The sequence below is a fragment of the Rhyacophila brunnea genome, unplaced genomic scaffold (assembly GCF_057557595.1).
Source record: "Rhyacophila brunnea isolate RB1 unplaced genomic scaffold, BYU_Rbru_1.0 scaffold_21, whole genome shotgun sequence".
NCBI lineage: Eukaryota > Metazoa > Arthropoda > Insecta > Trichoptera > Rhyacophilidae > Rhyacophila > Rhyacophila brunnea.
Window position 1 is genome coordinate 10,813,839 of NW_028232871.1, and position 134,852 is coordinate 10,948,690.

Below are 134,852 nucleotides of genomic sequence, written 5' to 3' on the forward strand. Positions count from 1 at the left end.
TTGGACGATTGTCGTCAACTCCAACTTGATATAGATAATATATTAGATTGGGGCAGGCGTAACAAACTGGACTTCAATATTGATAAATGCAATGTTTTATCGTTTACTAAAGCCTCACGAGTATTGTTTTTCCAGTACTCGATGCATGGCAGAGTTCTCTCGCGAATATCATCTGTAAGAGATCTTGGAATTACGTTTGACGGTAAACGGACGTTTAGTTGTCATATAGATACCATTTGTAAAAAGGCGCTAAAGATGTTGGGCTTTGTCTTGCGTACTTCCTGGGTCTTTTCGGATGTTACGGTACTAAAAATTCTCTATAACTCCTTAGTTAGAAGAAGACTTGAGAGTGGGTCTATCGTTTGGGCCCCGCATCAGTTGAAGTAGGCCTTATGGTGGAGAGTCCAAAAGAAATTTTTAAGACTCCTTTACTTTCGGCTGTATGGATATTATCCGTGGCTCTATCCGACTGACTTTCTCTTAGGAATGCTTACATACTGTAGCTTAAAATTTAGAAGGGATCTTTATTTAGCTATATAATTTTACAGACTTATACGCGGCGTAAATGTGAACTCTGCCATTCTTGGTGGTGTTGGCTTGTGTGTCTCTGATAATTACCTTAGGAATCGAGGGCATCCGTTGTTTGTTCTCCCACGGTGCAGAACTAACCTGCCATTAGTAATGCCAATTGGGAGGGCAGTAACCATGTTTAATGAAATCGCTTCGGATATTGATATATTCGACTTACGTGAGGGTGAATTTAGGTGGACGTTGTTTTATAAGTTTTTAAGATAGGGTCTATCAAAGTTCACTCTGTGTGCTTCCCATCTACTTTTATTTTGTTACTTATTTTATTTCTTATTTTATCACTTATTCTCTGTATTTTTATTTTTAAAAATTATTAACAATTATTTTATGTCATGTCGTGAACGCTTGAATTTATAATTTGTTATGTTCATTATATTTAAAATAAATAAATTTGATTTGATTTGTGGAAATGTATTAATTTTACAATCATGTATCTATTCTCATATTCATAATATTTATTAACAAACTAGAATTAATTGAGTAAATATTGCTATTAAAATTACAGTGGATAATACAGGTATGTAGGTACAACAAATAAATGGAAACAAATATATTGTCAATCGATTTTACAAATTATGAGCATACAATGTTCATAGCTGAAGAAGAGAACATAATTACGCATTATTTCGATATAAATGAAAAAAGATACCTGACAAAAGACTGACCTCAAAAAAGAGGACTTTTCTGGGTAAATGAGGACGTCTAGGAACACTATAGGTAGGTACAGTGACAACAACGCGTAACGAATGAGATGTGCGAGACAATTAGTACGTTTACGTGTAAACAGTTATTATCGCGATAGTTTAATTTATACAGTAAAACCTAGCACGTGTACACAGGCGCTATTACTACATTAAACTGATAATGCAACAATAACCGTGAAAAAAATACATTAGATACAAATTATCACATTTCTACGAAACCTACTCTCAAACTGCGATGCTTTTAGATAGGTATGTGGGGGTCTGGGGCACTGACAAGTTTGGATGCCTCCTTGTGATTTCTTTAAATTAAGATGTCGGTACTTTGTAACCACATAACAAATAAATAGAGTTCCGATAGGCAATATTCAAGACACTACATTTTTATGCAGGGTTTTGAAAGTGTGAGCGTCCTACGAAAATGAAACACGCATTATGCACGTGCAATACACCAATATTAAATGAACGTCAATGCATAAACCGAGAGCAGTTGTCAGTATTCTTGACACGTGTTTAAGTTTATCCCGGATTATTCCTTACTCGAGATTGGTTACCTGCTACTCCTTACCCGTTAGGTATTTCAGTTCCCTGTTTGTCACGGAGCGTTCGCTTATTTGAAACCGAGCCACTGCCTTTAAAAGTTGTAATGATAGGTAGGTAGTAAGTATTCATTCCTTAATTTATCACCACTAGGCAATGCATGGCCTGTCTAGCCCCATGGTACGTCAGAGCTAAAAATGGTACCATAATCAGGGTTGGATTTATCATGGTAAAAGGGGTGCACACAAGGGGGTGTTTTCAGTTCTGACAGTAACGGAAAAATACAAATTGTTTAGGTAGGCAAATGGAATATTACCTTTTCTTAGTCTTCGTCAGGATCTTATGACTGAGGATTGTGATTTGGTTGTCGAACAGCCTTCTCAATGGGTTGACCTCATTCCTCTCGGCATTCTACAACACACAAGGCCTGTGGGCACTGGAAGGTCAGTGGCACTCATAGATATGTGCAAATATCTGGGGCATCTGTTTGCTTTGTGATGTGGCATGTCTAAAAGACAAGACAGCGCGGACGACACAAACAATCCTAATAATTGTGTCAGTTAAGCCACGCGCAATTGATAACCATTTTTGTGGTTGTGATAAGTAGCATTAATTAGTAAGTGAGCACACTTAATAATATTTGTTGGCCACATGTTTATAGCTAGACTTAAAATGCGAGTGTCTGGGTATGGGGAATGTACCTGGATAAGTGTGGTATTTCGCGGTCGAAGCTATAAGTAGTAGGCGGAGTAAATGTGGAAGTCAGTGGCACTGATTAGATTTACTTAACCCCCCCTTAAAAATCAGGTTTAGGCCAAAGTAGGATGTATTCACTCGAAAAATCAATAATAATTATGAATATTTTTTTGAAATAGACCCCCCCCCTCATACCATTTTTCTATTATTTTCCTGCGAGAAAAATATTGTAACCACGTTGCGGTAAACTCGCACGATGAGTAAAAAGTGTGCAATTTTGTTTTATTTGGTATTTAAAATGCTTCCATCTTGTAGCACATTTTGAGCCAAAAACAAATTAATAGTGTCAGTTACCAAAATCTGTCAAAATGTATTAGAATAATAAATTAGAACCACATAAATTTTATGTGGTTATAATGTCACCACCTCACGCATATCACGCATATCACACAACACCACCAACTTCATGCGTGACAGAACATTTGATGTTTGTGGTTTGGAAGGGGGCTAAAAATGATAAGTACTTTACCTAAGAATTGCCACAATGTTTTTATAAATTATCAGTTTTTATGTTCCACATTCTAATTATATTGTTATAGCATGTGTGCTTACGTGATGTGATGGGGATGTGTTATGTGGGTAATTTGACGCGCCAAGCGGCGGTATTGTTTGTGCGAACCATCCGGGCGGCGAATTATTCAACATCATTTGCCATCTCTTCAATTCTTTTCGAATCTGTGTCATTGCTCAATGGAACTGAAGAATCTCCCACTGGTTTTGTCCGATCATCTTACTTATGAATGCATGTATAACTGGTAATATTAATTTTTCCCCATATATATGTTTTTTTGACTATGTCTGATCCTAATAAGATCATATGGGCCTCCATTGAGTGGAGGTTTATATTAACAGATTTTGTTTTCAGTCAGTCACTTGTTCAACCCATTAGGTCCTTGCTCTGACTCATACACAAATTGAAAATCAAGGCGTACTTGCCAGACCCAGGATTTGAAGCTGGGACCCGCGACATTGTAGGCTGACGCTTATTCAATCATTTGTGCTATTGACAGAGATGACCGATTGCATCATCGCAATATGCAATCACCCACAGAGAGGCGTCCGATTTAACCCGTAGTCTGTAGCTTAGAACCCGTTACAAGAAGATAAAATGCATATAAATCTTTAGTAATTTATCAATTTGTTCTGTGATCTAATAGGAATAGGAAAAAATAGGAATTCTTCCAATTCGGTCAACCCTCCAGGGAACGACTCAAAATTATCTTTTCACGATCGGGGACAATCGTGACAGACGGTTGGCCTGACAATCTGCCAATGTAATTTGAGCTTGATTCAGTTTTAATGGTTTAGTTTGATTTTCTGGAACAAAGTTATAATGTAAATCACTGTGAGGGAAAAATTGGTCGGGCCTCGGGAGTCGAATAAATCCCCGATAATCTTACATGATCATACCGCAGCGGTTTCACTTGTGCAGCATTTCTTTATTTTTCAAACAGTCTATAACTACAATCTTTACAATAGTTATAATAATATTATTTATATGACATCTAAAATATCATCCAAATGTAATCCTGTACATTTAAAACAAAAAATGAAAAAAAAAACATAGGATGGAGACATTATAAGCGACAATATTACAATATATGTCCATGTGCCGTTAAAACAATGCAGACTGCATACAATAATAATTTATATAAGAACAATAGTTATAAATATATTTATAAAAGAAAATGGTAAATAGTATATTTTATTTATATAAGCACTGTTTTTTTTTTTGTATTCTAATGTTTAATTAATTTTTTTTTGATCATATTTTAACACTTAAATGATAAAAATCTACGCAAACTTTCCGGAAATAACAATATATATCAAGCTTAATCAATTTCTTCTAAATCCCAAAGGGTCACAATATTATAATTATATTATATAATTGTTATGTTAGTAGTGACAAAAAAAATCTCACGCAGCTTAGAAGAGTAAATTGGAATGCAACAGGGGGGGACATTTATTCACAATAGCTTTCACTATATTGCATTATATAGACCTACAATATTTCTTGAAATAACACATAGGTATTGTCACCTCTTCCTAATTAATACTCAAATCAATTATTTTTTACATCATATTTGTTGTACAATATTATAATATAATTTACTATCTTAAAACATTTTTAATTATGTATCGATACGGAGAGACGCAACGTCCACAAAGTTAAATAGAAGAAAAAAACAACTTAACTTGAATAAAGGAAATTATATTTACAACGTGGGCAATTAATTAGCGTACGCCGAGAATCATTCTCGGCAAACGTAACGTAGTAACTGTTATGTTCACTGCGAAATAGCTGGCAGATATATCTTTAACTCTTTTCCACATTAAACGGCTGTTAAGTACTCAGCGTATGTCGAGAAAAGTTATATAAACAAAAATAATTGGAAACTTTAAAATTATTAACAAACAGTAAAGCCGGAATATGTATTAAATATTGTCAGATTTTCACAGACAATCTGCCAGCTTGTCGAATATTTTTAAACAACGATCGAATCTATCATTACATTAATAATAATATAATACTTCAGTGTCTCAAATGTCGGTAAATACTAATATAAATATTCCATAGGATCAACAACAACAATATAATAGATAGATGAAGATTTTTTCACAATTAATGGACTTAAGTTTTAGATACCCCTGTGACAGAACATTATTTTTAACCTTTCGAATCCCGCATTCGGATAATCTCGAAAAATATAATCTATTACAAACACACCACTTTAAAAAATAAATAAAAAGAAGGCAATTCACGATATTATTATAATATTTTATTACATTCTCCATAGCATGCAAGATGACACACGAAAGAGTGACGACGTGAAACATTTAATTTAAATAATCTTTCAATAATGACATGTTTATAATATGAAACGTGTACGCTTGTGCAATTAAACATTTCTTACAATTCAACACTTAACGTTAACGAATACGCTTAAATATTAAAATCTCAATCTAAAATAGTTAATTTCGCTGTCCGTGGAAGCAAGACTATCTAAACAGAATATTATCATAGGAAAAACGTTTAAAATCCGTCGATGTTTATTATATTTTCAAGGCAGGGAATAGCAGGGGGATAATTTTAAAATTAGGCCATAAACAATTCACAGTAAAATATACAAGATAGCGGTAACACTATCAGAAACAATTGACAATTTGTTATACAATCCGAGACTTAAATAATAAAAGAACAGCACGGATTATTTATAATTAAATGGTGTTTCTAAATAGTGTCACCAAAATGATCCGTTATAAAACGTTGAATTGATATAAGCTAAACTGGGAAATATTTTTTTTTTAAATAATCACATAAATGCGGGATTCAAAACGCGAAATAAACAAAACCGACCCGGCGGTCAACGTGTGCGAGACAAGGCGGGTCGGCGCGCATTTTTTTTTAGACAGGGCAACACGATAAGATTAAAATATTTTACAACGCGATTAAATGACGACCGCCGAACAATTAATCCTCAAGATTGCGGAAGGCTTGCTGGATGTCTTCGTGGAGCTGCTCAAAGTCAGACTTGATCTTGGCTTCGCCGTCTTTAACCGGGTCCTGTAATGAATCGTAAAGAAAAAATATTAGATTTAAAAAAAATAAATTAAATTTGTAAAACTAGTAATTTCCATTTTGGTAATAAATGAGATTTATATTGAATAGGCTAAGCTTGTACAGTCCTACAAGCTTATCTGAAGAACGGTCAAAAATGGAACTACGAACGCCATATTGATAACGTCATTCGAATGTCATATTCTGTCCAGTTGCGAGTCTTGATTGGGTAGTTTTCGACTGTGGCTCCCTCATCATTTCTTCAGATATGTTTGTAGGTCTGTACTAACGAATGTCTATTTCTGTGTAAGACTTTAGTACCTATAACATAATATCCAACTATTTAAAAAATTTACGTAATTCGTGTCCATACAATAGAACAATATACCAATCTCATATCAGGAATCAACAATATTAAAAAATTAAGACAGTTTAACCGTCTCTTCAAAAAGAGTTATTTTGGATTTATGAGTCTCACAGCTTCATAAAACAATGTCCGGCTAACTCATTCACGCAAGTGGAATATAAAAAACAAATGGTAGCTGCTATCAAATCTGAAAAAATACACTACCGTAAATGAAATAGCAGAGTATAGTGTGAAATAAGTATCTTACCTTGAATTTCATCGAGCTGAGCTGGTAGAGGATGTTGCCCATGGAGTCTCGGATGATGTTCCACGTGATTTTGTTTTCTGACTGCGCGGTGGACTCGACGGCGTGGCGTGACATGTCGTAAAAGGCGATCATGTTTCGGAGCATGCCCACGGTCTTGTAGAACGGACAGAAGCGATCGTACGCGGAGTAACTGGGAAACAAATTGATACAACATTAATTATTAAATTCATCTGAATACGGCCATTTTGTTCTATTAGGTTGAAAACAAAAGAGAATCGATTTGCCGAGATATAAACAAATCCAACACGAACCTGATGTACAAGGACATTCATTGGTGCGTCAGTGAATATACTAGCAATGGCAAAAACGCACAAAACATTAACAATCCAAGTAAAATACCTCTAAAATTTCTGGTCTTCCAAAATGTGTGTATATGCGTCAATTAATGTACAAGCTATAATTATCAAGAATTTTTAGATGAATCCCAATTGTCAAAGAGGTTATAAACAACACCGCATGTTTCAATGCATCAAATTACAAAATATAAATTTTCTGTGGCTACCGATTCTACCATACCAAACACGTTCCAGAAATGCCATCAAGTTTTGTAATAGTAAAATTTCATTACGCTCCCTCTAATATTGTTTAATCAAAATAAATCATTCCTATTCATGAACCCACGATAAAAACAAAGAGGGATTGATAAACAATGGTATCAGATAATTTAAAAAAAAAACAGAAGGCTTGATGCCTAAATAACCCCCGAACGCAACCCAGGGAACTCAGAAATAATGGGAACTGAAATACATAACGGGTAAGGCGATAGCAGGTAACCGACTCTAGTAAGGAAGAATCCGGATTAAACTTACACACGTGTCAAGAGTGTAAAGAGGTATCGACTGATTGGTATGGAGCCGTTTTCAGTCGGTGAAGTTTTATATCGCCACAGTGCAGATGAGTTAAAACCGAAAGTGAAAGCCTCATTGGTCCGGATACATTCACAGTATGTAACGAGTGAAGGCAAATACATATTTAGGTTCAGTACCTGTTTTGTTGGAGGAAATCGTCCTTGAGTAATTTGGCAACTTCCAATGTGATTTTATCTGTCTCGGCAAGCGACGCTTTTCCTACTAGCTGTACAATTTCTGACAAATCTTCTTCTTCTTGAAGGATTTCCTTTACCTGTTGGAGAAATTAAAATGAGAAAATTTATCAAAGGGACAGTATAAAGTTTAATAATATGAACGGAGTTCAGGGTAAAAATATAACTACAGTAAAACCCCATTAATTCAAAATCGACGATACATACTATTATATACGTTTACAAACAATATAAATAATATACCTTGGTCCTCAATGGCACAAACTCCTGGAAGTTTTTGTCATAGAAGTCATCGAGAGCGCGCATGTATTTACTGTAATCAAAAAAAGGTCATTACGTAATGAATTATATTAGGTACCAGAGTAAGTGTTTGTTGAAATAATATAATTATTGTGAATGTCAATAATTATTCTTATAATACTACCAATAATATTCACAATATATAAAAAATTACTCTTACAGACATAAACAATAAAATTATTGTATTTACTCTATGGATACTAGAGGTACCAACTGAATAAAGTTATCTGTCATCAATGACATATGGACGAAGCATCTAGAAAATAAAATGACACTCACTTTGTGTCGGGTCTGCCGGATGGCGAAATTCATATTTTAACCTTTTTACTCCCAGCTGATTTAGCCTAGCATATCGTCGTTGAAACTAGAAAATTGTGTAACTCCAAAAACACTACTTTACAGGAGAGACAAAAAACATTATGGTTTCCTATACAAATGTATGGTTTTGGAGTGAAATCATCCATGATTTAACAATGATACAATTTTTCTGGAATTACAAAATTTGCAAGACGGATAGATATTATCAACGGCCACTAGATGGCATTCAAAGTCAATTTTCGATTAAAACGGAGTTACACAATTTTCTAGTTTCAACGACGATATGCGAAAACTCCCAAGCGTTTTTTGCCAAAAAATCGTCGATTTAGTTTTTTTTAAATAAATAATTCTACACATGTTTTAAAAATTTGAAACTTTTTTTGTGTGTTCTCAATGGTGTATAAAGCAATAATAAGTAATAATATTGATAGTTTACATCAATAAAACAAAAGAAAAAAATAATGTATCAATATTTATTTAGAAATGAACGGATAAAACTATGTTTGAACTGCAAAACAAGTGTGACAACATTTTTTTATTTAGAATTGATATATCAAATTTTATAGTATAATCTATTCTTATCTAGTAACAGAAAAAAAAATAAACTTATTATTATTTCTCTATGAAATAGAATTTTTATAAAGTAATCAAAAAAAAAATCGTATAGTGTCAAGGTATTCAAGAATATTATTCAATTCACGAAATCGCACGAGAATTCGATACAGTATCGAGGACTAACTGTTATGGGAATGAAGTAATTTCAAAAAATAAGTTTCAAAGCACTAAATCTATTATAATAATATTTATTCATGTATTTTTTCACCATCCTACCAAAAAAACAGTGGGCATTCATTGTTCGCTCCTCGGTCAGAGTTCATAAAAATTACAAAATTCATAATTATGTGATATATGAATCATAAAACAACTAAAAGAAATCTCAGAACTTAAAATGTGTCATAAAAATATTGTTTTATTATTTTTATGACCCTCTTTGGTTTCAAGTTCGACAGCAAGAGCAATTATGACTTGGTGAGTTATTAGGGTATGACATAATTATAAACAAGTGCCATACTAAAATAAATATTAGTCACACCTAACACAGACCGAATATAATGCTATGTCTACATGAGACGAAATATGACGGGAAAAAAATTGGAATAAATCGTAAATTTGGATCCAAACTTTCGGCCGATGGATCGGCCCAGATGGAGTTTTCGCATAGGTATGGTGGGCCGAAATATCGGCCGAATGGGAGTAAAAGGGTTAATATCGGTATCCTACGCTCAAATGAACATTCTGCTTGCAAGCGGTCTGGCGACACCGCTGGGTCTGCCCATACAAAATTTCTGACTGTCAGGTTTCGACTCCGCCGTTATTATTGTGTTACAAAATGCCAATGTGCCTAGTTAAAAATTGTAAAAAAATCTACTAAACACTCCAAGAAAGATGGGATATCACTTTGCATGTGTTAGTATTATTTATTATTTATAAAATGCCATTTTAAGATATTGATGAATGTTTATTCAATGCAATTGAATGACAGGAACCATTGGACAGTCAGTCGCCTGTGATTCGCTTAGCTCACTGGCGTCTAATCTCCGAGACGTCGTAAGTAACCGAGAATCTGTTTCTAACGCAATGAGTCATGACACTAATACGCCATTACAATAAAGGTTATATTACTATAAATTCTCGAAGCTTGTATCGCATAATGGAAACGGATACGTCAATGGTCACGTGACATCTACCTATACATCTGTGAATGACTTTCATGCACAATTTCTCGTGCGCGCCGGGTATGAAGTGAGTCGTCCATTTAATATGTCATTGTTTGTCATCCATACGATTCACATAGACTGACCATTACAAGCTGTTTTCACCTTTAATCTCGTCCGCATATTCCTCACAGTATTACACGAAGAAGTATACGTCATATTATATGCCTAATTATTCATCCATCTTCATTGCGACCTAACTGAAGATTGTGACTCTTGTGAAGATTTAAAAATAACACAATTTGTTTTGTTATAAAAATATTTTGTGTATCATAATCAAAATATTAATTCTTACGATGAGTGATTACAAATATCTTCCCTAAAAACCTTACAACATGCGTTTAATAATATATGTATAATTGATAAGCTGGTGCACAGACGTTGTATGTCCAGTTTGGGTTGACTTGCAAACATTTCATTATAAAATTTAACTACATATAAATCTTCTTCTTTGGCTATATCCGCCCCTTAACTGGAGCATATGGACACCACGCGGCGCCTCCAAGAATCCCTGTCGCTCGCCAGTCTTCTTGCTTCGTTCCAGGTCAAACCAGCATCCCGTAGCTCCGCCGTATACACTCTGTAGATTGTATTTAGCAGCCTTCCAGGACGCCGGAATCCGGTCGGCTTGAAGAACCGGCAAGCCAGGTTAAAGTTCTCTTCTGGCATCCGCAGCACGTGGCCGAGCCAGGTCCAACGTCGCCTATTCACTTTCAGCGTGATGAGAGGTTGCTTGGTGCGTTCTCTTATCTTCTCGTTGCTCCGAAAGTCATACCACCGCACACCCAGTATTCGTCGCAAACATCTGTTTTCGAAGCTCAGTATACGGTTGCTCTGAGCCTTCGTAAGGTACCATGATTCGCTACCGTAAAGCAGCACCGTCAGAATGCAAGCGTCGAATAGGCGGCATTTGGTTTTGAATACTCCATCGTCAATTTTATCAGCATTATAATAAAGATGAATAATCACGTAAAACGTCAAGAAATATGTGAATGTAGGTTATGAAAACAAAGCAACAGACTTCAAACCAGAACGTGAGTCGCCATTTTATTTTCGATGCTGCCAATAGAAAAAAAATAACGAACTTGTTACCAATACAATCACATGTGGAATAGTCTCGACTCCAAGAATCCAAATTCTTTGAAAATAACTGAATTTCGGTAAAAACTGTACATACAGTATCTGTGCACTAACCCATTGATATTAAGATTTATATGTGATATGATTGGCAAACCTGTATGAGATGAGCCAATTGATGGAGGGGAAATGTTTCCTCTGGGCGAGCTTCTTGTCGAGACCCCAGAACACCTGTACGATACCCAGAGTGGCGGATGTGACAGGATCGGAGAAATCACCTCCAGGAGGTGATACGGCACCGACAATCGACACGGAACCTACAAACAAATACAGTACCACAATTAATACCGTCCACTGAAGGTGCTCAGATACTATTCATCTTCATTCACGGCCAAAAATATGAAATTATTCCATGAAATCTGGTCACCAATAAAAAGATAATCCAGTTATTCTATTGCATGCAAATGTTCATTATAAAGTCAAGAGCTTTAGGATAAGGCTTTCTTTTCCACTATTAACTAGGTTCAAATTAATGGTTACCAACAATACCTATTTAAAGAAAAATATCTGCTATGACTTTTCCATATTTTGTGATCCATTCATGTCTGCAGCAAAATAGTTTATTTTATAACAGTAAAATAGCAGTATGTTGAAAACAAGAATCGTTCTCACCTTCCCTGTCGGGGTTTCCTAGACACTTGACTCTGCCGGCTCTCTCGTAGAAGGAGGCAAGTCGAGCTCCCAAGTAGGCGGGGTAACCGGAATCGGCAGGCATCTCAGCCAACCGACCGGAGATTTCTCTCAACGCCTCGGCCCAACGGGAGGTGGAATCGGCCATCATAGATACGTTGTAACCCATGTCACGGAAGTATTCAGAAAGGGTGATACCTGTAAAATGTAAATAGATTACACATGAAAGAGGTTATAATAACTAAAAGGAGTCTTATAATATACTTGTTCTATTACAGCACTATGATTAAGAATATAGTACATAATGATGCTGTTCATCCTTTGAGATCAAATAAAATTTACACCTGAAGGGATTCATTTATGAACTTTTTGTATGACAACACATGATGGATTCCACAGCATTGTTACGTTGGTGAATTGGCAGTACAGTGAATTCTTGATTTATCAGTTTTCTATCTGTCCCTTTCCCGCAGATTATTCCTGTATTTATCGTTTTCCCACACTGATCGTTGAAAATGTCGTCCAATTTTGCTGTATTTTCTGTGAGTTTTAGTGCCGATTAAATGTTTATATACTGGTATACAAAAACAATTAACGTTTTTGTTTGCTGTAAATAAACCGGTTATTCTCCTCTCTGAAAATTCGGCTGTCACTGACTCCTCACGTTGCCAACAACCATAGATGTCCATGTTGTCAACAGCACATTGATCAATATCTCGTGCTTTTGTGAAATCTGACGGCATCATTCAAAGCTTCGTTTAAAAATATATGAAATTCTATTTTGAAATTAGCAATTTTCATTTACTCCTTTATACCATATTCATTGTTTTCCGCATTTATAGTTTGGTTCATCTAGTCACTTCATGAACGACAGATCGAGTATCCACTGTATTCTTTAAATCGAGTGCAATGGAGTGGAACATGGTTTGCTTTATATACTGGCCCATTTTTTCTGAAGGAATCCCTGGAGGAAATGGACGGATAACGTCAAGAGGGACGCAGAGAGGCTGAGTGTCGGGATAAAAATTCCTGGATGATGGTGGTGCAGTCCCGGCCATGTACCTGAATGGCCTGTAGCGCCGGCTTAAGGTGACGCATCAGTGAAACGCCAAATAATGTTCAACTGTACGCGCGACGAAAATTTGTACTTGCTTCGCATTCATTGAGATAACGTGGAGTCGGACGCACGTCACTTTGCTGCGTGATGGCGACGGGCCAATTAATTCTAAAATCGTGTAAAGATGACTAAAAACTTTACCCATTTACTTTAAAAAGCAAACATGTCAATGAATATATTATTATTGATACTAATAGAATAATAAACAGAACATAAAATGGACGTATGTTGGATTTATATGAGAAATAATATTTCGTTTGACAGGCGTCATTTTCACCCGCGACCCGCAATCCGCACATCGCCTAGCAACGATCTTTTTAGACCGTGCCTCAACTAATGCATGGCCTTAACCAATGAACTAACATTGGCCCATTGAAATGACAGCCTTCTTTGACAGCCATTTCAGAAATATATACATATTATGACACATGATTTTTGTGATCTAAATAATATGGTAAATACATAATGACGTTGGTTCAATATAATTATTCGCTTGTCTATCTATATTGATATAAATCTTATCTTATCTGTTTATAGTTACTTTCTCATGGTCTGATATGTTTTGTACACTCGGCACATAAAATTTGCTATCAAAGAGCTGTTTCCAACCGAATGAGTTATTTCACGTGGTTAGAAGAGGCTTACAAGACACGATGGCAATTCAGGAACTAACCAGTGTAAATGGAGGCCTCTCGAGCAGCCACAGGCATGTTGGAAGTGTTGGCGACGAGCGCTGTTCTCTTCATGATGGACTCTGTCATGCCATCAATCTCTACCGACAACTCGGGGAAGTCACGCAATACTTCTGACATCTCGTTACCTAGAATAAAATTTACAAACCATTAATATTTTGAAAACGATCAATTCTTGTAATAACAAGCAGACGGTGACGACATCTTGAAGGAATACTTAAGGCAATAGATAACTGATAAGATTTAAGTTTATAGAACCTGAAATAGTACAGTCTCCCCCCCCTTGTGGGGGCCATGCCCTTGGCGTCAGATGTAGATGCTCTGTCAACTTTTTAACATGGACACAAGAGAGAAACCGGTGGTAAAACTACTACAGATTTTCTCGATCATTACTAGGCAGTTTACCATCTTCAGACCACTAGAACTGTCAATAAATAGGTAACTTCTAGCAGAATATTGAATATCGTTGAAATACACGATTTAAATGAAACCCCCCCATTCATTTTCTTAATAGATTTTTTTATCTATTTCATGTAATATTAGAGGGCGTACGATTTTCATCTGCATGAGTCACCATTGCCCATCGTTTCTCCATACGCCCTTTTCTCTGTGATCCCCATTCTATACAGTCCACTTGTCCCTTTCGAAACAAATGTGACCTAGTATATCTGCAGATTTAGAGGTGTTGTCTCTTCATTCATTGGCTTTGAGGAGATATAAATATACAAACCTCTCTCTCCGCAACCTACGTAGACGATGACATCGGAGTTGGAGTATTTGGAAAGAGCTTGTGAGATGACAGTTTTTCCGCAACCGAAAGCTCCGGGAATGGCTGTGGTACCTCCTTGCACACAGCTGGAAATAAAAGTAATATTTTTTTGAATAATCTCATTCAGACATGCATCACTTTTACGTGGAGAATTGGTTTTCCTATCTTATGGGTTGTTTATTACTCCTGGGAAAAGAAATAAATTTTCTTGTCCTTGTAATCGACCGATTGAATCTAAATTTGTATTCAAATGTTCAGTTACAGGTTTTACAAATTTGCGGCTAATTTAAAATATGTTAATTAAACCTATCTTTCGAAAGTTTTTTTTTGATGTTTCTGATACTACCGTGCCCATAAAGCAAGCATGTAATGAAATACTCACGGGAACAGTGAGTCGAGTACCCTCTGGCCAGTGAGCAGGGGATGGTTGGCAGGCAGTTTCTCAGTGCAGGGGCGAGGCTGACGCACAGGCCACACCTGCAACATGCTGTACTTGCTCTTCTCCCCGTCAAACTCTGTCTCCAACACTATGTCCTGCAATTGAAATTTCAATTATGAATTGATTATTTCGGGTCACTAGTTTTTACAGGCGATTTCACCATATCAATAAATCATAATTTTTAAACAATACACTGAACATTTAGAATTTGCAAAAAAAATGTCTTTATGGTCGGTCACTAGTAAACAAATAGTCAAAAATGTCCGCCTGCACATCGAGGGCAAACCATTAAAAGAGAATGGATAGACCACGTAAAATACCTCAGTGGGTCTATTCTATACTTATCGACCGCAAAAGTGATAAATATTATCAAACTTAGGGTAGGTTTGTATCAAAGTATTAGCACTTATTGTAACAATTACAATACGTTGGTTGTAATTTTTGTAATTGTTACAATAAGGGCTAATACTTTGATACAAGCCTACCCTAAGTTTGATAATATTTATCACTTTATCACTTTAGTGGTCGATAAGTATAGAATAGACCCACATGAGCCTACTACAACTCATGATCAAGGTGCACCGTTGTTCCAAGACTGCTTTCAACGATTAAAGAGCAATGCATATGAAGTAAAATCCTGTGTAAAGTGTACATACGTCGACCGTGTAGTTTCCTGGGGCAGCCATGTAAGTGATAGTTCCCTTTCCCTTGGGCGGCATGATCATCTTGTGTTTGACCAGAGTATTCTCATGGACGATACCGTACAAATCTCCCCCGGTTATGTGAGATCCAACCTGCAACCAAGAAACATTTGAAATAAGAAAATATGTAACGAAATCCAAAGACGTTGAAGAAAACCTTCTATGGAGACGGCTCGCTTCACATGACAACTCCAAGTAAGTTATGTATATCGGTAATAAAATTCAGTGATAAGACGAGACAAATAAAGTATGTATGCATGTCATACCTTTACGTTGAGAGGGTTGAATTCCCAAGCCTGTGTCTTGGACAGGGCGGGCACATTGACTCCCTTGGGAATGTAGATTGAGTTGGTGAGCTCGTTGATGTCCTTGAGGGGTCGCTGGATACCATCAAAGATGCTGCCCAGGATTCCGGGACCGAGTTCTACTGACAGAGGTTTGCCTGTACGCAGGACGGGATCTCCCACAGTTACGCCTGACGTTTCCTCGTATACCTGTAACAAGTGTTCATAATGTTATCTGTCTGTATTCATCAGCATTTCCTAATTTAGGTTATAATGATAATTTTAACGCATGTCACATGGGTATAATTTAATAGTGAGAAAAGTCACAGGAGGCTGCGTGACAAGAAGTGGAATTTGCAACGAATTTAGAACAGAACGCTGCTCAAAACACACAAAAATAAAACGTTCCCACAAGACTTAAGTTAAAATCGAAGCAATGAAATGTTTGCCTTTCGTTATCTTAAATAGTGGTTTGACATAATATTATTTTTACAATTTTATCTGGAAACAGTAAAATTCAGATCGATGACTGAAAAAATTGGCAAATTTCTTATATGGCATTGCTTTCTAATCAAATCTCTAGCGGTGTAAACTGAATGAATTGCATGCCCCGTCACCTCCTTTAAGCTCTGCAGTATTAGAACAAATTATATTGTTGTTTAGTGGTCGAATTGACAAGTACGCCATTGTTCTGCCCCTCCTATGGGGTTTGCATCATATACATAGCATTCACCACATAAAGTGCTTGTCGTTAAAATCATGGCATCAAGTGAAGCAGTGTTCCTCTACGTTGTTTGTGAAGTCACACACGATTTTAAGGGAGCATACATGAGTAATTGATTGCCACACATAACTCAATCGAATTTGTGAATTGAAGAATAAATCAGTGGATATTGTTTTTCTTTCAGTAAAAAGCCTCATTTTTTTAAATTATAAGTACATTATAAATGACTGCCTCTAGAAATTTTTCATGTATCTAGAAACAGTTGGGGCTCAATTGTCATGCAACATAAAATTGAAGGGAACTTTGATCTGAATTGATTCTTATTTAGGTTGTGTAAATAATGGTTTTGTCACCTGAATGGTAGCCATATCACCCCTCAAGTCGAATGATCTCTCCGACCAGCTCAAAGTAACCGACTCGCACCAACTCGTACATAGCGGATCCTGACATCCCTCTCGGCCGTAACGACTGAAACATAACCACAGAAATATATCAAAATATTGCCTTGGAAAGGTTTCACAACATTCAAATTATTATTTGCTGATGTCTAACAAGCCTCCAATAGAAGGTTTTCAATCGGGGCTAACTTTCTACCAGCAGTAAGTATACTCAAAAACCAAGAAATAGTGGACGAATTTGTATATCTTGGATCGACCATTAGTGGAATAGCTGGGTGTGAAGCAAATAAATAAGGCTCACACAGATTGTGAAAAATGCAATGACACGTCTTACCACTATAATTATATGGAAAGATCGGGAAATTTCAATTGAAAAGAAAATAATGCTTGTGTAGATATTGGTGTTCTCCATATTTTTGTACGGTGTCGAATTGATGCTTTCAAAATGTGATATTGGCGCCGAATGCCTTGTATTTTTTGGACAGAGCATAACCAGTCAATCACCCAGAGACTACAGATAATGGAACAGCTCTTGACAATATGTATAAGACACAGTTTTATGGACATATTGTTCGGCGCACATCGAATAACCTACAAAAACTGATGGTTTTGGGTAGCCTTCAGGGAAGGCGAAGCAGAGGATGAGCGACCAAATGAAGGAGCTTACTAGGGGCAGCCTTCACTCTGCCCTGAGGGAAGCAGAGGATCGAGAGGGGTGGAAATTTTTAGTCGCTTAGTAGATGATGGAATTTCAAGGTTGTCACGATCGTTAGTCATGACGGAACGACCAAGAAAAGAGAGAGTTGAGGTGGTATCGATTGCAAATGTCCATAAGTAATATTTCGCTGACCAGCTCCTTCAGTCATACATGTTAGATTTGATGTCTAACATGCTCTACGTAAAGTTGGCATGCAAACAGAAGTAGAATGTTACTCACCCGGACCGGATACGGCGTAGACATATCCAAATTTGGACTCCTTGTCCTCGTGGGCAATTTTCGCTAAATTACGGGACATCGTAAATGCTTAGTATCCTGAAATAAAAAGACAACCATTTTAAAAAACTGAACGATGAAACAATTTAATTATTGTAAGTAGGGTAAATTAAGTCTTTAAATACCTGAAAAATATTACGCCGGGAACACATTAGCGAGCCGTTACTGTGACCGTTGCAGATACAGTAACCAGTATGGATGCCAAATAATTAGTTCACGAGCTTAATAAATAATTATTTCGCATCCAGAGTTGGTTACGGTATCTGGAACGGTTACAGTTCGCTAATGAGTACCCGGCTTTAGGTGTGTAACCATAACTAAAATTTGTAGAAAGATGGATGAAAAGCGAAGCACTTTGGAAATAACAAAGATCAGTTTCTATATTATATTATATTCTTTTTTACACTACAACATGCTATGAAGCACAAAGACAGTTGTATAGTGAAACAGTAGTGTAATTAGTAATAGAAGTAATAAATATATTGTGACCTCACGGGGAATCGAACCCGAGGCCCCCAGATGAAAAGCCAGCACCTTACACACTGGACTATGAGAACTAACGTCGTATAGTTTTGGTAGAGACGGGACATCCATAAATGACGTATGTTTGGACCCCTCACCTTTAAAGTTCGTTACAACCCCGTCGAAGTTATATACGGAAGGATAACACAGAATACGTTTATTGGCATACATAGAAAAACCAGTACGGTTGCGGAGTTTCATAGAAAGCTTTCTGCACCGAAATTGCACACTATGCCTCTATACCACCAGCGTAATCATTACAGTAGCTCACACAGCGTACAGTTTGTATGAAAATTAGTATACTAGGGTTCCGTTTTTGCTTCACTTAGGCCCTCCTCCCACGGCGCAACTGAAATCTGGCGGAGTTTGAGGTTATGTGATTTTTATTTCAAGTGGGTTCAGTAGCGCCGTGTGCGAAGCATCACATTGGTCAGTTTATGAGTACTATCACCAACCAGTTCCGCCAGATTTCAGTTGCGCCGTGGGAGGAGGGCCTTAGGTTTAGACTACATCTCTATAGAAGAAGGGGTACAAGTCGGTTACGGGGAAGCCAGCGGCAAACACATTTTGAAAATAGCCGATGTACTGGATTATTTGTTAGGTTAGGTTAGGTTTTCATTCTTGAATTCATGAATTTTGCCAAAATCGGCTATGACAATTAGCGCGGTTCCCACCTGGCTTCCCTATAACCAACTTGTACCGAAAAAGGTTTTCTTCAGGATTCGATACAAAAATAATAATTATTTATAATTGAACGTACCTATTCAATTTAAGTATTCTGAAATTTTTGAATTAATCCGAATGTTATGCAATAGATTGCCGTGTGTTGCTTGACATTAGTTACTATATACTGCAGATATATTATAACATGTTGATTGAACTGTTTATTGTTATTCTATTCATTTGCTATAATGTAGTTTATGCTCTGGATTCATAGATTTTTTTATCGGCTTGTTTATTTGTCTTCTTGGATGGATACTTCATGTAATAATTTATAAATGGTAATCAAAGATAATTAAAAAAATGTATATAGGTACTGATGGCATAATCTTGTTTTTATACAATATTTTTTTTTACCAGTAATATCAAAATATCATAGACAAATAGCTCACACCCCATTCTTGAAATTTTGCCAAGATATTTGATTATTGATTTTCTTAGTGAATATGCAGATAATGTGGAAATAATATTATCTTATAAAATAAGTTTTTAAGTCATAGGGTCGCCCTAAAATGTCAATGTCAATTGTGCAAAATAGAAATCAGGTATGTCAAAAATGAAGTGACAAAATATTAAATTTGCATTAGGTATATGAAGAAAATGTATTTTTCAATATGACATATGTAAATTACTGTTCATATTTAATCAAATATAGTACGGTAATAGTTAATTAGGTCTATATCTATAAAATATCGATTAATAAGTCTTTTTTACATAACGAAAATCAGATTAAATAGGGAACACAATCAAGATTGAAATATTTTTTGAGGAATTCTTTAGCTGGTATTGATCCACAGATTGTTTAAACAATATTGTAAATATAACTGTTTTACCATTTAATCGCTTATTATTAATTTGAACCCTTCAACCCTCAAGTTAATTGATTATTATTAATGAATTAACCAAACAATATACAGATCACATGATTTTATGTTTGATTGAGGGATACGCCTTTATCGGTGTAATGACAAGAAATCAGGACGAAAATGATTCCAGAAGATTTATAAAAACTTTCTAATGCGTTTATTCATTTAGATTAATCGATTTATACACTAATACCGCATAGATTAACGAGAACACACAATATTGATGTTTGCGCAAATCGGGTCGTAATGGAAAAGTCACAATTGACAATGGATTATATTTTCAGAATCTAAAAGCGATAATGACTGAAAATATATCCATAAACTTACTGATAAACAGTAGAGTATTTGTAAGGGAAAATAACACAAGTAGACGGTAAAATAACTATAACTCACAGCAATCAAGAAGAGACGTATTGGGAATGGCGGCGGAACACAATCACAAGACTACTGATAGTATTGGCAGTCAGCTGACCCTGCTTAAGGATCTTAAATTAGTTACCATATCAAAAAAGGTTAAGAGAAACTTCTTAGCCAAAAGAGAATTTCTAAGAAAATGTGAAATATTTTTTATTTAAATTCATACCGTAAAATGAGGATGGATTAATCCACCAAATTATTCGGGATTTATCATTTTTTTTTTTAAATAAGTAGGTACTGGTAGGTACAGATAAAAATTGATCGTTCGATCGACGATCAGATTGTTCACATAAAATTGAATACAAAGTATTTAGAGAAATCGAGGATTATGGAATAGAAGAAGGTTTTATCACAACATTTTATATTAATGTTGAAAGCAAAAAATATGTTTTATAGACGGTCATAATTCCAAATCAAATTCTTATGTATATTTTTCTTAACTGGACCTAGGTAGGTAGGTAGGTAGGTATATTAAAATTAAGTTCATGAATGCAATCTTTTTCAAACTTGAAACAACCTCAAAAATCCCAAAAAATGGATCAATTATTAGGACTTAAAATCACACGATCGCAGTCCAAATTATGTCTATTAGATAATAAAAAAATATTTGATCAAATTATATTTTTTGTATTTTTTAATGCGAAAAGTATATTTAGCTTTGGCTTGGCAACTTTTGTACCGTAAAGTTTTGCTAAATTTTGGTTAGAAAATGACGCATGTATGACGTCTATATCTTCTCGTACAAATTACAAACAAACTTACAAACACTGAAACACAGCCTTTTATCCTTCATAATAATATTACATACGTTGTTATTTGTGAAGTATTATAGACAAAGAGGTTAATCTCACACATGACAATACGCAATAATCTTACTAGATGTGGAGTGTAGTTAAGTTTTAAAAAGTCAAAATTATTGTTTCTTTATAAGCAATTCGATTAGGTTATCCTTTCGGTTGTTGTTTTTCACACTTGTTTTGACAGCTGGATGAGTTAAATTTATTTACTTTAACAATTTATATGGTGTATAAAATTTGTTAGGGGACTGAATAGAGTCGAAATTTGTCTCTTATGATATGAAATGTAAGTATTCTGAGCTTCATTTACATTTCTTGTATTATCATCGTCGGCGTTAATTAGTTAATTTTCTTATACATACTCCGTTAAACGTGCATGGATTTATTGATGCCAGTACGTATTATTGCGAACAATAAATTAATGCACGTGTAACTCGTATTATCGTGCAAGTTGCAAGATTGCATGCATGGATCAAAAAAGTTCAGAATAGCGCCTGTACACGTGCATGGATTTATCTGCATCAATAGTGTGTATTTTAAACTATCGCGATAATAACTATTTACACGTAAAAGTGTTGATACTGTCTCTCCAATCTCATTTTTTAAGCGTAAGTGCGACGCGATGTTGTCATTGTATGGTGTTATTTTTGACGGTTCATAAATAATCGGTAAACGTCAAAATGTTCTGTGCGGTGTAGTTCGTATTTCTTCCGGCAGGTTCGCCACTATCGTTCTACTGCGCATGCGCATCCGCTATGCAAGTACCAATTATTGCGTGAAAATTCAGAAGCTTCTGAAGTTTTTTGATCCGTGCATGCAATCTTGCAACTTGGTCAATAATACGTGTTTATAGCGCCTGTACACGTACATGGATTTACTTGCACCAATAGTGTGTATTTTAAACTATCGCGATAATAACTGTTTACACGTAAAAGTGCTGACTGTCTCGCCAATCTCATTCTTCAAGCGTAAGCGAGATACGATGTTGTCATTGTATGGTACTATTTGACAGGTCGTGAAAATCGGTTAACCTCAAAATGAGTGCGCTGTGTAGTTCGTTTTTTTACTGGTAGGTTCACCACTATCGTTCTACTGTGCAGGCTTAGATATTGCACGGTTCAATTGTCGCTTGAAAACTTAGGCCGCGATAATATGTACTGTCAGCAGTAAAACCATGCACATATAAACAGGGAATTTCACATGCATTTTCTTGTTCATATTCACGCCATACACAGTTATTGTCTCATTGAAATGCTTAGTATGTATGTCCATTTTGCCTTCGATTTTCAATTGACTGGAATCTTTCAAATTTGATTTTCTCAAAAACACACAGCTGCGCGCGCATCCATTCTATACACAAGACTGATATAGGCCGCTATCGGCAGCTATCGAGGGTAGTTTTTCATTTTTTGTATCAAAGTATTAGCACTTATTGTAACAATTACAATAAGTTAGTTGTAAATGTTACAATAAATGCTGTGTTTTAACAGCACCTCTCTTGGCTGTGCTAATTTTTAGAGCGAGATAGACAGTTTTCACTATTTAGACGGCTAACTTATTGTAATTGTTACAATAAGTATTAATATTTCAATACAAAAAATGAGAAACTACCCTCGATAACTGCCGATAGCAGTCTTGTGTATAGAATAGATGCGCAGGACATGTAGTAAGTGTGCACTAACCCAGGGGTCGGCAGAAGCGGCTCTTTGCTTAGACGTTTGCAGCTCTTCAGACAAAACTCTAATTTCACCTCATCTCAAGCAGCCGTATAATGAGTTTATAAGATAGAGAAAATCGTAGAATCGGGGTTTCACTGTATGCGGCTCTCTGGTACCTTTGTTATCCTGTTTCCTTGACAATTTGGCTCTTCTCACTTGACATACTGCCGACCCCTGCACTAACCCATCGAATGTATCCAATTATTTTATGTCATTTAATTTGAGATATAAAAGTAATAATTATTTTTTGTGCTCATGTTCATTTCAGGTACCAGCATACAATGGTCTTCGCCAATACAAGAGACTGTCTTCAATATTGCAAACCATTTTGAAATATCGCATCGCCTACTATAGATGCTTATATTCCAAATGGTAATACTTGAGACTAGTATATTGAAGAATAAATAAAATGTCTATCAAACTTCAATTACAGATGAACCAAGTTGAGGAGGCGGAGAGAGAAATTCACGTCAGAGGTTACAAAAATTTTAATTAAACATTTTCTACACACTGATATATCTCTGGTACTACAGCCCCAGGTGGATTTTGACCTATTTCACACGCATTTTTGTTAGATGGCAATTCTTAGATCTATACTAGCCAAAAAACTCAACAGAGAAAAGACATTTAAAAATTTCTGTGGGCACCCAAGTTATTCTGCTGAATCAATGATACCATCACATGCCTGCAGGAAGATCTGTTCACTTCGATATAGTTGCAAAGTATCCTGCTGTAGTGTATTTGAATTTTGTTAGATAAGCAATATTTCTTGGATCTAATTAACCTTTTAGCAGCCCAGCTGATAATACTAGGTATAACTCCAGGGCCCAAGAATTAAATAATATATAAAAAAATTAATTACCAGTGGAAAATTTTATATCTAGCACTTACATATGATGAGACATCATTTGAAGTTCGTCGAAAGGGTTTTTCAATCATAATTTCATGAAAATGTCGGAAAATTTGCACCAAGGTTAGGGTTATCACAACACTGCGAATTTACAAGAAATAGTTCAAAAATATTTTTAAAAAATTCAAAAAAAAAAATTATTAAATTTATAAATTTTACAAGTACACATTTTTTTTGCAATATCGGTATTATTTTCGATATTATATTTTTGATAGACCAGTGTTCAGTAATTTTGTTGCGAGAATTACGTGACATGAGCATGCACACTCCCAAAAATGTGTATATATCATCGGTTGTGCAGTCTACCCACTCAGAACCGTGATATTTTTTGTAGCAAATTTAAATTGTTTATTTGTCTCTCCCACTATCATTTCAATAAAGGAAATGTGGATAAAACACTTGAAATAATCCATTTCAAGTGCATCCGAAGCTAAACTATCTGCTTTGCATCCCGATTCAGTATCATCGAATGAAAATGCGCGCGGGTTAAATAAATCCGATTTCCACTCAAATGTCGGCCTTTCAGTAGCTTCGGATGTAGTTGGTTCATTTTCTTCAACTTCCAAAGTATCGTCAACTTCATCAAATTCGGAATCATCACTATCGTCTTCAGATTCAATCGTTTCTAAAAGATTGTCAATTTCACTATCTTCACAATATTCATCCATTTTGAATTGGAAAAATTGGTAAACTAAACTCGTAAATATAACACTTTTGTTTGTCCAAATTGAATGCAAAGTATAAATAAAAATAGTCACAGTACTTAGTCACTCGACACAAATAAAATTTTCAATCTGAAAATATCGAAAATGTTTCAATTCAATCTAAAAGTAAACTCGTCAATATAACACTTGTATACGCAAATCATACGCAAAATAAAAATATAAATACTCACAACACTTCGTAACTCAACACAAATTAAATTTCAATAAGAAAAAATGCAAAATCTTTCAATTAGAACGCAAATCAGACTATCATCCCGATGACCAAGTATTACGCGATCGCGGGGCGAACTAATGAGTCAACAATTTCTCAGTACATGGGAAGAAATCGGTAACCCTGAATGGGCCTCTCGGGAATCCCCTTTATTCTCGCGATGTATTTGACTTTTCAAACGTTTCTGCCTGCAGAGCTTGCCCATAGATGTCAATACACGTATTAAAATTGAAAAAATAAATATATGACTCATATTAGGCGCAAAAACGGCGCGACGAGTTTCGCTCGTCACGGGCGCACGAAAGTAGATGCCCATGACGAGAACCACTCGTCAGTGGCTGTTAAAGGGTTAAGCTCGGGAAAAATCTGACCGTATATACGGTCATCTCTATAGCAATAACAAATTACGCGTTGTTCGTGGAGACAGTACTCTTCCAATTTTATTAGATTCAATACGTATTTTGGAAGTGTTTTAGGTACAAGTCAGTTTACAGCAAGCCAGGCGGGAACCGGCAAAATTCATGAATGAATGAAAATCTAACCTAACAAATAATCCAGTATATTGGTTATTTTCAAAATTTGTTTGCCGCTGGCTTTCTATAAACCGACAAGAACCGTGTTTTATTTAGACATAAATTCTCAGAACTAAACGACCGAAAGAGGTTGGACATCTTTAATATACGGCCATATATTTCCGATACAACATTTCACGGTGAAGTATGATACGGCGAACTGCATATGTACAAATTTCCGGACACGTTTAATAATAACTAATGCGATTGGAGATGGGATTTCTCTATGATGAAGCATCTAAAGAATGTTAATCAACATTGGCATATCAATGATTAAACAGACTTTCTGAATTGCTGACAATTGAAAAAGATTTACTTGAAAATGTACAGTTAACTGACATTTTGGAAAAATTCATTGCCAAGAATTATGTAACGCAAAATGCCTTTTGATTATGTACATTATTGACAGGCCTCACAGTACCTGTATCCTACAGAGTCTTAATTTCCTGGCCATATTATATGAAATAATTTATGTACAACACATGTTTTGTACACATAGTAAACTTTGTCAAGCATAGATCTTTATCGTCCATGCCGCGTATGCTTTGATTAATGAATGCCTATTGAAACACTTTGCAGGTTTTCACAAAAACACTGACGAGAAGGCGTTGACGAACTTTTTTGCAGCCGGTTTCGGCAAAGTGGAATCGGTAGACATCCTGAAAGATGTGGAAGGCCAGGCCGTCATACAGTTCCAAAAACATGAATCAGTCACCACTGCGAGTCAGTCCAGCAATAAGGTGTTTCTACACGGCAGCAAATTGACCATTACTGCTCGTAGGCCTTCACCTACCGATAAAGGTAAGCTTTAGTCAATAAATTATCATGGACCGAATAACCTGGAGAGACTGGTGGTTTTGGGTAGTCTCCAGGGAAGACAAAACACAGGAAGAGCGTCGGCTTGCTGAAGCGATCAAGTGAAGGAGTTGATTGGGGGCAACCTTCACTCTGCCCTGAGAGACACTACACCAGGGGTTCTTAACCTTTTTGCGGTAGCGGGCGCATTTGAGATTTGGGATAATAGTGGCGGGCGCACATCGGATTTCTAAAAATTTGTCAAAACATTATATTAAAATCGTTCGAATTTAAGATAATGTCATTTTGAATATCTAAAGTTTCTTCTTCAATTTTTGGTGTGTCTTCCTGAAGAATTTCCGCTATGGAATTAGCAATTTTAGTAATGTGTCTGTATTGAAAAGAAAAATGTAGCCATCGGTTCGATAATGGAAAATTGCTGGAATCATCGCTAAAAGCGTCTTAAGATGAGTAATAAATAATTTTACGTCAAAAATATTTTCACCAAACACTTTTTTCATCTTTGGAAAATGTAAGAGAATTTTTCAAAAAAATATTTACTAATCCAAAACTGTATTTTAGCTTTGAAGACATTTATAGAACTGATCATTTCTGCTATATCTTTAGTTTTTCCCTGAAGATCAAGATTTAAATTGTTTACAAATATCAGTCCTAATATAAGTCCATCAGCCAATGATGGTTATCTAATTGTTCAAATGTTTGACCTTTTAAAATGAAAATTTTTTAAATCTCAAATCTCAAAAATATGGTTATTTCGTTGCGATTTCAATAAATATTTTATTTCGTTATTTATTACTTTGTCGGGGGCGCACGAAAACGGCTCCGCGGGGGCATGTGTGCCCACGAGCACGCGGTTAAGAACCTCTGCTGTACACAATAGGTCAAATACGTTAAATAAAATCTGCAGTTTTGATTTGCAATTTTAAACGTTTCCACCAATGCTATGTGAACTATTACTATTTGTTACACAAGGAATAAATTTGTAAGAGCAAATCCAGACGTTTATGGTATGTGTGTCTTTGTATGTTTGATACATAGTAGTTATTTCAAGTTACCTATGTAAATTATACATTGCCCACTTAAGGTTTGGGGAAAATTGCATCATAACGATATAAAATCTCATTGGTTAAAAACCACTCCAAACTAATCATTCGATACCTCATTGGCTGCACACCAGTTAATACCAATACGCCGGCCAATGAATGGCCCTGAATACTTTGTACACAACAAATCTATGTGAATCTAGCTTAAAGCCTATCATTTATGGCATTTATGCATATGGTAAATCTATGGGATGGATTCAAAAGATATATTATTTTATTTTCAGCTGGTAACCGAACAAGTCCGCAAAATACTAAAAAAGCTACAGCTAGCAATGACAATAAAGGCAGTTCACCGAGTACAGCCGCGAGTGATGCAGTGGCTGGTCTGAGTCTGGTCGGAGACTTTGACAATCAATTGGGGATGCTGTGTCAGCAAGTCCTTCTCAATCAGCACGAGCACGGCAAGCTTCTCTTGGTCGGCAGGGTCCTCGAAGATGTAATTCAGGATAATTTTCCAGGTAGAGTTGAAATTTGATTTATTGGGTTAGATGGACAAACTTTATTCCTGGTTAATCCAGTTAAACTAAAGAATTATTATCAATATTCTCATATCAGTTACCCCGTTTCACTACACGTGACAATTACAGGTCAGAATCACACTATAAATATGATAATAGTGGACCACGTAGCACTTTTCAGTAGGACACACCGCTTCCTCAATGATGTACCCAAGTCCATTATTTTATATAACACAAGGACCACAAAAATAAGGGAAGAGGGTTATGTTTATTTATTTAAGGAAACAAAACACTGGACATAGCAAATGTAAATTCAAGACATTCACAACATGAAATTTACACTATAACAAATATTACCCTCACAAGAGAGAAGAAGAGAATATCACACCGTGAGTGTAAAACCAAGGCATCTGCAAAAGACATATTTTGGATATATTAGGGTTTGAAGTCTTCGTTTTGTTAGGAGAAATAGAGTTTCTAAAAAAACCATAATAATTGGTTTATACGAGGGTGGGTCAATAAGTCCTTAGAAAAGCCGACAGGTGGCGCGACTAGTACTGTAAGCGGTTTGTTTTCATGCAGCGGCACTACCGATTCAGTATGCTGCGAAGTTTCAATCAGATTGGTCGGGTTGTTGTGTGTTTCTCGTACATTTAAAAAAAAAAAATTTGCTTGTTTACAAAAATGGAGAAAATTGAGTTTAGAGCTGTTATTAAACATTTTAATATAAAAGGGTTAACAGCAAAGGAAATAAAAAATGAGTTGGATTTAGTTCACGGCACATCTGCTCCTTCACTTGCAACTATTTATAACTGGTTAAATGAATTTAAACGTGGTCGTACATCAACAAAGGATGAACCACGCTCAGGACGTCCTGTAGAGGTGACTACACCAGAAATGATCAATAAAATCCACGATATGGTGTTAAGTGACCGAAGATTAAAGTTGAGATAATTGAGGTTACAGGGATCTCAAAAGGTAGCGTCATTTCTATTTTACATGACAAATTGGGCATAAAAAAAAATTCTGCAAGATGGGTGCCGCGTTTGCTCACAGTCGACAATAAACGCAATAGGGTGGTGGCCTCTAAAGCCCTGTTGTCGCTCATGCAACGCAATCCGGATGAATTTTTTCGTCGCTTTGTGACTGTAGATGAAACATGGATACACCACTATACTCCCGAGACGAAAGAACAGTCAAAGCAGTGGATTGCGAAAGGCGAACCATGTCAAAAGAAGGCGAAAACCGTAAAATCAGCTGGTAAGGTTATGGCCACTGTATTTTGGGATGCACGTGGAATTATTTTCGTTGACTATTTGGAAAAAGGAAAAACAATAACAGGGGATTATTATGCATCTTTATTGGACCAGCTAAAAAACAAAATTGAAGAAAAACGGCCTCATTTAAACAGGAAAAAAATCCTCTTTCATCAGGACAATGCCCGTGTTCACACATGTTTACGATCAATGGCTAAAATTGAAGAATTGAAGTTCGAATTGGTCGACCACCCACCGTATTCGCCAGATTTAGCCCCCAGTGACTTTTTCCTTTTCCCAAACTTAAAAAAATGGCTAAGTGGACAACGTTTTTTTTCAAATGAAGAAGTCATCGATCGGACAAATGCTTATTTTGAGGACCTTCCGAAAACTTATTTTTCTGACGGTTTAAAAAAAATGAGAAACGTCTAACCAAGTGTATTGAGCTCCAAGGAGATTATGTTGAGAAATAAAAAAAAATACAAAAATAAAAACTGTTTTAATGCTTTTTTCTAAGGAATTATTGACCCACCCTCGTATCTACATTCTATTGCATGTTCTTTCAGTTACTTCAGTTTTACATTATCAAGTTCACGACTTTTGCAATTATTGTTTTGCATTTAATCTTGAAATTGAAAAATTTGAAGATACCTTGGTTTTACACTCACGGTGCGATATATGAGGCGTCTAATTACAAAAAGCGACAAGTCCACAATTCAATATTTTCGGGAAACAACGTTTTTATGTTTCAAGCTTAAATTATTTGTTTTAACGTGAGATTATTTTTTCCGTTGTATTCTATGTCGAAATTAGAACCAAATGGCAATTTGTTTTAGCCGATAAACTCTTAAATGTAATAAATATAGGCAAAATAAAATTGTATGTAGCGCTATTTGTAGCTAACTTTTTAATTTACTCCGCATAAGGCACATATTTCCGTGGCACTGTCATGAGTGTACCAGATGCTACAGCATGGGAGACGCCCTTTTCAATATTGAACGTTCCCTTATTGGTTGACTTAAACACGCGCGAAATCAACCAAGCTTTAAATAATATGAAACACGGACTTGGCGCTTTTTGTAATAAATCGCGACTTTCGTAGGGTTATGTCGCGTTTTGGAATTTATAGATCAATACATATTGTGTAAAATTATACAAAGAATACGTGCGTATTTTTTCTCGATTTTGACCAAATGTGGACTTATCGCTTTTTGGAATTAGACGCCTCATATATAAATAATAATATTAAAAAAAAAACATAAGTACAATTTTATACAGAAAAATAAAATTTCGAATACAAAATATTATCTTCATAGTGTGATTTTATTTCAGGTTGCCGAGTTCTTTGCTTCGGGTCTGCCGTCAGCGGGCTTGCGCTCAAGGGCAGCGACCTGGATTGCTTCGTCCAACTACCCGAAAACCTCAAAAGGCAAGTGTGCCTTGGTAGATCGTCTGAGGACGCCCAACGGTTTCTGGTCAACCGGACAAGGAAACGATTGTATTCCTTTCATCACATGTTCGGTAATATCGTCTCCATACCCAACGCCAGGATACCCATAGTCAAGTTCATTCACAAACCGTCGGGCCACAGTTGTGATGTCAGCTTTAAAAACTTATTTGGTATAAGCAATACGTTTCTGATCAAATTTTTGCTGAACACGGACCCGAGGCTTTTACCATTGTTTACGTTCATCAAATATTGGGCGAAACATCATAATATTATAGGCAATGGGAAAATGACAAGTTACTCCTTGACAATGCTGATTATTTTTTATTTGCAACAGCTGGAGAAACCGATGATTCCTCCATTGATTTTCTTACAACGCGATCGTTCATTTGATATTTACGAAGAAGGTTGGAATTGCGGTTTCGATTTGACATTTGAAACGTTTCCAAGTACGCAAAATGATTTGTCATTATCGACGTTAGTGTTAGGTTTCTTTCATTACTATTCGGAGTTCAATTTCAAAACACACGTTGTTTGCACATTGACTGGAAATAGTATTGAGAAATCTAAATTTCTCTCTAACACTTCGCAGCTACCGGATGAAATGGAAAATTACATTTACAATTTAAATAACGGATATGTTGAAAAATTTACTTCCAATAAACCAATGTGCGTGCAGGACCCGATCGTTCTGTCAACGAACACCACGCGAGGCGTCACAATACAATTGGTGAAATTGTTCCAGTCTCACTGCGATCTGGCCATCGATAATATATCAACGTCACTCGACAACAACACCGCCGGTTCGTTGATATCCACTTTACTAAACCAAAAAGCACCCGAAGAAAAGGGCCGTGTTTGCAAACAAACGTTTAATATTAAAATACCTGACACCATTCTTACGAAATTCGGCGGGAAAGTATCCGGTGCCCCCGTAGCGAATCTCATTACAAACTTGTCAAAAGTTGTTTTGGATATTTTTAAAAATATTTTGCATTGTAAGAGTCAAGGTAATGTAAATATTCCGCCTATGCCCCGCACTAATGCCTCTGTTTATATCTGTTATCAATGTGCTGTCGTCTATAATGTGTGGGATCCGAGGAAGGATATCGATGTGTCGAGTATTGAAGGAGAATCTTTTATGGATCATCAATCCTTGATATCGGCGAAGATTATCGAAGGTATAGAGAAACCGGAGGAACAAGGCGATGCACTGTTTCATTTCGGTATGAATTTGAAACTCAGTGATGCTGGAAATTCATTTGTTCTCCGCATTAAAAGTAAAACCTGTCCTGCAAGTATTTTCTCCGGATTCGTTAACTTCTTTCATGTAACATTAAAATCAGCCGTACATCATCATTTAGACCTGTCGTCTGAATGACCATTTTCTCTTTTGTAACGATCATATTAATAATATTGATTGATCAAAATCAAAGTACTGTATAAGACTAGTGAGTGACAGGCCTCTTGGAGACACCGTATGCTTACCACATGCCAGTGGCGAACGATGGAGGTAGGCTGATAAGATTCGACATAAATAGTGCACACTAAACATTGTCAGTCATACTTATTCGTTTACACTGAACTAAGAATACAATTTACAGAATTCTGTAAATGAATAAATGAATTCAGCATTTTCAGAAATTCTGATAATGCTGGTTAGTTTTTAAAATTCAATTAACCAAACCTTAATAGTTTAGGTATGCTATGGGCGATTGGACAAAAATAGTGCACACTTTTTCAGTCGTACTGTTTTTGTTTAATTAAGAATACGCCCTGCCTAAACCAAACCAAATCAATAAAAAATATTCGTATACCTATAAAATATCTAAAAAAATTATGTATGGTTTAATGGTATAATATTTTAAATATTTTATAGAGAAACGAATATTTGTTGACTACATTATTATCTACTGGCTCGGATTAAGCAGGGTTTAATTAAAAATTTAAAAGCTAACAAACACTATCTACACATTGTAGTCTTAGTTCAATGAAAACAAATACATTTGACAGACAAAGTTTAGTCTGCACTATTTATGTCGGATCTTAACAGGCTACCTCCACCCTTCGCCGCCGCCACATGCTCCATATGTGTTTAGAGAACAATCATGAAAAACTATTTTTTATAAAATGTATACAGCACTTCTTATTCGCCACATACCATAACAATTATTTTACAAGACGTGTTTCGCTTACAAGGTACTATTTAACCATGAACATGCACAGATGCAATTTCTTTTAGTGCGTCGGGCAAGACGGGCTGCTGCTCCGTGTGCAGAAATTGAGTTTAATCATACGTGCAAAAATACAAACGGACAGTTTACGTATGTCAAGAATTATTAGTGATAATTTAATTGATGAATATTATTGAGTTGTTGGTCGAAGAAGCGGTTTTTCTGAATAAATTGTTATTTGTTAACACAAAAGTGTTATTTCCATGCAATAGGTCAATGTTTTTGATATTGTTTCAACTGAAGCTGAAAGATTTCCCAGGGAGCTGCAAATTTTTTTTTTAAATAAAATTTAATTTAAGATTTATTCATTTTTAAACATCATATTATGAGATCAGCTATTATTATTTTGTGACATTATTTTTTTATCATGATTAACTTTTACTTAATAATATGCAAGTAATACTTCCATATGATTTTGATTTTTTAAAATTTAGTTTATACTAGTTCTATGTCATTATAGGTAAATCATTATACAGCAGCACCATGGGCATGGTAAAAGCACCCTGCACTTTTAGTGGTATTGTTATTGTTACCATTGAAACAGGCATTGCAGCAAACAATTCCAATACACCCACGAATCGCCTATGGTGCCAATGTATAATGATTTATCTATACCAAACGTACGGGATAATTCAGTTCCGTTGACTGGATGCGAGCACCATTTGGACAAATCGTTATTCAAATTGTAACATATGTGTATTTCTTTTGTGTTTTATCCATGTCGTGTCCAGATGTCCGTCGTCTATTGTCCCATCGTTCAGTGATAAAAATCAATCAATAATAAATATTTAATTTATTATAACTAATTCTGTACCTAGTAGGTAGGATAATAAGTTGTCTAGTAATAATATTATTGCCTATCGTTGTTTTTGGGCTCGATACCTGATAGCCATGTTTTGTCTGTTATGTAGAGAAGTAAATGCAATATTTACAAAAAGATATTAATGTACATAAATATTAGAATATTGTATGTAAATTTAAACATGTTTTTCACTTTGTTAAATAAACTTAGTTTTTTGTTATCGTAATTGCATACCAGCATCCGTTTTCGGTACTGTGGGTCCCAGGTTCGAATCCTGGGTCTGGCAAATACACGTTTATTTTTTTCAATGTGTGTTTGTAGTCAAGAGTGTAGACTTAATAAGTTGAGCAAGTTGCCAACACCCATTTATCGTAAAAACAAAAAAAAATGTTACATACCTCCACTCTGTTGAAGCCCATATGATCTTCTTATTATAGGATATGGTTAAAAAAAATTTAAAAAAACATAATAAACTTCACACCTGGTGAAGAGCGGTATGGCGTTTGGATCCCACATCCCCAACGGGTTTTGTGAGTGGCTGATAATCGTTCTTTGTATTATTGATGTAAGTATGGATATTGAGCTGAAACAGTTGTGAGGAATCGTTACGTTTGACCCCCCCCGCACGGCTGTTCACCTTTCAGCTGTAGCCGTAGGAGGCATTTATGGTTAGGTATGATATCGGTATCGATACTTTGTCAGTATCAAATCTTTTGATACCTTTTCTATAGTTGAAATATTTAAATGTTGATTGATGATTGATGATAATAATGCATTCAAATATTTTTAGTATACAGTACTCTCTCAGTAATCCGCCGCTCGTTTATCCGACAACTACTATAATTCGCCGTTATTTTTACTAGTTGAAAGCACAAAATTAAGCTTAATAATCCGACGGTATTCGTATGTCAATTCAGTAGTCCGCCACGTGCCAATATTATGAGCTGTCCGCCGTCTAGCCCAATTCCGCTGACCATTAAATTTAACCTGAGTCAATAATATTATAGTTTTCTTTCAGTTAGTCCTTTACGTATAATATCTATGGTTAGTCTGCTGTGTATTCTAGCAACTGACGCATGTGTTTCTGTTTGTTTCCTTCTGCCACGTTCTTTGTTTGAATAAGTTCGAAAGCGTAAACATGACACGTTAACTTTAAAACAAAAATTGGAAATTTTACGAAAGATAGATAGCGGTGCTTTTTTTACTGACGTTGTTAAAATATACAATATTGGTCGCTCAACTGTTAATGATATAATAAAGAACAAAAGCAAGATTGAAGATTATGTGGCCGCTTTCACTAATTCGACACTTGTCTGGTTTTTGGGGTGGTGGATTACTAACTGAGAGAGTACTGTATAGTATTTATTATTGATAATTTTCTTTTGATACAATACCTACTGCTATCAGGTATCAATAATTTTTCTTTCGACATGACGGCCCTATATATCGTCGGTGTTTTGTAAAAAGGGCGAATCAACCATTTTGGCGAAATCGAGATTTTAATGAAAACACAATATGTACCCCACTAGCTTTGTTCTGTAAAAACGGCGAATTTGTATCTCCACAGGAAAGCACTTAAAAACGATAATCGACTAAAATTAAATTAATTAAAATTACGAAATAAAAAGCAGATGTGACATATTAGGCCTTTTAAAATATTATATGATAATACCTATTATACTGACAGTATTCTTTCTAAGCTTTATTATAAACTTGTTAGATATTTATAATCGTTCACAGGTAATAAACAAATAAATGTCAAAAGTTAAAAATCCTCCTCCTGTAAAATAGCATTTTGGTTAATTCGCCCTTTTTACAAAACACCGACGATATGGGGAGTGTGTATTGTGCGGTGTAGAGAGTCAGAAAAGTTACTCCGACACGTGTTTCTGTATTTTTACACCATTTAGATTAAGTTAAACACGTCAATTTATGAATGCAGAAATACTCTGAGAAGTTGAAGATAAACTGAACTGTTAGGCCCAAGAATAAAGGAAAAAGTGACGAGCACAGCTGTTGCGTGGTGTCTTTTTTCCTCTGTTCTTAATTTCCATAGTTCTGTTTATCACTGTTCTGTTTTGTCACCATTCTGTTATAAATATGTTGTTTTTATTCATGATACCTTATGTTTGCTAAACATAATGATGAAGACAAAAAGAAGACATTTTCTTGTATAGTGAGTTCTCGAGATACGACGGGGTTCAGATCCGCCACCTGGGTCTTAAATTGAAATGGTCGTAAGTCGAATTTCAATATAACAAGCAAGTGCTTGCTGAATATGGCGGTGTATCTTTGCAGTTTCTATCGGAGTCCATATTGTCAAATTTTTGAATTGCATCATTGATTTGTCTAAAAACGGCAGCCATGCCTTCTGTCTTCAGCACAATTTTTTTGGGTTATTCAAGTTTATCTAGTTTTTTCATAGCTAAAATTTTAAATGCTATGCCTTTTTCATCACAATATTTCTTCACTTCTGGAATGAAACAGTTCTCAAACCAGTCTTGAAAGGGGCATTATGCCTTTTTATTCCAACGATAATGTAGCGGTAAAGTAGACTTATCGATTCCTTTGAAGGCTCTTGGGATTTTTAGAATGATAAATCAAAAATGGCTTCAGTTTATAACCAGTGACATTTCCACCCAGGAAACTCAGAAATAATGGGAACTGAAATATCTAACGGGTGGAGAAATAGGCAACCGATCTCGACTGTGAAAAAATATGGGAGAAACTTATACACGTTTGAAGAATACGCTTGCATTTCTTTCTGACAACACTGCTCTCGTTTTATGCATTGACGCTCACTCAATATTGGTTGCAACACTATAATGCGTGGTTCATTTTCGTAGAACATTCGCACATTCAAAACCTTGCGTTAAATTTATTATTTTTTTCTGTGTTTCCACCCAACAAAAGGGTTACACGATTTTTACACGGTTTAAAGCCGAGCATGCACGTAGGTATTATTTGAATATATCGATAGCTTTAAAAATATTTCAAACCAGCTGGAGCTTGCATTAAAATTTTGTTACAGTTGTCACTTTCCTTCTTCAAATTTTAGGGATGATTTAAGTTCCCGTAACAAGCCTGACATTGTTTTCCCGCCCTCATGATGTTTTATTATTTTTATTTTCATCCCTAAGTCCATCTTCTTATTTTTATTACTCTTATTAGCTATTTCTGAGAGTAAAAAAATCACAAATCAATTATGTAAAAACAAAGTAAATCGCAATCGATTGCATCAAATGTTCGTCGTACGTGCGAATAGTTATAAGTCAACGTGGTCGTAAATTGAGAACTCACTGTACTAGTATGTCTTATTATTTATTGGATTTTAGTTTTGCGGAAATCTAATACACTATTAAAACAAAAATTTACACATAACACACATGAAAACATTGGAAGTGCTTTTTTATTTTATGACTGACTTCATTTGTAAAGGTAATAATAAAATGTGACATAATAAAAATATGTTTTCATACTCATATGTGTTTTAATGAAAATAATCTTCTAAAGATGTCGGAATCCAATATTCACAATAATTATTAATAACTTTTAAGTATTATAATTATTTAAAAATAATGATTTTATTATTTGGTAAGTATATTCCAAGATTCAGTGGAGATAATAGTTTCTCAAAAGTTCATCCATTTGGTCCCGAGATGCCATGTCTCAGAGAATATGTTGGTAGACCTTACGACTCAACAGCAGCCTGCTATGCCTATGCGGATTTCAAGTTCTTAGACTGTCATCTTCGATATGTGTTCCGGATGCCACCAGAGAGTGCGAGACTCCACACAGCCAAGACATCTCTTTGGATTCTGTCACCATAGCTGACCCTTCCCCGCCCTCAGTGCTGAAAAACCAAAGAATTGGGTCTTATATACATTAGTTCTGTTATGAAAATTGATATTATTTTGCAACCGCATCAGGCATGGTTAAGTTGGTAAACTCCACAAATATTAAGATTGCTCACTTGCCACTCCGATTTTGCTGGTCTAGCAATGGCGATCATTTTTTATGTTTATTGTAGTTACTTACTCGAGTGCGGCTTTACACAATTTTTCAACTTAATAATGATGCTGGAGTGGCTGTTTATATTTGTGTCCGGAAATTTGTACATATGCATTTGCCACCCTTTATAATGTGACGCCCCTATGCAATGCATGTCCTGCCTACTCCCATGAGACGTCGCTGAGGACGAGACTCAGACGGGTGATAAAAATTATGCATAAATTATTAGTAATCTCGTGTCAAAACTTGAGTAAATACACTACAATACATATACATTTTATTATTTTTCATGGTTATCATCGTTGAAATTTTGGGTTCTTGTAGGCTTACATGAAGCCAGCGGCAAACAAATTTTGAAAATAGCCGATATACTGGATTATTCGTTAGATTTGGTTAGGATTTCATTCTTGAATTTTGTCAAAATCGACTATGCAAATTGGTGCGTTTCCCGCCTGGCTTTCTGTAAACTGACTTCTACCAAATTTTTATATATCAATATAATATACAGTAGGCGCTCGGTAATCCGGCACCCATATTTTTTCACTTATGCCGGATTATTGGATTTCTATAGGAAATAATTCAAGATCGAGCACCGAACTGCCGAGCGAACGGCTCTCCGCTCTGTAATCCGGCAGTTTAATGTGAAACCTGCCGGATTATAGAGCAGGAGAGCTGAGTTGCAAAGTCCCGGACTATTGGATGTGCCGGATTGGTGAACGCCGGATTACTGAGCGCCTACTGTATCTTTAAATGCATACAGTGTATTGGCGCTGCAGGCGAGAATTCTGAAATACAAGTTATATAAACTAAGTAAACTAAACTTACTATATATATGTCCAAAATTAATGGGCAGGGCAATATAACACACATGTGACAAATCAATAAATAGTGTAGAATCTATCCTGTGTCACTGTAACGTTAACGTCCAAGTTTTGAATGCTTTGATAGACATACAATGAGTATTATGTAGTAGAATAGTCGGTGACACTCATTACTGAAATCTGATTTTCTTCATTCCTTGCTGCTACCAGCTATATGTAAAAGTAAAACTTCCGCTACTGCAATAATATTTAAAACACAATATTTGACCAAGCTATACTTTCAAAATGGTACGTTGCTTAAAAATAGGTCAAGTTAAACATTTTGTTTAATTGAACTGTTTTAGAGTTTACTTTTTTTACAAGTTGTTATGAATGCTCGCAGAACCCCGGTTGGGATCAATGTGTTATACGTCTGGTTATAATATACGAGGGTGGGTCAATAAGTCCTTAGAAAAGCCGACAGGTGGCGCGACTAGTACTGTAAGCGGTTTGTTTTCATGCAGCGGCACTACCGATTCAGTATGCTGCGAAGTTTCAATCAGATTGGTCGGGTTGTTGTGTGTTTCTCGTACATTTAAAAAAAAAATTTGCTTGTGGAAAATGGAGAAAATTGAGTTTAGAGCTGTTATTAAACATTTTAATATAAAAGGGTTAACAGCAAAGGAAATAAAAAATGAGTTGGATTTAGTTCACGGCATATCTGCTCCTTCACTTGCAACTATTTATAACTGGTTAAATGAATTTAAACGTGGTCGTACATCAACAAAGGATGAACCACGCTCAGGACGTCCTGTAGAGGTGACTACACCAGAAATGATCAATAAAATCCACGATATGGTGTTAAGTGACCGAAGATTAAAGTTGAGTGAGATAATTGAGGTTACAGGGATCTCAAAAGGTAGCGTCATTTCTATTTTACATGACAAATTGGGCATGAAAAAAATTTCTGGAAGATGGCTGCCGCGTTTGCTCACAGTCGACAATAAACGCAATAGGGTGGTGGCCTCTAAAGCCTTGTTGTCGCTCATGCAACGCAATCCGGATGAATTTTTTCGTCGCTTTGTGACTGTAGATGAAACATGGATACACCACTATACTCCCGAGACGAAAGAACAGTCAAAGCAGTGGATTGCGAAAGGCGAACCATGTCCAAAGAAGGCGAAAACCGTAAAATCAGCTGGTAAGGTTATGGCTACTGTATTTTGGGATGCACGTGGAATTATTTTCGTTGACTATTTGGAAAAAGGAAAAACAATAACAGGGGATTATTATGCATCTTTATTGGACCAGCTAAAAAACAAAATTGAAGAAAAACGGCCACATTTAAACCGGAAAAAAATCCTCTTTCATCAGGACAATGCCCGTGTTCACACATGTTTACGATCAATGGCTAAAATTGAAGAATTGAAGTTCGAATTGGTCGACCACCCACCGTATTCGCCAGATTTAGCCCCCAGTGACTTTTTCCTTTTCCCAAACTTAAAAAAATGGCTAAGTGGACAACGTTTTTTTTTAAATGAAGAAGTCATCGATCGGACAAATGCTTATTTTGAGGACCTTCCGAAAACTTATTTTTCTGACGGTTTAAAAAAAATTGAGAAACGTCTAACCAAGTGTATTGAGCTCCAAGGAGATTATGTTGAGAAATAAAAAAAAAATACAAAAATAAAAACTGTTTTAATGCTTTTTTCTAAGGAATTATTGACCCACCCTCGTAGCACCTCCCTGTTCGAATGTAACACAGTGTTATAGCGGGAATTGATGGACACATTGATTTTGTTTCATAAATGACAGTCGATCGTAGTGGACTTTGAAAGAGGCGATATAATTTTCATGTAGAGATTTTAATAACGAATCGATTGATATATATTATATCTTAATTATTTCAAAAAGGTGTATTGGATCGAGCCTTCACATGACTTAATTGTTGAACAAGTCAGTAGTGTGTACTGCAATATAGTCAGACATTCACAATGTCTTTGTTTACGTGGAACATGTGTGTCATTTGAGGATCCCATCCTGACTCCATAGAGATATTATAGTATTGGATATAAAATACGATTACATTGATGACTCAAAACAGAGTGCAACTTTTGACCATTTTTTTGATAGTATCTACAACTATGAACGATCTACAACAATCTACAACGAATTAAACATTCATACTATTTCTTAGGTAGGTAGTAGGTTTGTTATATCAGCATTTATTTCTCTTAAAATCATCTCGTTTTGTCTTAAGGCTAAATGAATGTGTGCTACCAGTGGTCACGAATGCATGTCAAATATGGATCCTTAATGTCTTAATAAATGAAAGACCAAAAGAAACCAATGGAAAATGATGCACAATCAAGAAATGAAATTGCAATGAATTAGACATGTCGTTCAGCAATGTTCATACAGTGGTACTCCTTCAATAAAGGATGAACTCATAAAGTTCGGTGGATGTACGTGGCAGCGACGGCCTATTAGTTCATTATAATAATGTAAAATAAATAAATTTGATTTGAAAAGTGGGATGGGGATTAGGGGATGCCTTCATCCAGCGGTGGATCAACTGAAATCAACAATGTAGACCTCTAGGTACCTAGAGTTTTTAATCTTGTGGCGGAAAAGGAAGTGAATCCCATTGCACTGTTGTAAAGGAGAAAATGATGAGAATTTATTAAGAATTAGTTATTTCAGCTCCAATTCGAATTGTGGCAACAGTGAAAGGGAAGTGAAGACATTATGGTACCTAACAAGAATAAAAATGACTGCTGGGGGTCTCATTATCGAAGTGTAAAGTTTCGCAGCGCATATGTAGGGTAAGGTAATTTGGTGATAGTTTCTATTATTACGTGTATTCAAATAACCTGGCGTCCAAAAACTTTCAAGAATAAGTCATAGATGTATATACTATTCTTTGACTTGGAAACATTATTTTCAAAGTGTTATCAGTTATAAGTTGACGTACACGTGTTTTTATAGAACACTTTTCGGAGAATTGACACATTTTTCAAATAAAATCTTTCTTTTTCCAACATTTAAGCTATATCAAGGTAATATTTATACTATTTATGTTTTATAATGGTTTTTCATAGTGCATGGCCTATTATATTTTTCCATTAATACGGTTTTGTTATTACTTAGTGAATTTAAACTTTACAGGCTTACAAATATCATAGAAATTTTAGGAGATTTGTCATTTTTCGACAGTTCATTTTTAGGCCACTATTAGGTGTTTTTAAAAATGAATAAACCAGTGAAAAAAATTACAACAAATTATTTTATATTGTCTTACGGGTGTTTAATTATGTTTTAAAAATTAATTCCTGGTTATATAGACTATCACCAAATTACCTACCACATTTTTGTTTGCACCTAAATGAGGAAAGAGAAGTGAAGGTGACAACAAATGTTGCAGAACGTATTCATTTGTTGGTATACAAATAGCGGCAGACCTGGTAAGGGAAGACAAAAATTGACAACTTATTTCTAAGAACGAGGGAGAAGACAGAAATTCAACGAAGAATTTTTCAAAAATAGGAAGGCCTTTTCCATTGACAGTAGAAAATGAGCAAAAATTGGTCACATATATAAATAATATGCAGGTGTTGGGCTTCAGATTGACCGTTTTGGAGATAAGGGAAATGGCTCATAAAAAATCCAAGTCTGTGGGTCGCGATGCTTTGTTAAGCTCAGAAAGTGATTCAGCCAGTTAGTGGTGGTGGAGTCAATTTTAAGCTAGATATAGTTTTATCAGTGCGTGTGCCTGTGAAAAAGAAAAGATATTCTTCGGCAAAATGCCTAACTCCAGTTGGAGAGGAGCAACCAGACGTAGCTGCAGAAGAACGAGTAGTTGTGGTAAAACAACATGGATGATCTCGAGTTTCTTCACTTCCTCCGCAAGCGACTTCAAAAAACCAATCACAACAAAGTGACGACGAATGAATTTGTGGAATATCTGAGAAAACAAATTCTCATGACACTAAGAAAATGGAGCAAAATGGATTGAATGTTGTTTTTGTATGGAAAAATATCATGAAAAATGTAAAACTGGTGCCATTGACAACGTATTTATGTGCGATTTTGTGCAAATTATGATGCTGCATGATAAATAGGTAGATAGGTAGTCAAATCTTCAAAAAACTCAAAATCAGACAATATCACCAAATTAAATACCCAACATCACCAAATTACCTATGCTATCACCAAATTACTTATACTGTTCTTAACTACTTTAACTATAAAAAATCGTGTATTTCCCTGGCTTTTGTGTAATATTTATTTATTGTTAGGATATAATTATATATTTTCCTGATATTTCGACGTCTTTTATTTTTCTATACAAAAAAATAAGATTGTACTTAATTTGAGCTTTTTTAAAATTTATCACCAAATAACCTTACTTCACCCTACATTAAATCTGTTTTGTAGGTACCTACCATTAATGTGTTTCCTGCAGTGTTGCCATATTTTTTCACCAAATTATAGTACGCAGACAAAAAAAATATAAGTAATGTAGGTTGAATGACCAATAATGAACTGAAAATGAAAGTCGGGAGCTTTCTTTTTTAGCTCGTTTGACCAAAATTCTTACCGGCCAATTCAAATAATTCCAATTGGAATGAGAGTAGAGACCTCTTTTTAGGTCTTCCAGCCAAAATGTGTGACATTTAGGTAGGTACCTATGCGAATTCAAAAAATTCTGTTTGTATTGCCAAGTTTTTTTCCCCGAAATTTCTAAACCATAGTTTAGTATAAATTATTATTTAGTACCTACAACTAATCGTTTTAATTAAATAAAACATATTTATTACAAAAGCTCCACAATTAACAAAATCTGAATCTGTTAAAATTAATAATTTTTAACCAAAATTAAATGAGCGTCTGCGAAATACTGTACATAATGCTTCAAATACACTATATTATGACGATCGGTCACATATATGTCGAAAAACCCGTTTCTTATGTTGGCGTCCTGTGTCACAGAGTGTAAATACGATGTCATAGACTGTCACATATATGTCAAACGATCTATGACGGCCTTCTATGTCATAGATTTTCGGCTCAGTGTAAACACCTCGGTAATTTTGTGTGACACTAGTTCCATGTCTGTGACATCTATGCCAAACATGTTGTCATATATTATTGTTTATGTGTCATAGATCGCGCGGGAAGTGTTTTTTCTGTCTTTGATTTCAAAAATTTTCCATACAAAATCATAATCTTCAAGTCTAGTGGCTCCGTGCGTAGTAGATTTACCACCCCAAAGTCACCCCATGAGGTTAAATACCTAACTGGGACTTGTAAAAATTTCACTCGAATAATTATAAATACCTAAATGGGAATACCTCTTCAGTACTTAATCATTTGGAGACGCGAAAGTTTTAGTTTTGAACAGCGGCTCTTCAACGGAGGCCCTAAATTTTTTTATTCGAACTTTTATTTTATTGGCCATCGGTTTCCAAAGCTTCTTCGTGACGGCTCCGTGCGCTTTGTAATAATAATTGTATAATATCGGTGACAGCTTTGTTTGAATTATGTGAACTTTGATAAATTGTGAACTAAATAATAATTGATTATGTGTCAATAAACAACCCTTTGACTATAATTAAACTAAAACTTTTTAATCAATTGTGAATGTGGACAATATAAGGACTTTATTAATTTTCGACGAGTTTCATTTGAAGCCCCATCATGAATACTCAAATCCAAGAGACCACTGCCTGCTCTCCTACATCGATGAACCTCCACTCCCACCCTCAGAGCTAGCCGAGGGATTCGGAGGCACACACCCGGAATAGACGATTTTTCGCATATGGGTGTCTTTTTTTATAATCGGCTCAACCTTTAACAACAATGCATCGAAATCTTCCAGCGACAAGCATAGGTACGAAATATTGTCTACCAACAATAAATATGCCACGGTTGCCACGGCAGTAGCTCCATCCACCGGCATTATAATATGATATGGACAGGAACCAAATAGTTAAATAAATAGATAAACAAATTTAAAATCTCATTAACAAGCCAAGCCTACTGATTTATTTAATTTTATTCTATTATCTGTTTGACGTTTACGAAGGCGTACAAACCATAAAGTTTGTCAAACTTCATGTTGGTAGTATTTATCAGTGGCAAATATGTGACACAATAGATTTTACGGCATCGTGTGTAAACGGATTGGCACATACGGGTGTCATAGAATCTATGCCCACGCCTCTGTCATAGATTTTTTTGATATATATCTGCTTATGTGTAAACGGAATGGCATAGATATGATCATAGACACTAAAACGCTCTTGTCACATATGTGCCCAATCGTCACATAGTCTATTTGAACCTTAAGCTGAAAATAGACTCTATGACGATCGGGCGTATATATGTCATGAGCGTTTAAGTGTCTATGATCATACCTATGCCATTTCGTTTACACATGCGAATATATGTCAAAAAAACCTATGACAGAGGCGTGGGCATAGACTCTATGACACCCGTATATGCCAATCCGTTTACACACTATGTCGTAAAATCTATTGTGTCACATATTTGCCACTGATAAATACTATCAACATGACGCTTGACAGACATTATGGTTGGTAAGTATTTGAAAAATAAATTAGACATTTATTAGACACAGAAATAAAATTAGACATAAATTAGACACAGAAAATAAATTAAAGATACTTTGAGTATTCGTGAACGTCAATCTGTGAATGAAAATCGAAATATGATTGAAATACATCAGTTGCATATCAATTGGCATGCTAGGTTGTAGGTACTCTGTGAGATTTGAAACTACCTATACTTATTTACTATTTTGTTCTTGTCCACATCGTATTATAATGCCGGCGAATGTAGGAAACCCATGGATGCTAGGTACCATAATATAATAAGAAAACAAGAAGTTATCATGTATATAAATTTCGTACCTACGAAGATTTCGATGGATGATTATTAAAGGTTGAGCGCCTTATAAAAACCCGTATGCGAAAAATAACGGCCGGTGAGCGATTGGCAATAACATTGCGGTTCCAATCCTGAACTATTTCGACCTAGGCAGCATTTATTTTAACTCTGTTTTCGTGGTCGGATTGTGCGCAATCCCACAATAGTGGACTAGTTTCCAAGATTCTAATTAAAGTAATAACAGCGTCATCCGTCCATTCCACCACGATTTTGCGAACTCATTTATCAGTTTTATACATTTCATTACTGTTTATATAACAATTATTACCGTGTACCTGTGTCTAGTGTCAAGATGACGTGTGAAATAAAAGACAGAAAAAACACTTCCCGCGCGATCTATGGCATAAAGTCCACTAAAGCAGGCTTGCGGGGCGCTCGCGCATTTTCTATGTGAATCATCGAAAATACAACGTAATCAAATACGCCAGAGCACACTGGATTTGACGACGCATTGTGCCCGCCTGCCCCATGAGTCACCGTTGTGTGGCTTTTCAGCCGGACAAATTAACGAAAATACAACGTAGTTCATTCATTGAACACGGCGAGCAAAATCACGCTCTGGAAGCGTCGTCGATAGACGGGCGAGAAGTCATTATTTAATAACAGAGAAATCATTGTTTAGTTATTGCGTAATTACAAGCTCCGAGAAATAATATAATATTTTTATTGCTTTGTTATGAGGCACGCTGATAATAATAATTATTTTGTGCTTCTTGGGCCCCTTATTACATAGGTGAAGGGTAATGCGCGGGTGGGAGGAGGCCTACTCACTAGTGAGCGCACCGAACGCTTTTTTGGTGGGCTTTATGCCTTAGACACATAAACAATAATATATGACGTTTGGCATAGACGTCACAGAAAAGGAACGAGTGTCACACAAAATTATCGAGGTGTTCACACTGAGCCGAAAAACTGTGACATTGAAGGCTGTCATAGATCGTTTGACATATATATATATGACAGTCTATGACATCGTATTTATACACTGTGACACAGGACGGCAACATAAGAAACGGGTTTTTTGACATATTATGTAATATGACAGATCTTCATAGAGTGTATTTGACGCATAGTCTACGACCATGCCTATTGACTATGGTTGACGGACGCTAAATTCTGGCGGGAACGCTGGCAAATATTGTCTATGGCCAGGAAACAACAAGTTGAAGTTATCAAATCAAAACAAAATGCCGAAGTGATGGGACCGTCACCGTTTTATTGTGACGCGTGGCCGTTGGGCATTGTGGGGAAGAAAAAATGGATTGTTAATAAGTTGGTTTCACGAAGATAGGCAATACTGTTGTACACGATGTACATCGTGGTTATGTCTCGTCCTACCTGTTTAATCTTGATTTGAGTGCCCAGGTTTCGCGTGCATTTTTTGTCTGTTCCTCGCCTCGCCATTTTGCCGTTTATCTTTGGTATCTTTGCAATGTATCGCAAGACACCACATGAGACATCAGTGAAGTGAATGTTGAAATATACAATGATACAATTGACACAATTCCAATAGTACACAATACGGGGCGAATGGTTAAGATCGGACGAAGTATTGAGCACATGTTTTGGCAAACTGCTTGTTGGAGTATCCGACCAGGAGACATTATGCATCATAGAACTTCCAATCATTTCGGGGGTAAATATACAACATTCCTTGTTATCATAGACATGGGGACTGGAGTGCATATCTGATCTGACCTATCTTTGCCGTGCATGGTGTAAATGCGCCATAAGTTAGTAGGTAGGGAGCCGAGCAGTACCTAGGCACCTACCCTCCATATTGTTTTTGTTAACTCTAAAATACGTACCTAGGTTGTGTTTGGTTTCTTTTTCGTAGTAATACCGAAAAAAGTAATTGATTGCATAAAGCATGTGTTTTACGAGGCTATGCAAAATCGCCTGATATTTAAACACAGTTGGATAATTTTATTTATGGTCATGCTCCCTGTTGCATCTTTCTACTCTCGTACATTTGTGTTTCAGTACGTTTAGTTACAGCATGTCATATTAATGAATTCTGTGAGTTTATTCTATATACCTACAAGGCGGCTAACAACGGTAGTTTTATCATATTTATGTATTGAGGCGCTTAAATTGTTACAATAAGTTAACTGTCTATGCTGTAAAGAAAGTGCTATGTTTTAACAGCCCCTCTTGGCTGTGTTAGTGGTTCTAGTCGGTTTAAGGGAAGCCAGGGGCAAACAAATTTTGAAAATAGCTGATATACTGGATTATCTGTTGGGTTAGGTTAAGTTTTCATTCTTGAATTCATCAATTTTGCCAAAATCGGATATTGAAATTCATGGTTCCCGCCCGCCGTGTCAACTTTTAGAGCGATACAGTTTCGGCACGGACGCTGATCTGAATTGGGCCTACTGCAAAATCAAAGGATACACTCCTTGTCCTAACCGGGTCCTTCCACTTGATTTGCATATGGAGGTATGCGGTGCATCCCTGTGGCTGGAGTCTGTTAAAGTAACTTGAAATGTTGTGTTTAACTAACAAAAATGTTCGTTATTTCCAGTTAGCGACGTATGTCCGTGACCGACAGCTGTAATGTAAACTTCTGAGGCAACACGGGCGGACCTGTATAAAGTCTGCATTTCCGAGGAGCCTCGCCACTCGCTGAAGCTGAAATGTGATTGAATGTATCTCCAGACAACAAGACTTCATGTGAGTTTTTTTATTCTTTTTTTATTTTATCGTTGTAATCTATGGAAAAAATACAAGAACAAAAAATATAGCATAAGGTGACTGTTCCTAAAGTCAGCCGCCTCCAGTAGTCAGCCTTTTTAGTTTCAAATGCTTATAACAGTGGGTACATTAAAAAAAACAGTTTTGTTTAATTGTGTGCCAGTAGTCAGCCACTTGCAAGTGTAATTCTGTGCTAAACTGACCTCTGTGGTCCAATACGGAAATTAAAAAAAATCATGTTCACTTGACAAGTTTCAACCTGACTGTGATGTTGTGGAATCTCTAACAAAAAAATAGCTGCTGCCAACATTTTAAAAAGGTATGTTTGATTTACTATTCATTGAATGCTACATGTTTAGGGCTTTTTTCATACATAATATAATAGTTTTTCTATGAAAATATGGAGAAACCTCATTGTTTAATCAAATATTTGTGGGGCTGACTACCGGTTCAATGAAATTTCCAAAGTGGCCAGTACTCAGCCCGGTGGCTGAGCACTGGTGTATATAATTTTTAAGCAAATATAACATCTATGCATTCCATCTGGAAATAATGCTGTATCACAAAAATGTATTTATTTAGCGACGATATTCACACTAATCCAGTAGTCAGCCCTCATTTATGTAAGACGGCTGACTACCGGACTTCGTTAAACCAGTAGTCAGCCTTAGTGATAGAATAATTATATTGAAGTATTTACATGTTTAACCCTTTATTGTTATTCTTTTTTTGTTTCATTTTACAGAATAATAAACAACAATGTCACAAAGACCAATCCACCGGTATTCGGAAAAATCCCTAAGCGACGCTTTAACCGCTGTAAGGAATCGACAAACAACTAGAGCTGCTAGCAGAGAATTTGTAGTCCCCAGAGGCACGATTCAAGATCGAATCCATGGTCGTGTAGCAGAAAAACCTCGTAAGATGGGACCAGACTCAATTCTTAGCCAGGTCGAAGAAAAAGAAATGGTGCAGTGGATTGTAGACCTTGCTAAGTGTGGCTTTCCTCGAAAAAAATCCGACTTGATAAACACCGTGGCAGCCATCATCAAGTCAGATGGCCGTAAAACACCATTTAAAGATGGAAGACTGGGCCAAAAATGGTACATGTCGTTTTTACGCAGCCATCCTGAGCTTACGCTGCGTGTACCCGAAGGTGTAAATAAGGCAAGGGCCATTATTACGGAGGAGTACATACGACAGTGGTTTGACAATTTAAAAACATTTTTGACTGATTTTGGTGCACTGGATGTACTCGAAGATCCGGGAAGAATCTTTAACGGTGACAAGACTGGGTTTAGTATGTGTCCAAAAACGGGCAAGGTGATTGCTCCCAGGGGATGGAAGAATTTGTACGAAGTTAAACATTCTAATGAAAAAGAGGCAATCACAGTACTCCTTGTTTTTTCGGCGGGTGGCGAGACTCTGAATCCCATGGTGGTGTTCCCTTATGTAAGGCCACCTAAAGCTATCATTGATAGCATAGCATACCACCTGATTGGTTTTTGGGTAGATCAGAGTCGGGTTGGATGAAGAGTGATATATTTTATGAATATATTGCCAATGGAGTCGAACGCATGGTTGGAAACAAAAAATGTGAGAAAGCCTGTCATACTATTTATTGACGGACATCGTTCTCACATGACGATGGAAGTGAGTAAATTTTGTTTCCAAAATGGAATAATTTTATATGCTCTTCCGCCAAACACCACACACATAATGCAGCCCGCTGATGTGAGTGTATTCAAACCTCTCAAAACAGACTGGAAGAATACAGTCAAGGAATGGCAGACCAGGGGTAATAACATAAATAAGGTGTTAACGAAAACATCATTTTGCCCTTTGTTGAAAGAAGTGTTAGAAAAGGCCAATTTAACCCTTGCCATCCAGAATGGGTTTAGAAAATGCGGTCTTTTCCCAATGAATCTAGACGCTGTAGACTATACAAAGTGTATTCGAAATACAATGGAAAATTTATCACACAGGAGTGAGATTAGAAATGAGCTTACCACCATATCAGAAGAAGATAATATGACCTGCACCCAAAGAGTTATTTCAGCATACAGGAATACATTGATTGCACAAGGAGTAGATGTAGATTTCGTATTATTATCACTTAAATCTGCCCATGAATGCTCACAGAATGTATCAATAACTAATGCACCTAACAATACAACAGACACCGACACTGACTCCTTGACTCTATTAGATAAAATAGTAGAAATTCCTGATACAGATAATATCACAAACCACAACTTCGAAAGCTGGGATAATAATATTATCTCGGGAATTTATGAAATACAATCAGATGGATTGCTTATTGTAAATCCAGTGGACAATGAACCTGCTGAAAATTTGATGGATAATGTTTTACTATCTCCTTCTGTTCCCGAGAATGTGCCCCATGAACCTCTTTCGGCAATTGGGATAAACAGTGTACACAGTATTAACGAAACCACCCCTGACATAATATGACAGACGAGTGCACCAATATTCACTTCGTCCAAGAGATTGATATATAATTATACATACATAATAATCGCTGTTTTGGCGTCTGATGGAATTTTTGTTTGGGGCTCCATTTTTTTGACAGTTTTGACGTTTCGAGAGGTTACATTCGTAACTGTCGCTAGGCTCGTAATATGTGCGCGGCCGGTTATGCATACAAGGTTTGATTTATGGCTGTGTCGCAGACGAGGCGAGCTTAGATGTGCGAGCTGGCCAAGATCAGAAGTAAAAAGAAGAAAAATGGTAACTTTTTAGTAGTCATTTTAATGTTGCGATTGACATCATGTTATTTTAAACACTGGAATAATTGTAATTTTTTGGTTATGTCTATTTAAAAAAAAAAATACAGTAGAACCTTGATATAACGGACTGATGCAGGTGAGTGTTGTCCGTTATAGCTGAAAGTCCGTTTTATAAAAACACAAACAAAATCCTGTTAATTAAGTCAATTAATTCCATAAATGCAGTTTCGAGCATCTATGGAGGAGGCGTCTATGTGTTATATCGCTCTCCAAAAATCATCACTGCCATTAAAATACGCATGGTTACTGTACAGTTCAGTTTGTTCATAAAATTATGACAGGCATCTGCAGTCCTGAACGAGCATTTGAAGCGCATGAAGAGCGTTTATTAATTTTGTTATGTCAGTATCAAACGAAATGGGTGCGTTGGAACGAGTATGTGCATGGACATGTCTCTAAGTGGTGCCTGCACAGCTGTTTCAGCTCAGTGTTATTCTGACATTCAAAGTAACTGCTCGGTAAGTGGTCTGGTGTAAGCCGACTAAATATTGTTCTATTTATAATTTCTTACCAAAGTTGAGAAACTTACGGAGATTCATGAGCGGCCTAATTCGTTATGGGGAATCCACCCCTTCAAAGTATAAAGTCAATTTTTTTGTTGTGCATGCTGCTCTTTTGCGAAAAAAAGTGTAAGCTGCCATCTCAGGACGCAGGTTTCAGCTGCTGAACCACCCTCTTCATGGCTCCTTTGGAATATTTGAGTACCTTGGTATCAAAGTAGGACAAACGCCACCTCCCACTAAATTCATGTTGTAATTGATTATGGTAGTGCAAGTGATGCTCTTTTCAAAAAATTCAGCAAAAGTATCAAAAACAGTAGTTTTCATAAAGATTTTTGAGTTTAAAGTTGGTATGTTATATGAAAAACAGACACTTTTCACACATGTTTGTGAGTCTCCTGTAAAATTCTGTAAATGGCTTATGTCTCACTTTGACACCAAGGTATTCATTTCTTGTTGCTAGTTTTGAAAAAATTCTTCACGGACACCGCTGTCATTGTTATTGTTTTTTTATTTGAGACTGAATAATACGTTGGATTCAAACACATCTTTCACTTTGCAGGTGAGTGCCCTAGCCGTTTAGCTATGATTCATGTGAACTATTTTTAACCTTTTCCACTCGAATTTTTTTTTATAGGTACATACCACCCACTCGAGACTTTTTCCCGCACAAAGCATAATTTCAATATAAAACATTTAAGGGCACACATGCTTACCTAGAGTTTCTGTTTTTTCATTTAAAGTTGAACTATGACATTGAATACTAGGTATGATTTTTAAAGTGAAAGTGATATTATGTTACATCTCTTTTACGCATGCTAATATGATTAAAAAGTTATTCTTTCTCTTTCTGTCACATTCGAATTTGATTACCGAAGTTTAAACATTTACTATGCGTATTAGCTGACGTGCTTCGTCGTTTACAAATTATAACATAAATTTAAAAAATATATGTATTTATAATATTAAATATATTTTATAATGTACACAGATTTTTTTAACAACTATATTATATATACTTTTATTTATTTGTCGCATATTTAAAATGTTCTTGCTTTATTAAAATCTTTTTATTAGCCGGCCAAATAAATCCGTATTTTTGGCCATAGACTAATATAAAAATCTCTCTGCTGTCAAAAGTGTCAAATATTATGTTTACAAATTGCAAGGTACCTAAAACAATTGTGTTTTATATCAGGAATAAGAAACACTATCTGTAAGTACAATATTATGTTATTTATTACTATCGTAGTATTCTGTGTGTTTTGCATATATTATTCAAGTGTTTATTTATTGTTTTCTTAGTCTATACATGCTTTCAATGTTTCATAATTCCGACGTAATACAATCCTTTTTTTGAGGTTAGTTACATTCATTCCAGAATTATATAAAACCTGTGATTTCATATATATTTGTTTGATATAATCTAAGGCGTTCTAGTTGTTATTAAACATGTTACCTACCTGATTACTTTATTTTAGTTAATCAATCTTTTTTGATGCTTTGTATTATCACTAATCCGTTTTAATTACCACTCTTCAAACAGTCGCCAACTATAAAAGATTAAAAATCACACTATTAACTGTTCCTATGTTATGTTTTTTGCAGATGGAGAAAATGTTTACCGAGATCTTTGCTTGTCGACGGTTTCATATGAATAAGATGGAATGAAATAAATCTTTTAATTAATAATGAAATAAATCCAACTTTCGGCGTACGATTCGAACATGGCGTGATTTATGACGTCGACCATCAAGCATATACACCCATTTTATAGATTTAATAGTACAATTACACAAGGTAAATATAAAGTGACTAATGTTTAAAAAATAAAACAATTTTATAAAAACATTTTTGCACTAAATTTATTATCGATAATGATATAAAAGTTGCTATTTTGATTCGTAATATAAAATATAATATAATTGTGCATATCAGTTACTTGTATCATATTAGGTATGTCATTTGGTAGAGCTTACTCTCCAAGTCTTGTCTTTTTCAGTCTCAATATCACTTTGATATTAGAAAAATTGTCTTTCCAACACCAATGAAAGGTGCATGTATCTATACACACACATTTCAAAGGCTTTAAGTTTTCTAGATACTGTATATTACTTCTTCTCTTCGGCTATATCCGCATCTTAGTTGCAGCATATGGATACAATGCGGCGCCTCCAAGAATCTCTGTCACTCTAGTTTTTTTGCATCGTTCCAGGTCATACTAGCAGTCCGTAACTCCGCCAGATATGCTATATAGATAGTATTTAGCGGCCATCCAGGACGCCGGAATCCGGTTGGCTTGAAGAACAGGCAAACCAGATTGGGATTCTCTTCAGGCACTCGCAGCACGTGGCCGGGCCAGGTACAAAGTTGCGTATTCACTCTCAGCGTGATGGGAGGCTATTTGGTGCGTTCTTTTATCTCCCGTTACTTCTAAAATTACCGCACACCCAGTATCCGTCGTAAACATCTGTTCTCGAAGCTCAGTATACGGTTGCTCGGAGCCTTTGTAAGGTGCCATGACATAAAAACTAGTAAGATATTTAAAATAGCTGCTAGAATGAATACATTGTTGAAAGGAAATGAAAACTGAAAATATGATATATCAATTAATTTGTCCATCTGAAGTTGTAGATATCAGTTAATAATTATGTGTTATACCAGTAATTAAATGCTGACTTCAAATGAAAATTGACAATTAAATATTGAAATAATATATTACCAGTTTTGATTTTTTTAAGTACTATACTATATCCATGGTTCATATTACAATGTCATAGTAAAACTTAGAAGAATAAAATATGTCGTAAGACGAAATCAATCTTGGGGTTTTAATATAAGTTAAATAAATAGTACACAGCTAATTTGTTATTACTTTGAATACATGCCATGTCTTTACATCAATAAAAAACAGAAAAACAATTTAATAATGTATAAATATTTATATAAGACTTAACAACGGCTGACATATAGTTAGACACGATGACCTCCATTTAATTTCCTCTTATTTTAAAATTCACCAAGATATATCCTAATAAGTAGGTAAGTATATTACATTTCGTCACCGTTTTAGCAAATCCATCTATGTGCACTTTCTCAAATTGTGCAGGAGAAGGATAAAACTGAATAAAAAAATAATGTTACATTTAAACATTAAAATTATGAAGAATGCTTTATTATAATCAGAAAATGGTCTAAGATTATTATTTTGTTTACAAAAATCTTTTATTTTTAATACAAAAATAATAAAAATACAGTTTGTGATGTCACATAAGTTGTTTTGACCGTTTTGTAAATACACATAGTTTAATTTATTCATCAAAATGTGAATAATAATAAATTCATGAAAAACTGTTACATAAATAATAGTTGAAATATACATAGTGCGTTAGTGATAAATTGCAATATCATTTTATTAATTATTAATGCAATACTGAGATGATATTATATTTATAAGTTCGTTTACTTTCTATTAGCAGGTTTAAATGTTAGGTTATCGTAGAAATAGTGGTGATCTTTCTCTATTACACTTTTTAATTCCTGAAGATGTATGTATTTCGACTGCGATATTGGCAATGATTCATTATATATATTACAAAGGCAGTCAAACGGTTGCACTGATAAAGTTGAGTTTGTAAAAGATTGTTCCATCTGGTAGATACTGTAACATTTTAAAATCATATACAACAGGATCTCCGGTTCGTTTTCCTGGTCTGATTGAACTTAATCCAGATTTAATCTTATCCATAATTCTTAAAAATTAAAAATCAATGACATTAATTTTATAAGGTTGTGTTGGTCTTGCTAGCCGCATATGTGCTATATAATCAGATGGTGAATATATTGGAGGCTTAAAATACTTTTCTTAGGTGGCATGTGCACTATCGGCCTCTATCATGGTGTAGCCTTTTTCCAGAAAAAGCTGTTGAATCTCGATGTTTTTTCTCTCTAAAGATATAACTTAGAGCAGTAGCGAATAATTTATTTCGGTTTTGATATCCACACCCATCCGATATTAGAATTATTTCATTGTATTGTCCTGCTTTCGATGAGATGAGACAAATTCATTAGAAGATACATTATGAAGAATGTATATGGTGAAATTGTGTAGTTGCAGCTTTTGTTTATAATAAATTTGTGCCTGTGTTTTGGACATAGCAGCACACTTTGGAGATCCATTGTGATTACTAACCGTCCACGTTCTGGTACTCTCCTTCATTTCATTTTTGGTCTTCTAGCATCTTTTTTTTATAATAATGTGGCTATTGTATTCCATTTCTGAAACATTCTTCATTTTATAACTACAGCAGATGGCAGTGATGGCACATTGATCTTTACGTGGTTGGTGGATACTGATTTTTTGGTGGTAAATATACTGGAGTATATTCTGCTGCTTTATGACCATTTTACAGAGACCATTTTTTATATTCATCATGCTTTTGTATTTTGGATCGGAAACACGATTCCACATATACCCTGGAGGTATTTTCTCTGCAATAATGGCTGGGAACTTTGGAATTAGATCCAACCATAATGTAACATTTTTCCACAAATCTCTCCGTTTTGATTTTTGGTTGCACTACCAATTATTTATCTTCAGTCAGATTCTTATTACCTGTCATTGTTGCTTTCAATTGGCCACTGTCATCGAGACGTTTGTAGTTGTTTATCCAACTTTTAAATTAATTCTCGCCTATACCCTATTGACCATGTAGGCATCTTCCAGAAATTATTGAATATTTCCTGTCTCTCTTTTTGAGAAAGCATCTTTCAAACCGTCGTGCAAGACCATAATGCATAGCATATAACATAGAAACAAACTATGTGTAGCCAAACTGTAAAAAAACATTACACTCTCGATATCAAAATACCATCTATAATTCTATATGTTACTATAATATACACATAGTTGTTTTTGTGAACCGTGGTTTTTGAACCTTACACATAGCTGTTTTCTATTTTTTGAAATAACTTCGGAGCGAGTTTACCCAACACATAGATCATTTTACTGGCCTATAGACAAAAAAATAAGGAATGACTTGGTATTTAAAAGTCATTTTTGATAAAAGTGACACATAGATGGTTTTGCTAAAACGGTGACGATTTGTACATATAATAAGTAAATCAAGTACAAAATTAAATTACTATTGAAGCAGTATATACTATATATGGACCCCACAGAGTAATTAACAATATAATAATTTATATAATTATATCGGGTATATACTATATTGACACATTTTAATGAAGTCTATTTTTCTTGGTACCTACGTTCAATGATAAATGTTGTTTTATATTGTAACATAAACAATGGTAATATGCATTGATCTTTCTGATTTTTAAACTGTGATATCTATTTTATATATCTATTGATTTCTATGTGTATTATTGATACATTATTTATTTCAAATACAATAATTTCAAAACTAACAGTAAATAATATATAGAAAGCGTCATGTTGTTTAGTTGGAAAATCTACTAGGAAATTCCATCCAATCCAAATCCAATTTTTACCAGGTGGGTACTTGTAGGTCAGTTATTTTTGGAATAAAATGAATCCCTTAAAAAATATGAAATAAGAATAGAATGATAAATATTTGTGAAAATTTACCAAATCAACATGTTTAACGTGAATTTTTTCACACTAAAATGATAAATATTGTTAAGAAAATATACACAAACAGTTCATTCAGAAGTTATGACGTTTAAAAGATCCCGCGAGTTAACTCGTGCATGGCACTGATCAGTTATGAGGTGATATCAGTTATAATCATTTATGAGGAATGGTTATAAGCCATTGGCACAACCAATTTGGTTTTTGACCTTGAGAACAAAATGTAATTTTTACACGGGACCAAACTCCACGGCTGCAGAGACGAATGCTTATACAAAATATGGCACAGTGGAATCGCCAGCAAGATCTTTAGGTATCATTATTTAGATGTAAGTATACATATTATTTTGAATTTCATAAAATTACACTCGTTGTGGGTGTCTAGTAACAGTAAACTATATTAGTAAATTAGATATATCTTGATGAACTATAAAATAGTGATGTACTATAGACTTGTTGAAAATATATTAAGCATAATAAAATTTAAAATAAAAATTTAGAAAGTCAGCCTTTCTGGTTCTCTAATATTCATAGATCTACTGGTTCTGGGATCTACTATTTCTGGCAGTAGACAATTCATATAAAAGTGATATATCTTTTTTTCAATCTTTTCAATCCAAAATGTCTCGTCTTTTTTGATTAATTCTATTTTAACAGGAAAATTATGTCCCGTCCAAACTCCAAATAAACAGACATCTTTCTTAGTAATATGAAGCTGCCCCTGAATCTGGAAGTACCAATCGTGATTTTTATCTATTACCATATTCCTGTCTTTATCTACTTTCCAAAATTTAATTTTTTTCTGTACAATAGCTTCATCTGCACTTATTCCAGCAGCTGAGAAAGGACATTTTATTTCAATAATTGTATCATCATCGCTGATGCCATCTGGCGTTGCACCGATAAAATCATACACATCATCGATAAACAATCCACATCTCTCAATCTTAATTCGTTCTTGTACACTAAGCTGTTGTAAAGCTATTGATTCATTTTCTTTACCATATTTTACCGCTTTCACGTTGGCTAATGATTGGCTATATAATAAACGTTTTACCAAAGGCCCAAATTTTGTATTTTCTCGCCGCTTACACACCTTTCCAAAAACAGAGGCAGTAAGAAGGTTTCGTCGCCTTTCTAGCCATTCTGCACATTCAGATTGTAATACAGTGCGTCTTTCTATATCCCTCCTCTCATAGTTTGTCAGTTTGAGTTTTTTCAAAAAAGTTTCTTTTAACAATTGATATTGATTTTTGTCCATATCAGGTTTTTGGCAACTCTCTCCATAATCTGGATTAGATAAAGGAACAGAATGTATTGGTTTTCGCCAAGGTTTTCCTATTTTTTTTTTATTTTTTTTCAACCTTCTTGATTCTAAGCGATTTATGAAGGCTTTTGGGCTATTTTTATAAACTTGTTTTTGAATTGTGCAATGTAACTTATTTGTATTAAATGCGATTACCGCCGCTGCACATCGTCCCATGTACGATTGTCTTTGAGAGTAGTTAATTCTCTTGCCGCCTACAAATTTTGCAATCATGTTATTAAAAGATTCTGAAATATTAGTAGAAAAATTATAAATTAAACTTTTTGAATTTAGCACCAAACGAGAATTATATATCATTAATTGAGAAAATAGACTGCATTCTTTTAATGCTGGTACATAATTTACATCAAGCATGTCCTCTGTATTTGGTTCATTTGTACAAAAATATGGTAGACAAGAAGTATGGTCTCCAAAAACATGGTGCGGTCCATTAATTAAATCTTTTTTCAAAGCGATAACCTTTTCTTCGAAAGTACTATCTTGTAGTTTTCTATACTTGATTGCACCTATGACGGCTTTCCGCAGACGTCTTTTTCTTGACGCAATGATTTTTCTTACATTCAAGGGATATCTTGTGTCTTTGGTTAATGCCTCTATTTTGCCACAATAATTTCTAATTAAATGGTTTTTACATTCAACTTTCTCGACAGTTACATTCGGATATGGGTGACAATCAAGAATTTTTTTGTATGTGCTGGAATCTCCATCAGCAATCAATTTTGAATAAATCAATCCATGTGTATTAATAGATTCTTTAAAGCCTTCTAATATTGCTGTAGATTCCATTCCAGCTGACGGACCGGTGTAATTTAAAAAGCATTTATGTTGTTGAGCAGGGATATTTTTATTTTTAGCTTTGGCGCACAAATCGCAATATTTATTTTTCACTGACATGTACAAAATCTTTCCGGTTCTTTGACCAATGATCGTGGCAGCGCCAGATGCTGCGGAATAATTGCATCTGTATGAACGTTTCGACCAACAGCCGTCTGCAACAACTGATATCATGGGAATACCAGAAGAATCGACGTCACCATTTTCGATTGCAAGTTGTCGCTCTTCTTTCGCAGCGTTTTCCATACTCTTATTTTTGGTTTCTTCAAACCACTCGTACACCTTCTGTTGACTCTTTCTGTATGTTCTTGCTGTAATCGATGGTACGTCAATTGCTGAACACATTTCTTCCAGATTTGAAAATCCACTGCCGATACTGATTATACTGGATACAAATGCGTCACACAGATTCATTTTGTTTTTGTTCATTTCAGTGGTATATAATTTTAATTTTTTACCACAAAGTTTACATTGGATAAAAAATGTACTACTAAAGTTATCCCGATTTTCCCCAAAAATTTCTAAATGTGATAAATTACAATTAAATGGAGAATCATGGTGGCTAATTAATTGAAGTTGTTGGAAAAAATATGAAAAGTCTATAATTCTACGGCCTTCTACACGGAATTTAGGGCTTGAATCTTCAATTTCATTTTCTATAATAAATTCTTCGTGTTCGTGTTCAAATGTGGGATGAAATTCTGGTTCAGGTAGTATGCTTTGAGGATTTCCATGCTCAGGCATAGTCTTCGGCAATATATCAATACTATAATACATTCAAAAATATTAGTTTAGTAGATAGTTAACAGAAAACAAAATGTATAGCTGCTATTAATTATTGTACCAGATTATAATTTTTGTCACAGACACACTAATTTCGAATAAGACATGGCACAAACATAATATAAGTACAAATGATCATTATACTTAATTGTGTGTATTAATAAGTAATACGCAAAACTTCCTTTTGCAAGATAAATAAATATTGTGAACCAAAATTTTCTGTGAAATGTGGTTTTTTCAACTATGTATAATTATGTCAAATTATAAAATAATAAATTCAAACCTTTGTGTTTTTAATGTATTAATATTTCCATCTTTTTTCCTACGTCTTTTTTTGGAACTTCCAGCCATCGGATAGTGAGTTCGTGGCATTTTTTGTAAGTACAATCGATATAAATAATTGTGATAATATTGTTAGGTACCTATGTCAAAAACCGAGGATGAAAATTTCGCATTCCCGCTGAAATAAATGACGTTCATAGTATTGCCAGGCTAAACTTTCGAAATTAAAGTTAATTTAAAAGAAAAAAATATTTCATTGGAAAATATTATGTAAGTACAGGCATCCATTATTATGTTATTATTTGATGAAAGTATTCTTTAAACTCATCTGTATTATTATAATCTCGCAAATTCATAATTTAGTAAAAGTTAAATTTTCTGTAATATAAATATCAGTAGGTACCTAACCTAGGTAGATTCATAATTTGGCTAAGTAAAAAATATAGATATTTTTACTTCGCGATGTGTTTGAGGTGTTCTAAATTATGTAAGTATGTTTAATAACAAATGTGAAATTCGTAAAACCTCATGTGTATTATTTATTAAATAAAAATAGTAAAACTAATAGTAGATACAAATGGTGAAAAACTTCTTTCAATTATTTACTAAAATATCAATCCAATAATATTTTAGTAGATATGGCAATACTGGACGACCTGATATATTTCACTGAAATAAAATAAAATCTATCACAATTTATAAAATACATACCTACTACAATCATAATTATTTTGAATGTAGAGGGAGATAGTTATAGAAAGGGACAGAAAACTGATTGCTATGTTGCAATATTAGGCAAAATAGATTGCAACAGTGTTAAAAATTGTAATGTATGATTTAGTATGACATAATGTAGAATTGACGCAAATACAAATTTCTTCAGATTTTTTTTTGTTTTGTCCTCAAATGTCAAAATATGTTTTCCTTTTGAATAATTTGTCCGAATTTATGTTTGTATCACATATTTTTGTGCTCAATTTGTAGCATTCACTTTTATAAACATATTTTTATACAATATTCGTGGATTGGCGTATTTTTTTGGTCATATGAAGTGAAAATAGCACCAGCTAAAGATTCCATACATCTAACGCCAAATTTGCAGGCGGTCTGACGTCCCATCGAGTTGGTCAAATATTTCGTGAAATGGTTGTTTTTAAAATGTATCTATTTAGTATTATAAATTTATATTTAACAAGATATTTCATCATTTATTCAATGATTAATGATAACCCTTCTGATACGTAGCTTTAGATTATTTGGAATGTCTATAATTATCGCATATTTTAATAACAAAATATCCAGTCGATTCCGTTAGATTTAGAGCCAACAGAAACTGCAAATATTATAATTATACTGAATATATTTTACTACATTATGTTTGATAACATTAAAGCTATCTATAATAAACGTTTTGACATAATATTTAGTGGAAAAAACGGTTATCAACACAGTCTATTAATGTCACAAAAATATGGCTTCGTTATCAATTATTACATTTCAAGGTTCCAAAGAATATTATTTTACGTCATAAAAATACTTTATGCAGTTATCAAATGTTTGACATAAATATTTGCCGATGAATAAGCTTCATAATTATATAAATAGTTTTTCTATAAATCTTACGTAAGATTCAGGCTTAACCTCCGAAAATACCAGAAAATAGCTGACATGGAACACCTTCCCCCTTAATTGGTGAAAAAAATGTAAAAAAAATTTTTTTTTTTTTATTCTGTAAAATAAATTTATAATGAATATACTGTACTTATTTTTAGTTTATTTATAATTCTTCATTGTGTGGTATTTCACAAAGCAATCTCCAATATGTAATCCTGGCTTATCACAGAATCGTAATGAAATAGCGGTATGTAGAGAACTGGCTATAAAGTGTAAATCGTCCATTATGACTGTAAATATGATACAAATGAATTGCCTTCAAATACACTTGTAATATAAGCGGCTGTCTCGTAAATTTCCTAAATTAGTTTCGGGCTCATAACAACTCATTCCCAGTGCGGTACACATTATCAAAAGATTTCTCAAAAAATAATAAATCGATACGTAATAATTTTCATTTGACTCATTAGAGTATTTCACATTATATAGGTTCCGAATCGGCATAATATACTAGTAAGTATTGTCATCAAAAACAGTATTCAAATATAAAACTGTAAACTATACGAGACGCCCCTGCGCAAGCGAGAACCAATAAAAAATATAAACACACTTCACTCTAGTCTGGGAACGTTCAATAAATAAAATTTATGTGACAAAAAAACATTGCTTGCAAGCGACGACCTACGAATAAAAAAAGAGAAGATTCCGATAAAAATACTATGTTGAAATTAGGCACGCAGTATTCTTTTGCCGACTTCTTTCTCAGATAAATGTAATAACCTATTATTATTCATTCTAACTTGATTGAAATCGCATTATAAAAATTTCTGAAAATATTACAAAAAATGACTTTATAGGCGGTGCCGCCGCTACGGCGGCACTCGAGTAATACGGGAAACTTCTAATGCCGCCGATATGGCGGCACTCGAGTGTTAAGGGTTAATAATTACACTCTATCTGTGGTACGGTACTCCAAATTCCGTTAAGAAGTAAATAATGTGGATTGAGCTGTTGGGAGACTATTATTGAAAAAATGACAATTAAATCGTTTTGATATACATATTTTTCTTGCTGACGTGACATGGATAAATTAATGATTACATCTTCTCATATGAGTTGCAATTTTTAATTATAAAGATGTAGTGATTTGATATTAATGTTCACCTGTTTCTAAAATATATCTGAAACAATTCTTTCACTTGTTTCAGGTTCTTCTCATATTTGCCCAACTGCTGCGGGACGTACGGTTGCCTCCAAGAATCCGTGTCGCTCGCCAGTCTTCTTCCTCCTCAGCGCGCCGTTCGGAGGTAGCTATGGATACATTAACAGCCTGATGTTGATCTTCATAGCACGTAAGCAAACGATATTGAACATATTGTAGACTTCAACTCTGGACGAGGAAGCAGCACGCTCGGAACAGCATAAACTTAGTACCTAACCTATTTGTATAATCACTGATTTTGTTTGTCAATTTTTGTTATCGTATCTTGTTAACGCTTCCACAGGCGAAGTACATTGTGACTCGAATATTCTGGGGCCTAATGCTAGAAGTGCCTATGTCAAATATACCAATTGTTCACTACAGGTGATTGTTTATTTCTCAATAATTAACATTATTAACTTTTACAATACACATCATGAAAATCTGGTAATTAAAAATATAAATTAATAAGCTCAAGGCGGATAATCAGATTTTTTTTTCACAATGTCAACGTAGGCATTTCTTGGTCTAAAATATGCCGACACATTATTTTTACATCCACTTTAAATGTGCTCTTATTTCATTTATTTTACATTGGCTGACATAGGCATTTCTAGCATTGAAAGAAGGAACATTTTAAAGTACTTTCTCATACTTATCTCAAAATGGCCAAAATCTGACTTGCACTAGGCCCCAGATATACGGCTGTAGGTGGGTAAATTTAATACCTAAAACAATTTATTTATAATTTGTTTAAGGAAAGTGTTTTATGTTTAATCAGTATCGTAAAATTATATATCTGTTTACTTCATTGGAAAAGCTTTATCGTTTTATCTAAGACGTATGGCATATACATGCGTTTAATATTTTGCTGTAACATCAACTACGAATAAATGAAAGTTCGGGAGGATTCCAGTGGGATCCGTTTGAAGTTTTAGACCTGTAAGAGATTGTTGTGTGAAGGGTTGAAGTATGTCTTGTGCTTTGCGATGAATTCATGAAACAAATGGAAAAACACCCGAATGTGGACGGGGACCATTAACTGGCAGGTCCAATCTATGAATCTTTATCTATGGTACTACTACAGAAGCCCCTTCACATACATTCAGCTAGGAAAATGTCATTGACTCCGTGCTTGTATAAATGAAATAATGTCGTTAAGATGTTTAAACCTCAAATGTGACAAAACTTAAAATTTTGTAGGAGAGTAAAAAAAATGGTTTATAAGGTGGAAAGACCTCCCAGTTTTTCTTTTTTGGAAGTCTGGATAGCTTCGTTTATCTAAATAACAACTACAGTCATCGATGTTTTAATATACCTACATATATTACGGCTGGTTCAGTACCAGACATGACTGTCCCACATTGAAGTGATTACGAGATAATAGGGGATTAGCCCATCCCGATTCGATTCATTTCTTAATCTGGATACACACTTTTGAGTCATTTAATTTTTGACTGGGTTAAAAAAAATGTACACATTTTCTCACCCGAAGTACCGCAGTGCGTTTTTTTTTTTTTTTAATTTTTGTGGTTTCCCTGTAGGCCTTATTCACAAGTCTTTTTATGATGATAACTTCAATATTTCATTATGGTTATAAATAACCTACATATTCTAAAAATGATATATATAAGGAGGAATTCTTCTCTTCTTTCCTTCCCTTTATTTATAAATTATAAGTCGTGGGTTGAAGTGAACAAATGGTATATTTTATCTTTTACAGTAACCAAGCAAACAAGGCTACTGCGGTGAACTAGGTGAATTGTTCGACTCAATCCTAGTTGATAACTGAAGGTTAAACACCGCTTTTTACAGTTAAACAGACGGCCCCCTCTCTGCCGTTAGTGTAATAACGTTTTCTGCACGCTGTGGTAATACAGTAGTTGTAGTAAATTTAACAACAATAATTCAAATTTAAAAGACACTCAAAATTATGCATAGATAATATCTATAATTATTATAACTATCTTCCAATTTACATTCATTATCACATTACTATGTACATTCAATCTACTACGAGTCATTTGTTTACGGGTTTACGGATAAAAATATTTGTGCTGTGTTCTTGTAATCTTTTGAAAAGTATTGGAGAAGAATACCAATTGTTTATTTTAAAAAGGCTTCATCAATTCCATGACGATGGCTTTTGAAGAAGGCATTTTTCATCCCGCATACATTCTTGAATTGATGGCAATATCCATCAGAAGATTCACAAAGTTTATAATATTTTAACCCAAAATGAGCCGTTTTAGTGGGAATAGACTGTATGACTGCAAAAGCATCACGAAATTTCATGAGGCTTTCGTCTGTTGCAATTTCCTGTTCAGGCGAATATAACATTTACGTAGTCGAGAATATACCTGACTTTATGTAAGCGATCGGTGACATCACACGTCTCGTTATCGACTAGATACAAAAATCAGCTATTGAATGATTATCGTCTAAACGTATCCACCTCAGCAAAAAATGCAGTTCTTTTTCTAAGCGACCAATATTCTTGTATGGTATCTATTCTTACCTGTGACTGACTGCAAAATACAAAGTGTATCAGTCGTAGTTTCCTTCCATGCAATGTTTAAAGGACAATTTTATTGGTTTCAGAAGAAATATGTTCCCACAAATCATTTTCAAGAAGCATAATAATGAATAGAGTTGCCAATTGACTGGTTGTACGGTTTGGATATATAGATCCGTATTCCAGTGTGTTATACCCGGGTTTGCAGAGTTTACTGAGCGGTATAGTTAAAATGTATTATAGTTGAAGTGGGAGGTATTTTTGGTCGACACAGATTCTTGATGATGGTCGGGTTGCGTAATTTCCTACTTTTCCCTTTTCTCTCGGCTGTAGTCATTGCTATTTATTCCTTAGAAATCGATTAAAAAATGATGTTAAAGTATGGTTTTATTTTAGAAATTACATTTGTGATCGCGTTGATGTTTGGATGGTTTGGGCCTTTGTGCGGGGAGGTCTTTTATAGCCTTCTTCTCGGTCCTTCAGAAGTCAGATGTTTTATTTTGGCCTCCTGGATGTGGTTCTTTTTCTCCAATCTTGAAAGAGGTGAGTGTCGCGTTCGATAAATGCTGGATTACACTTGCTGGAACACGTTATGACTAACCAACACTGAAAATGAGGCATTTAGTTTAAATGGGACTGAAATATTTACCAGAATTTGCTCTCCAAAAGCAAAATAATTCTGAAAATTAAACATGATTGTAAATATAAAACGAAAAATCATTTAAGAAATAAGAAATTATAGCCCTTGGTGTTGGATTAGTCTTCAAATATTATAAAAGTCTTTTTAACAAACTCTGACATTTCGAAATATAGTGTAACCTTATATTTAAATATTTTAATAATATAAGAGAACGTTCAATATTGGAAGTGGCGTCTCCCATTTGGTAACTCATGACAGTGCCACGGAAATATGTGCCTTATTTTATTTTGCCTATATTTATTACATTTAAGAGTTTATCGGCTGAAACAAATTGCCATTTGGTTCTAATTTTGTCATAGAATACAACGGAAAAAGTAATCTCGCGTTAAAACAAATAATGGAGGCTTGAAACATAAAAATGTTATTTCCCACAAATATCGAATTGTGGACCTGTCGCTTTTTGTAATTAGACGCCACATATCGTCACCGTTCAGGCAAAAGTCACCAACCCTAAAAACATCGTTTTGAGATATCGCAATTTGAAAGTTTGAAAATGCAGTAAAAATCAGATTTTAATGTTTTTAAGGTTTTATCTACATTAAATTATTTTCTCATGTCTTAATAATTTCTTTAAGGTAATTTTACTTTTTGATGCTAATTAAAACATCTGGAAGATTTTGAAGGAGGCAAGGTAGTTCAATTATGGTTTGGTGACTTTTGCTTGTTAATAATCTGACCAAAGCGATCTTATTATAACAAGCTAAGGTAAACTATTCCTGTTTGGTTATTTTTGCGTATTGCAGACAAGTGTTAGAAGTTTTCAAATGACAAATCAGTAAAACTCACCATCCATAGTATAGTGACTTTTGCTTGTATATTTTTAACGAAGAATTTATTATTTTAGAGTCAATAATGTTTATTCACCTATAATGACTTTTGCTTGTTAAGATTTTATCGAAAGTCATTTAGTGGAAAACAAATAATTCGGATTTAAGCTACATTTTACTAACTAATGTACCGTGGTGACTTTTGCATCTTAAAGAACATAATTTTACGCTTCATGTGACATACTCAACTCAAAACTGCCATTTTCAGGGTTGGTGACTTTTGCCTGAACGGTGACGATATAGAGGTTTTACCGTATTTCAAGATAAGCCCACCTTAGCTGTTTTTATATACTCTCAAATTCAACAATAATGTCTACTCATTTCTATTTGGTTTTTGAACTGACACTATGAGAATACCATTTCATGTGTAGTGATGTCACTTGGCCTTCCACGACGGTCAACATCTTCTAATGACTCTCTACCTTGTTTAAATAATCATGACCATTTGTTTTACCACAACAAAGAGTGCCATAAACAAATTTCATTTCATTTTAGATGTTTTCCACACTTGTTCCCTATTTCCAATGTCCAAATCATGTCATTTGCACACGTCTTGGTTTTACACTCATGGTGCGATATAACATTCCCCATTTAAAAATATTAATTATTGTTGATTAAGTGTTCCATCAATCTGCATCTGATACGTCTTCTTGCACGTAAGATGGGATTCCTTCTAGCCGTCTCCTCGGAATCATCATTATCATCCATTATTGATGCATCCATTCCGTCATTATGCAAATTGCCATGTAGGTGTGGCACAGGAATTCTACTGGCAATACACATCGTGGGTATTCTGCGAATAAGCATTAAGTCAAAAATGCTAGTTTTGAGATAATCGAGTTTGAAAGTTTGCATGCTCCCAACTTTTTTTATTTATATAAAAGTTCATGTAGTTATGCATTTCAAATTGCAGATCGTTTTATTGGCTACAAATTTCGTAATGTGGCACTAAAAAATAACCGCAGGTTTGCTATTTTTGTAAAAAATATGAAGGTAGTACTTGACTTAGTGCATTTTCGGTGACAAATTAAAGTACAAAAACAGAAAACACAGTATAAGGTGACTATGTCATATATTTTTTTTCATACAATTTTGCAATATTTACAATGGTTTCACAAACATATTTTATCAAATGTATAAAAATCAGAAAAAACAAACATATTTGTCCCTATTAGTAATATTTTTTTATACATGCATTTTCTTTTGGACACCTTTCAATGGTATATTTATTTATCTATTGTAGTATTACCTATATGCTGAGGTTGGATAGATGGATCACTAGAATTATTATCTTCAGCAGTATAAATCATAGACATAAGTATCATGCTGTTCGTCAGGTTGAATAATAGCATTTCCAGAATTATTGTCTTAATTGTCATTAAAGAATCCAAAGAATCAGATGGGCTTGGAATGTAATCTTCATCAGCAATGTCATCGTCACTAAAGTCGACAAATTTAATGTTTCCATCATTGTAAAAAACTGTATTTGGCTATCATCCAACAAACTATCTTCATTATTTGGCAAGTCCATTTAGGTGCTGGCTACATCTAATTTCCTTCTTATTTTGGGTACCATTCAACTTGTTTTTTTGTGATAAATCCGTAAAAGTAGTAGTTGTCACCAGTGGCGGCCGGTGGTTTCCAAAATTGCTTTCATTGGGGGTGCACTCAAAATTTTCTTACCTTATTTAAAAAGCATATCAATTCAGCGTTGTTTCTGTTTAGCGAACACCTCAATCACTTCTCATTAAAGTCTTGAACTGTTTGTAAAAGTTTTTTCTCAATGCTTAACACAGGTAGACATGTTAAGTCAGTCCTGATTCATGGTAAGTATTTCTGAAAGACGATTTAATTCTTTTAATGGTTGAAAAACACTTTTCAATTTCCACAGATGTCATCGGACCATCCTTTTTTATTCTGACTCTTATTATTATTATTGAAAAGTCTACGTTTACCGACATCATTTTAAAACACATACACTTCACTGATTGAACTATAATTATAAGTATTATAAATCTTTTATTCAAAATTTATCATTTTAAAACACATACACTTCCCTGATTAAACAATAAGTATACATATTGTTATGAATTTATTTTTATGAACAAAACTATCGAAATAACGTGACAAAACACCTAAAATAGCCGACTATCATGACGACCGCAGAAATCATACTGAATTATATGTAAGAAATAATATTTGAAGAAAATATTAAAAAAACAAATATTCACTCACTATGAGAAAGAACATGGTAACTTACATTTTAATTTTTTATAAATTATATTCAAATATTTGCAAATATAGAAGGAATAAAGGATCGATCCAAAATATTTATGTTGATAATCAATTTTTATTCAATATCAGCCTATTTTCAATGAATTTATATGAGATTTAAATAAAAAAAATCTATTTTTTTATCAATCCTGCTAAATCTCAGTTACTACATTTTTCCGCGAAACTTTTGAGCTGCGTCCCTAATGGTCATAAAATTTTATGTATTCATGAGTTATTTATCGTTTTCACGTGTCGGCTTGAAATGTTATTACCCAATGTAATTGTAACAGCAAACTAAGATCCATATTTGTGCGTTCCGACGACCACACGAATTCGGTGACTGTTTACTGAGTATATGCTTTTGGTATAAATTTACATGGATTAAATTGCGATAAACGAGTGATGACTTATGAATAGCATTGTTGCACATTGAGTGATGTTTAGGAAAAAGCAGTGCAGCGCACATGCATGGTGTTAGAGGAGCCGCCGTTGGTTGTCACTAGAAAATGAAAATAAGTATAATGTAGATTTTGTAGATAGTACTCATGTTAACAATAAATAATATAACATTTATGACAATCAATTGAAAGCAAAATTATAATGTATCTGACAAAACAACATGTAGATATTCAACAATCACATAATTATTACAGTAGGTATACTTTAATGTAATATAAGTTTTGTTATAGGAAAACAAAAGATTTCAATGATATTCAACAAAACAGTAAAAGCAATAAACATTTTTAAGTTATGTATCCACATAATAGAAGATAAGCGTGTTCATCATCGTCAGGGCGCGACAACCCGGTGTGGGTCCTGGCCTCCTCCAACAGCTCCCTCCACCTGTCCCTATCCAGTGTGGCCGCTTTCCAATTTGGTACCCCCAGAATACGGCAGTCACTGGCAGCTCCATCCAACCAGCGAATCTTTGGCCTCCCTCTTCTTCTACGTCCTATTGGATTGCTGGACATCACTCTCTTTGCCGGTTCATTGTCATTCATACGGTGCACATGACCTAGCCATCGCAGTCTCCCAATCTTAATTGATTGAACTGCGCTGCAATCTTCGTACAGCCCGTAGAGCTCAGCATTATATCTTCTCCTCCAATTGGTGCCATCCCTGATCGGTCCATATATACGGCGGAGAATTTTTCTTTCAAAGATGTTCAGGGCTCGTTCATTTCGCACAGTTAATGTCCAGGTTTCCGATGCGTAAGTGAGCACTGGCTTTACAAGTGTCTTGTAAAGAGTGCTTTTAGTTCGACGAGATAGTAAGCGGGACTTAAAATGTCTTAACAGACCAAAGTAGCATTTATTCGCAGACATGATTCTCTTGTTGATTTCTTCTGTAATATCATTATGTCGAGTTACAAGAGATCCAAGGTATATGAAACTGTCGACTGTATCAAACTTGTATGCACCAATATCTAACTTTGGTGCGACTTCTCGTGGTGTGAGATAGACAGGCATGTATTTAGTTTTTGCCTCGTTTATTTGTAAACCCATTCTTTTGGCAGAGGCTTCTAGTGCTGTGAATGCCTTTTTCAGCGCTAATTCTGATATGGCAATGATGTCGATATCATCAGCATACGCCAGCAGCTGCACAGGCTTAGTAAATATCGTGCCGCTGCCACGGGCATCAATCTTTGCATCCCGTATCGCCTTTTCTAGCGCAATATTGAAAAGAAGGCATGCCAGAGCGTCACCTTGCCTTAGGCCATTCAGTGATACAAATGGCTCGGATATTTCCACTTGAAGCTTTACCCGGCATTGTACTGGTGTCATTGTCATCTCTACAAGTTTAATTATTTTCGTTGGAATTTCAAATTCCCGCATTGCTTCGTATAACCGGTATCGATTAATGCTATCATAAGCTGCCTTAAAATCGATGAACAGGTGATACGTGTTAATATTGAATTCAGTGGTCTTTTCTAGAATCTGCCTTGGAGTGAATATTTGAGTAACACATGATCTCCCTCGTCGAAAGCCTCCTTGGTAGTGCCCGAGTATTCCTTCTACAATGGGTTCTAGTCGCTGGAATATCAGAATCGACAACAGTTTATATACAGAGTTAAGGAGTGTCACCCCTCTGTAGCTACTACATTCTAGTTGGTCTCCTTTCTTGTGCAGGGGACAAATCAGCCCATCTTTCCACTCCTCTGGCATCTTTTCTGAAGTCCATACTTGGTGGATTAGGCTATGTAAATGTTTGAGCAGGCTTTCTCCCCCACATTTTATTGATTCACTCTGTAGGTTATCTATTCCAGGCGATTTGTTTGTTTTTAACCTTGACATGGCACCTTTTACCTCATTTAATGTCAGTGGTTCTTCGTTATCATCCATGCCACTTTGTACTGATTCCTGGTCATGAGTATTAATGTTAGTGTTGCCGGCATCATTATGGGGGTATTTAAATGTTGATCAAAGAAACCCACCCACCGCGCAAGAATACGGTGCTTTTCTGTGTGTATCATGCCATTGTCATCCTTGCACATTGTGATACGAGGCTTGAAACCCTTCCTAACATTATTTATCTTTCTATAGAACAGCCGACTTTCTTGGGCTTTATAGTGTTCTTGGAGTAGGATCATTTCCTTTTTTAAATAATCATGTTTCTTTTTCTTGTGTAGTTTCTTTTCGTCACGCCAGCGCTTTTTATAGTCATCGTCTGATGCCCGTGTTTTCTTCTGTAGCATCATTAAGTAAGCCTCATTCTTTCTCGTAGTGACTTCGCGGCAATCTTCGTCAAACCATTCTGATCGTTCACCTGTTTTTCGGCGTCCTAAGGTATCATTAGCTGAGGATACTATGGCAGTCTTGCACTCTTCCCAGTGTTGATTCACCTCTTTATGGTCTCCAACCTCAACATTGTCGCTCAGGTGAGTGTTCAAGCTCTCCTGGTACCGAGCCAGTTCCTGCGGAATCTTCAGTTTCTCTGTGTCAAAGGGTTTTGCTCTTGCTCCCATTTCCTTTTTGGTGTTTGAGATCTTTGCTCTAACTTTTCCTCACACTAGGAAATGGTCTGAGTCTACATTAGCCTAATTTAACCTATACATAACCTACATTGACCTAATTAGTCTAATGGGGTAGTGCATGCGTACCGCACGACACTTTATCCTGATAGTGTCGCATAGCCTCTCCTACTCAATTCCTATCTCTACCTCCACGTGGTGAACCCTGGAAACCTGAGCAACTACACCTAAGATTAGGTAGTCAACCCTGGTGGAAGGTGTAGTCAGGGCTAATGGAGAAGGAAGAAATGGCCCTCCGAAAAGGGGGTTGGGTTTGGGTTGGACTATAGAGCGTACTCTTAATAAGATTACCTCATCATTAAATCAAAACAGCAAAATTTTGACTTAGTGCTTTTGTATTAGACATATTGTATTAATGATTTGGGAATCCTTTGCGTGGGAGTAATGTAAAACACAATCTGCCAAAAGATATCTCCACCTCGCTTTCAAGACGCTATCACAGCGCTCAATGCAATTTCGTGCATGGATGTGCATCCTGTTTTACGACTCTTCAATAATATTCTCTGGAGTGCGCGCGCACCAGAGTCATCAACCACGGCACTTGAGGATAACCGACATCACCTAAAATCAATTTTAACTTGTAGTGGTTTTTCATTAAGAATTAACTATAAATTGTCACATCTTATTTTTAACATTACTTCTAAAACTGGTGGAGTCACATATCCAAAATTTAATTCCCCACTTATGATGACCAAACATTCATCAATGCTCAACTCCTTGTGAGGGGTATAATAATGCCGAAAAACGTGATTAGCATGGTCTATAGATGTTGTATCTGATGTTTTTTGGTGGCAAGAATACAACATGTATTATATTGTTTAGCAGAAGGTTGTTTCTTGCGCGTGTGCATGACGAGGGATTATCGGTACATTAAGAAAACACTCGATTTGTCGTTTCGTAGTACGTCTATTTTACCACACGGTCACATATTATTAATTACGATTATATTATGTACATCTTATATTATACTGTTATACAATACTTTCGCACGTAACATTTTTGGCGGACAGGTGCGTCCAAGCGAACTCTACTGACGGAAGTGAGTGACTAGTGCCTTGTCATTTGGGTATCCGTTTCTCTGTTGTCTATACGCCAGCATGGGATGGGCATAAACTACGGTATGACTGTTTATGTTACTGGTAAGACCTCTACAGGTCCATAATTGGTTGGAATTCACTACCATATTATATATAGTTGAAAACGTTTTCTTGTCATCATTTTACTGAACCAAGGAGTGTGTTCTGTCGAGTGTATGAGTGGGTTGAATATTTTTGAGTTTTCATCAATCCCATTATTTATAATACACGCAAGAAAAAATTTCATTTCGCCTATCGATGTATTAGCGAAATTGCGTAAATCTTGAGGAACCAGTTCGGGATCATGGTATTTCTCCAAAAATCGTTTTGCATATAGATTTGTTTCTCAAACAAATAATTCAAATAGCGACGTTGTAAAAAATAAATTAAAATAGTCAATTGGTGTGGTAGCCGTAGATGGTATGTCCAGGAATGCCGAAAAATGGAATACTAGGCTCCCCATCTTCAGTATCTATCACCTCTACCCACTCATATTCCTCAGATGTATTTATTATTAGTTAACATATTAATAAGAACATTTAAAATTACTCATTATTCATTTGAATATCATGGTCTTCGGATAAATCAACTTCAGGGCATGAGTGGCTTATTTTTAAGCTGTTATATAAAAGTAATGAAATTCTTCATTTATTAACGGAAGGAGATCAATTAAATCTTTCTTTTTAAGAGGGTTAACAAGCAGATGTCCATTATAGTGCTTTTTGGGTGTTGGTGGGTTTCTTTATGGAAGTTGTATAATTTTTTCCGAATGACGCAATTATCAAAATCATCGACAGCTCTTTTTTTATATATACTTTTCCACCGTTTCTTCGGCGATGATACATTTTCCTTTCTTTTTTCTGCATGAATTCTTTCCACAAACGAGTGTCCGAATCCCTGGCATTGGCCTGCTGCCGGTTACTGCGGACAACTAAATTAACGTTCCTTGCGATAAAAAGATGACAAACAATCATAATGAAGTGAATTGAATTGAAATATGTGAATATGATAAACAAATACCTCTTGTTTTGTCTCTTCCAGAGTCAACTCTTTGAGGTTTGTACGGAATGAACATTCTTGTGATGCTTATGGATTGATACAATCTTCTCAACGAAATCTTTCCCCTCTTGTCAAAACCTACGCTCCATTCTGACTTTTTTTTTTTTTCATTTTTTTTTTGTTTACCATGTGAGCAACTTGGGCCTGCGAAGTCATCACCTATGGGTTGTTCACATTTTTCCTGCAGTTCTGGATCCTCCCGCAAAAGATTCAATATGTTACATTTGTTTTGGTGGCCTGCTGCCGGTTACTGCGGACAACTAAATTAACGTTCCTTGCGATAAAAAGATGACAAACAATCATAATGAAGTGAATTGAATTGAAATATGTGAATATGATAAACAAATACCTCTTGTTTTGTCTCTTCCAGAGTCAACTCTTTGAGGTTTGTACGGAATGAACATTCTTGTGATGCTTATGGATTGATACAATCTTCTCAACGAAATCTTTCCCCTCTTGTCAAAACCTACGCTCCATTCCGACTTTTTTTTTTTTTCATTTTTTTTTTGTTTACCATTTGAGCAACTTGGGCCTGCGAAGTCATCACCTATGGGTTGTTCACATTTTTCCTGCAGTTCTGGATCCTCCTGCAAAAGATTCAATATGTTACATTTGTTTTGGTGGCCTGCTGCCGGTTACTGCGGACAACTAAATTAACGTTCCTTGCGATAAAAAGATGACAAACAATCATAATGAAGTGAATTGAATTGAAATATGTCAATATGATAAACAAATACCTCTTGTTTTGTCTCTTCCAGAGTCAACTCTTTGAGGTTTGTACGGAATGAACATTCTTGTGATGCTTATGGATTGATACAATCTTCTCAACGAAATCTTTCCCCTCTTGTCAAAACCTACGCTCCATTCCGACTTTTTTTTTCCATTTTTTTTTTGTTTACCATGTGAGCAACTTGGGCCTGCGAAGTCATCACCTATGGGTTGTTCACATTTTTCCTGCAGTTCTGGATCCTCCCGCAAAAGATTCAATATGTTACATTTGTTTTGGTGGCCTGCTGCCGGTTACTGCGGACAACTAAATTAACGTTCCTTGCGATAAAAAGATGACAAACAATCATAATGAAGTGAATTGAATTGAAATATCTAAATATGATAAACAAATACCTTTGTTTTGTCTCTTCCAGAGTCAACTCTTTGAGGTTTGTACGGAATGAACATTCTTGTGATGCTTATGGATTGATACAATCTTCTCAATGAAATCTTTCCCCTCTTGTCAAAACCTACGCTCCATTCCGACTTTTTTTTTTCCATTTTTTTTTTGTTTACCATGTGAGCAACTTGGGCCTGCGAAGTCATCACCTATGGGTTGTTCACATTTTTCCTGCAGTTCTGGATCCTCCCGCAAAAATTCAATATGTTACATTTGTTTTGGTGGCCTGCTGCCGGTTACTGCGGACAACTAAATTAACGTTCCTTGCGATAAAAAGATGACAAACAATCATAATGAAGTGAATTGAATTGAAATATGTAAATATGATAAACAAATACCTTTGTTTTGTCTCTTCCAGAGTCAACTCTTTGAGGTTTGTACGGAATGAACATTCTTATGATGCTTATGGATTAATACAATCTTCTCAACGAAATCTTTCCCCTCTTGTCAAAACCTACGCTCCATTCCGACTTTTTTTTTTTCATTTTTTTTTTGTTTACCATGTGAGCAACTTGGGCCTGCGAAGTCATCACCTATGGGTTGTTCACATTTTTCCTGCAGTTCTGGATCCTCCTGCAAAGATTCAATATGTTACATTTGTTTTGGTACTTGTCATGTGTAACTCCCAGACAACACCGTGAACAGATTTATGTATTGGTATTCCTTGATCGTATTAATAAACAATGCTCATAAACCCTAATTAATCCAGTTTACTACCATTAGTTTATCGACATATCGGCTGGACTTGCATGAGAGGCTTCTGCATCAATCAGTATGGTGAGAATGGGGCTGTAAATCTTTACTCGGGGTTTTTGGCGCTTTGGATTTGAGGGCCATTTCCCGGAGGGCTTCAAGGTCTTCATCCTCGTTCGGGTTTTGGTCGTCTGAGTGGGTTGGGGCGGAGGCTTGGGTTTTCAAAACTGCTTGAGCGTGCTCTTGAAAAGCCGCCAGCAACATGATGTGAAGCGGCAGGTAGTCGTGGAGCAATGGCGCTTTTTTACTAGACAGCTTGCACCGCTCCGCCCTGATGTCGGTCGTGTTTGAATCCATGGATGATCTTGATTGAAGGAAGGAGATTCGTGATTGGTGTTGTGATCGGTGTTGGTAGGTATCTTCACTGGTAGTGATGGTCCTTGGTGTATTTGAAAGAATTAACTATTATTATCTTTTTTTTTTAACTATAAGTTCAAGTTTAATGTTGATGTTAGTTGTCATCCTTTTTTGAAATACTCCTCATGTAATGTCGGTTTGAGTGACCAACATTTTGATAAGCTTATTACGTGCCAAAATCTTGCACATTTAATAATTAGGGGTCCTGTATCCCAAGAAAATATCAAAAAATTATTAATTCAGCAAAATCACAAAATAAAAACATTGGTTTTGCGCGTGATGATTTATACGATGATACTGTATTGCAGTATATTTCGGAATGTGACAATATCTCCGAAATCGGATTACAAAGCTGCAGAAAGATGACAAATGTTGGACTTAAATTTTTATGTAAATTACAAATGATACAGTCTTTGAAACTTTGTAATAACAACGTATTTACAGCTGAAGGGTTCATAGAATTGTTTTCAAACATGATCAAATTAAGTAATCTTTACTTGGAAATGATTGACGGTGTCGACATGGAAGTATTGGATGTGGTCGCCAAAAAGTTTCCTCATATTAAAAATCTAACGCTTTTATCTTGTTCATTGAAACTCGATAAAAATTCAATGGACATGTTAGTAAAAAAAAATTCAGATGAAGTTTGTGTTGATGTAATGTAGTAAAATTTCTGATTATTATAATGGTTTTAATGATGACGAGGATCATTCTGATGATGATTTTTAGGATATCTTGGCATACTTATGAAACATCAGGATGATTTCGAGGGCTTAGTGTCAAACAACACTATCTACAAAAGTGCAACTTTACAGGAGAGCCAAAAATCGTTATTTTAGATTCTTGTAACTCAACAAGGGAAATGTTTATTTAAAACCTAATGTTAATATTTTATAATTTATTGTGTATTGTACATTTATCTTGTTTATGATGATGTTAAAATTTATAGGGATAGTTTTTAAAAAATATGAAAACAAGGGTAACTTATGTAGTTAGCGTTAAAATTTACTGACGATTTAATAAGAAATTAAAAAAGATTGACATAACGTTGTTTGACTATCATGTAGCCGTAAATGTAAAATAACGTTATCTCAAAAAAAAAAAAAAACACTTTTTTGTAGATAACGTTGTCTGACTTTAAGCACTCGATTTACAGTAGGTCGAAGAGACAGAAGTTCTGCCTAAGAACTGCCACTCGGATTGATCGAATTTCTTTTGATGCCATCTCGCTTCATGGTGTGGCTTGGTGAGTCGCGGTGTATTGGGCGGCGCTGTTTGCAGAGTGGTGCGTAGGCAGCTGGATCACGAGCGAAATAGCGGATGAGTCGGTGTGTTTCAGTAATCCACACGGAGTGGTCAGGAGCGCTTGGCTTGCTTTATAGTTTTGGGGCTCATCTACATTACGCATCATCCCCTTCGTCTCTGTTGCAAATCTCTGTTGAAGGTTTCTCTGAATTTACGTGTGCGATTTTAATCTGGGTCTTGAGGAGACCCGTCTGAGTTTTGAGGAGGCTCGGTTGAGGTTTTCTTGTCCTCTCTAGTGCAAGGGGTGTTGTTTTAATAAGGATTTTAGATTTAGAAGAGAAAATTTTTTAATTAAAATTTTTAGTAATTCTTTCAGTCATTCGAACTCGAGCCACCGCCCGGACCGCCGTTATCGTTGCCCGCACCGTCCACCCATTCGCCGATCATACCCCGTTGAAACCTTCCGGCATTTTGACAATTTTTGTCGACTTCGAGGAAGGAGGAGTTTGAGTTTAGCTTCAGGGCGTTGTTCCAGACATCGTGGATCTAGGCACGGGGCGAAGTTCGTCTTTGAGAGTCCGCCGTGTCAGCTCATCCATCGTGCCGGTTTCATGCTAGCTCGCCAGTCACGCCAGTTCCAAAGGCCAGTCACGCTAGTTCCAAGGGCTTCGACCACACCAGTTCCTAGCAAGTCCGAAGAAAGAAGAAGAAGAAAGATAACGATACCTATTCAGATTTCGAATCCATTCGGAACATTTTAAGCCCGTTGTTTGCTCATCAAAATTTGAGCCGCAGTGGGGTGAAAAACTCCGAGAGTGTTTGGGAGACACCCTCGGCCAAAAACTCTGCCGCTGTGAGTTTGATCTGAAATGGAAGATACAAGTTATGGTTATGTCTCGAGAGTTGCCGTCCTTCTTGGATCTTTGATTGCTCCCCTTCAGTCTTCAATCCTTGCGCGCTGATGTGGCCCTCGATCGCACGACTCTGTTTTTGAGGGCGGATTGTGGTCTGAGTTAGTTGGGTCTTGGCAGCTTGGGACTGAAAACAGAGGGCAGCTTTGGATCTGGAATCAGAAATGGCAATTAGTTTTGTTTTCTTTTTCTCAGTCGTAACTGTTTTTTCTTGTTGGGGTCCTACGAGGATTTGAGAACATACCCTGAAAATTTTTTTAATTATGCGAGAATGTCTTGACAGCTTTGACAAGCTCCATGTTATGATGTCGCCACACATAACATACCAAAACATCGTATGCGAGTCTATACCCATCTGTGTTTTTTCATATTGTGTCAGTTCCGCGTTCCGCCCATCCCGTTATCAAAATTTCACTTATCTCCTTCCATAATTTTTGTTTAACCTGACGGTCACTGTATAATTTATTTTTTTTGTCATAAAGCGCGGGTCGCACTTCTACCAATATGATTAATTTCTCCGAATCAATCTCTTCCATTTTGGCACGTAATAATCGTGTTGAACTCTGCTAGGGCAACCAAAATAATAGTAGGGTCTAGGTTTAAAACGTGGGTGTAGGTAGGTATATAATAACTATAATGAAAGAAACAGAAAAATGGGACAGCCAGCTAACACGTGCACGGAACGACGAATAATGAATGAAATGACGCCGATGCGCGTCGATGAAGCCGTCATGTGCCATGTGGTTTCATAGCGGTTCAATGTAATAGTATGTGTGCGCTTCATACCATACGCGTCACTTGGTGCGCTTGTGTGAGTGCACTCGGCCGGCGAAACAATAGTCCATGCGCGCGCTCTCATTTGAAAGCATTGCCAATGGGCCACCGGCCGGTTCGAATCGGTGTAAAATTTTGTGTCTGAACACAGATTTTCAATTCGGCCGTTCGCTCGATCGTCCGTGCGCGGGGTTGCATTGCAATACGATGGTTACAACTCCTCGATTGTTGACCGTACGATAGGAAATCGTTCATGCGCGGTAGGCCTAAGAGTTACTTAGCTTGGAGCCCCTGAATCCTGGGCGGCGTGGTCTGGATGGAGGTCCTGCGAGAACTGAGGCACTTTATTGACAAGCCGGAATTAGCCGGGTGTACACTTCCGTATTTTATTTACACGTAGGCGACGGTCCCTCCAGTTGAGGCTTGGCTTTGGTCAACCACTGGACTCACAGCGAACTCGAGATGAAGCCGGACAGAACTCGCGGTATGCTCAGCGTATGAATTTATTTCCGGTATTGAAGTCGCGGCGTGAATTATATTATTGTTTAGCGTATTGGAGATTTGTTTATTATTATATAGCGAGCGCGGATGATAGAGAGTTAATATTATTTATAACGATATACACAAGATCTTTCGAGTAACGATACCACACGAAATCATTCGAGTATTTTCCTAGGCCGTAGAGTTTCAATTGAATATTTTGAAAAAAAACTTTTCAATTTACTATTTACGGGGTCTGAATTTATATACGATTTTAAATGTATTCTATTAGCGGCGCGGAGATCGAATTGGCAACGAGCTTTCGGTTGAATATTTTGAAAAAAACTTTTCAACGTACTAATTTGTGCGGGTTGTATTAGTGAGAGCGAGGTCTGAGCGATGTATGAGAGCGGTCGGAAATACAGAGAGCTGTCGATAGTATGCAAGAGGCGTGCGTTCGGGTCGAGTGCCAGTGAACAAGTGTGAGGGAATTCACTTGACTTGACTTTGGATATTCCTAGGTTATGGGGTTCCCGCACATTACGTAGCTGATCCCCTTCATCTCTGGGATTTCATCTCTAGTATAGGTTTAGCTGAATTTACGTGTGCGATTTTAGTTCGGATCTTGAGGAGATCTTTGTGAGGTATTTTGTCCTCATAAATGCAATTGGTGTTGTTGTAAGTAATTTTTTTACGTAAAAGTAAAATAGAGAGATTTTATGATTTTAAGTAAATTAAAGGTTTTTAAGTAAAAGAGCAAAAGAGAAATTTTAGCATTTCCTCCCGTCATCCCCACTCGAGCCACCGCCCGGGCCACCTCGACCTTCGTCCGCGACGTTCTTCCATCTGCCAATCATCCGCCGCCGCAGACCCTCCGGTACCCAGACTTCTGATCCGACGACTTCAGGGGAGGAGTTGGCTTCAGGGCGTTGTTCCAGACTTCGGGAATCTTCGGCCGGGCCCATTCCGTGCCAGCCCGCCAGTCAGCCGGTTTCAAAGGCGATCACCACACCAGCTCCAAGTGAAGCTCCAAGTGAAGTCGAAGAAGAGAGGAAAACCAGTAAAACCTCTGAATGATATTGAATCATTCGGGATTTTACGTCGTTTGATTGCTCATCAAAATTTGAGCCGCGGTGGGGTGAAAAACTCCGGGAGTGTTTGTGAGACTCTCCCGTCCTGGCCAAAAACCCTGCCGCTGTGATTTTCATCTGTAAACTTTATTGTAAAAAGAACAGGTTAGTAATTGATTGGTCTATGCGTTCGAGAGAAGTGTCATCTAATACGGGTCTTGGGCTGCTGTCCTCCAGTCATCCATCTATGTGGGCTGTTGAGGCCATTTGTCGCTCGACTCAGTTTTGAGGGCGGTTCGCGGCAGCTCGAGACTGTGGACAGAGAGGGGCAGCTTTGGATCTGTGATCTGTAATCATAAGTGACAGTTTTATATTTGTTATCTATTCCTGTGTCGTAGTTGTTTGTTTTTGTTTTTGCTTATGCTGGGTCCTGCCTTTATTCTCCTAAGGAAGGACCTAGGTCTGTCATGGTCCATGACGGTATTCTCGTCGTAGTCGTTGAGATTTTTGATTGTAGCGTTTGGATGGTTATCCATTGACGCGTAGAATTTTATTGCTAGCTTTCCTATGTGCTCTTCTAGCGTTTCCATTTCTAGGTCTCTATGTAATATTGTATTCCGGACGTAATTCGGTGTGCCTGTGATCGATCTTAGGACTATGTTTTGTACTAATTGCAGCTTCTTGATGAGATTTGTGCTGCCGTGTGCCCAGATGGGGCAAGCGTAAGTCATGATCGGTCTGATTATCGCTGTATGTAATAGCAGTTTGCCTCTCATAGAGACCTTGCTACGCCTACCTAGCATTGGGGTTAGTCTGGCTTTTACTATTCTAGCTTCTCTGTCTTTTGAGTTGACGTGTTTGAAGAATGTAAGATTCTTATCTAAGTGAAGTCCTAAATATTTGACCGTGGTTGACCACGGGATTAGTTTTTTGTTCATGACGAGTTGATTTCTGTTTTTACTGAGCCTATCGTTCCTATGTCTGAAGATACTTGCCTCGCTTTTGCTGGCATTTAGTTTGATGCGCCATTTGTCGCACCATTTAACTATTTCGTTAGCTGCTAATTGAACTAATTTAGTGGCCTGATTGAGTTGAATAGATCTAGCTAGTATGGCGGTGTCGTCTGCGTATTGAGCGACTATGCAGGATCTTGCGGAGGTGTTGCTTGGGATGGGTATGTCTCTGGTATAGAGGTTATATAGGATGGGGGCTAGTACCGATCCTTGGGGAACTCCAGCTTTGGTGCGTCTGATGGAAGATTTGATTCCGTAGTATTTGATTGAAAATTGTCTTCTGGTTAGGAAGGAGTTTAGGATCTTGATCATCGGCAGTTCAATTTCTGCTCTGGAGAGTTTGACGATCAGTCCCTCGATCCAAACCTTGTCGAAGGCCTTCGCTATGTCCAGGAACAGTCCTGTGGTGAATTTTCGGTGGTTGAGTGCATCTTTGATGTACTCTGTGGTGCGTAACAGCTGGTGGTTCGTGGAGTGGCCTTTTCTAAAACCATGCTGTTCGTCTGGTATGAGTTTTTTCTCATCTATGGTGATTTGAAGTCTTGATTTTATGGCTCTTTCTAGAATTTTACTCATCGTGGGGAGTAAACTAATTGGCCTGTGGTTCTGAGGGAGCTTTAAGTTCTTGCCTGGTTTAGGCAAGAGGATAATGTCAGCATTTTTCCATGAGTCAGGGAAGTACTGCTGTTCTAAGCAGGCGTTGAGTATGTTGGTTAGGTACTCTACGCCAGTGTCTGTGAGCTTTTTAAGGGTAAGGTTACTTATCCCGTCTATACCAGGAGCTTTGCGGTTTCTTAGTCGCTTAATTAAAAATTCAGTTTCGTCTATTGTGACGGCTATCATTGGTGGCGGTGGAGGACTAGGTGTGGCGTTGACTATGGCTCTGGCTTCTCTGTTGATTGATTTTATGTGTCTTCTTTTATCTCTGTGTTGTGTGTCTGAGTCTGAATCTGAATCTGTGTCAGAGTATGAGTCTGTATCCGAGTCTGATTCTGCTATCGGGTTTGGAGTGAATTGGTCTTCTATGCTGTCCGCAAACAGCTCGCACTTGTCTCGGGTAGTGTAGACTGGGCCTCTTGGGCCGTCTAGTGGCGTAATGGGACATTTTTTGACCCGCAGGATTTTAGTTAGTGACCAGTAAGGGTGGCTGCCCTTCACTAGGTCTTCTAGTTTTTTTACCCAAGTTTCCTCGGAAAAGCGTCTGATTTCTTTTCTGACTTTCTTCTTCAGCTCTTTGGCTTTAGAGATGACAGCAGGATCGCCCGTGTCCTGACCGAGTTTTCTGGTTCTATTTCTCTCCGTTATGAGGAGTCTAATCGGTTTTGGTAGGTCGAGTCTGTGTTTGAGGTCTGGGCTAATGGGGGTTGAGGCTGCTTTAAGAGCCTCCTGTATAGTAGTCGTTAGATCTGCTATTGCGGAGTCTATTTCTATTTCGTTTGTGAGAAGTGTGCGGGGTGTGAGATGTTCCTCCATATAGGCACCGAACTCTTCCCATGATACTTTGTATCTGGTGGAGTCGGGCAGTGTGGCAAAAGGGTCTACTGGGTCTCCCAGGTACAGTAGAACGGGTTTGTGGTCTGAGTTAAGCTCGTCTAGTGCTCGGATAATTGGAATGTAGCTAGTGTTCCTGAGGATAGCGAAGTCTAGGACGTTAAAAGGACTCCACACGGTGCGTATGGTGGTCTCTGAGGGAGCCACTACGATTGATTGTGTGTCCTGAGTGTACTGAAAGATTTTATTGCCTTTATAGTCGCTGCGCGGGCAGTTCCATAACTGGTGCTTGGCGTTGAAGTCCCCTGCTATTATCGATGTGGGAAAAAGTGGGTCTAGAAGGTCTTGGAATTTTTGGGGAGTGGGATCTTTATTAGGTGGACAATATATGGAGGTAAATTGTATGAGACCGTAGTTTTTGGTGTTAACCAGAACTGTGGTCTCCTCTATGTTGGGAGTGAAGGTTGGGGTAGCCAGCGATGGTCGGTTTGAGGGGCAGTGATCAATCTTTGACTTGATGATGACAGCAGTGCCTCCTCCCTTGTTCGCTAGTCTATCCGTTCTGTATATGGAATAATTTGGGAAGTTAACTTTATGTTGCGGTTTAAGCCACGTCTCGTTGACTAGAAGGATGTCTATGTCATGCTCTTCAAGGAAGTGGATGATTTCCTTTTTGTCTCTCATGACGAGGCCTCTGGCGTTCCAGAAGGCTATCTGTAGGGATGTAGGTTTGAATTTGGTAGCCATTGGGAATGTGAGTGGGAAGTCGCTATTGGGAGATGATTTTATAGGCTGTCTATTGTCCTAATGAGGCTAGTGATGCTGTCGCATGTTTAATTAGCTGTTCTAATGCTTTAATTGTGGACGCCTGTGCGTTATTATTATGTGCTGCTTGATTCTGCATTCTGTATGCAGGTGGCGTTTGTAGCAGAGGCTGTTTTGCCGGGTTGGCTTGGCTTAAAGGTGGCCATTGTAATTTTGTGTTCGGTCGTTGTGGTACTGGGGCGGCTCGGTGAGCTGGCCTTTGCCATTGCCATGTGGGTCTTGGACTTTGGAAGTCCGGCCTTGGGGCTTGGTATGTTGGTCGGTTCCATGTTGGCCTTGTTGGGGCTGGTCGTTGGGCTTGCATGTTGTTGCGTGGGGGCGGACCATTCCAAGCGAGCTTGTGCCCAGGGAAGCGCTGTCCCTGGTTTGGTGGTTCGGGCTTGTTGTTATTGTTGTTTGGGTTGACCGGGCAACCCCTGTAATTAGCCGGGTGAGGGCCTCCGCAATTTGCGCAAGTCGCAGGGCCGGTTTCCCTTGTGCGTTTACATGTTTCAGTGCGATGGCCTTTGCCGCACTTCACGCACTTGGGTGGTGCGTGGCAGTTCCTATTGGCATGACCAAACTGCTGGCAGTTGTGGCATTGGCCTTTTTCAGTCTTTTTTCTTAGAGCTTCGACCTTGATCCTCATTGTGAGCAGTGAGTCCAGGTTGTAGATGTTGCGGCCAGCGTCGCTCAGCTCTAGCTCAGTGATGATCATTGGTAGTGGGCATTGGTCCTTTCTCCTTTTCATTCTGTGGACCCGACGCACTGGGTATCCAAGGTTTTTGAGCTCTTGCTCTATGGTCGGTTCTTCGAAGGACTCACAGATGCCCTTTATTACCACCTTGAGGCCTTTTTCCTCATTTAGGTCGTAAGTGTGAAAAGCTATTTTTTTACTATCCAGTAAATTAGCCATTTTTCTGTAGGTCTTGGGGTCTGGGAATGTTATTCTGACTTTGTCCTGCATGTTAATTGCGTCGGTTATTGTCAGCCCGGCTATTTGCGCGTCTTTTAACACAGTTGGGTAGAGCTCTTTTAGGTGGAGGTAGATCGGCGGGGGGACTTTGACATATTGGCGAGTGTTGCTGGTGGTCGTGGGTGTCGAGGTTTGAGGTGGTGTTTGTGTTTTTGTGGTTGGTGTTTGAGCTAGGGGGGGGGGGTGGGTTTTTGTGGTGGTTTGGGGGAGTTGGTCTGTTTATGGGGAGTAGTTTGGTGGATTGGGGGGGAGCTGCAAGTGGATGTGTCGTGAGATGTGGAAGAGTTGTGTGATGTTGATGATGCTGAGGTGCTTGCCACGTTATTTCTATCTTCATAGATCATGCTTAGTTCCTTAAAGTCCTCTTTAATAGCCTTTTTAATAGATGGGTCTATATGCGGGTCTGATTCAGATTCAGAGTCCGTGTCTAAGCCAATTATATCCTGTGTTTTCGGGAGGTCTGCTTGGTTTAAGGTTTTAGAGCGACTCCTGGTTTGTCTGGATTTCTCGGGTGAGTTCTTTTTGCCGATGGGTTGGTTTGGGAACGTATTATTATAGGAGTATATTATGAATCTTAATATGAGCGGGGCAAGAATGTTTGCGTTTTGGATTTTTTCTATCTCTTCACGGATTTCAGTCGCTGAAAAGTTCTCGGTGATATTGAGTTTCCTGGGAGCCATCTTGGAGAGAGAAAAAAAAAAAAAAAAAAAAGCAGAAAAGTCCTGTAAGTCCTGTAAGTCTTGGCTTGAAATTGTGCAATTCTGGATTGCGCAATTCTGGGTTGCAAAAACTATATGTAGAAAGAAGTATATGTAAAGCTGTAGTGATGTAAAGATATAATTAAAGGTGCGCAGATTCTAGGGGGGTCTTGAAACGGATCCTACAAGTCTAGGTTTGAAATTGCGCAATTCTGGGTTGCAAAAACTATATATAGAAAGAAATATATGTAAAGCTATAAAATTATAGAAATATAATTAAAGGTGAGCAGATTCTAGGGGGGTCTTGAAACGGATCCTACAAGTCTAGGTTTGAAATTGCGCAATTCTGAATTGCGCAATTCTGGGTTGCAAAAACTATATATAGAAAGGAATATATGTAAAGCTATAAAATTATAGAAATATAAATATAGGAGAGCAGATTCTAGGGGGGTCTTGAAACGGGCCCTACAAGTCTAGGTTTGAAATTGCGCAATTCTGAATTGCAAAAACTATATATAGGAAGAAATATATGTAAAGCTATAAAATTATAGAAATATAAATATAGGAGAGCAGATTAGAGGGGGGTCTTGAAACGGGTCCTACAGGTCTAGAATTAAGATTGCGCAATTCTGAATTGCTCAATTCTGGGTTGCAAAAACTATATATAAAAAGAAATATATATAAAGCTGTGGAAATATGTAAAGTATAATATTATAAATGTGGGAGAACAGAATTTAGGGGTATAAGAGATGAAAAATTGTAGGAGTCGGTATTGCGCAATGTTAGCTATCGGTAGGTAGGGGGGTCTTGTGGTAGGTAGGTGGGGGGAAAGTGGATGTGTAGTTGGTAGGTAGGTGGAACTTGCTCAATGGCTGTCTGATAAGTAGGTATTAGACCTTAGGGGCTGGAAAAGGGGCTCGTCGGCGAGCTAAAATTCTAAGAATCTATCGGTATGCGTTGGCCGGTGGACAAAAAGGGTCAAGCGGAGCGAGCGAGTCTATTGTTTAGAGAACAGAATGGTAACAGAGACTTAGCTTTGAGCCCCGAATCCCAGGCGGCGTGATCTGGAGGTCCCGCGAGAACTGTGGCACTTGTTGGCAAGCCGGAACTAGCCGGGAGCACACTTCCGTATTTTATTTACACTTGGTGATGGTCCCTCCAATTCGGGCTTGTCTTTGGTCAGCCGCTGGACTCGCAGAAAACTCGAGATGAAGCCGGTCGGAACTCGCGGTATGCTCAGCGTATGAAGAATCTATTTCCGGTAATTAATGTCGCGGCGTGAATGATTTTAGTATTAGTAAGAGTATTATCTCAGGCGATATACAAGAGATTATCCGATTGAATAACGATATCAAAACGAAATCCCTCGAGTATAGTCCTAAGCCGTGGTTTCAATCGAATATTCTGAAAAGAACTTTTCAATTTACTATCACGGGATCTGAGTCTATGAATGATTTTAATGCGGAGAAAGGCGCGGCGCGTAGATCGAATTGGCAGCGTAATTACAGCTGAATATTCTGAAAAGAACTTTCCAGCTTGATAATTCGTGCGGGTTGTGCGTACGAGAGCGAGGTCTGGTCGATGTAAGAAAGCGGTCGAAAGTATCAGAGAGCGGTCGGTAGTAGGCGAGAAAGGCGTGCGAACGCGTCGGGTGCCAGTGAGCAAGTGATGAGGGAATTCACATTGCTTTGACGGGACTATATTAATTAACGGTGTGGCTCCCGCAATGTACGATTTTAGACCGCTATTTCTTCTTCTTCTTAGTGTATAGCTTTTTACGTATAAATGGAGCTCCGGGGCTGGACCCCCTATCTCCTTCATCTCTTGGTAAATTTGGTTTGGTAAGCTTTGGCTGTTGGTAAATTTTTTTTTTTGGGTGTTATAACATAGTCGTAGTACACAGTGTACATACATAATAATACAGCACAATACAAAATAATACAACAGAATGCATGTTTCATCTGCACAGTGTGTATATAATCTTCCACCGATGCTCGGTTGTATCACCCGAGCAGTATTTTATCTTTTATACTTTACAACCCCCTAAAAAGTCAGGGGAGGAAGGTTCCTATCGTCCGCGCAATAGCGACGGGCGGCAGGTTGCCCATTATCCCTTATTATCCTCGGAGAGGGGTCGATCGTCAGTGTTTTCCCCCCCTTTTTTATGATTGGTTTTATGAAACAGGGGTTTCAGTCGCTCGGGTTGAGGGAGTCTGTAGTTAGGATGTGAGGGGAACTATGGTGGTTTGTCGTCAAGGATCGCCCTCGGTCTCCTATAGGCGTAGTCTGTGTCGCTTTTGTCGTTGGTTAATAAATTTTGGATGGTCTGGTTAGGATGATCTGTCATGGATTTGTAGAATTTCTCTGACAGTTTCATGACGTGGTCGTGGATAGGTTCTAGGTTGAGGTCTCTGTGCAGCGTAGATCCGCGCACGAACCAGGGTCTAAATTGATTTTGGGGGCTGTCCGCGAATACCTCAAGTTTCTCCTCTGTCGTGAAAACCATTTTGTTGTGAGCTTTCAGTGGAGTAATTGGACATTTCTTTGTCCTCAAGGCTTTAGAGAGTTTCCAGAAGGGATCACTACCCACTACCCTTAAGTAACTCTAGTTTGGCGTTCCAGGTCTCACTAGCATGTTCCGCGTTTAGTTTCCTCACCTCCGTCCTCAGTTTCTTAAACTTGCGGAGAGAGGGCTGGTCCCCCAAGATTTGGGAGATCTTTCTAGCACGGTTTCTCGTCTTTCTAGCACGGTTTCTCGCCGTGATTTTGATTCTGGTGGATTTTGGCATATCTAATTTGTGGGTATCAGTCTGGCTGATCAAAGTGGAAGCAGACTTGACCGCCTCGTTTATAGAGGCCGTCAGGTCTCTTATCGCGGAATCTATTTTAGGTGTTGTCGAGAGATTTAATGGAATCGTGTGGTGTTCCTCCAAATGAATAGCAAAATCTTCCCAAGATACTTTATATCATTGGGAGTCAGGTGACGTAACTAATGGGTCCAATGCATCCCCGAGGAACATTAGGACCGGTTTATGGTCTGAGTATAGTTCATCTACCGTGCGAATGATGGGAATATAGTTTATATTACGGATGATGGCGAAATCGAGAATACTAGGCATGCGTCTGGTCGGGAAATTAGTGGGCGTCAGAGGTGCCACATCACTGATTGACTAGCTTGAATGAAATCATGTAGTAATACTCCACGAGCTGTTGACTTACGGTTATTCCAAGCGGAATGCTTAGTGTTAAAGTCTCCGGCTATGACTGTGGGAGTATTATTTGTGTCCAATAAATTATCATAATCTGACCTGTTGGGCTTCTGTCTCGGTGGACAGTAGATAGCTGTGCATTTAACTAAGCCGTAATTCTTAGTGGTGACTAATATCGAGGTAGATTCTATAGCCGGACGTGTGGCGCGGGTGGCTGTAAGTGTATTGAACAGTGCTCGATATGAGATTTTACGAGGATGGCTGTTCCGCCACCTTTAGTGAGTCTGTCGGTTCTATGGATAGTGTAGTTAGGTATGTTAAAACGGTGTGAGGGTTTGAGCCACGTTTCATTGATAAGAAGTATGTCAATGTCGTGCTCTTGCAGGAAGTATCGGATTTCGAACTGTAAGAACTGCCTGGTCTCAGGTGTTTCTTCTTGGTGGTTAGAGGTTGTGTAATTGGTCAAGATTAGCATCAACCGTGTGATTGCCTCTCCGATAGTTGGGTAGCTTGGGGGTGCCATTGTTGTGCAAGGAAAGTTATAAAAATTAGTGATCTTAATAGTTTGGTAGGTAAAAGCTAACAGTGCTATACTATAGCGTATTTAAATTTAGATTTTATTTTAAATTTTATAGTGAGGTCAAGTTATAGTATATGATATTCTAATAGTGAGCGGAAAATAATAATCAAGTGCTTGTGCAGATATACATAGGAAGTCACTGGACGATACTCACAGTAAAATTCTATATATTCTAGCGTATTTAATTTAAAATTTTAATTTTACTTTATTTTAATTCTGAATTTATTTTAATAGTGAGGACAAGCTGTCAGAATCAATTCAAGCAAGGCAAAAAGAAAATGAAAATTTAATGCGTTGGTAATTCAGATGTAACTCAAAATTTAAATTTAAATTTGAAAAGTGAGGGTAATAGTATTATTATAATATTCAAGTGAGTAGGTATTTAAGAAAAGTGAAAAATTGTTAGCTGTAGCCTGGTTCCTTAGGCGCGGCGATCTGGTGGTCTCCTCGAAGCACGCTTTACTGACCGGGCTGAACCGGACGGAACTGATGTCGATCTATGCGGTCCGCGCCGTCGATAACACAGGATGAGATGAAATTAAAGGCTCGGATCGCTCACGACACCACACTGAACCGGTCAGAGCTGACGGCGGTCGCACTTTTCGGTTGCACCCGATAACACGGCACTTGGAGAACAAACGAAAGTACTGGCTCACGGCAAAACACTTCACGGGGAGGTAGGTATGCAGGTATGAATGTGATAGGCGCGGGCAGGTAGGCGAGAATAGCGCAATCAGGTCTGGTTCGAAAGACGGGTCGCGTCTCCGCTATGAAGGCCCGGGCGAAGATTCTAGTTTGGTCGGCTGTCAGCGATTATCTTGAAAAAGACTGTTTGGCGCAACTGAAGTGAAGAACACATGCGCATCTAATTTGCTATCATCACTGAACGTCTGCTTATATTCACTTTGCCCAGAGCTTCCATCGGAACCCCATTTGCAAATTAAGTCCATCTTACGAACATTATCTTGAGTCAATCTTTGAATGACTACATTTTGGCCGAGTAAAATACGATCAACTGTATGTTCCAATAATGCCTGTGGTTGGACTTCTACACTACTCTCTGTAACCCTGATGGCGTCACGCGGTGGATAACAACGCTTTTTTGCTTTCATCACTTTTTCGTAAGACAGATATAGCTTACAGTTATTTTCCTTGCCTAATCTTCTCATCCCTTGGTAAGAACTCTTTGTGAATTTATATCGTCACCGTTCAGGCAAAAGTCACCAACCCTAAAAACATCGTTTTGAGATATCGCAATTTGAAAGTTTGAAAATGCAGTAAAAATCAGATTTTAATGTTTTTAAGGTTTTATCTACATTAAATTATTTTCTCATGTCTTAATAATTTCTTTAAGGTAATTTTACTTTTTGATGCTAATTAAAACATCTGGAAGGTTTTGAAGGAGGCAAGGTAGCTCAATTATGGTTTGGTGACTTTTGCTTGTTAATAATCTGAACAATGTTAGCCAAAAGAAGGATCAATAAAACTCACCATCCATAGTATAGTGACTTGCTTGTATATTTATAACGAAGGATTTTTTTTATAGGGTCAATAATGTCTATTCACCTATAATGACTTTTGCTTGTTAAGATTTTTTCGAAAGTCATTTAGTGAAAAACAAATAATTCGGATTTTAACAAAATTTTACTAACTAATGTACCGTGGTGAGTTTTGCATCTTAAAAAACATAATTTTACGCTTCGGGTGACATACTCAACTCAAAACTGCCATTTTCAGGGTTGGTGACTTTTGCCTGAACGGTGACGATATTCAATCATAGCGGAAAGTGCAGCCTCTTCGGATAAAGTAATTTCATCCGTTGTTGCATAAGCTTTACGATACTTAGAAGCTCTTAAAGGACTCATCATTGTTAACGTCCTTAACAACTTTTGCAGCGTCTAATTGTCCTGAAGAGCGAAGGTTCATTGGAGTAGCGTATGCTAACTCGTCCGTCCGCGTTGAACGATGTACGAATATCTTTGGTCTTCCTTCGTTTTGACCTTTCACTGGACACTGTAAACTCAAGGGACGGGCGGCCACTTGTATTACCTGGGTACAGTGTCTGTAGGTACGGCAAAACATACCTGCCCGCTAAGCCATTTACCGTTATTCTTGAAAAAAACGCCCGATTTTCTGTGAGCTCATTGCCACCTCGTTCTCATTTGATTGAAGAGTATTGAAAAAGTCTGTTTCGAGTCCTCAGGCACTACAACTGTACGTTCCCTTTCCTCGGAAATTTTATTTACCATAAACTCTATCAAGGAAGCGAATGTGTCGTGGAAATGTTCGCTGATTATCAGAAATACTTTTTTTCTTGTGAGCACCAATTCTTCGTAACCGGATCCTGTAATGAAGACATAAAATTGTAGAAAATTGGTGTTGAAGGATGATATAAAATTTTCAATTACTACAATAACTTGAAAAATGTACATGATTTTAACAAATAAATAACCGCAATAATTGAATTAATTAAAAAAACATTAGAAGTTGGCAGGTGTAGGCCTCCGAATCCTCGGCTAGCTCCGGGCCTGGAGTGGAGGTACATTCAAATTGTAGGAAGAACAGGTAGGCACTATGTCTAGTCCAATAAAAGAACTTTACACTATATTAAACAATTTTATTAGGTCTCACGATCACCAAAGGTTCAAAGTTCAAATTATATAAGTCCGAAACCACAAAAATTATTAAAAAAAAGAAGTCTTATTTATTATACAATATTAATTGTATAAACTAACACCTTTATTATTTAATTATTTAAGAATTAATTTATCTTTATCTGTAATCGAGATTGCGCGAACACGGGGCACCGCGACAAAAGGTTGGGGACCGGGTCCGGTAATGAACGATAAAACTCGCGAATAAAACGACTAAGTCGCTGGTTGACACTTCACCACTATCTGTCAAAGTGACAGTAGGTATGGAGGTAGGTATCTGCCAGTAGGTATCGGGACCTGGGCGAGTACCTCCTCACAAGTCCTGGCGACTTGTATATGAAAAGTGTGAACGAAATTCCGCCGCTGACCTTCGCAGGTTCAGGGTCGGGAATGTGAGCGAAGACTGATATTGAATTTAAAAATATTGGGTTTATATGCAAATCTGGCCGATTTCATCCCTTAGCTCAACGTTTTTCGGGTGACAAAATTAATTAACGGTTTCCTTACGAGAGCGGCGGAAATTGTACAATGACTAATTACCCGCGACATCTACGTAAGGGCCGACTAAGAAAAATTATGGGCGCGAGTCGACGCTCGCCGGCGGGCGGCGTCGCTCACTCGTCACGTACGTCCTTCGAGTACCTAGGAGTACTGAGACCGTGTAATTGATGAAGCAGTACCGCAGTGTTTCTGGGCCAGCCCCACGAAAAACGCACCTACGAAGGCGTGCGAGGCATCGACGGATTCGTGGTCGAATTACCTATCGATACAGCACACCCCCCGCGTGGTGGCGCTCTTCATGGCTGAGGGAGGGGCGTTCCCGCGGCGGCCGGCTTTACGGGCCCTAGCGGCGCGAAGGTACCTCTCACCCAGAAACAAGAGTACTACAAAGTTAGCCTGGATGATAAGGCGTCATATGCCAGTGGTTAACTTGGCATATTTGCGGCACCAGGCCTTCGACAGCGCATATCAATCCTTCGGCCAACTACCGTTGGGGGGCTCAACTTTGAGGCGCCCCGACGGCCTGAATACCTACTTGACGTTGGTCTAAGAATATGAACTCGGTAGATTGGTAATTTAACTACAAAATAAAAGCTTAATATAAACCCATATTACGCGGGGAAGTTACTTGATTCTAATATATAAACGTATTGGTCGCGCAATCTTTCTCACGTTAACAACTAATATAGCTCGGTGTCGCCACAGGCACATACTTACGACTAGTTGACGGATGTCATTCCGTCAACCAAACATATAGGCAGTAATAATTGCTTAGTACATACTCATACCTAGCCGATCAAAGATTTCCCGCACTTTATTCCAGTACGTGGTCTCCTTGATCGACCAAAATCATTGATCCGATTCTCCCGTCGCGCGTGAGCGTGATGCCGTCATACACGCGAGCGAGAGGGGCTCTGTCACTGCAAAGCGAGCAAATTCGTATCTCGAAATCGGTTTCTACACATACGACAGAGACGCCGTCGTATGTGAGAGCAGGAAAGCTGCCAGAATACCGATTCGGAAACGCCGCGCGCGGAATGACCGCGAATATTAATGAACGGAATTGATATGTAAATTAATTGCGCGGGATCGTGATTATAATCGGATCGATGATTGCCTAGGTGTTGCTATGCTTTGTGATTGCACATACGTGCAAAAGGGAGCCTTCGCAACAGGCCTATGAGCATATATTAACAATTACTGTGCCGTGTACGTGCGACGCGTAGCGACATCGATCTATATGCCCTTATCACTACGTACATCTTAACTATATTATATTACATACCCTCAACGCCCATCCATAAGTCCCCCTTTATTACCTTTTAACCCTTTACATTATATATGAATATTATATTACAATTTACACTATACATTAACATTACCAACAAATCATATTTAATTTAATTACCCTTTACCTAATATATATTTAATTCAAAATTCAACCTTATACTATATTACCTATTACCTATATTTACATGGTCAGTGGCGACCGACTTAACCATCCACAGTTCACTCTGAGAAGCCGTGGGGCCTGTCAGAGCAAACTGCGGGACTTAGCATATGACATATTTTGTTCAGCTTTGCCAAGGGTCATCATCATTTCATCGGTGGCGCATTGACTACCAGGGTCAGACCGAGCGGCTGGGTGGCACTACTCCTTATGGGAGCGCCCCCCACAGGGGCGGAAAAACCTGTCGGTGACACAGGGTTAGGGTCTGCGCATGTGGCGGGGTCCATTTCATGGGTGTGTGCGCATTTCGGGGGGGCGCGGCAGTTGCTGCTGAGTGGGCGAAACCCTGGCAGCAGTGGCATTGGCCTGTCGATTGCTTTCTCTTAAGTGATTCTACTTGGATCCTCATGTAGAAAATTGATTCGAGGTTGTAGATATCTTTCCCAGCGTCGGACTTTTCTAAGACCACCAGTACCAGGGGGAGAGGCCCTCGGCTGGGGCCGCGCCTCATTATCTGGACCGACTGCACCGGGAAGTCGAGTGTCTTTAGTTCATTCATGATGTCATTTTCATCGATATCGATGGGGAGGCCTCGGATAACTACCTTATAGGTCTTGTTTTCCTGCAAGGTGTACGGGTGGAAAGGAGTGCTTGATGCTGGGTGATAATCACTCGTGGTTGGGTCTGTAAAGTTGCGTAATTTATATGAAATTTTTTGAAAATCTTTTTGTGGTGGTTGTGCAATCTATTTTTTTACTATCACTTTCACTGGCACAATATTCACTTCACTATTTATCGCTTATCACTGACACTATAAATTTTAACTTGAATTTTATTGATTATTAGTATATTGCACTTGGATGCTTCATGCTGGGTGAGAATCACTCATGGTTGGGTCTGTAAAGTTGCTTAATTCATATGATTTTTTTTTGTGGTGGTTGTGCAATCTATTTTTTTGCGTATGATTTTTGGAGTGAATGAGGAGGATTCAATCGGTGGTTGGTGAGAGGTCTGGGTGAGGACTGTGAGCAAGTCTGGAGGTGGGCTGGTAAGTGATGGTGGAGTGTGTCTTGGGATGGGTTTTAGATTGAGGGGTTTCAGGTTTCTTGCAAAGGTAAGGGTCTTAGATTCGTTCGGGCGGATTAATATGTTAGAGAGCTAGGTTGTCTTGGTCGGTTGTTGATTGTTTGACAATTAGCGGAGGTTATCGTAGAGAGTATCAAAGCGGAGAACTGGATTTAGCGGAATGGTGTTGTAAGCGATGTAAGCGAAGAAATGATGCTAAGCTTGGGGACTTTCCTGTTACAAGTTTATATAAAATGTGTGCATTCAATAAAAACAGATCAATAACATGAAAAAAAAAATTCTTATACCACTTCACCGATTTCCGCATGCAACTCATTCCACTCAGCATCATGTCTACTAAACTCATGCATTTATTATAATCGATAACGCATTTTGGCTTCTCAATCCAACGCCTATATCCTCATCTTCAACGCCTCCATAGGGTGGTGACATGACCCGGCTCACGGCTAGCTCAATAATGCTACCGGGCCGTCACTGAGGAGACTAGTGATGAATTAGGAGAGGTGGATCTCCTTTGTAGTATCACAACTTTTGAATTCCCGAATAAAACTCTCAGCTGGTGTGGTGCCGAATTTATTCAGGTACTAGAGTTCACGGTCACACAATAAGGTTAACTGTCATTGTTCCCGTAATTAAATCTCATTAAAGTATCAGCAAACTATTTATTTGCTCACTATAGGATCTCTGTGAAATCTTTCACAAATTCCCGAAAAGTCACACCTAATTCAGAGAATGTATACGCAGATATTCTTTGGATATTTTTAATTCATGAAATATTTTCCCATAAGAAAGAAAATATAAATTATTCTTTGGTCACACAGTATTAGGTTTATAAAAGAATATAATTATTTTATTGTTGTTTATAAAGTTTATTTATGTTCACAGTGTATTTACAAATATTTATTTGTGATTACAGACTTGTTTACAAAAGGTTTGCTTAATGTTTACAAATTTATTTACTAAAATTTGTTTTTATGTTTATGAATTTGTTTACAAAAATTTATTTTATAATTATGTTTACTTAATAAAGTTTCAAAAATTTATTTTATAATCCCGAAAAGATTTGTAAAATTTATTATTACAGACTGAGTTTATTAATTTGTTTTTATAAAACGAATCCGATCACGTAATTTATCCCGATTACGTCACCTCGTATGATGAGTAATGAAAAATGAAATTACTCCGCGAGCGCGTTACTATCGACAGATACGTGGTATTCGAGCTACGTTTTAGCGGTCGACGTCACTACCGACAGATACGTGTTATTCGCGCTACGTTTTGCGGCACACGTCACGACCGGCAGATACGAGATATTCGCGTTACTTTTTGCCCGTCGATGGGGACTTATTGTAGGTAAATTTCACGAATGTTACTGAGAACCGTATCTCGTATCCGCGGAAGGACTGCTGCTTAGTAGGAGATCGCTGGTGAGAAGTGTAGAAACTAATGATTTTACGGGAAAAGTGGTCGCCTTTTATACCCTTCGGATAGAGGTTTAACAGGAAACAGTCCGTAAAGGATAGCAGATGTATATCTTTCTCTCACGGGATAAATTTACGTATATCTCCCGTTCCTGGCAACTTTCTAATAGAGATATCTTCTAATTAAATCGGGTTAAAATTACTCTACCTTATTTTCACAAAATAAAGTTTCAATAGGGGTGTTTCAAGTACCCTCTAGAACGAGTCCCTTAAATACGCCGTTGCGATGACGTAAGCAAAATAGTTAATTTTATATGATTTTTCGTGTTCGAACGAAGGGGAAAGTTTCTAGCTTTCCATCGAGGTATCGGAATAAGTATTCGGGTACTAAATAAGGGAATGGCAGTCTTTAAATTTAAAATGTCAAAGCGAAAGGTTGACACCCACGTACTAGTCCTTTCCACCACTCTTGGCCTTTTTAGGCCAATAGAATTTTACTAAGTTTTAATAAAACTATTTGGAGCCGCAGAAAACGTTTCATTCGATATTTACCTTTCGGACGAACATTATTACGTGAAAATACTATAATATTATACTTAACATTTCAACTTAAATATATAAATGCTTAATCCTAACAAGATGTTATTTAAAAGCGACTACAAATTTATTTAGTCTTTAATAGTGGCTTTTCCATAGTAATCTAAACGTAACCTTAAATCTATTTTTATCTGGCAACTCAATACAGCCGGGCCGTAAATTCTAGTCGAACAGAATTCAGTTAAAGTTCAAGGTCACACGCCAATTTGTGTTTTTAGTCGCAGTATTTGATTCTTTTATTACTTAGGAGGCAATTAAGATTTATTATTGTTTATGGGTAGAAACCCATCTATACCAGAATCTCAAGTTTTTCCAATTGTTACTTTTACAATATTCATTATAGTCAGCAAGTTATAGCATTAACAAAATCTATAATTATAATTACGCGTCTATAGATATAGATACGCGTTTACAATATTTTTATAACGGTAGTTAACTCCTATCTTGTATTGATAAAATTAGTATTAAAATTCTTTATTTACAATTATACAGTATATAAATTTATAAATATTCAATTTTCTTTTCCAATTTTCATACACTTCCATTATAGCTATAAAAGTTATTGAAGCATGTACCTGCTTAATTTTACGTAAACAATCTCTCCCATAACTTATTTTCTAAGTTTAATGGAGATTTCCCGGAAATTATTTCCGAAATAGATCGATTTGAAATTTCATGGCGTGTCATTTCGAGGTCTGCGGTCACAGCGTTCCAATTACACTTGAACAGTCTCGATTCTCCGAGGCGAAATTTTTTACGTAAAATTTTATTACATTTTACAAAGAAAAGGTTAACAACATACATTTTACTTCCTAATACTAAACGATTACGCTACTGGTTACCTGTTCATGGTCTTTTTCGACCATTTCTTCTCTGCTTCTTCCATAGTTTAGGACCATGGGACTTATATATTCTGTTTGTACCTCGTCGTGAGGTTGTCGCACGGCTATTTGAGAAGTAGAATTGACTACAAGGCTAGATTTGTATAGTTATGTCGTTAAACCATACTCTGCCATAAACACTAACTGAAGGTCGGCGTTTTTGTTCGTGTCAAATGCCCACCCTTAATAAAGACATAACTGTATATGTCTAGTCTCAATTCACCATTGCCACACCTCAGGACTCAGTAATATGCAAAGCGATAAAGCAACAGTAAAGCATATTCAAAATAAAATACACAAAATCTGCGCATGCACACAAAGTTTTTCTTTTACTTTTTATAATTAATATTCGCCCAGATTCAGGTCTTAAAATTCTAATTAATAAAAGAAAATTATATAATTCAATAATTCTGAAGTTAAAAATTTTATTTCGAGGACGGTGAGTGCTGTATGGGACGACTACTGCTTTTCCTGCCGAGGGACAACCGCAAAGAAGAGGACTCACGGAGACGCTCCCTTTACGACCCATGGACAGAAGTAGAGTTCGACTTCCCGTCGCGAATCACGTTCCCGCTTACTAGAAAATACGGCATAGTACCATGATATGCCAGGGAGACTCCCCTGACAATACCTTTAACATTAAATTACATAGGGTCATTTAAACCTATTTAATCCAACGCTCAATACTCCTGGCTATATATTACATTCTACAGAATTTGAAATCAATCCCAATTAAGAGACTTATTTTTCGCAGCTCCGAATACTAATAAGGACTTAGCGTGAAAGTTACGAACTTCCCCACGCCTAAATTAGCAACGCTCTCTTCATTTCGCAGCTCCGAATACTAATAAGGACTTAGCGTGAAAGTTACGAACTTCCCCACGCCTAGATTAGCAACACGTCTTCATTTCGCAGCTCCGAATACTATTAGGGGCTTAGCGTGGAAGTCAAGGACTTCCCCATGCCCTAATTAGCAACACTTTCTTCGTTTTGCTCTCCCCGAAGACTTATTTCTTTCTCGCTTCGAGAAAAGACTCGTTTGCTTCGATAATAGACTTATTTCTTTATCGCTCCTCTCGAAGACTTGTTGTTTGCTCCGATAATAGACTTATTTCTTTATCGCTCCTCTCGAAGACTTGTGGTTTGCTCCGATAATAGACTTATTTCTTTATCGCTCCTCTCGAAGACTTGTTGTTTGCTTCGATAATAGACTTATTTCTTTATCGCTCCTCTCGAAGACTTGTTGTTTGCTTTGATAATAGACTTATTTCTTTATCGCTCCTCTCAAAGACTTGTTGTTTGCTTCGATAATAGACTTATTTCTTTATCGCTCCTCTCGAAGACTTGTTTGTTTCGCAGCTCCGAATACTAATAAGGACTTAGCGTGAAAGTCACGGACTTCCCCACGCCTTAATTAGCAACACGTTCTTCGTTTCGCTCTCCCCGAAGACTTATTTCTCTTTTGCTTCGAGAAAAGACTTGTCTTTCGCTTCGATCAGAGACTTATTTCTTTATCGCTCCTCTCGAAGTCTTATCGCTCGCTTCGATAATAGACTTATTTCTTTATCGCTCCTCTCGAAGACTTATAGCTCGGTTTAGTTAGAGACTTAGCTTACAGGCGATGGCGGTAGCGATCGCTTTGAGCGACGCTTACCTGATCGGCCTATACGCTGATACTGACGTTTGGGGGGCGCATTCCGGATGGGGGCGTCTCGTAAGACAGCGTCCAACGCATCCCGCCACTCGCCAAAGGTAGTACCTTGATCTTTGCTCCAGGGCGTTGGGAAGTTGGTCCTCGCAGGGCGCCGCCCTCCCAACCGTCCCACTCTCCTAAATTCTCTCTTGGGGGGCGCTATCTTGATGGGGGCGTCTTGTAAGACTGCGTCCAACGCATCCAGCCTCTCGCCAAGGATCCTCTCTTCATTAGATATTGTCGAGTCAACAATTCTTTCTACTTCAGCCCCTCCACCGCTAAGTTCGGAATCTGTTCCTGAACTCGCCAGTAGTTCTTCCCGCGCACATTCCTGCGCATCCATACGACGTTCTGACAGGGCGTGCACTCCCTCGTCTCTGTCGTTGGTAGCTTCGGAAAGCGGTGCAGGCGGTTCCACTGGGTCGTCTGCTCTTTCATTAGCCAGATTATTCTCAAACTATTGCGCACCGCAGCTCCGAATACTAGTAAAGGACTTAGCGTGGAAGCCATGCGCTTCCCCATGCCTTAACTAGCAACACTCTTTCCGCTATTAATTTAAAATATATTACACTTAGCACTGATATGTATATCACGCTTATCATACTCATATATATCAATTTAACACTAGTATTTAAAACACTTTTAACACTAACATTTTTATCAAGTATAATATTTAAATCTTTATGAGGTAAACTATTTTTATTACGTGCAATTGCAGTAGTTGGCAATTTCTCTTCACCCGGCGCATCCAACGTACTACCTACAATTGTCCACGTACTTCTGACTACGCTATTTGGACGGTCTGCAGTCGTTACAGATGGTAGTGTCTTTTGACACGCCGCAAAGTTCTGTCCCCGACTACACCTGTCCCTAGGATCTAAAATATTTACAGAACCGAGAAAATCCGTAGATATTTTGCTTTGTTGGTCATGGGCCGCCGTAGCTGAGTCCCATAACTCTTGTTCTCCGTTATTGAGTATATCACCGCCTTTGAGACGATGATCATACACAACAACTCTTTCGTCACTATATCTAGCTTTATCTATATACATTAAGTTCATATTTCTTAGTTCAAACTTAACGCTATCAAAATTAATCTTATTAAGCTTACGTAACTTATTTTTAATAATCTTAATACTAAAGGACTTACATTTACTTGATTTTTGTTTAAGATAACGATTATAGTCATCTAATGCTATGAGCTCTTCTTCATTAAGTTTATTTCGCCTTAATTTACCGAAGGTATTAATGTTTTGTAGTCGACGATTAGTTCGACTCTTCCTAATAATATTCTTAACGTCAGCCTCGTGGGGTCTGTTCGCCAATTTAAAAGGTGAGTCCCTTCCTAAAGTTTCGTTGCTCGATTGCAACGACGATCGACTATCTAAACTACATACATCGCTATTAATATCAAGTAAACTGCCAGCTTCGGCTTTAGTATAATTAGTACTATTAATATTTTTACACAAATGGTTAGCGGAAGCACAATAATTCGTTAAATTATTTGTTACAAGAGATCTGTCGTCAGTATCGACGAGACTACAGTTACTTACGTTTGCCGATGTTCTCAGCACACCAAGAGCGCCACTGCTTACGCCTTCGCCGCATCCACTGCTAGCTGTCTTTAACTGCTTATCTTGATAACCTTCTTCCTTGTTGCCAACATTTATTTCATAACTTCCTAATTCTAATTTATCTAAAAACTTTTTAAATTCTATTTCGCCGCCGGTAAAAGAATTATTAGCTCGCGAAGTCTCAACATTGGACAACGTCTTACCGCTATTCTTTTTATTAAGATTTTCTACTATTTTACTAGCAGAATTATTAATATCGCGTTTGCGATAATTCTCCGGTCTTACGCTGCTATCCTTTACAAGAGGACCTGTACAAAGATTAACTTGGTTACTGGGGCCAGCTTCGACCTCACAGTGAACCTTAGGGTTAAATGATTTCACCGGAAGGGTGTCCTTCAGTTCACTTTCACAGTTAACCCTATTCGCCAGAAGAGCGTCTATGTCACTAGCTAGAACTCGGCTGAACGGCGTTCGAGGAACGTTCGTGTCACCTTCTTGAGTCTTCTCTTCGGCGGTCCGCCAGTGTTCGTCGTCTTGGAGCCATCGACGATCAACCCGGCCCGCGAGCCGTCTTCATGGCTCCTTTCTGGTCTGCTGAGCTGCTTGCCTGTCTGGGCAATCCTTGTTTTCATGGAAGCCAGGACAATGTTGACAGCGCCTTTGTCTGGCACCGCCTCGCTCATCAATGCGAGGACGTGGGCGGTACGCAGGTCTTTCCGAATCGTTTTGCTGGTCTGATTGCCGTGGAGGCCTTTTATCAACAGCCTCCGTGGTCTTATCAGATTTCGCGTTAGTCTCTTGTACCGAACGCGGCTTCTCGCGCCAAGTATTTTGCTGAGCGGGCCTCTTTTCATTATTCGCCTTGACGGCATTTGCTGGAGATGGCACGGAAGCCAATGCCGATTTCAATGGTCGAAGTGTATGAGCTACTTCAAGCAGCTCGTCCATCGTCTTCCATTTCTCTTGATTAACCCTTATCTGATCGCTCACAGTGAGTAGGTCATAAAAGGTCGAAGCCAGGGTTTCCGACTTCATCTCTGGAAGGAGTACCTCGGCTAACTCCATCTTCTTCAGGAGGAAACCATAAGCTCCCTCTTGAGGTCCTTGCTCTTTATGTTCGAGCTCCGTTCGTTGAGCACGACGTCTTGAAGGCGATTCGAAGTGCTCTTTCAGGTCGTTACTAAACGACCGCCAACTGTCCGATGTGTCAATATTCTTGGCCCAAGTCTTGGCCTCTCCTCTGAGCTGACGTATAGCCAACTCTGTCCAATTCTCAGCTGGGTACTTCACAGCTTCGCAATATTCTCTGCAGCGTCGGAGAAAAAGTTCAACGCTCTGCTTTGGGCTACCCTCATAGGTGGAATGGAGTTCCGGCTTAACATGGCACGGGGTACATACGGCTGGTTCTGGTGGTGCCATTTTTTGTTTGGGATCCGACGTGCTTACTTGCAAAAATGAATCCTCTTCGGGGAATACTTGCGCGTTTTGCAAGCCTTCTTCCAATATGAAGTCTTCTTCTACACTCGGACCCGGAACAGGGTTCGGCATAATTTCTTCGAATTCCTCCGTCCCCTGGAGTTGGAAGAAGCGGACCTTCGACCGTAAATTCATATAAAAATTCAGCTATCGATTGCGCCGGTTTTCAGCTTCCTACGACCACCCGTTCGTCCGCAATCGACGTTTAAAGTATTTTGAGGGCATGCGCTGCTTGTCGCTGATAACCCTGAAGGCTTGCAACTCCTGTTACAAGCGTCCAATCTTCTCCGTTTAAAATCTTATATTGTAATAGGTACAGGCCTTCATGTACCTATACCCATGACGTCACGGTAGTTATGATAATTATCGAGATTTTAATATACAAAGTAGTATAAATTTATTTTTTTCAAAAATTTTTTTCTTTGTCTGGGTTCTTGTACCTATACTTGTATGGTACTCAACTTTATATTAGAAAAAAGCTTAAAAATTCACACGAAATTTTTATTGTGCATTTTATTCTTAATTCTATTATTTCTGTTACGGTGAGTAACACAATTTATTTTTATACTTTCTTTATGGCTTAAAAGGGTCAGAAAGATCCTTTGGACAGTCTCATCGACATACTTTTGCTTAATGTCGGTATCTGACTCTAATAAATTACCAAAAGTATTTATTTTATTTATTCTTTCCTTTTCCAAGTATATCAAGAAAAGTATTCTATATATAGTTGCCTTTACGTATATATTCTTCTCCAAATTATATTTTTCAAAAGTATTCATCACTGGTTCCTCGTTAATGCGAGTTACACTTTATTTCATTGTACTCACATTTATAAAGTTGAGGTAGATCGCTCTTGTAGCTCCGGTATAAGGTTCTTAAAACCTCTCAGGTAACCACAATTCATTGATACACTTCACAATATATTGTTTTTAAAATCTTTTAGTAGATCTTAGTTGTAGGATCGTTCAGGTTTTCGCAACCTGAAGATGCCGCACGCATTTGGGCGCCATAATAACATGACCCGGCTCACGGCTAGCTCAATAATGCTACCGGGCCGTCACTGAGGAGACTAGTGATGAATTAGGAGAGGTGGATCTCCTTTGTAGTATCACAACTTTTGAATTCCCGAATAAAACTCTCAGCTGGTGTGGTGCCGAATTTATTCAGGTACTAGAGTTCACGGTCACACAATAAGGTTAACTGTCATTGTTCCCGTAATTAAATCTCATTAAAGTATCAGCAAACTATTTATTTGCTCACTATAGGATCTCTGTGAAATCTTTCACAAATTCCCGAAAAGTCACACCTAATTCAGAGAATGTATACGCAGATATTCTTTGGATATTTTTAATTCATGAAATATTTTCCCATAAGAAAGAAAATATAAATTATTCTTTGGTCACACAGTATTAGGTTTATAAAAGAATAGAATTATTTTATTGTTGTTTATAAAGTTTATTTATGTTCACAGTGTATTTACAAATATTTATTTGTGATTACAGACTTGTTTACAAAAGGTTTGCTTAATGTTTACAAATTTATTTACTAAAATTTGTTTTTATGTTTATGAATTTGTTTACAAAAATTTATTTTATAATTATGTTTACTTAATAAAGTTTCAAAAATTTATTTTATAATCCCGAAAAGATTTGTAAAATTTATTATTACAGACTGAGTTTATTAATTTGTTTTTATAAAACGAATCCGATCACGTAATTTATCCCGATTACGTCACCTCGTATGATGAGTAATGAAAAATGAAATTACTCCGCGAGCGCGTTACTATCGACAGATACGTGGTATTCGAGCTACGTTTTAGCGGTCGACGTCACTACCGACAGATACGTGTTATTCGCGCTACGTTTTGCGGCACACGTCACGACCGGCAGATACGAGATATTCGCGTTACTTTTTGCCCGTCGATGGGGACTTATTGTAGGTAAATTTCACGAATGTTACTGAGAACCGTATCTCGTATCCGCGGAAGGACTGCTGCTTAGTAGGAGATCGCTGGTGAGAAGTGTAGAAACTAATGATTTTACGGGAAAAGTGGTCGCCTTTTATACCCTTCGGATAGAGGTTTAACAGGAAACAGTCCGTAAGGGATAGCAGATGTATATCTTTCTCTCACGGGATAAATTTACGTATATCTCCCGTTCCTGGCAACTTTCTAATAGAGATATCTTCTAATTAAATCGGGTTAAAATTACTCTACCTTATTTTCACAAAATAAAGTTTCAATAGGGGTGTTTCAAGTACCCTCTAGAACGAGTCCCTTAAATACGCCGTTGCGATGACGTAAGCAAAATAGTTAATTTTATATGATTTTTCGTGTTCGAACGAAGGGGAAAGTTTCTAGCTTTCCATCGAGGTATCGGAATAAGTATTCGGGTACTAAATAAGGGAATGGCAGTCTTTAAATTTAAAATGTCAAAGCGAAAGGTTGACACCCACGTACTAGTCCTTTCCACCACTCTTGGCCTTTTTAGGCCAATAGAATTTTACTAAGTTTTAATAAAACTATTTGGAGCCGCAGAAAACGTTTCATTCGATATTTACCTTTCGGACGAACATTATTACGTGAAAATACTATAATATTATACTTAACATTTCAACTTAAATATATAAATGCTTAATCCTAACAAGATGTTATTTAAAAGCGACTACAAATTTATTTAGTCTTTAATAGTGGCTTTTCCATAGTAATCTAAACGTAACCTTAAATCTATTTTTATCTGGCAACTCAATACAGCCGGGCCGTAAATTCTAGTCGAACAGAATTCAGTTAAAGTTCAAGGTCACACGCCAATTTGTGTTTTTAGTCGCAGTATTTGATTCTTTTATTACTTAGGAGGCAATTAAGATTTATTATTGTTTATGGGTAGAAACCCATCTATACCAGAATCTCAAGTTTTTCCAATTGTTACTTTTACAATATTCATTATAGTCAGCAAGTTATAGCATTAACAAAATCTATAATTATAATTACGCGTCTATAGATATAGATACGCGTTTACAATATTTTTATAACGGTAGTTAACTCCTATCTTGTATTGATAAAATTAGTATTAAAATTCTTTATTTACAATTATACAGTATATAAATTTATAAATATTCAATTTTCTTTTCCAATTTTCATACACTTCCATTATAGCTATAAAAGTTATTGAAGCATGTACCTGCTTAATTTTACGTAAACAATCTCTCCCATAACTTATTTTCTAAGTTTAATGGAGATTTCCCGGAAATTATTTCCGAAATAGATCGATTTGAAATTTCATGGCGTGTCATTTCGAGGTCTGCGGTCACAGCGTTCCAATTACACTTGAACAGTCTCGATTCTCCGAGGCGAAATTTTTTACGTAAAATTTTATTACATTTTACAAAGAAAAGGTTAACAACATACATTTTACTTCCTAATACTAAACGATTACGCTACTGGTTACCTGTTCATGGTCTTTTTCGACCATTTCTTCTCTGCTTCTTCCATAGTTTAGGACCATGGGACTTATATATTCTGTTTGTACCTCGTCGTGAGGTTGTCGCACGGCTATTTGAGAAGTAGAATTGACTACAAGGCTAGATTTGTATAGTTATGTCGTTAAACCATACTCTGCCATAAACACTAACTGAAGGTCGGCGTTTTTGTTCGTGTCAGTGGGGAAATGGGAAGTATTATTTATTTTAAGCGTGCTATCCATAGAGATAGTTTATTTTTAAATGTGTGCGTAAAGTTGACTCACATCTTGATTTTGTTTTTGTAGTTTTAAATTTAAATTCTACAAATGATTCGTAATATCGACAAGAAATGCAAGATCTACAATAAAATGTTCATTTTCCAACTCAGCAGGACTCTCTTTCATTTGCATAAATATTTTTATCTCATCTTTGAGTGCAAAAAATCTTCGAAGCATTGATGCCTTCGAGAGCCACCTTACTTCAGTATAGTATTTTAAAATATTTGAAAAGTGTTCCGATGCGACATCAGCTAGTAATTCTTTAAATTGCCGGTGGTTCAGCGATCGCGATTTGATGTAATTTATGCATTTTACTACAACAGATATTACATTACTAAATTTGATTGATTTGGAGCACAAATGTTATTGGTCTATGATGCAATGGAAAAAAAAAATTGCGAAAAATCAACTTCACTTTTGATCATGTCCAATTTTAATAGAGCAATAACACCTTTATTTATCCCTATCATCGATGGTGCTCCGTCTGTGCAAATTCCACTCAATTTATTATACGATAGACCAAATTCAGTCATGGCCGCCCGAATTTATTTAAATATGTCCTCGCCAGTAGTGGTATTCTTCATGTGGAATAATTTTAACGTCTCTTCTGTATTATTAAAATCTATGTCGATTCCCTGAAGAAATATCAACAACTGAGCAGTATTCGTTATATCCGTGCTTTCATCAAAAGCTAATGAAAAATATTGAAATTGGGATATTAACTGTTTTAATGTGGTGGCAATATTAACGGAAATGTCTGTTATTCGTCAGGATACTGTTGGAGCCGATAGGGCTATGTTAGTAATATCGACACTTTTCTTGGGACACAAAACACCGATGACATCGCGTACGCACTCTTTGATGAACTCCTCTTCAGAGTAAGGTTTTAAATGTTTAGCGATTCTGTATGATATTAAATAACTAAGTTTCACAATTGCGTTTACACTGTCACTTTGTATTTTAGACCGGGAAGGCTTTGCGTCATATTTATAATTTTATTCTTTCTCTCTTGTCTTGGCTTCGCTATGAATTTAACAAGAAAATATTACGAACGGTACCAAGCATCGAGTACATCTCAGTACAGCTAATGCAATTTCTAAAAAAAGCTGTTTTCTGGTTTTACGCATGGCGGAGTGGCTGGTGTCAAAAGATTCATCTTCGAATTATCTTTTGACACAGTCCACCCCCTGCGACGTGGCGTTCCTCATGGCTGAGAAGGGGCCTCTCCAGTGGCGGCCGGCTTCCATGCTCTGGCGGCTTGGAGGTGCTCTTCCCCCGAAAACGAGAATGTTCGCGGGCTTCTATGGAGTCTGGGTCGTCATATTCAGGTGGCTAAACCGGAATACCTGCGGCACCAGGCCTGCAGGAGTGTTTCCCAAAATCTTCAGTGGGCTTCCGCCTGAAGGGTTGCTTGTGCTCTCCTGACGGCCTGAGTTACCCCTAAACGCCATCTGGCGAGCATATATACAAAAGGTTATGAAATTACCTCTCTTAGAAGGTATCATAATCGACATTTCTGTCATGGGAAAGGTGAAAGTTCGTCTCCAATCCGATATTCATCTCCAATATTACCCCCACTCTGCGGCATCGACGTGAAATACGTGCAATCACAGAGCAGGCCGAAAAAGTAGGTAATGGTATTGATTTGGGAATGCTGCTCTCAGAAAAGACCCCTTCCTCAGATTTACAGGCGCTCAGGGACATAGCCGTTTTTCGTAAGAAAATTTGTATGGCCCAGCGACATGTAAAATATTTTGAAAATTACAATGAAATATTATATAAATGTCAAATCTGTATGAAATATCGTGTCAGCAAAATTTTTGATAAAATTTTGTATGGGCCACGACCCCACGATAGTCCCTAGACCGTTTCTCAGATGTTTGTAGAGTCAACTGGAGAAATCTTGAAACAGGCAACCTTTCCCGGAATGTCTTCTCTTTTTATGCATAAATTAAATGCATCCAGTGCATTATTGGTCGATGGAGTTTGCTCGGCAACTCCTTAGTACCAATTCTGGTGAGTGGTTAGCCACTGAATATTCAAATATGTAATAATGTTTGAGTCACCTTTATCAAGCCATTTGTTTTTAAAAAGCCGCACTGCGTTTTAAAACACTTGTATTAGGCACCAACTGCAGCAAATCGATGTTCGCCATGATCGCACATCCTGTAGTGGGCATCTTGCTAGTATTTCGACGCATGTGGGCCCGGCACATTATTTGCAATTTATCATTCCCAAAAACATGACTAAACGCATTTCGTATGGCAGGGGATGCATCCGAGATGAGATAATCGGGATTGATTGTCTCGTTTACATTGCAGACACCCGTAACCAGGGCTTGAAAAATGAAAATAAAGTCTGCAGTTTGCTCCTGGGAGCAGACTGCCATACCAGTAACATTGAACTGCCGATCGGTATCAGTGCACCCTTTAACCAGTACACGCATCCCTTCCCATACCAAAATATGTCGCATCTGTGTGTATATTTTTAGCTTTAACAGCATTTTTTAAGAGCCGATTAGTTGAGACGAATACACCAAATTCTGTTGCTTTGTCACCCGCACTGCTATATTTTTAAATCGACGTGCAATCACATGATATGCTGTATCTTCACACTCTGGTACCGTTGTATGGTTCAAGCACCACTGCTCTAGTTCGCCCAGACTAATCTGGCTTGGTCCATAAATATCTTTTTTCATTCTAGATAAGTAATTATTCAATTGTGTTTTTTAAATTGCATTAATTTCCAATTTTAATTCTTCAGATAGCCTTACTGGTGCCAACTCTTCCGCATTGACATGGGTATAGGGGTCAGTTGCTTTGAATAAAAACACATCGTCGACCTGCTATCAAAAAGTAGATATACCCCAGCATCACATTGCTGTGCCCTCTTGTTGACTGCATTGCAGCGATAATAAATTTTACAGCCTTCATTTGTTGAATTTCTACAGTGAAAGCTGAAAGACACGATTTTACAAAATTGGGACAACAGTTGTGATTGGTTTGCAATAGATGCAGGGCCGTCATATTGAAAGAGAAATATCTAACAAGCACATACATTAATTTAATTTAATTAATTAATCTGGAGGTAGTAATTAATTTCTATGAGGAACGTCTGACGTGGCACACGTCCAGTAACGATACGCCCAATGAGGAATGAACGCATTCCCGGGTGTCATAAACCTCCTGAAGTGATTGACTGCGGTGACGTTTTATTCCATTTTGTTGTGTTTGATTAAGATAAGTTTTATGATAAGATAAGATAGGATATTTTTGAAGCCAAGAAGCGGACCGCGATTGCTTTTATAATATAGTCCCAGTGACATCAAGTTCTGATACTTTTATTGACTTCTTCAATGTCCGGTTGGACAACGGAGTGAGTATGAGTGCAAGAGGTTGAGGGTTGGGGCGAAGCAGTTTCGGCTGGAGTGGCCATATTGTTGACAGTTGTGACACTGTCCCATTTCTGTCTTTTTCTAAAGGCGTTTTATCTTAGTTTTTTTAGGTCTAGGAGGGACTCTAGGTTGTATAGCGTTCTACCTTTTCGTTTTTTTCTACGTCAAGTAGGACGAGGAGTAGTGGGGTTCTGGTGGGACCTTTCCTCATTCTTTGTAGCCGATTGACTGGGTATCCAAGATTTATGAGTTCGGTCCTCAATGGACTCGGGGATGCCTCGAATGACGTTTTTGTATACCTTTTCTGATTCCAATTCCGGTTTGAATGGAATGCTATTTTCCTTTTATTTTGAATCAGGACTAATTTCCTGTATGTGTGGGGTCTGGGAGTGTTAGCTTTACACCTTGTTTGAGGTCACTGCCGTCTTTTATTTTTAGGCCGGCTATGTGCATATCTCTGCGGACGGTGAGGAGCCTACTGCTAAAAAGATAACATGGGACCCTTTTTGAATTGTAAATTCAAAAAGAGTTATAATTTCAAACAATTTATTACAAGAAGAACTGATATTTCCTAGAGGTCTTCCAACATGATGGAGATTATCGATTTCATGGGTATCTAGTGAGTTTGAGAGTTGTATATTCATGACCTGGTTATAAAGCTCACTCAATTTATTTTGGGATAGAGGAGTTATGATATCTGTATCTGCCCTTTTAAGGTCTGTTATTTTGCTTAAGGAACAGGGTGCATTTTCTTGTTCTTTTTGACTTAACTTAAAGTATAGGTTTCTCCAATATGTAAGGACTTCTTCTATCTTCACAGGTAGTAAATACTGGGTTGTCTTGATGTTTAAGGCCTTATACAAGATTTGTAACGTTCCTAGATAATCAGGTGACATAATTCGTATAATCTTCATGTGACGAGGAAATATATTAAATGTCATATGTCCCGATTTTGACTTCTTGAACCTTTCCGAGGATATTAAGTTCACCCATCGTATCTTCTGTGTTAAATTCGCCCTGTCGGAGTCTGGGAAGTTAAACTTACAAATTTCACAGATTATAAAGTATGGGTCAATATAAAAGAATCTTAAGATGCCTTTCAAAATAATCGAGGACAACATTGTTGGATCTGTAAGTTCGCTATGTTTGTTTGCCCTAACTCCTAATCCAGTTAAAAATTCTGTAGTTCCCTCTGTATGAATAAGGAAATTAGCTAAACATAAAAGTGTACATTAAGTGTACTTGTATGGGGATTTTCGTCATAAGGAGTAGTATTAGTTAAATATAGACTTAAGTTACACGAATCATTCCCGAGCTAATTGAAATCCTATATATAGAGATAACCATCGATTATATTGTTGGAAGGTGTGATGCCTAGTCATCTTGGTGAGGGATCTGAGGTCCAATAAATCCAGTTTTGGGGAGACATGTTTCCCGATTGAATCTTCTAGATCTATGATGAATGTGTTAAAGACTTCAGTTGTGCAGTGAGGGCAATCAAAAACGGCCAACATACTAACAGACAATCTCGTTTAAGAATTTCTTTGTTAATAATTGAGCCTGGGTTGTTAAAAACAACAGCTGGAAAAATATGGGTTAGGAGTTCTGTTTTCAAAATTCTTTTTGGGTTACACGAGTAGTTTGTGATGTCGATGGTCTTGAGGCACTGCCATATGTTTCGATTAATTGTCGGATTACGTTTAATTGAAATTCAGCTAAACTAATTTTTTTACCGGTGATAACTTTGTAAAGAATGCTACTATTTAATAAAAATAAATCTATGATGTGGAATCCAACCTTTTTATACCACTTAAGACTCTTTCGCATACACGAGAGGCTGCTCAACATCATGTCAGCTTTGTCTACCGTGCCCATTGTTTTTAAATAATCCACAACGCATTGTGGTTTTATAATGGGTTGTCCTGTGGCCCTATTAATTTTATCTGTCGGTACCATGGAGTCATCGTGCATGGTACTGATCATATGCACTTCCCGCCTATCATGCCATTTTAACACGAGCAATGGGCCACAGTTAAAAGATTTTACTTGTCCTTTCTTCAGTTTATCAAATTTTGGCATTGACTTTCTTGTTTTACGTACCGTGCCGCAAGCATTTGTCTTTTTTTTTATGTAGAAACTGAAATAATTCTGGGCTGCTGTACCAATTATCACAAAATAGTTTATGCCCTTTACCAAAATAATCCTTCATCAAAGTGGTGACAACAGCCCCAGATATTCCTAAAAGTTCACTATCACATATTTCGGTTTCTACACCACTCTACTCTACTACACCACTCTTCTCTACTACACCACTCTACTCTACTACACCACTCTACTCTACTACACCACTCTACTCTACTACACCACTCACATAAAACTCTGCGGTGCAAGAAGAGTAGTTGAAAATGCCTTTGGCATATTGGCTCAGAAATGGCGAATATTTTATAGACCAATAGAAACAAAAGTATCCACCACAATTCTTATTTGAAAACGACATGTTTTACATAATTTTATGCGAACAAAAAATTGCAATGATCGGTTTTTTGAATTTTTAGAGCCACCGGAGCCTGAGCTTTTACTAATTTAAACAACGATCCAAGAAGTGCAGCGATATTAGCATTTTCTACTCGAGAAAAGTTTGTAAACTATTTTAATGAATGAATACTAAAATAATTACAGGTATAGCCAAAAAGCTCCTTAAACCTTAAGTTAAATTGAGATTAATCCTGTGCTGTTATGCTGCATTGCAGTGCCTTTAATAAAACTTACTGTCACTACATATTGAATATCATTCTCATATGGCATACCTATATCTAATAAATTCAACATAATATATCATATTTCAATAGGTACTCAATATGATTAATAGTTTGTGCACATAACGTCTATTTAAAACTGACAATAATTTGGAATCAATATTAAAATAGATTCATACTAGGTACCTAGCAGTAAAACAATTAATTTAACAATAATTAATAGTGTCTAAAATTGTGTCTGATATAATTGATGTAATATAATTTATGTATATTTCGTTATGGCTTACACCGAAACAAAATATGTCACATAACTATTACTTCAATATTTTTGCAGGATCATTCAATAAAAAATACTTGTGTAGGTTAAGAAAGTTTTATTAATTATTTTTGCACAGAATACAAGAAAATATTTATATAATAAGATTTATATTATAAGATATTGTAATAAAATGGACAAATATGAAAAAAAATTACAGCAGAATAAATTTTATATACCTAGGTAGAATTATTAGTCTTTGTCTGCCAGAAGAATTTTCAAAAGCATCCCCATCTCTTTGTGATTTGACAATTATTCCTACCTTATAATTATATCATATTTCATATTTTTATATACTTACATGATATATATATAACATGGTATAACATGTACATTTCTATTTTTGGCAAATATATTTCAATATTATGTAAATAGATATTTTGTTTTTTTTACCTACCTGTTGTGTTATTTATGGTCATAACCAACTATTTATTCCGAAATAAACTAATAACCATAGTATTTTGGATACTCCTGTTAATTACTAGAATTACTGTTATAAAAATTAAAAACAAAATGAATTCACTAATGTACACTATTTGAAAATACCTCAGAAATATATCGACCTACTAGAAAATATCTTTACTATAATTAATACTAAAATATGACACTGAGCAGGACTTGAACCGTTTGTGCCGAAGGTACTGACATCCGAGAAAGGTTTGGTGCAGTAATCTGTATGGGCGATGTTGAAATATGGTGGCTAAATCGCATCGTTTAACACAACTTCACTAATTATTATCCAACATACAATACACAATTATTCCTAATATGATAAAGTTTATTTTGTGGGTACCTAACTTTTTATATATATATACCTAATTTTGTTTTTGTTATGTTTTTACCACCGCACTTGTAAAATGTATAGATTGATTTATTAAATTCCATACTAAAATGTACGTAAATTTATAATTATAATTTTACAGTAATTACATTTTTACCACTAAGAAAGTTGTTTTGATTCTATTCATTCGCCATATTGTCTATATTCACCCCAACGCTTAGGAAGAGAAATCACACAAAATTGGCTGTTTCTTAATACCTTAAGGGTAGTTGAAAAATGTTTATTTAATTATTTAAAACTTTACTACTACTACTTACTACTTAAAACTACTTTAACTGAGTCATTTACCTTGACAGCTGTTTCGGCACATAAACTCATTTTCGGAACATTCAACAATAATTTGTGATTATAAAAGAGCTACAGGTCATGTAGCAAATTAAATACGCTTAGTTAAATAATAAATATGTACCAAATATTTTACAAAATATCTACACCACATACATCCATCGAATATGGTATATAAAATACAGATTCAAGTATCAAATAATTCTTGGATAAATAGATGTTTATGTAAGTATATGTTTTTTTAAATACTTACATGATACTGTGTTGTATAACATTTACATTTATATTTTTGATTTTGATTTACATACTTAAATGTACCTACATAAATTTGTAATGTACAGTAGGTACTTAATTACATTTTTACCATTAAGAAATTACCATTATTCGATTCTATCCACCCGCCATGTCTATAATCACCCCAACGCTGGATATAAAGAGACATCACACAAAATTGGCTGTTTGATAATAAATGGTAGTTGAAAAATATTTTAGAGTATGATTATGTCCATAGAAACAGGTTTTAAGTCATTATAAGAATTGAATTGAATCTCTTTGTTCATGTGAAGTACAATAAAAGTATGTAGGAGCGAAGAACTAGAGACCAAAAATAGTGGAAGGAGCTAGAAGCGGCTTTCATCCAACAGTGGAATGACCCCGACTGATGTTGATGATGAAATATTATTTTAATCCTGGTAATGCCGGGGGTTTCATTTTTAATTTCTTCTGGTGCTTTGTACGTTGAAAGGTTGAAGATCTTTGCTAAAATTAAATTCATCACAAAGCATTAGTATATCTCCAACATTATTCAGGTAGGTATCCATGATGGTAATATATGTACTTAGAGGAGGTAGCTGACCTTTATATTTACATGCTCATAAAATTATTAATCTTATTGCCTAATGCAGACCAAGATATACCTACTATCACTTCCCTCCATTTTGGTAAGTGAAATTCCTCAACTGTCACTTTGTTTTTTAGTTATGGTTTTTTTTCGTCTGAGTTTGGGATTTGGAGGTGGATAATTGAGGCACCGGAATTGTGATGGAAGCGGCGAGTTTATTTACGTGTTAATATTATAATCGTTACATTTTTACGGATGGCGAAATGTACGCGTTCGCGATTTTGCTGCTTGTCGCGATCTCTGCGCCATCTTGTGATTTTTTTCAACGAAAGCCGTCGTCGAAAAAAAGCGACGTTGCAAATCGTCAACGGTTATATTATGGCATTGTTGCCATTCAACATATTATAATCTACTCTAAGGCATTGCCGGCTCGGCTCTGTTATTATTATTTAATTATTTTCGCAATCAGCCATTATTATTTGTTGGCTTCGATACCGATTCGGGCCTCTTCAGATACACAAAGACATCCCCAAATGGGGACCATACGGGGGTGTCACAAGCGCACCTCTCCGGAAAGGCCCGAATGGGGATCGGGCCAACTAAAGGCTGATTACGATAGCGTGTGTAACTGGACAGTGCGGCGGCTTGATAAGGGGTGGTTGCGTCTCTAGACGTTGAAGGATCGAAGCCCTCCCGGTACGTCGGCGGCTGGAGAGACTCGGATGCAGCACTGTAGCATAGTGGTTCGCGGTTCCCAGGCCTACCGTAAAGCTGCTGAGAGAGGAGGGTGTCGCGCCCAGCCCTCTCAACACCCTCGGACCGTCAGCAACCGGAGAGTTTCGGATGCAGCACTACGCCGCTTTGTGGGCGTAGTGGTTCGCGGCTCCCCATGTCTACCGTACGGGTGGATGCTGAGAGAGGACGTCGCACCCAGCCTTCCCAACAGCGACCGTCCGAAAATCAGTCGATCCCTCACGAAAATGCATACCGGCGCATTACTCGACCCCCCTTTTTTTTTTGCTCGCTTGCCCTGCAGCGGCTATCGAATTACACGCACTACACTGATATCATACTAATATAATATGCAGAAAACTTAATTTAATACTTAAAATGGCTTTAAAGTTCATAAAAATAATTTAAAAAATATATCAGGGCCCGAAATGGACCGGAACGCCATTCTGCCTCATACAACCGCTCCGGGTTGTAAAATTTTCCACTTCGAGCACTGAAATAACTTATTATACATCGCTTCCAAACACAAAACACTTAAAACTAACTAATCTATGATGCTAATGGCTGAGGATGCTGCTTGGCTGCTTTCCGCTGATGGAGGCTGCTTTGCTCAGCTGAAGAAGGCCGCTTTGTAGCTCTCTTCATCATGGTGCATCTGGGCCAGGGCTGATTGCAAGGCTCACAGACACGCTGCTGTTGACGAAGAGGGCTCAAGCGGCTGATGATGCAGGGCATTTGATGCCGTTTTCCCTCGTTGGAGCCAGGGTCTTGCCCGATACACTCGTCCGTGGGCCAAGTTCGCTGGCGGATGCAGTTGGTCGGGAGTACATCGGGAGCCATGACTTCGCAATCCGGGTGTTTCTGCTCTTTTCTTCACTGGCTTGGCTTTGGCAGCATCCTATTTCTACTGCTTATTATTATACTTTGTTGAGCGCCACCAGAGGCAAGCCTCTGGATGTTTCTTCCTCGCCGTTTCCTATTCCGGTGTTTGGATCTCAGGGTTGTGTGTCCGGGTGAAAGAAATTCCACCTGCTTCTTGATTCCAGACGATCAAAATCAAGAAGCGTAGCCCCACGTTGGGCGCCACTTATCACTTCCCTCCATTTTGGTAAGTGAAATTCCTCAACTGTCACTTTGTTTTTTAGTTATGGTTTTTTTTCGTCTGAGTTTGGGATTTGGAGGTGGATAATTGAGGCACCGGAATTGTGATGGAAGCGGCGAGTTTATTTACGTGTTAATATTATAATCGTTACATTTTTACGGATGGCGAAATGTACGCGTTCGCGATTTTGCTGCTTGTTGCGATCTCTGCGCCATCTTGTGATTTTTTTCAACGAAAGCCGTCGTCGAAAAAAAGCGACGTTGCAAATCGTCAACGGTTATATTATGGCATTGTTGCCATTCAACATATTATAATCTACTCTAAGGCATTGCCGGCTCGGCTCTGTTATTATTATTTAATTATTTTCGCAATCAGCCATTATTATTTGTTGGCTTCGATACCGATTCGGGCCTCTTCAGATACACAAAGACATCCCCAAATGGGGACCATACGGGGGTGTCACACTACCTACATAATATTACATGAACAGAAGTTTAAGAACATCTCAATTAAGTTTAAAATGTGTGAAGGTATACAAATTAATGTTAAACAGAAAACATTGGTTATGTTAAGTAGGTACATGGAACATGTAGATATTATCTTGGTTCGCAGTCGGAACTGGGCAAAACCAGTATATTAGCTCAATATACCTATACATAATGAAGGAAATATATAGTAGGTATGTAGGTACATATCGTTTTTGTGATTGAGGTCTTTTGAGATCAAAAAACAAACACAACCTAGGTACGTCGTACTGTAGGTAACCCAATAGTAAGTAGGATGTGTAAGGTTTTTGGTCTAAAACCTTACAAAATACCACCATGACGACATGGAGTATCTACTTATCTACCTATATGTATATTATATCTTGAGCCACAATAGAAATGCAATGCTGCATAATGTTAGATGCAAAAAAATAATCTTAAAGACTACCTGCCTAACCTAAAAAAATATTATCAAGATATTATCGACGAATATAAAATGGGTATTTACGTGACCGATACCGAATATGATTGAAGTATTTACCTTATTATAACATTATTGATATGACTGCTCGAAAGTCGAAACCAAAACGTCAAACGATCGCAATAAGTTAGAACTGTCAGTGCACTAACAATCAAAGTTATAAAGTTTCTGTTATTAAAGGCTGTGCATGACGCAAATTAATAATATGTATTTTTTAAATATCGGGACCTTAGATTAAAGTTAATTATTTATAATAGCGTATTCATCCTGTCAAAAAACTTTACATACTTTGGTTAGACAAAGATACCTACATAATATTATTATGACGACCTTCATACCATTTTCAACAATTTCCCTGCCAATTTCATCCCATATCTTATCTTTCTTTTTTATGTTTTGTAGTCACTGTCAGAGAAATCATAAAGGATTGGATATTTCCGGACCAACTCGATCAGCTGCTCAATATCTTCGCCATTTTGATTTTACTAATTCCCTTGGCGAAATCTGTCCGCCGCGAATAAATTCGCTGTCGACAGAGTTCCCGAAAATCGCAGCGAATATTCGCTGCAAATTCGCACTCAAGACGCAAGGCGGTCGCGCAAGCGTGCTCTGTCCCGTAAGCCAATACGAGCTTGATTGGCGAATAATTCGCCGCGAATATTCGCTTTGGTTTGGGGGAGGCTTTAAACAATGGGTTTCTTTATCACCAACCAATTATTAACAATCAATATTGCCGTCAACTTGACTCTACAGAAGCAGCAGAATATAAGTAAAAAAAATCACACAATATAATTGTGGCATGTGCTAAAATTAGGACCTCTTAAAATTAACATGTTTATGTTCACAACATCCTTACTTAAATATTTTATAAATTAAACATACTTTATGTAAGAAACGAAACCATTTAACATAGGTACGTATGAGTATTTTTTCACACAAGCATTTCGTTTCAATCATACAATAATTTATTACTCTATTGGAAAAAAAAACATTTTTTGTTTTGATTTACATTTTTACAGGATGTGTTATTGTAATACGTTCGTTTTAGTCAATGGGACAAACATTTATTTAGAATCAGCGATAAATTCTTATAGGAATTATTATTTTTTATAAGTTATAAAAGTATTCAAATTTGAAATATTTTTTAATGGCAAACGAGCAGCGTCACGAGCATGAAATACTTCCACAGAAGTGTTTGCATTTTATTTTATTATGTCCTTTGTAATTTACAATTTATTTTTGTAAAATTAAAATTTATGTACCTAAATATAATTTACATGATAAAACCAAAAATACCAGGTACCTACATAATAATTGACCGAAAAATAATCATATGCTAGGAACAAAATACATTATAAGAGGTTACTAAAGAACAAAAATTACACAAAATCATAACATTCTTCCAAACTTTCACATACATCACTATCCACTATAGAGTTGCTCAAAATTGCATCGGTCGATAATTCAATGTCTTTGAAAAACCGAAGTAACTCAATATTTCTCCATTCCACTCCATAGTGTTTTGAAAGGAGATTATAAACATCCTTTATTTTCTCCGGTTTGACTTTCAAACCGACAGGTATATTCCTAGGTCGGATGTCTAAGACACTTCTTCCTTTTTTCGTAACTATTTTTTTGTCGCCTAATTCGCACCTATAAGTTTCTTCCCCTTGAATGGTGATTGCAGTTTTGCCACGAAATAGAAAAAATCTTTTAGTCGGATTGAACTTGAAGTGCCAGGAAGAAGGTAATTTCATATTTTCAGCTGCTGAAAATCTCCAATCGTAAACTGGTACATCTTTGGATAAACTATGTACAGTTCCGTGTCTTTTTAAAATTGTCACATACTCATCTGGTGTATTAACAACTTCTATCTTTCGAAGCTCTTTCTCGATTTTTGCGAAAACACGATCCGGAGGAAGAAACGAATGACCCACCACTGGAAAGATTATTTCTACTTTTTTAACATATGCCGGTGCATGTGAAAATAACCACTTACTATACAAGGTCATTAGAGATATGTTTTTATTTTGACCACAGCCATCAGCAAATAATTTTATGGTGTCAACTTCGGTGGGTATTTTTTCATGCACCAGCCTGTGAAACACAGCACTAGCAATCTCATTAGAACTTTTTGGTCTTTCTGACTCATTCCAATAATAAAGATGCACATTGTCCAATTTTGATTTGGAGTTTCCTACAACAATTCCGAAATTATAAAAATTTATTTGTCTACTAAAGTAGGCTGATTGGTCAGGAAATTTAGGTAGCATCATATTTTTTTGACAGTCAAAGGATAGTATTAATACATTTTGTCTGTCATCTCTCAATGATTCATAAAATGCATCTGATTTTAAACGGTGTATTCTTTGCTGCGTTATTAGAACTTGTTTTTCTGTTATATTTTCTACTGTCTTAATTTTTTCTTTAAACTCCGTGCACCTTGAGCAAACGTCCGTTCTGGGGCTGCCAAATCCAATATTGTATTTGGAATTGAGTTCTTTTCGGAAAAAAGCTTCTTTTGCTCTGCTTCCAGTAGTGCATTGCAAATTATATAACCGCCACATTTTTTTAATATTTAACTCTGCCGACAAGTAAAGCCTACGTGACGATTTAGCTCTGCAGTAATGCGGCTCGGCACCTTTGAAAGATTCAATAAATTTTTGAATCGATTTGCGCTTTTCCGCATTCGCACTAGATCGATGATCCCCTCCACGATTTTCGACAGCATGGGCACCATTTTTTAAAAAAGATCTCTCTAAAACACCACTGACACGGTCTTTTTTTATACTAAGGATCGATAAGAAAGCCTGCTTGCAGACTTGCACTCGCTCACCTGTCTCTTCTCTTGTCGCAAAATATTTCACGGACATTTTTTTTTCTTCACGGCTGGCATCTGTCTGACGATGACGGATACATTTTATTGATGTACAGTGTTTTAAAATAAAATTGTCCTGATTTATTTTGTTTTTCATCTCATAAAAAACTGTATGCATGCGCATTAAGTCTTCCATGAAGAGGGTGCCGCACTTAAAAGTTTTTGTATTATGTCTGCAAGACGGCATCGTTGGTGGTCCAGGAGGTGCATTTCTAAAAAATAAACGGTAATCGTGAATTATTATTATGTATGGTATTTGAAGATGAATAGTGGGTAAATAACATTTTGCACTGGCTTGTGGATTTGCTAAAAGTAATATTTATATTTAAAAAAAAAATGAAAAGTTGACCTAATAATTATAAGTAGGTACCTACCTAGGTACACACTCAAGAAACTCAAGATATGTATAAATATCTTTTGGGGAAACGCGTTGGAGAAAAAGATATATTATTATGTAATATATTAATATTGTTTTCTGCCAGTGAGATGAATGACTGATGGAACAAAATTATTAATTTGTTTGTTTATGTCACTTCTTCTGACACACTTCTGTTGCATTTGCATAGAATTTTTCTCGGGGGCCAAAAATGACCAGTACAATGTTAACCCATCACTAATCTTTCGATAATTACTTATAATTCATTTTACAAAGATTCTCGAAAACTGCCAGTATATATTGGGCACACTGTGTATAGATCTGTATTTGAATAATTACGATAGTATAAATTAATAATTTAACACTAAACAATATTTCAACACAATTTGTTAAACACCCAGTAGTTCTGAAAATTAGAGGGAAATATTAAGAACTTCATTTACCTTTCTTTGCGCTGTATTTCTTTTTTCCATAAACATCGTTGCTGAATATGCTTCCTTCCTTTGTTTGGAGAACTTTTATGTACATTTTTCAATAATTCCGACATTATAACTTGGTAAAAACACGGACGAAATGGACACGATATTCACTGCTTGAGAGCTAGACCGCCATCTTGCATTACCGCGCAATGCAGAGCGCTCATTGGCGGATATGGGAACGATTTGGCATCTGGAGATGGCGGATATAGGAAATAACTTGAAACTTTGGAGTCCTTTTCCTAGGGATATAACGTATTTAGGAACAAAATAAATACAGAGGCCGCACTGATTCTTATTCATAGACACGAAACAACCAAAACATGACTTTTTCGTGATTTTGGATTTAGCGGGTATTGGAAATAGACGCCTCATGTGATGTCTTAAGAGAGGAACATATGAAGGTGAGTAATTTTTGGTTGCAGTACACTCAGTGTTTCCGAAAGTGTGGTACGCGTACCCTCTGGGGGTACGGGAAGAGTTTGGTGGGGGTATGCGCTGCACCTGGTGCGACAAGTATTAATACGTCATCAATCCGCATCTGTCAACTGGCTTCGGTATTTGTTTTTTATGAATTGTTTTACACTGAATGATCTTTCACAGTATATAGTAATAGGAAAAATCGACAATATTATAAAGAAATTGTTGCCAATTCTTTGAATTTACTTCATTCTCAGAAACGGACTATTTCACACATGATCTCATCAAAAAAACTCATGGATAATTTGAGCATGGAAAGAAATTTAAGACAAGTCCTGTGTATTCCAACTAATTTTATAAATGAATTTTTGAAATATTCTGTAAAGCGCTGATGGCCACACATGAGAACCACTATTCTAGATTAAGCAATTTTTTTTATTAATATTATAATAGTTCCATTGACATAATAATTAAGCCAAGACAAATCTTCGAAGGCTAATTGTACCAATACCTTTTTCAATTCCTTCCGGAAACGCCCCCTGATATTTTGAATTTTTTTTTGTACGTATTCACGATCGCACGCAGGGTTTCCAAATCTGCAATGCGTTAAAAGCACATCATACCCTATGGCTTTCAGATTTCGATTGATATAATCTGCCGACTTTATCTTCCACAGGGCAGGATGCGCTTTGTATATTTCGATGAAGTCTGCCAGGAAAACGTTTGACGCGAAACGATCAGACATCTTAAAATAGTTTGTTTTTGTTCACGTTGTTGTAGTGTGGCCGGTGGCGTCAGTTTGTAATTCAGTGTTGCTAGTTTTTTTTATAGTTGCCCTTACGATGAAAAATGGCAATAAAAATATTGAAATTTTGGATGTAACAAAATACGATGTTATTGTTGATGTAAAATAAATCTAGACAAAAGAAATATGTACGTAAATTTAGTATTAGATAGAATTTCAATTGAATATTTTGAAAAAAACTTTTCAATTTACTATTCACGGGGTCTGAATTTATACAGTTTTAATTTTATTTTATTTCGCGGCGCGGAGATCGAATTGGCAGCGGGCTTTCGGTTGAATATTTTGAAAAAAACTTTTCAATTTACTATTCACGGGGTCTGAATTTATACAGTTTTAATTTTATTTTATTTCGCGGCGCGGAGATCGAATTGGCAGCGGGCTTTCGGTTGAATATTTTGAAAAAAACTTTTCAACGTACTAGTTCGTGCGGTTTGTATTTGCGAGAGCGAGGTCTGAGCGATGTATGAAAGCGGTGGGTAGTAATGCAGAGAGCGGTCGATAGTAATGCAAGAAGCGTGCGTATAGGTCGAGTGTCAGAGAGCGAGTGTCTGTGGATATCGGATTTAAAAATCCGCCCTTTTTATTCAATTAGGAGTGGTCGCATTTCTTTGTCCAACGTTTGGTGGTTTCAGAATTTGCATAACGGTTTCATTATGACATTTGTGCTAAATCTGTCTGCAATTATTTCCATCAAAAAGTTATGTACAAACCATCTATACTCGGCGGTCGGCGCCGAGCATCGCCTTGATTTTATCGGGCCAACAATTACGTTACTCACATATTATGTGTACTTCCTAGTACATCGAAGAGTAATGACATGTAGCATTGTTTTCTTGTTTCGGGGTTAACCAAGCGAAAAACGCACGTACGGTGGAGTATCTGGTATCAAAAGATTCGTCTTCGAATTTTCCATCAATACAGTATACCCCCCGTGTGGTGACGTTCCTCATGGCTGAGGGAGAGCCGTTACAGAGGCGGCCGGGCCGTAAGCCCTGGCGGCGTGTAGGTACCTCCCACCCAAAAACGAGAATGCTTCCGAGCTTGCCTGGATGGTAAGGTATCATATTCCAGTGGTCAAATTGGAATATCTGCGGCACCAAGCCTGCAATAGCGCATACCAATCTTTCGGCGGGCTCCCGCTAGAGCAGGGGAGGGCAAACTGCGGCCCGCGGGCCGCATGTAGCCCGCCGGGTATTTTTTTGCGGCCCGCCATCATTAATTGTACTTCTGATTACGAATAACTTTTTTTATAATTTTTAAAAAAATATTGACAATAGATTAAAATTTGAAGAATTTGTTGTTTCGTAAATGTATTATCTCAGTACGTCTTCCTTGCGTCTTGTCTCACACTATGTAACCACTATTTTCTACGTTGAACATCGATTTCAATAGATATTGATAGTGTACCGACAGAGCTACAACTTGAGATTATTGATCTGCAGTGTGACACTGATTTAAGAGAATTGCATCGTCGTGAAGAAATCTACAATGCCCTTAATTCAGACAAATTCGTCCAACTTAAAGATTATACAAGAAAAATGTTCGTTATTTTTGGATCAATTTATATATGTGAACAAACATTTTCGATCATGAACCTCAATAAAAATTCTTTACGATCAAATATCTCCGATGCCCATTTACAAGCAGTTTTGAATATATCAACTACAAAATTAACACCTGAATTTAAAAAAAATGTACAACAGTTTCATTCTTCTCATTAATTTTTTTGAAATGTTTATTTTTCGTGATAATAAATAGTGTATATCTAAAAATGGTATTTTACTTGCGGCCCGCCGCTCATTTTAAATTCTTGAATTTGGCCCTCCATCGAAAAAGTTTGCCCCCCCCTGCGCTAGAGGGTTGTTTTTACAAACCCCTGACGGCCTAAATATTCCCCAGACGTTGGCCTCGGAATATACAATCTGTAGGTTATGAACCCCCCTATCGAATAAAAGTATAAAGTTTATAATTATCAACCAGGAAAGTTGATCAATATGATTTTACATTTGAACCCGTCGCCTGACCTTTTCCACCCTTATACCTACTCACACCGATACCGCCATATGCTACACATTTACATCCGGTTGACGGATGTCATTCCATCAACCAAACATATAGGTATTAATAATTGCTTTGCATATGCTCATATTCCATCAACCAAACATATAGGTATTAATAATTGCTTTGCATATGCTCATATTCCATCAATCAAGGGTTTCTCGCACCTTATTCTGGTACTCGATCGCCATGAAGGACGGACAACCTTCGATTTGCCGCCCGGCGCGCGTGACAGTGATGCAGTCGTACGTGCAAGCAAGAGAGGTTCTCCCATCGTTCGGTACATTTTGCTGTGTTCGAAATCGATTCTGGGCTCACATGACAGAGACGCCGTCATATGTGTGAGCGGGAAAGGTTCCCTATCATATGAATGGGAACGCCGCTCTCGGAGATGACTTCGCTTTATTCCGCGGTTTTATATTGAATTTGATTACGATTAAAATTAATCTGGATCATGATTAAAACGGATCAATGGTTGCCTCCCTATACGTTGTTCAGACTTTGATTGCACATAATGTGCAAATGGAAGACTTCACAACAGGTTATGAGCATCTGTTTACAATTACTACACCGTATGTGCGCAACATATAGTGATATCGATTTACATATGATTAATATTACCTTAATTACCTTAATTACTATACACCATTAACGCCGCCCATCCATATATCCCACTTTATTATTTAACTAACTCATTGCATATTATATTACATTTACCTATTATATTACAAATTATATTACAAATTACATTACCAATCATATCGTACTCTATGTTTAATCTATCTTAATTAACCCTTTACCTAAGCATGTATTTAATCAAAATTTAACTCTATTACCTTATTACCTATATATAGGGGAAGAGCTACAATTATTGGCCAGTTAAGGATTTTTTCAACTTTGTTAATTTTTTGTGGACAGATATCATTAGGAAGGTGAAATAAAAAAATATTATTTGTTAAATTGTTTATTTTTTTATAATAATCAATTATCAGAACATTTAAAAAAAAATATTTTACATCATAAAAAAAATAATCAAAAAAAAAGGCAGAAATCTACAATTATTGGCCACTTTTTTCAATTATTGGCCACCAAAAAATGCAATTATTGGCCACCCCGAAATTGCTGTAATAACATTATTTAAACAAAAATTAAAAAACAGTTTATGTAATATTATGATCACACATCATTATTAAGTGTTCAATCAAGTACTTGATGCAACTTTATCGTCATTTTATTAGACATACGTAACATATTACTTAAAAATACAAAGAACACATTCACATTGAGTTACAGTGAGATAGGCATATTTAATTAAATACGTAGAGCTTGTTGGAAATTGATTTCAAAAATTCAAAAGAAATTTTATACCTCCCTAATAGAAGTTAACAAACATCTTGACGTAGCATAAAGGATAAATGAGAATCATTGAAGTTCACAGTAGGAACAGCATACAAAACTTTTCAGTAGAGGATTTTTGCGGAAGGAATTATTTTAGTATGCTTCTTGGTATTTCAAATCTTCTTGTTACTGAACGCAAAGACTCTTCACTATGGTCTTTCATATACTCTATTGCTTCTTTTATTCTTCATTTCTTGACTATATTTCATTCGTTTATTTTGATGCATTTTTATTCTGGAACAATCAAGAAAAAAGTTTCTATTATCGGCCATCAAAACTACAATTATGGGCCAGGTGGCCAACATTTATCTACAAATGTCGGAGAAATATAATAAAAACAAATATGATTAATAATACTGTTAAAACACTATTCAACTAATAAAAATAAATGTAATACTTTACTAATTAGCCACATATTCTATTATTAGCAAGGCCGGCCGATAAAGGAAAATCGACGTATTTTGGAATCAGTTATTGGCCACCATCATAATATACCTACCCACCTATTTTTTCCAAAATATATGTCTAATAATGTATACATAAATCAAATACATAGATACTTGTCAATTGGATTAGCATTTTGTATATTAAATGTTTAACATACCTTTTAACAGAAGTCATGTCCTTGTACAATTTACAACAAATCGCACTTATTTCACGGTTTCGCTCGAACTGTCAGATAAAAATGCGGTTTTGAGGTTGTTTTATAATGCTAAAAGTAACAATTATCTGTTTTACCAACGGAGGAACAATTGACGAGATTTCTTAATAACTTAACAGATGGCAATGTTGATTTAATATCTTAAAAAACTAGATTTTATCTGCAAGTGGCCAATAATTGAAGCTGGCCCATAATAGTAGCTCTTACCCTACATGGTCTGCGACCGACTTATCTCCTCCACAGTTCACCTTGAGAGGTGGTGGGACCTGGCAAGGTAAACTGTGGGACTCGTTACATATTTTGGTCATGTTTGGCTTTATCAAGGGGCGTCTATCGTATATCCAGTGGTAGGTTTGGCTATGGAGGTCAGACCAAAATGGTTGGGTCTACAACTACTCCATCAGGGGGGCACCCACTCAGGGTCTACGAATTATGTCCGTGTCACTAGGCTAAATCAGGCGGGAGTAAAAGGGTTTCTTTTTGTAGATCAGAAAATAACATGAAAAATTAATGTATCTAAACTTAATGAAAAAAGTCAGGGACACCACGCCTATGGATTATTCACCAAAAATGCCGCGAAAACACGGATTGAAGTGTCAAATTGTGTTTACCTTTCTTTGCATTGCATGCTGCGTTTCCGTGCATCTGGGTTCCTTGAACACTTCCTTGAGGTTCCAGGAAGAGAATTCGTAACACTTATCAAATAATCATCCATTATATACGATTGAAAGCGACAAAATATCAACAGCAAACTAGAGCGATTTACCTCACCGAGTGTAGATTCAGTACTGCGGCCATATTGCATTTTTGTATGAATCGCGACTCCTGATTGGCCGATATCACTTTTCTTTTTTTTTTTAGAATTATTAATAACCATATCCTTGCTTTTTCGTACAAGGTGGTTGTTAGTAATTTTGAACAATCACAAACACCCAGGCTTTGAGAAAAACACATAAATGTTTTGGTCATGACCGGGAATTGAACCCAGGAACTCTCGGGTGGAAGGCGAACGCCTTACCCACTGCACCACGAGAGCCGCCATATCACTTTAAATTCTTTTTGAAACTCACGTTCGCATACGGAGTGGTTTTTGTAAGTGACCCAAATATTTAAAATGATTTCCTGACGAGATTTAATGCAATTTGAAACTCTCACCCGGATAACTAGATGGATTTTAAGGTAATGAATAAAATGGCATCCAAAGGTCATTTTCGTAAAAAATCATCCAGAATGGTTTTTGAAACTCGATGATTCATATGTCTTCTCTTCATACAGAGAGTTTGGTTAATACTCTAGCCCAAAATATACTTTATCTAAACTGTCTTTACGGCAATAATGGCTTTTGTAAACAGGAATCATTTTTGCCAAAAGTTAAAACTTCTTCCATTTGAGCGTCAGTCACAACTAGATGATGTCCACGCTTATCAAGATGCAGTTGTAATTCCACACTTTACATTTTAATTAAAACCTCAACTCTACCTCCGTTATAGTCTATCTAATTATTCCGTGAATAAGGTACTTATGAATGCCTTTTTGCATATCCATACCATACCACTTGCATTTGTTTGCAGATAGTAATATACCGATTGATTCCTCGTCTGTGTACTGCCCTTCTGTTCGACCTTTATTAATCCATATAAAAAGGATTTTTGGATGTTGTAATCCTTCATGTCCCAAAATGCCATAAAAATTGAATTTCTTCCTTCAAAAGTCACCGTTTCAAAACATTTTAATGGACATTTGCAATCCTGTCCAATTCTTGCTTCTGGCATGTTGGCATGTCTATGTTTTTTCCACCATAGGTTTTATAAGACATTACTGAATTTTTTCTCAGCATCTTTCCGTAAATTAATATTTTTCTTTCTTTTGGAAAGATGAAAGAAGTTATTGGTGACACACTTCTTGGAAGAATGATTATGCCATTAATTCCTTCAATATCTTTATTGCTCCTTTGAGAAGGATCTCTCCCGACTGATTTAATATTTCTGTTTACATAATCTTTGAGCAATGTTCGATTTCTCCTTACTTTTCCACAGGCGTTCGTCCGGTGATCATAAAGATACCTACTTTTTACAACGTTGGGCTGCTGTACCAGTTGTCAATGTACAACGTATGCCATCGTTCCAAGTATGGTCCAAGTTGAGTTACCACCACGTTGCCCGATATACCGATGTAATTTTTTTTTCTCAATTTCTTTTTGTTTGCCGGTTTTGCAAGCAGCCATTACAAAAAAAAAAAATATTCCAAAACGACTAGCCTTCGTCTTGATGAATCGGCAGAATAAAAGCCTGCCTTTGAAAAGTAGAAGTCTCATCAATACATAATATCGCTGGTTTAAAGGTAAAACTCATTATGTGACATTTTGATATTCTGAGATAATGAGGTTTGAACATATTTTTTGCAATTAAAAATCCAATTTGAAATTAACATTTTTTCTTCTTTTTGTATAAAATGTATAAAAAATCAGAGAATACATTGAAGGTAATCAGATTCTGTAAAAAAAATAGGAACATTTAAGAAAAAGAGTTTTTGCATATAATGAGTTTTTCCACACACATGTTTGTTAGTAAAGTGATAGTATGTCAATACTTTGGTAAGGGTTTTGCAATGTTTTTTATTGTTTTAGATTCTTTTTGAGTAGGTACCTACTTACTAAATTTAATAATAATAAAAGAATAAAAATATTTAAAAACGTTTTATTTTTAAAAAATATTTGAAAAAAAAAGTTTTCTTTAACCAAAATAGGAATTAGAGAAAATTATAATTGAAAAGAATTAAACATACACTGAGGTTAATAATAATTATTTCAAAATAATAATACACTGGTGATGATAATAAGGACAAAACAATAATTATAATAAATTGAGGAAAGGTATACAGCATTAAAAAATATTCTTTATTCCTCAACAATATCTTCCAAAACGTCTGGCTCTGGTCATGTGTCGCGATCAATAGATGGAAAATTTTCATACCTACATCTTAGCTCTTCGGGAATGTCACCGTTTTTACACAACTTCATAAGATCCTTTTTTTTCCAATTAGATATTGGTAATATGGATTGATATGCACCTACTAATTGTGGAATAACATTACTCCGTCTCCCTTTTCCTGCTGCATAATTTTTTCTGTAAGGTCCTGTGTGATTATACCGATATTGGATAATTCCTATTTTTTTCTCATAACGTAGACGTTTTATTTGGAGCCACATTACTAGCTCTCCATTTTCACCTATGTTCCTATTGTTTTTTAATTTTAAATTTCTTCGTCGTATCGGGTCTTCGATAGCTACAATGTGTCGCTCCAGAAGTTAGCGGAGGTAACACCATTTTCCTCGGCTTGTAAGATCTAGTCGAAGTTGCAGCTTACTAGACAAGCCTTGCATGAAAATAGGTGCTCCATGCTTTGCATTTCACCACACTCGCAGGTTTGGTCCTCAGAGAACCCCCACTTCACCATGTTGTCTCGGGTGCGCCCTACCGTCTACCCTACAGTCTGTTTAGGGCTTTCCATGTGCGGTACCCAAGACTGGTTCCATGTGGGAGGTGCTCTGCTGGCTCTACCCAATCTTCGAAACCCTCAGAGGCTAGGTTCGCCGCCCATGCGGATAGTCTATCTTATTCGGGTGGTCAGACGTATAGTTGTCGCCATAAAGCCTTTTCTGGATTTTAGCCTTGTTTTGCACATTTGATACCCATGCATGACGTGTCGCGGACTCTCTTGGGCTGCCTTTTCAACTAGGGCTGCAGTTCAGAGTCGGATTAGAGGGGGGCTATTCCTGAAAGCACGTGAACTTTAATGACAGGCGTAGATTTCAAGCACCCCGTTACGATCCGGCAGGTTTCGTTGAGCGCAGTCCACATGACTCGTGTGCGCAGACATGTGCCACACCGGACAGGCATACTCAGCCACCGAGGTGCCTAGTGCAAGGGCTGAGACCCTGAGTGTGTGTAGTTGAGCTCCCTACATATTACTGCTTAGCTTTCTCAAGATACTGTTATTTGCTGCTGTCTTCATTTTATTACTAATGCAGTGTTGGTTATAGGACAGCGTCCGATCTAAGGTGATTCCCAGGTATTTGTTGGCTGTTTGTGGGTTCTAAATGCACCCCATCCCAAACGACATCAAGCAATTTCCCTGCGTCCATGTTTTGGAGATGGAACGTTGCTACCCGTGATTTACCTGGATTTTTCTTAAGTTGATTGAGGTCGTAGTATGTTTTTAACTCGCTTAATGTATCTTTAAGCTGTATCTAAATCACTTCGAAGCTATTGCTTTGATATAACACGGCTAGATCATCTGCATAGAGGAAATGTTTTGTGTTGACTCCGATTGGCTGATCATTAGTATAAACGTTGAACAGTATGGGTGCCAAGACGGTACCTTGTGAAAGGCCGTTCCGTTGTTGTCTCCAACGGCTGCGTTTTCCGTCCAGTGTAACAAAGAATCTTCGGTTGGCCAGAAGCTTTTCAATCACTCCTGTTATTTTGAAATCATTCAGGAGGTAGTAAATGTAAAGTTTACTCAGCAGAATTGTATGGTTAATTGTATCGTACGCGGCTGTTAAGTCTACGAAGGGAAACTCTTAATGTGATCAATAACTAGTTTCATGTTTGCCTCACTAGCCCTCTTCGATCATTGTTTCTGAATGATACAGTTTCGACTTAATCCAGCCAAAGCTATGTTAATTGGTCCATTTGAAATGCATAACATTTTTAACGTTCAGGCAGTATTTTACATTAAACTTATTAACACCATCATTCTGATTATTTAGTATAAGTATCATTTATTCTCATCTTGTAAAAAAAATCAACCAGTAACATACAGTTGGCACAAGATGATAGTTATAGACAATGCAAACCACAGATAATACACTCACTAACTTACTCATATACATGTTTACAATTCAGGAAAAAATCATTATGTGCGGGAACGAGTTTTTCCTGAACATAAATCTTAAATAGGTACTGATAATGATTTCTTCCCCAGTTTTTTTCCGTTAATAGGATAGCTATCGTCACAGTGACCTTTTCCAGCAATAGATATCGTAAAAATTAGTGGATATAATGAAAAAACGCATTTTTGCCAAAAGTGCACATAATGAGTTCTACCTCAAAACCAGCGATATATTCTGGTACGGACTCATGTAGTGCTTGAAAAAAAATTTCAGTTCCTTCAAGATCTGTCTAATTTTATAAAGTCGATCTCCTGGAACCTGCGTTTCATTGTCACAAAAATGTAACATTCGATGTATCAGCTCGAAACGATTCCTGGTCATAACTTAGGAATAAGGTGAAAATAACATTCTTCGGATAGACCAGTGTTCAGAGATTTTATTCCGAGAATTCCTTGACACAAGCATTCACACCCGTCGTTGTTGAACGATCCATGCGGGAAACGATTATGCGAGAACGGTAGATTGGGGTTCCACTGTATATAAAATTTCATCACTACCATGATCGCGGGGCAGCCTTACTCCCAGCGTAAGGTTAAGGTCTCGGGTGATGCCCGGGCCTTGCGGAACGCGCGGGTACACCTCATTTCGTCATATCGACTGCCGCACGGTGAAGTGGGCAGTCACGATTCTCGTGGAACTCCGGGCAGTTCCAGCATTGCTGCAGCAGCAGAGTTTTCATGGTTTTACATTTCTTTACATTGATTTTTATTCAACTTGTTCATTCATTCTTCTGGATAGTTTTATTTATTTGTTTCCCTCACACATCTTTCGAGTATAGCCTACGGGTTAAAACATGCCCAAAGTCGAACGAACGGAGATAAACAGCTTTCGGGGTTTATTTACTCTCGCTAAACATGAATGTGACTTCGGTCAACCAACTACAAAAAAAGGGGGCCCCAATACACGGCGCTTATATTAGTACGTTGTAAGTGCCATTTTCCGAGGCTGCAAATTTTGACTTTTGTCACTTTTTAATTTTTTTCCCCAAATAACCGGGACAAAATGACTAACTGACTGTGGGACCTTAGCATACCATAAACTATAGAGGAGATTTTACTCTGTACAATTAAAATTTTGTCACATCAGAGGTTTTAACTTTTAACAACTCGGGCAATGAATAATGAATGATATACTTACTGTTTATAATATTATGTTGTGTAAAATATTTTTATGACTTGTCTGTATGTTTATAACATTAATTATGTAATAAGATGGCAAAACATGATAATATGTCCATTTTTCCAAATTGTTCAGGGGAGCAATTTTAAACTTAAAAAATATTCAAAGAATGTACACAGCTAGACCTAGACATACCATATTTTGTGTATTGTAGATCTTACTGAGACTAGTCTAAAGGTATACATAACTCAATTTGGACAATGGACATATGCTTTGCCATCTACAGAATTGTTATTGTCACTTTCTGACACAATTTGTTTCTACATTTCAAGTTACCCAGTAGAGAAAAACTTCTTTGCACTGTTATATGGGATTTTTGTTGGAACAAAGGCGAAATGTATTTTTTTTTAATGTATTGTTAAATAAAACAATTTATGTAATAAAAATGTGTTTTTAATACTTAATTGAGTTATAATATATATTATTTTGTTTCGACAGTATGTCCTCATGAACGAGTATCCATGAACTACCTACACAATTCGCTTTATGGGAGAACAAATAAATAATGTAAATTACAAATATGAATATCTAACTGAATTCAATCCATTAAACCAGATCAATTCTAAATGATTTATACAGCCAAGATGCCAAGAACTTTGTAGGTACTATACAAAAAGATAAAGTCACATAATATTATTTATGAAGTTTCTATCCATTTGGAAAAGTGCTACTGAATTGTTGAAATGTGTTTTTTAGCCATGGTTACAATACATTTTTTATATTTTTATTACACAATATGGGATGGGGGTCATTTTAAAAACATATGCAGACAATTCCAGGCATCAATGATATTCAAGTTATAGACATGTTTCTTCTTCTTTTTAAAAAGGTAAGTTTTCATTGCACCCCTACGAAAAAATGCTATTCTGAAATCCACCAGCTGCCAATGATGGGCGCGCGGTGCCTTCATCAAAAAGTTACTGACAATTTTCTACAACAATATTCTAGTAAATATTACAGTTTCAAAAGATGTTTCATAGTTTTAACATGAAGAATTTAATTGTGTAATTGTAAGTGTTCGGCCTAAATGGACAGCATTCGGCGGGGCGTTGAGCGGAGTGTACAACTCAAACGTATAACCGTATAAAAGTATAACCATAAAAGACATTGTCCATGAAAATTTTCACACACGGTTGTACATTTGAGTTGCGCAAGCCGCTCAATCCCCCGCCAAATGCT

General features: G+C 36.8%; 2 protein-coding genes and 4 long non-coding RNA genes across 9 annotated transcripts; 4 read left to right on the plus strand and 2 right to left on the minus strand.

The window, feature by feature from the left end:
- Nucleotides 1–4,319: 4,319 nt before the first annotated feature.
- Nucleotides 4,320–20,701, minus strand: LOC147070708 (V-type proton ATPase catalytic subunit A). Of its 2 annotated transcripts, none has more exons than XM_085949100.1 (14): nucleotides 20,640–20,701; nucleotides 18,082–18,177; nucleotides 17,100–17,214; nucleotides 16,005–16,232; nucleotides 15,694–15,831; nucleotides 14,981–15,132; nucleotides 14,560–14,684; nucleotides 13,811–13,957; nucleotides 12,003–12,218; nucleotides 11,488–11,647; nucleotides 8,104–8,173; nucleotides 7,804–7,940; nucleotides 6,759–6,948; nucleotides 4,320–6,150 (listed from the first exon to the last, which is right to left on the minus strand). In XM_085949100.1, the coding sequence occupies exons 3-14, from the start codon at nucleotides 17,112–17,114 to the stop codon at nucleotides 6,058–6,060; spliced, it is 1,671 nt and encodes a 556-aa protein (XP_085805226.1). In that variant the 5' UTR covers nucleotides 17,115–17,214; nucleotides 18,082–18,177; nucleotides 20,640–20,701; the 3' UTR covers nucleotides 4,320–6,057. The 2 variants fall into 2 exon arrangements, with proteins under 2 accessions (XP_085805226.1, XP_085805227.1); XM_085949101.1 differs by having other exon boundaries at nucleotides 20,574–20,701.
- A 639-nt stretch (nucleotides 20,702–21,340) lies between these two features.
- On the plus strand, nucleotides 21,341–34,152 carry LOC147070709 (speckle targeted PIP5K1A-regulated poly(A) polymerase-like). The gene is made up of 5 exons (XM_085948899.1): nucleotides 21,341–21,746; nucleotides 23,447–23,654; nucleotides 26,176–26,397; nucleotides 27,740–27,973; nucleotides 30,562–34,152. Exons 2-5 carry the CDS (start codon nucleotides 23,588–23,590, stop codon nucleotides 32,055–32,057), a joined length of 2,019 nt encoding a protein of 672 aa, XP_085805025.1. The 5' UTR covers nucleotides 21,341–21,746; nucleotides 23,447–23,587; the 3' UTR covers nucleotides 32,058–34,152.
- Nucleotides 34,153–46,669: 12,517 nt separating this feature from the next.
- LOC147070710 (uncharacterized) lies at nucleotides 46,670–64,363 on the plus strand. 2 transcript variants are annotated; one of them, XR_015070885.1, is made up of 3 exons: nucleotides 46,670–47,131; nucleotides 48,020–48,168; nucleotides 48,935–51,030. It is a non-coding gene; the product is annotated as an uncharacterized LOC147070710 (long non-coding RNA). The 2 variants fall into 2 exon arrangements; XR_015070884.1 differs by lacking the exon at nucleotides 48,935–51,030 and adding an exon at nucleotides 63,162–64,363 and having other exon boundaries at nucleotides 46,690–47,131.
- On the plus strand, nucleotides 52,632–54,318 carry LOC147070711 (uncharacterized). Its single transcript, XR_015070880.1, has 3 exons — nucleotides 52,632–52,715; nucleotides 53,108–53,299; nucleotides 53,715–54,318. It is a non-coding gene; the product is annotated as an uncharacterized LOC147070711 (long non-coding RNA).
- Nucleotides 64,364–89,522: 25,159 nt separating the features above from the next.
- Nucleotides 89,523–96,124, plus strand: LOC147070712 (uncharacterized). Of its 2 annotated transcripts, none has more exons than XR_015070883.1 (3): nucleotides 89,523–89,747; nucleotides 91,903–92,659; nucleotides 95,027–96,124. It is a non-coding gene; the product is annotated as an uncharacterized LOC147070712 (long non-coding RNA). The 2 variants fall into 2 exon arrangements; XR_015070882.1 differs by lacking the exon at nucleotides 89,523–89,747 and adding an exon at nucleotides 91,517–91,826.
- Nucleotides 96,125–125,695: 29,571 nt separating this feature from the next.
- Nucleotides 125,696–128,859, minus strand: LOC147070713 (uncharacterized). Its single transcript, XR_015070881.1, has 3 exons — nucleotides 128,588–128,859; nucleotides 127,753–128,382; nucleotides 125,696–126,343 (listed from the first exon to the last, which is right to left on the minus strand). It is a non-coding gene; the product is annotated as an uncharacterized LOC147070713 (long non-coding RNA).
- Between the last annotated feature and the right edge of the window lie 5,993 nt (nucleotides 128,860–134,852).

What these genes read in the sequence shown, in the direction of transcription:
- LOC147070708 (XM_085949100.1), bottom strand. An exon ending in AATTGGCTCATCTCATACAG is followed by an intron (nt 8,174 to 11,487) that starts GTTTGCCAATCA and finishes TTTTGATTACAG; the next exon opens with TAAATACATGCGCGCTCTCG. An exon ending in TCAGCTCGATGAAATTCAAG is followed by an intron (nt 6,151 to 6,758) that starts GTAAGATACTTA and finishes GATTCATTACAG; the next exon opens with GACCCGGTTAAAGACGGCGA.
- LOC147070709 (XM_085948899.1), top strand. Translation starts at nt 23,588, where the DNA reads ATGTCTATCAAACTTCAATTACAGATGAACCAAGTTGAGGAGGCGGAG. An exon ending in GAGAGAAATTCACGTCAGAG is followed by an intron (nt 23,655 to 26,175) that starts GTTACAAAAATT and finishes AACACTTTGCAG; the next exon opens with GTTTTCACAAAAACACTGAC. An exon ending in AATTCAGGATAATTTTCCAG is followed by an intron (nt 27,974 to 30,561) that starts GTAGAGTTGAAA and finishes ATTTTATTTCAG; the next exon opens with GTTGCCGAGTTCTTTGCTTC.